Source organism: Chaetodon auriga, chromosome 22 (genome assembly GCF_051107435.1).
Source record: "Chaetodon auriga isolate fChaAug3 chromosome 22, fChaAug3.hap1, whole genome shotgun sequence".
In the NCBI taxonomy this organism is placed as follows: domain Eukaryota; kingdom Metazoa; phylum Chordata; class Actinopteri; order Chaetodontiformes; family Chaetodontidae; genus Chaetodon; species Chaetodon auriga.
In genome coordinates this window covers 8967083-9111261 of record NC_135095.1, presented here as the reverse complement: position 1 = coordinate 9111261, position 144179 = coordinate 8967083, and the positions used below count along the sequence as shown (strand labels likewise).

Here is a 144179-nt window from a genome sequence, read left to right as displayed (position 1 = left end):
CAGCGAGTTGATGGAACAGTGTCGTAAATGGCGTCGAGCGTATAACGACACACAAATGAAGCTAATTATTGATTAAACCGAAGATATCTTATCACATCTCCTCCTCGTTTGATCCTCACTTATCCCTCTTAATTGTGCGGTGACGGTCGTGCTTTGCAAATAACAGACTTTGATGAAATATGAACAATAACGGTCCATTTTCTTTCTCCCAATCGTTTCTACCTGCCTGACTGTACCAGAGATAGGGAGGATCCAATCAAATGATAGTGTCTATTTACAGAGAAGCTATACGTGCTGGGTGATTTCTTTTTTTTCATCCAGAAAATCAACACTGAAACTAATATAGTCTTTACGAGCAAGTATTAAATTCTTAAGCAAACACTGATTAATTGGATTTAAAGCTGCTGCAATCAGTATTTTTAGATTAAAAATGAATTACATGATTACTTGTATGTGAGAAGGGCTGCTCGTTGTGATGAACGCACAGAGAATAATCTGTTCCCCTCAGCTCTGCAGAGCCTTTTAGCATCTTCCAAGCGGCTCCAGAGCGACCTGCGCAAAATCTGAGAAACTGCCTCAAGTGACATCACATGAGGCAGTTTTCATAATGTCTAAATGTCCATCATAAATCCAGCAATGTTGTAAGAGAGCGATGCTAAATCTGTCCCACTTTAAACATTTTTTGGACATTACCTTATAAAATTGAACCCTTTATCTCCAAGGAAATCACCTCCAAAAACAATCCGCGCTAGTTTGGTTTAATTTTCCGTTTTATGATGTTAATCCACCATCGAGTGGCTCCACAAGGTTAACGTCTCCAGCACTTGTTCGGTGTTGCTGAGAAAGTCTGCGGAGCACGGTGCAGCTTTTTCTCTGCTATCAAAAAGGATTGAGGCAAAGCAAATTTTAAAAGGATTTCTTTTAAAGCCCAAATCCTCCAATCCTAAAAATTACAGTTCTGCCATGCTTCAAATTCATCCTCCACGAGAGTGTTGAAAAAACACACTGAGGAGGTGAAGGAGTCTTCATGTAATCAGTCACTGCTGGTGCAATTTCATTGAGTCTGGTTTCCCCTCTTGATCAGAATAAACCTGCTGAGTGCAAAATGTTGAAGAAATTTGTTTAACAAGTGCAATTACCTCTCTGCTGTTCGAGCCACTCAGAGGGAATGAGTGAAATTCCCTCCCTTAATTTACAAGGGTTATGCTGGTTCAAAACCAATCAAAGGTCCACCCCTCACTCTGACTCTCAGGTCACAGACGGAGGAACAGACTCAAGTATTAAGTCACCCTGCAGTGTCAGAGAGCTGCAGACAAGCTGCCCGCAACTTCCCATTTTATGGCAGAGACAATGGTCTCCTCAGAGAGAGACGGGGAAATGACAGAGCAGACTTTTACAGCATGCCATTTGGTTCAGTCAGTCCCAGACACGTTCCCTCTCTCGCTGTATCTGCTTCGGTGTTTGCTACAGAGGGAAATCGAGGAGGTGATGCAGATTACAGTTTAACAGAAAATTATAATTTTCACAATGCCACAATGAATTAAAATTACATTTTGCAAGAGCTGCAAACTTGTGTCTCATCTGAAGTAACTAAGAGCACATTCAAACCAAAATCTCGAGTGTTAGACTGAACCAGAGACCAGAGACTGTTTACAGAGCAAGAGTCATTTAACTGCAGGAAATCATTAATCCAGCAGCGCTTAATATCTGACAGACATATTACAAGGACACGTCATCGGTCTTGTTTTCCTGGGACTAATAGCAGAGAAACTAAAAACAGGACCGTCCTCCAGGAGAAAACTAAAAGACAGGCCGTGAAAAATGCATCAGCTCCGTGTTGCTGCTTCCTCCTGCAGGCAACACGGTTTCACCTGAGGCATGGGGCTGCTGAATAGGTGCATCGATTGCAGGATGCCTATGTGCGCTCAAAGCTCCTGGATAAGAGGCTAACATTATTGATGGGACTATTTGTAGCTTTGTGACATTTACCTTTATCATGCAATACCTGCTGCTGTTATAGAGTATTTTTACTGCTCTGTAAAGGCAGCCGCCTTCGAGTGCGACCCGGGGGAGCAAATACGCCGTGTGCAATGTATGTTCCATTACTTCCTGCCGCTCCCTGAATAGTTTCGCTGACAAACTTCTATCAGCAACGCAAGAGGTTCCATCATAGTCATATCTCCAGAACGTAGGAGGGTGTGCGGCTCGCTCACCCTCGCCGTAATGCGCCTGTCACCTTGGCTGCAAGATCCTTCACTTTGATATGTTGGAGCTGCAGTAAATAAGAGTTGTGCTGCCCCTTTGCTCAAAACCCCCTTCATATATCTGCCAGGAGTTGAAAGAGAAGCAGAGATTTGCAAAACTCACTTGCCAGCTCCTCTTCCACTTAAGTGTCACTTCCCCAAAAACTGATATCAGCTGAATCAATTGTGCCAGCTTGTGATGAACGAGCAAAAAAAAAAAAAGTCTTACAGCTTTTCAGTGTTTATTTCACCATCCTTGCCCTTTAGATTACATAACCAGTACTAAAAAGACATTACAATATTCAGCGAGGTTCTTCAGAAATAACCTGCCATGGGTTAACAAGGTAGTGCAACTCCATACAAATCCATCAAGGGGCGAGGACAGTCACTACATGTGTCTCGACATCGCTCTCAACTAAATAGGACTACATGGTGCAAAGACAAATGCTGGCTAACTTATAACTTATTACATTTTTTTTTTTTTTTTTAAAGGCCACATAATGAATATTAACATGAGGAGAAAACAAATATACAGTATATGTACAACACCACTGTTAATGGGTATATATATTAAAGTTACACACTACACAAAATCTGTTTGATTATCAAAGACTCGCCTCCTGCAGGTTTGAAAGGGGACTCCAAACACAAAGTTTTGTCCACTACAGAGCAAAGCGTCCGTGCTGAAGCCTCCTTTCAAGTCTGCAGAGGGTGCGCGCATTTGATGCTCAAGAGATTTCGGGGGAGGATCACATGAACACTAAGTCGTGACAATTCATCTAAAAAGCAGGGGAGATGGATAAATATGTTATTAGAGTCAAAAAAAAGGAAAAGGTTAAAATTCTCCCACATCCACCCTCTTGTCCCTGAACTTGCTCCTGGCCTTGGTCCGAGCTTTGAACGCAGCCGAGTTGTGGAGATGCTGGAAAAGAGAGAGGGGGGGGTGGGGGCAGTTGAATAAATTGCAAACTTCTTCTAAAAAAAAAAACTACAATGCGAGGGTTTGGCTGACTTGCACACGTACCCTTTCAAAGCGAGAGATTTTCATGGCCTTCATCGTGGCTGAATCAACCAACATTGGTGGTCCCAGTTCAAACACGTCTCTGATGAATTCGTTACCCTTGTTTAAGAGAAGTAAGAGGACAAAAAAAAAAACATGAAGAAAACATTTCCTCCAACCGTCAGCACAAAATCTGAACGGCAGCTAGCTAATCTTAGATCCTGTTTATAGTGTTATGTGGTCTGAAATATGTTCCATTGTCTCATGTTCACTTGTGAAATGTTGCAGTTCCCCGTCAGCGCTGGCTGCCAGCCAGATTGAACACTGCATTCCAACCAGCTATTGTAATGGCTTTTTTCCTCCACTACACATTATCCTAAATCAACTATGTGTCATTGTTGTTGTTGTTGTTGTTGAGTGTTGTCTCCATGCATCACGCAGGCCTGCTGATGTTCATGTGTTCATTCTCCTGTTATACATCATCCAACCCAACCTCATGATTCTGCAGCACAATTAAATATAATAAGGCGACTCACGCGCATTTACCATCAGTCTGTCATCGAGTCACACATTCAGGGTTCGCACAACCTTTTTAGAGTAAAATTTAAGCACTTTCAAGGCATCTAAACTGGATATTACCACTCTCAAAAACTTCATCATCCCATTTAAAGTGTTACTATAAATTTAAATGTGGAAAACATAAAAATCAAGCACTTTCCACAGTATATTCAAGTTCAAGCACATTCCTAACCTTGAAAACATAAACTATTGAGGGGTACCTGTAGGTGGTAGTTCATCCCAGAGCCCACAAACTCTCTGAAGGCATCATATGTCCTCTTTCTGACCCAGCTATCAATGGTCATGCGCTCTGTCCCAAAGCGAATGGTCTCAGTCTGGAAGTCACCCTCCTGGAAGAATACAGAGAGACGAGGGAACGGTAACTAAAATGTAAATAAATCAAAACCTGAAAAACCAAGGTGCTGTCAACAGACTCTGAACGCCCACCTCAACAGCTTTGAGAACGTCCCTGAACACCGACCGCTGCTTCCTCTTGTCGGTCTTGGCTCTGTGCTTGTTACAGTCTGTGGCCAACGCGTTCAGCTTGTCACACAGTTCATCCCAGTCATGAAACTCAAAATCCTGAAAGCACACGGAAAGAAATGCTGCATCCGTGACTGAAGAAAAAGGCCTGTTTCAGCCCATTTTGCGTCTAACAACAGCGATTTCGGACCAATGGCACAGCTTTGAACTTACAGAGTCCATGTCTCTGGCCAGCTCAAAGAGCAGGGCAATGGTCTCCCCTGCAGCAATTCTCATGTTGACATCCTCACTTTGCAGCAATGTTGGCAGTTTCGGCAGGTGTCTGCAAAAGAATGCACATGCAATCATTTTTTTTTAATATATGTATCCATTCTTACATTTTCCAATGTTTACTTGGGTCTGGGGTTGCAGTAAAATAAAAAGAAAACAACTGTGGTTGAGGTACATGTAAAAAGCAAACTTTTGACATTAGGTCTTACTTCCGCAAAATGTCTTTGAGCTGGTTGGCAGTGCAGATGGTGAGCAGCAGTGCCCAGGACAGCAGGGCGTTGGTGTGGAGCTGGCTTGTCTGGGGACTGGTCAAAGGGCAAGTACCATCCACCCTAGCATAGGACCGGGTAAACAGGTTCTCAAAGCACTCCATGGTAGCATGCACGTCCTAAAGCAGGAAGTAGCAAGCATAATATGAAGACTAGAGTTTGCAATAAATGAGGTGTTTACAAACACTTCATAAAAAATACAACACCAGTCATCACTGATAACAGGTTTCTGACTTTAATTACTTGAGGCACGTTTGAGCTCAGCTGCCTGAGCTGCTGACATCATGAATGTTAAGACTGAATGAGGCACAATGTCACGGCCGATGAGCGCAAATAAACGACTGACAAAAGGCTGGAGGAGAGACATCACTGCAGCCTGCCCTCGAGCCCAGAGGTGTCAAACCACAGAAAAGACACCAATCGTGATCAAGGACTTACCAAAATGTCATCTTCTGCAACTAAAGTACAGAGGCCCAGGCTTGTCGCCACCTATTAGGGAAACAAAGATTTGCTCAGTTGCCTTTCCACAGTGCATACACGTTCAGAAACATCCAGACAACCACATCACAGATGGTACAGTGTGGCTGCTGTTCCACAGCCTCAAAATGATATCAGATACTCACTGCCTGTCTGGCTTGTATGTTGGCTGATCCATCTGCCAGGATGTTTTTGAAGATGGGTTTCAGGGTCTTGAACACCTCCTCGCTCTCAATGCCTGAGCCCAGCTGGATACACAGCAGGCAGGCTAAAGATGCTGCGGCTCGCTGCTCCTCACCTTTGCCTGATTGAGTTAAAAGGGGTGCTTATTAACCTTTTCTCTTAAATTCACAGGGAACGTCTGTCATGAGTAGACGTCAAAATGTAAAGTTGAGGGATCGAACTTGACCAAGTCATCCAAGAATTATCGAACAGAAGCTATTCAAATAAAATGATCTTCTCTGGTACCTTTCTTGAGGCAGCGCTCGATGCTGTCTGTGATGGTCATCCTTCTCTCTGAGATGAATTCATACAGGATCCGTGTGGCCATTGCCGTCTTAAGCCCATCCAGTGCCCCTTGTCTGGTCTTAGCACTGAGGAAACGGGTACATAAATATTCATGATTTCCAGTAAAAGAATGATTATCTGATTAGCTCTTCCTCAATAGCAACCTGGATGAAGAGTAATGCACAACAGTGAAGTATGGGGGTGGCACTACTTTCATGAAGAAATTTGCTTATGTAAAGAGCATGAGCTAAACACCCACTGCTTTGGCCAATAGCTTGGATCAAACTCTTAGTGTTAGATGGCTGAAACACATGAACAATTAGATCCATTTCAAATTAAAAGTCTTGATACAATATTATTCTCAGTGCTTTATGCCCTTAATTTTACATGCATACGATAAGGAATGTTTGACTGTCATCTGAAAGGTTAACTGTGTCAATAGTTGTCATCAAATGATCAAAAATATCTGTCTAATATTCAGTAAGTTCACTACAACATTGAGCAAATGTGGGTTTAAAGTATGCGCATTAAAATTTCATCCCCACATGGCTCTGGCTGTGGCTGTGGGCACTCCTGCTGCATCCCTACTGTAATATCGTCACGTTCACCAGACCAATGGTGAGAAGCCTTTTTGGGGATGAAGTCTATTTTTAACGTGACTGGGCAGCAAACTTCACTGATACCTTTCTCCTGTGATTGACAGTGGCACTCTGAACTCAGCCAATCCTTCCCAGAAATAAGCCTTTTAAACCCTATTAGTTCCAGCTACTTAAAACTCATGTTGCTGGAGGCTCTTTGTCAATATTTCAAGGGTATTATTCCACTAAAAGTGTACATCTGTTTATGTTAAATGATTTATTTCCTCAGCGGACAAAAGATTTCAAAATGATCAAAAGCCAAAATGTTTTCCTCCCCCCTCAACAATCTTTGCTTTCATGCAGCATTATTTGTAGAATAAAGTCACTTTATTTCCTTTAAATGTAAAAGTGAGAGCCTGCATGCAAAGATCAGATAACGCATATATGGATGGCTGAAATCATCAGGCAGGACTTTTACCTCTTATCCACAGTGCTGTCGATGAACCCCTTCAGCTTGTACTGGAAATCCTCCTGGGCTGCGTCCTCGCTGGCCTCTCCACCTGGCAACACAACAAGGTGTAGTAAATGTAGTATTGATCCAAGTGACAGCACACAAAACACTGGATGAACTACACTTTGCATGGCATGTACGCAGATGCAGATGCACCCACTGACAGCACAGCCAGCATGCGAACTCAGGTGTACACACAGACCTACCTTCATCCGCGACACTGTTGGTGTCACTGAAGCTGCTGCAATGACTGAGGGTCTCAATGGAAGCATCCTCATCACTGAAAGGCTGCACATGTCCATGCTGCCCTCCTGGAAAAAAAGCAATGGAAATAGATTCCAGTCTAATCAAATCAAATCAAATGCATTATCACAGTTCAGCAGGACTGTGTGAATTCATTACATAACCCAGGCGCCACACAGGTACTGTGGCAAATACTGCAGTTATCTAATCTGTCTTATGTCCTCTACACACCCAAACCAGCTGTACTTCTATTATCTCATGTGAAAATGCACTATGTTGCCAAAGTCAAGGGGGGGCCACACTTGTGTTTACTGTGTCAACGCAACATTATGCTGAGGTTGGAGGGACAGGGGCCATGATGTAACAGAAGTTCTGACAATCTGCCAAAGCAATTACTATCAGCTGCAAATCTACCTGTGCTGTCAAAAAAAAAAAAAAAAAACCACAAGAGCAGGCCACCACGTGTCATTGAGGGCAAGGAGGAAGCACATTTCAATCCAAACCTGATTATCGGTGCAGAAGGGGGACTTTTCAAATAAGTGTGGGAGAGTGGTGAAAATTCACAACTCAAGGAAGTGTGAAAATCTTGAGTGTGTTTGTTATTCAAACGCAAAAAAGCTTTTGTTGCATCAATCCTGAAAAACTTCCAATAAAAACAATATAATGTGTAGGAAATGACTTTCTTTGAAGCTGCACATTGTAACCAGACTCAGATTCAACAGGCGTCTCTGGCCTGACCTGAATTCACCTCTGGAAGACATCTTGGTTTGTTTATCACTGCGATAACACGCCGTACTGAAGTCGCAACCAGGAATCAGTGTACTTGAATATTCAAGCCATGATAAGTGCTATAGGAAGCACTGTCAGATGGTTTACAACGTGTATTTTCCCCTTAATATATGCTATTTCTGTGTGTTGACGTGGACTCTTGCCCCCGCGACAGCTGATTTCTGAGAACCGGGCGCCGCCTCTTTTCCACCCCGCTCTCTGGAGTCCAAAATGTCCGCCTTCTGTCGCTAAACAATAACAACCTGATAAAACCAAGTTTATACAATGACTATCAGCTTTACATGCAGTTTAAAGTCACTCAACGTTAGTCCGAATGACTACCTGCAGCAAAACATTCGACTCAAGATTAATTGAGGTCAGTCTGCAGAAGCTAGCCTTATGTCTGTGTTATGTAGACCTACAGAAGAAAAACGATATTAATTTCCGTACTTGGAGGCAACAACCATGCTAAACGCGGCCACGTTGTCATGTAAGCATATGTTTTTAAATAAAGTTTATCCAGCAACCAAAGCTGTATCTTGCTAGTGTGAAGCTGACATTAACAGTTAGCCGCCGTTAGCTTGTTAAAGTCCGATGATTGTTAAGGACTCTTGTGAAATACAAATAAGTCTATGATCATTAAACAAGTGCCTTAATTAATATTTATCGAAAGCATATTGTCGTATGATGGCATGTTTTGGAATTAACGCCGATGCTTTGTGTGACCACGGCGAGTTAGCTTGGTGTTTTGACGTAGGCCAGCCTCTATTGTTTGTAGTCCTTCCTGTAAACACGTTCAATTCCACTCAATGGACTCACAACACGAAAAGAACTACAATTACCGTCAGCGTAGAGACGCCAAAGAAGCAAGGCCAAAGCAATGCGGCCGCCCGTTCACTTACCCCTGCTGTTCTTCTTCTTGGTCCTTGGCATTTCGTGCAAGCAAATGTACAATTTGATCAAAAATCAGCCAATACACGACCAGCTTTTATTGTATTGTCTCGTAAAATGAAAATATTCCCGTGGCACAGTAGATAAAAAGGAACTGAAAGCGATCTTGGAGATAGTCTGTTGGCCGAGACGATACATTTTCCCTCATAGACCAGGGCTGCGTTAAAACAGGGTGGCTCGAGGTATTTATACCGGCTGGCATATCACGAGGAGGTTTCCCGGCATCGCCGACCAATCCGGGAATAAGAACAAGTGTCGCGTGTGTGTGCGCGTGACGCAGTGGACAGAAACGTGGCCACTATGCGTCTGTTGTAAAAGATACATCTATCTATAATCACCACAATTTTAGGCAAAATTCACGTGTGATCTTTAAAAAAAAAGCAACTTATACAATATCAGGGCTTAAAAAAGCATCATTCTGCATCACGAGTACTTCCACTTTTGATACGTAAACAATATTCTGACAATATTAATAGTACTGTACTTTTATGTACTTAAATAAATTGCAGAACCTATACTTGTAATGTTCTATTTGCATTTTTGTATTGCTATGTTTAAGTAAAGGATCTACACACTTCTACCCCAAATGTGTCTGTAATACACTATGGATCTTCATGGAATAGATAAATAAATAACAATAATCACAATAAATACTGTCATTGCGGTCCTCTGAGATACAATGCATAATGTTGTTTAATTTGCCATGCAAGTATGTACTCTATTTTATGTTCCAGCCATGATAAGGTAGACAAAATAACAGAACCACATTATCAAAGGACAACAACACAGTAACTTTAATTTTGTGATTTTTTTAGACTGTTAGAGGTTCACTCAAAACCCATTTTTTTAGCCCATTTCTTAATAGTGTTGTTTCACAAATATGAAGTTTTAAATGTCTTGGGGTCAGCTTGTGGCAGCTATTCTCATGTGCCCTTCGACTTTTTTGGCACAAGTTGTTAATATTTTTGAGACCCCATGCAGGAAGCCTCTAACTAAACTCTCTCTACTTTGGCAGTTACACAAATAATATGAATTAGCAGTGAACAATATGGACACAGTGTCATGAAATTCAATGTAAAAACACTTCAATGCTCGTGCTGTGTGATCATTGTCCCAAATAAGATGGATTTGGTCTCAGTCATTTCCTTCCTGGAGGAAAGCAATTGATAAGAACTATCCATAAATGACTTATTTTGGCGGGGTGTGAGTGAAGTTAAATGCAACCATTAACCTCAGTTCAATGCAATGGTGCCAAACTGAGAAAAATGTGATACAAAGCCAACGCTGCTTCAGCCTCGTTGCTTTATTTACAGGGGTACAAAGAATATGGATTTTTCTCAGACTAACATTGCAAGAGAATCAATTGCAGCCCGAAGAATGCATTTTCACTCACCTACTGCACATAGTGGCATTTGTAGTAAACATCAGATCTGAGGAATGAATGCATGTTATCCATCATCTCTCACCTACTGCACATAGTGGCATTTGTAGTAAACATCAGATCTGAGGAATGAATGCATGTTATCCATCATCTGAGTTCAAGAATGGTTTAAAAAGAAAGGTAATGGTCAATGGGATTCCCATAGTCTAAAGCAGAAATGTTTATTCGGCAAAATCTGAATTATTGTGACACTTTTGCAGACAGATGCAAGCTCATTTTCCATACATAAGGTACACATAACTGTTTATTTTAGATCTTGCCAAACCTCTTTAGTGTTTCACTGAAAATAAGCCCAGCTACTACCATTGACAATAATCACTGGTGCATTTTAATTCACTAATCCAGCCAGATGGGAAATGGTACATTTCCTCAACTATGTAGGACAATGTGTATCAGTGGCACATAATCTTCCTGGACAGCAAAAATGCAGGCACATGGCCAATATCTGTACTCCAGCACCACGTTGGAGTTCCCTGGCCTGGATTTGAGTCTTTTTTTAATGCACTTGTTTTGCGACACATTATTTTTTAAGTTGCTGGTGAGAAATATTTTACTGTTCAGAGGTCACGTAGGACGGCATCTGCTAACCATCGTCCCCACTAAACTGCTGCCTGATATCCAGATGAACATGCATCACACTTTGGCCTGTCGCAGCGCTGGGATTGAACCATTCCAGTTTATTATCTTTCCTGGCTTTTATCATTTCAGTCGCTCTGCATTTTGCTTGACATGACAGAAATAGTTCACTCCTTCTTACACAAGTGGAAAATCTCACAGATGCAGCCTCCTTGCTGCCATTCCCACAGCCCAACTGTCAACAATGTTCTTGCCAGCTCAGACCTGACAAACATCAGAATATGGACTTGCAGGATTCAAAGACGACGTTCAATTTTTCATGCACCTCGTGTTCGACTGCTGGGAGGTTTCCAGAGCTGCACATTGAGCATGATAGTCGGTTTTTGCCTCTTTAAAACCAGGTAATTAATGAAGCTGATCTTTATCGTGTAGTTGTCAGTTTAGATCATATTTTCTTTGGAGAAGCAAAATGCCTTGATCCACGCACACTCTGAAGACGTGGGTGGACTCGAAATCACATTCAGTAAGTTCTTAAATTTTTGCTTAACCGAAGAGTCCTGCCAAAAGATTTCTCTGCACATCCTGCCAAGACAGTAACATCAAACGAACACGAAAGTTCCAGATAAAAACCACATTAACGTGTACAACAATTCACATAGGAAGAGTGAATGCTACCTGCTTAATCACTTCAGCAGGCAGCAGCCACTGGCAGCAGGACGGAACAGCTGAAATCTTGACTAAACAAAGCACAGACAGCTCACCCACATAATCCTTCATCATGGGGTAAAATACAGAAAGATATATTTAGCTTTACACGTGTGAGTTTAATGAATCAGTGCACTCCTGAAGTTTCTGTGTGCTCCATAATTGCAAAGGTGGGAGGGTTTGCACAAGAATGCATTTGTGATATATGCAGGCAGTGGCGGACAGTAACTTTCTGCCTCAAATATTGTACTTTTATTTCACTATAATTGCTATTATTTAGTAACACGGTACACTGCTAATTAAGATTTTTACACACAAAACATGCAAATGTGAGGAGTTGCTGCTTTTCCTGATAAAAATCTGAAGAATTTGAATGCCTTTTTAGTCAAAGTCCTGCACAAAATGGTTCAAAATGAACTCCACCTCAACCAGGTACACCAGTAAAATGCTGCTTTTGCATTAATGCATGAGTCATAATAATATAATGATTTCATATATAACAGTACAACAGTCACAGGGGGCATTTTTCTGCATTTTATCTGTACATTTTATTTAAAGTACATTTTCCTCATTATACAGAGACACTTTTACCAAAGTAACATGCTAAATGCAGGACTTATACTCGTAACAGAGTACTTGCACAGTGTAGTATTGGTATTTTTAAAGGATCTGAACACTTCCTCCACCTCTGAATTTAAGCTGCAGACAAAAACATACCCAACATTTATCTTTAAACCCTGCTGACAATCAATAATCCTCCTTTGCAAAACTAACTCTGACATTAAGGACACGAGCAGTATGGCAGTATACTATATGCGTAAGTACATGTGGCCTTGAATGCCTTGAATATTTGAGGTGACTCACACTTTCTGCTCTCAAAATGGCCCACAACACTACTCATAACCAGGAGAGGCTCTGTGTAGCCCTGAGGGCACAGTACATGGGCAGAGCAGCCGCATCAAGCTTGAATAATTCATTATGCGTGAAGCTGGGGCCTGTTAAGTGGGTACAATTACACATAGTGTGAGGTTAAATGGGAAGCATTCCACAATATGGTAGATTCTGTGCGAAATTATTCATTATGATGCATTCCTTGATGTTTTCAAGTGCCCTCAAATATCCCAATGTGCTCAAAGCTCACGGTCGTGTTGGGACAATGTAGGAAAATCAGAGAGTGGATACACTGTGAGATAGTCAGTGCAGGTATGTAAAAAGGTTATATTTTATTCCCTTTGACAAAAAAAAAAGCTGCCAAGTGGATTTCAAGATTGAAAAAATGATCATCCAGCTTGACTTTGTAATGGTCTTTGGCACTAGGGGGAGCCATTCTGTTTGAAATTCAAGGGCACACTGCTCTCACTGCAATACAGCAAGTGAAACTCTAAGAGATGTTTTTTGATGCATAATTTATTGAGTGTGCGAACTGTGCTCGCTGCCGAGCTGTGTCTTGCTTTAAACGTTTAATGGGCTGCAGCGTGCAATGCAAATATCAAGCAACCAAACCAGTTAGGACGACCTCAAAGGCTGCATTTCAAAATGTATACTGAGTGATGAAAAAAATAAGGTAGTGGGAACTGGTTTAGGCAAGCTTAAACAATGTGTAGTGGAAAGAGAGAGAAATCACCTGCCAGTAAACCAGTGTGGGAGTAAGGAAAAACAGAGCAGCCCAGTCTAACCTCGCTCAGCATGCCTGGCACGTTGCATCAATGGGCAAAAGCTCTGACCAACCTAATGCCACAGGAATACAGATCATTAGCAAAATAACAGATAGCAGGGCGAGAGGGAGAGCAAGAGAGGGAGCTGACAGCAGATAATAGAAAATGTCTGAATATTAATTTCGTGTGTAATGCTTCTGTTTTTAAATAATTCATAAATGACATGGCCTTGAGCAATGTGGTGAGGCGGCATGGGTGAAGCCTGCAGGGGAGGGAGCGAGGTTAGGAAGTGATCTCGGGCCAGGAGGTTGATGGAGACACGGTGTCAGAAGTTTAGTGGAGGTGATCTTTGGAAAGCAGTTCTTTTTTAAATTTAGCATTGTGCTTTGTCTTCCTTAGGCGTTGATTGTAGGCAGGATAATAACGATCGGGTGGTAAGAATTTCAACCAAGCAGGACCTCATCAAGCACATGCATTTGCATACTTTGTAGTTTGGGATGTAAAGCTATTAATGCACTTATCCAGCATTTATTCAGTGCATGCTATGTATAGGCATGTAGGTTTAAAGGAATAGTTCGTCTTTTTTGGCTTATTTGCTGTCATGCTGACAGTTAGATGACAAATCAGCAGATGGTTAGCTTAGCTTAGCACAAAAACTGGGAGCTGGTGGAAACAGCTAGCTTGGCTCCATCTGAAGGTAACAAAAACCAGCACCTCTCCTGAAGTTACAGCTTAAACAAATGAAATATAAAGTGTCAATTGATGAGCATCAGAGGTGCTACAGGTTCGTTACCTTTGTTTTAAATTCTCCAATCATACAATTAAAAAAACAAAGAGTTTGGTTTCCCTATAACGGCAATGAACTCAACTTCATGTGACCTGTATAAAAAACACCAAACTGAACTCATTTGGCATCAACTCCACTTGCCTTTGACGCATAACTCAAATCTATATTATTTGTCCAATAATCAGCCTTGTTCAGGAATAAAAACAACTGCTTGCTGATGGAGGCAGGGTGCTCAAATTAGAGCATCCAGCTCCTAATTACAGTCTGTTAGTCACTGGCTGAACCCCATATCCTTTCCCCTCATTTTCTGGTTTTAGGGGGAGTTTAACACTTTATCAGACTGCTTGCCATGACAGCTAGGCTACGCTTCTGTCATTGTAATTACCTCTCCATCCCCGTACACGTTTGTCTTACTGGCTCATATTTTGCATCTTTCATTCTCAATCCATTAATCTTTTTAAGAGCGGGAGAGAGGGAGGGAGAGGATCCTTTGTTCTGAAGATGTGGCATGCTGCACCCTTACCAGGATCCCTAACATGGATTTTAATTGATCAAAGATCAACAAAAAAAAAAAAGACAGAGAGTTGGGGGAAGGTCAAGGCAAAAACACCTGTATGCTCCAACTCTGCTCTGCCTCTTCATCTCAGCTTCAAACCTAATCACACTGAGAGCAGCAAGTCACTGTGTCGCAGCCTCTCTTTGAGGAGCTATTTGCAAATTAGTTTGTAAGTCAGCCATCCAATAAAGCATCAGGATATATTTATTAAATCGTGAAAATGCCACTGCTCATGCCGGCTCTCCTGCAAATAATAAGTTGCATCTGTTTACTCTAAATGTTAATTTAAGGCGAGCTTTACCTTGTATCTTGCTCAAAAGGCTTGATCATCAATTTGCTGCAGAATCTCAATAAGAATCTGCAATGAAAGCATTTTGCACCCCATACAGCTTATCTGAGTGCTGGGAGAAATCCATTAAGTCCAACAAGCGCACACACACACACACGCATGCGCACACACGCACAAAGATGATAAGGTAATGTCATTGTCATCTGGCCATCTGATTAAGTAGATTAAAAACACATTTACTGGCTGGTTGTGGCTCTGATGGCTTTGCGTGGAGGGTAAATGGCGCCCTCACACATTCTGCTCTGTCCTCATAGCCTGCAGGTGGCCATTTTCCCACATACAGCTGGGGTACAAACACGGAAACACCAGCAAAACCAAAGCATTGACCAACAGGCAACATTCTGTTTTCAGATCCATAACCCGCAGGCATCCGGACATATTTCCATCTGTTGTAAAGCACAAACATTTTATTTAATTGTGTGCTCATTTGGCCGAGTCCTCGAAACCAGCTCGGATGTGAGGTCCATTTTGCAGGTTTCCACAGACAGAGGAGCCCTGGGCATTGAATCAATAGAGCACTGAGCTACTAGACAGCTTGTTCAATTCCATTTCCTCAGAAAAGCCCCTTTCCTTTTACGGGAATTTCCTCCTATTTTCTCCCTTCCTCCGCTGAGGGAGAGATTGTGGAAAAGGCTTGCAGAAAAGCACTTGAAATAAATTCAGACATCCTATCTAGAGGTTGATGCGGGAGGCGGCCCGTTAGTGCCGCCACCCGTAGAGGCGAGCCGACTGACCTGTTTGAAGTTAAAAGACTGTTCAGCGATGAGCTCGAAACTGCTACACTAATTTCAAATGACACCCGTCTTCCCCGGATACCCGAAGGTGGAAATCAGAGTTTTGATATATATTATGTCAGTTCTCACTTTAATTCTGGTTGTCAGATTCGCAGTTCAGAACCGAATGAAGCACACACACACACACACACACACACACACACACACACACACACACACAAGGCCCTTAACAAAATAAGACATCCCCTTAAAGAAAGTACTGGAGGTAATCATGGATGCTGCTGGAGTCTGTGTGTGTCTGGGCAGGCAGCAACCTCCCAGACAATGGAGTCCCATCTAAAGAGGACACTATACCCAAAGGCTATTAAAACAGGCAGACTATCTGTTGGGGAATCTCTCGCTCTTCAGCTTCCCTCAGCGGATGACGACACCTCATTGTTATATCCGAGCCCTCTATCCCCCCCCCCCCCCCCCATCTCTCTGCATCATTTCTTTTCATTCTCATGAGCACAAATGTCTCTCCCCTCACTCCCCTTCTCTTTTTCTCTCCATCTTCCAGTTTGATCTCTGCAGAAACTTTATCCATGTGTCCATACGGCTGAAGTGCCGGAGACTCTCCTGGCTTGTATTTAACGTGGCATAAGCTTGGCCGTGTGTACATCTCTCTGACTCTGAGTTTGTTGTGCGACTTCGCATCCATTCAGGCCTATGAGGGCTGCCTGTGTTTACCATAACCACACAGTGTTCACGCAACTCACCCATACAGAGGATGCCTAGTGTGAATTCATTTTCATGCCAATAATAATCCATTTTAAAGGAGGGACAGTGAATGGATTGTTCAGTCATGGAGCAGTCTACAGCATAGTCGTCAGGGTGTAATCACAGTGTAGCAGCATTGAGATATTTGGGGGGGGGGAAATGAACACAGTGGATCATTCATGGCGCTGTGGAAATGGCCGAGCATCACACACAATTATATCAAGCTAAGCTAATTTAAGCTAATGTACGGAAATTATATGATTTGTATTAAGACGCTACATTTCCCTGTCGGCCAAAATGTATATGAAGGTCTGTAGTTTAGAAATATATGTATACATAACAATTTCACAACAAAATTCTTTTAAAATTTTTTCAATGAACTTGGTTTATTTCACCACCCACAGTCCAAAACCAGTTGCACCAAAACTGTGCAAGTTTTTAAGGTGCTGTTATGAGCAGCCCTTCACCTCCCCATCACCAGCCAGTCTTCACAGATCTTCAGCTTCATCACTTCCTATGTGGCCATGGAGGTTGCTTTGGCCATTCCAGGGCATAAAAGACCAAGTGAAAGAGATCTACGAGTTGTGTTATGGGAAACGTAGGATCAAGAGTTCTTGGAGACACAAACTAGGAACTAAAACTCATGTCACATGAGTCACAAATCTGTCTCCTCCAACTTTATGTGTGCAAGTTATTTCTGTGCAATAATAAATGACGTAGAAGCCCATAAACTGTGAATGTAACTCAGTCTGAGTGCTAGTTATCCCTGATGATTCAGATTCACCTTTTTTTTTTCTTTTTTTTTTGTTACATTCAACAGGAAAGAAAATCTATATTTGTTGCAGTCACGTCCTTGTGACTAAGAATGACCACATGTTGGTCGGGGACTCAAATCTTCCAGCGAATTCTGCACTTTCAACGAGATGATGCCGCACATCCGAGTAGCTCAGTCTGTTGTGCGTTCTTCCTGTGCACCATCACCCATTTACCAATCACAAATCATCCAGCTTTGCAGCCGCCAAATCAGACGCGCTGTCATATCATATAATGGTTGACTTCGGTCTGTAAGCGCTGACAGAAAAGGTTGGCAGAGACGAGGAAATACAGCTCCAAAGAGACAAGACTTCAAAGTAGACACAAATAACTACATGGGTCCAAGATCCTTTGGCTGTGTCTGTCCAGGAAGTTAGTTGGGAAACTCCACGCTGTCATCTGGTGTCCAGTGAAGTTTCTGTTCTCTTTTCAGACTTCTCCTTTTGGCAGAATCATTAGCTTAGGTAAACACAGATAACAGAGCCGGGTAACCTCGTCTACCTCTGAGGCAAGACACTCAGGGTGAGAACAGGTGATTAAAAGGATTAGGGTGTGTGTGTGCGTGTACTCGCATGTGTGTGTGTGCGAGTGCCACCAAAGGTTGCAGGGAATGCAGCCAGGCAGACGTTCTTGGAGTTGCCTGGCAACCCTCTAGCCACAAAGAGGGGGAAGTGTGGTGCTTGTTATGACGCCTTATGTAACTGCAGGCATGAGACTGAGGAGAAAGAATGAAATAATCTGTTCCCACAACTTGTTAGTATAATATCTGGGAAAACTAAACTGAGAGAAATAATGTATGACAGAGGTTGCATGTGGTACATGCATTCAAATAAGATTTACTCTCTTTTAAAAACCTGCCAGTGAAGCAACATCAGCATCTCATAACTCAAAAGTCTCTACAAATGCTTTTGTAGATTCACAATCCCATGTTAACCAGCCTATCCCCCATCCCTCATCCATCCCCATGTTTTCCTTTCTGTAGGTCAGCACCAACTGTGAGCTGCAGGGTGGCATGCAGTGAAGCCATGAGAACCTCTGGTGATCCCACAGTGAGGCTTGATGGGGGGATTCTTCTCGCCCCCGCCTGCCTGCCTGCCTGGGGAGCCCGAAGCCTGGGATAAACACAGCCCAGGGGTACCCTGAGCTAGATCTGCCAGCAGTGTGGAAGATTATAACACCGGGGCAGAGAGGGAAGAAAAGAAGGGGGGAAATGAGGATAAAGAGAGGAGGGAATCTGGAGAAAAAAGGAAACCGCAGAGAACTGGGGAGAACTGGGGAGAGATGGTGGGCAGCAGCTGGAGATGATTACGACTCCCAGGCTGAATCTCTCGCCATGCTCCAATTCCCTCGTCCGCTTGTTCACTTGATCATTCATTCACTCACTCACACCTTAACCACTGCAGATGGATACCTGCGGTGCACTGGGATCCACACAGCCCTTTCCAATAAACCAAATGAGACGTTTATAAAGCAGGGAGCGAGCGAGTGAACGACACAAACAGTTCTCGATAATGTAGGCTGCATCTGGCTCAGGACTGCAGTCGGAGAGCACATTCACCACTCAGAAATGCAACGTAACGAAGGCCCCAGCATAGCCTAACAATGCAGAATAACCACGAGACACGTTTTATATAAACCAGTTAGTTGTATTTGAACGCCAAAATGCTCATTTTTGATTGTTTAAAAAAATCAGGTACAGTCTCTTGCCAAAAAGATAATTTTTAATATCAACATGGTTCAAATGACAACGTAATATAAAAGGAGTCACTCATGGTGACAAACTCACAGAGAATTATCACCCGACTGTGCAGTTCATCTCAGCTCAGCACAGCAATTTAGCTTTTTGAAGCTCACTCTTTTGGTTTTGCAGGCTGCAAAGTCACTGTTTTGGTTCATTTCACCGGACTTATTAATCTAGGTTCCAGCTGTTTTAAAAGCTCTGATAAATCCTGCACAATACTTGCACTGCAACAAACAGCAGACAGAAAAAAGCAGCTTTTAGTGGCTTAAAAGCTAGAACTGTCCCTCAGGAGACGGTGGTGACCAAAACAGAGATAAAAGGAAAGTAAATATTGGACTTAAATTCACACAAAATGGATACAAAATGACTTGTTATGTGTTGCTATGTGTCTGCTGGATGTGTGACATCATCATAATAACGTGATAATTTGTCAGTGTTGCATTCACAGCTTGTTTCACCATCCACAAGAAAATAACTGCTTTCATGAACTACAATGGGTGAGATAAGTTGCTTCATATTAAAAAAATAAATGACATGTCATTTTTCTTGAAAGATTTCTGCAGCTGCAGCATAGCATGCGTTCGAAAGAAGCATCATGATTTGACGTGTGCTTCATAATCCATATCAGCCAGGAACTGTTGGATGGAATCTTATATCTCAGTATAATAGAACATCTCATTATATTGTACAGTATGAACTGACGGGTGGCAAGAAAAACAGGATACACTGTATATGTGTGCACGAGGAGTGCAAAACATACAAAAGAAACTAGACTGTACATGTATTATACATGTCACTCCGACACATTCATTCAGTATTCAGCCAGTACGTGCATCCAGGCATCTTGATGGCATACTAATTTCCTACATTGACACAGCCCTCGCTGTGATCTCTGTCTGAGCTCTAACGTTATTGCCAGGAGCCACAAACAAAGATAAGTAAATCAGAGCTTCCTGGCATCCTGGCAACTCACCCCTGAGCTCCAAGGATTGAGTGTGCAGACAAATAGCAAGAGTATGAGAGAAGGGTCGGAGAAATGAAAGAAGCTGGGATCTAATAATTATTGGGAGGTGAAGGAGTAAAAAAAAAGCTGAAGGTAGAAGCAGGAAGCATGGGGAGGTCAAGTGAGCAAAGCAGGGGAGAGATAATGATAGAGACAGAGAAATATAGTAATGGCTGTGGGCAGTATTTAAATGAGTCTGTGTGGCGGTCCAGTGCACAGATTGACTGTGAATTATTACCACTGTGTGCTCACTGGAACTGCTTGCCTGCTAGGCCAATGGGCACTCAGTAATTCAGAGAGGCAGAAACAAAGAAAGGAGGGCAGAGAGTTAGAAAACCCTGCACAATTTGAGTCCACCATGTCACATTACAGATGAGCTGTTTTCTGTAAGGTAATGAATTACTCTGTAACTCGCGGCCCTCGTCGTGGACAGGCCGAAGTTACTTCAAGTCAAGTTAAGTTTAGCAGCGCAGCGTCATATAGCGTCTCAGTGTGGTTTACACCAGCGGCGTGAGCCAACGCTCTCTCGGAGAAGACAATGAAAAACTCACAACAAGCTCACACACAGAATTCTTGAGGGAAGAAATTCAAAGGAGAGATGGCTCGAGGTGCAGTAGGAGCTGCAAATGAGGATGGCAGATGTGAACCTAGACGGAAAACTGCAACAGTTTTATAAGCAAACTGTCTAATGAAAATACATAAACAGATGATCCCACGTTCTTAGAATTTTTGCAGTGTTGCTTTCTATCTCGTCTCACCCTGCCTCCCTATTTTCCTGCCCCCTGTTGTCTCTCTTTGGTTTCCTAACCTAGAGAGTGAGTGTGCGTGCGTGTGTGTGTGTGTGTGTGTGTGTGTGTGTGTGTGTGTGTGTGTGTGTGTGTGTGTGTGAGGAGAAAAAGAGCTTAGATCTCTAGCAGAGCAGATCAGTCAGGCCGTGGGCAATAGCAGGGTACTGGGCCCCTGAGTCCAAAACCATCCCCTATACTGCTGCCCTCAGCTAGAAACACACACACACACATACACACACACCACATCATGTTTCCATCACTTCTGGGGACATTACATTCAATTCTTGGAGAATTGCTTTAACCATAACCTCTACTTACCTAAGCTTAACCCTTACCTTAACCTTAATTCAAGCTTATTTTATATTCAGGTACATTCACAAGCCCCTTTACTGGATGTATTATGACATTAAAACACTTCAACAACTTCAACAACATCCTTTTAGGGTCATTATATTGTCACTTTTCTTCCCTCCACAGAGAGGGAAGAGGTTATGATCAGAGGCTTTGGATTTCTTGCTCAAGAGCACTTTGGCAGGGCAGAACCTTCCAGCCTCAGGAGCCTGAAGGCAGCTATGGTTGGCCTCTCTAACCATTACGCCACCCTGACATCCTAATTCTAATAAAACATTGTTTTTCATATCGCATCAAACACCTTAGCTTGTCAGGATGCTTCGCTCCAAACATTGTTCAGCTTGCCTGCTGTCCCCTTCCATTAAAGTCTGAGTTTGTGTCAGGGTGGATCAGAATATTAATAATATAGAATATTAATTTGGAAAGGATGAATGATTTGTGAAGGACGCAGTCAAGTTGTTTATTATTTGGTTTTGTCTCGGGTGCTTGCTTCTCGTCTTCAGTTTTTTTTTTTCATTTCTTCTGAAATATTCTCAAATGCTTCTGATTTTCTAATCATATCTACACAGCTTCCCCAATTCCACCTCCTTTAATTCAACCCAAAAACTGCACTTTTATCACTGCTCAAATGAACGTAACCGAGACATCGCATTCCATAGTATTTGTATATTGCTTGTAATCAATCTCAATTTCCAGTCAGTGTTATATGAGGTGTATAAAAAAGCTCAGACAGCTCATCTTCCTATTTTGTTTGGTCTGCAGGCGCCGTGCTTGTCGTGCGTTCGGGCTGAATAATAGAAGCTCTTGTTTTTGCTGGGGAGTAAACAGCTGGGTGAGAAAGCTTTGTCTTTTCCCACCTGGATACTTTGTTAGCTGTCTGGCTGCCATCAGCTAAAGGAAACTCCATAAAACAGGCCTGGCATCGAGTCAGCATGGCTTCCCTGCAAAAAAAAAAAAAAAGCTTAGTTATGCATGTGATTTTCTTTTTTCTTGTGTGCATGAGCACTCTGCTTCTGCCTTTATCTACAGTCCGCTTAAATCTATACTGTTGCCTCCCTGTCTGGCTCTCGCACTATCTCTCTCTCTCTCTCCCCATGAGTCTGTTTTCCTTCCTCCGCTTATTGATTCTGATTTTAGCACTAACACAATGTTCAAGAGAGTGTTAACCCCAGCTGAGGCAGGTGTTTGTTTGTGTGCATGTGTTTTACCCTGTATCTGTTTGCCTGTGCATGGACCCCCCTCCGTCCCTGCTTAGGCAACAGAGAGGGACAAGATACTTGTCGCTTGTTGACATTAATCTCTACCAGTCTCTTTGAGCTGCTTTGTTGTGCTAAACTACAGTGAGTGGTTCAGAAACAAGCCTGGAAAATCTGCTTTTTAAGCTATTGAACCCATTTAATATCATCTGTCATGCTGTATATATCTGCACTTGCGAAATATATCCACACGAATGGCAACATTTTGGCATTGGCATTTGACTGGAATTATTGATATCTAACTGTTAACATTTTGTTTTCATTGCTAAAATACATCTTTCGCAGAAAAATGACAACCACGGATCCAATCCACCCCCCAACCTGCCTCATGTATTATAAATCCCTCGCTTTCTCCAGAGAATTACCAGAGAATTCATAATTTTCCAGCTTTCTCCTCCTCCAAGGTGCTTTTACCACAAATCCAGCCCTGTAATATATGCAGCCAGCACAGAGATCAAAGATACATGGATCATATTTTGGTGTGTGCATTCGTACATGTATGTGAGCTGCTAACAGGCATGTATGCGTATCTTCAAAAGCACCGTGACTAGGCCCGAGGCAAGGAGTACGGGTTTTGATGTCAGATGCCTCTACAGTATGTGCTGCCTTCATGCAGTCACATTATGCAGCTCCAGCATGAAGGTGAATCACCAAATTTGATGCCTGGAAACCCTGGCAGTTTGTGCCTTCTGACCTTAAGTAAATGCGCTCCTGCATAGCATGTTGGAAGTCCTGCTAACACGTCGCTACAGGCCTCAGGGCTAAAAATAAGTAGAATGCATGGCTTTATCACACACAGCGTATATGTGTATTTAATGAAATAGTTTGACATTTAGGGGAATAAGCTTATTCACTTTCACGCGGAGAGTTAGATGAGAGCATCCATGCCATTCCCATTTGAATGCACTAAATAGGAAGCTACTGCCAGCAGCTGGTTAGCTTTGCATAAAGACTAGAAACAGAAAAACAGCAGGCCTGGCTCTGTTGGAAGGATAAAAAAAATCTGCTAACCAGCACCTCTAACACTCACTTGTCAACACATCATACCTCCTTTGTTTAATCTGAACACAAACAAAGTGTAAAACGACAATTTGTGTCACGCAGGGTCATTTGTAGGATTATACCTTCCACTTTTGGTGTCACTGTGACCAGCAAAGACTCCAGGAGGTCACTGCTCCCAGCCAATAATTAGTCTGGCACATACCCCCTCATAAAAGTGCAGCCTGTCCTTTGGTATTATGCTTCTCCGAGCAAGGCTCAGTGCCTTGAAGAGGAATTTAGCTTCCTATGGTCTGCTAGAAGATAGCTTGTGGCAGATGTATGCTGAAATGTATGGCCAAACACCGAAAAAAAAAGATACAGAGAACCAGGATGTGACCTAGAATTACCAGTAAACACCTCTCTGCATATGTTGACCCATCGTTAAATATATTATCCAATTCTCCAGTGACTGTGGAGAACGTTTGACTAACACAAATACACGTGTGACTAGGAAAAACTGATTTGTGTTAATCAAACAGTTTCTCTGTCTAGTTCTTCACAGCTTTATTACTGTTGGTGCTTTATTACCAGAATGATATTGAGGTGCATTATACCATTTCCTGGCACTGCACTGCACTGCACTTATTGATTTGGTCTTCATTTTAGAGTACCACATGTCATGTTCAGTTAATGATAGAGTGGGCTGAGTATTCTGTGAAAAATCGCCGCAATCATGGCTGGATGCCGTTTGGAAACAGAGCGGGCTGATGTAAGAAACAGAGCCAAAGGGCTTTTAAAGGTTATGTCATCGTTTGTGACAGTTGGAGGAGAAAAGAATATCCGGCGGGACCCGGCTCCATCCGTCAGGCCAGAGATGAGGGAGGCAGATAGCGAGACATAGAGAGAGAGGAGCAAATGTGTTTGAGTGACATAAGAAGGCCTAATAAAAGCAATGATCGTCACAATAAAAGAGCTGAAATTGTTGCTTTTTATCTCCTGGATTAAAGGTTGGACTGTCATCCACCATCTGCACAGGTGAGGCCGAGTCATTATATTTGAGTGTAGAAGGGTCTCGATTTCCCCCCAGGGCACAAAAAAAGCAGTAATTTTTTTGTGCACCAAAGCACAGAAATAAATTGAAGCCCTGCTCACCTAACAACAGCCATGTTGGACACAATCTATTTACTCCCTCCTCTCGGGGATGTGAGAACAGAGATTGTGCTGTCTGGATTAGACATACACTACCTGAGGTGATAAATCCCAATCATGGGAACACAGCCGCTGCTTCATTCCCACTGTAAATGTCTCCAGGTGCCAGTCTGTCTGTCTTTCTGTCACACACCTAACCTGTCGTGCTTCGGTTCATCCACCGAGAAATGGCTATGTCCTCTTGCCTTGTAGCTGCAGCTGCAAATATTAGCCACAAAAAGGCTGCGGTGCATGCTCTGGTTGCAGAAGATACCTGACAGTCAGGGTGTAAGGGCAGCAAATCCAACTACGAGGTGCAGACGAGCCTGACTCAGAAGCACAGGCAGGCCCGATATCCAGCTGCCCTGACATTTGGAAGAGAAGGCTTTCTGATGTGGGAGGCAGAATGGAGCTGTGTTTGTTTTCCCTGTCTCTCTGCTGCTTCAAATCTGTCCAGAGCTGTCTCTCTCTCCCCGCCCCTCACTGCACGTCTGTCTTTGTTCAAGTCCGTTTCATAATTTCACTCCTTTCTCTCTTTTTGCTTTTTTCTTGCTTTGCCTTCCCTCTATCCTGTGTTGGTGTTTTTTGATGTTTCTGCATGCTCGAAATAGGCCCTGTGTGTGAGTGCTGGTTGTGGATATCTCTGCGCAGCACTCCTGCGATTCACAGTTCCCCTCACCTCACTGTCGCAGGGTTATCAGAGGAAAGCCTGATGCGTCTCCCACTGAGTCAGGAGCCACAGATCTTCCCTCCGCTGACTTTCATCTGTGCTTAATGCAACTGTGCTAAAACCACAAACACATACAGACATATTATTTATTTACAGAGGTTTCCCACTCTGTCACATTAATTTGCTACCGCCTTTTCTCCTACTCGAAACCCCATTTTCTATCCACCAACTTGAGTCATCTTGCCCAAGAACTGACATGCACGGCAAAACGTCCAGTGTTAATGAATGTTGATTTTTCAGTGACAATTATTTGGTATTGACAAGTGCTGATTGGAGTGTTGTTTGCTCGCTGTCACAGCCGATACAGCTCTGGGTTGAGCGTTCGTAAATGGTCAAAAAAGCATTCACCTGACTCTGACAGTGCAGACGCCATCAGCCAAAGTGCTGAATTTACATTCTTAGTTAAATTAGCATTGATTGTTTCATTGGCTTAATATGTGCACAGAAAAACACTGCATGCTATTGTCAGGGCAATGAAAAAAAAAACACATTCTTTATGCTGTGTGAAACTCATCATTCCATGATTTCCAGCACAAAGTAAATGTGAGACAGTATTCCTGATTGAGCTTCCCGAGGCAGTAAATCTAGTTTCTTTCATATCCTGCTGTGATTTGTAATTCTGTTGACTTATCTGTCCAGATCAGTATTTCCTGCCTCTGGTTCTGCTGACAGAACAAAGCCACAGAAGAACAGCTATAAGAACAGCAGTTATTTGTATAGTGTCTTTCTAAACAGTTTGAAGCATGCATGTAAATAAAAACAGAGCAAATATTAGTGACTGCAGACTAGGAGCAGTTGTCAAACATATAGCTGATTTTCTTTCTTTAGCAACTAATTTAGAAACCATGGAAGATGTCGTACCCTCCCTCTTGCATATGAGCCCACCATAATACTAACGACTTAGATAATCACATAATGTCGGAAATTCCAGATCTTGATCACCACCAAAATTGAATTAACCGATGTGTTGACCTTGAGTTATCTGTCCAAGAAATTTCAGTTAAGTAAAATAAATCAGTTTGACTTCAGAATGACACGCTAATGCCGTGCAAACTCTCAAACACATACAGTATGCACATATGTTCTCCCATGGCTTTTCAAACACCACACTCCAGATTCACTCTGATCACAGGTGGCATAAAAATCTCCATAATGTGAGCATGGCAATACGGAAATTCATATTTTCCACGGGTATTACCTTGGTCTTTCTGCAGCCATGTTTATACCAGAGATAACCTGCGGACTCTCAGTTAAATCAAAGCATTGGCAATTACAGTATGTAATTCCAGGCCCTCAGGTTGGTAGCACTGCATGCTGTCACAGGTGTCACAAGCTGCAGTTAAATATGTCAGCATGTTTTTATGTTATCGGTCCATGTAAACATGCCGCTATGGTAATCACAGCCCTCATGGCATTTTTATGCACTGAGAGCCTAATGCATCAGAAAAGCAGAAATTATCAGCTCACCCGCTAGTGAATCTTATACACCACCTCTTTATGCGGATTACAGGATGTAGGTGGGGCGGTTACACTCATCACAGCACAGACTGCTCCTCACACCAACACCCACAGACCAACCGGCTGGTAGAGCAGCTAAACACCAACCAGAAAAGAGCAAACAGCACTTAGCTGAGAGCTGGTCAGGCTATTGCCAGTCTGTGGTTTTGCAGATATGAGTAAGACAGATGACTAAGCATAGAAACAAAAGATTGCATGTTTAAGCACTGCTAAACTTGGACTCTTTACATGTTATTTAATCTGGTGATGAATCTTGCATTTGAATCATAGTCAAAACAACTGAATCAAGCCAGGAAACTGTGTGCAGCTTAGTGTTCACACTGCCTTTATCTTGACTTTCCTCTTGGTAATTCTTCCATGTATGTAGTTTCGTTTTGTTGGATTTTCTGTCAGTATCGAGTTTTGGTTCTGTGTTACTGTTTTCGTTGTGCCTCGGTGCTTATGCTTAATATCCAGTTCTGCTTCTGTTTTCCTAATGATCCAATTTTAGTGCACAAAATGCTGTCACTTCCTGGATAGCATAATCATTTTCGTGGGAAAGTCCATTGCTGTTGCTGAAACAGCAAATGTTAATGCATTTATGAACACATACTGTGTGTGCAATCACTGCGGTAACTTACCGTTTGCTAACACTCCTTAGCTACTGTTTCAAATTTATGCAATTTATAGTGGCGACTGTGGCACATTTACCACTTGAATTCACTTTTTGTAGCCTAATTTTTTCAAAACAAAACGTCCCAGATTTCAGAAAGTGGTTGCCAGCTGAAATGAACAACTGCCTCTGGCAGATTTATATCATTTGTTGCGAGTAGTAATAGTAGTAGTAACAGTAGTAACCATAGATTACTACTGAAGAGAAGAAGCTACGTAGTTGGCCAGACATGCTAACCTTTGCAGCTTACATACATACGATATTGCAGACAAATACACTGTCCTTTCAAAGAAAACCTCCAAACTCTTTTAATATATGTTTGTGTGTGTGTGTGTGTGTGTGTGTGTGTGTGTGTGTGGCACTGTGCTGTCAGCTGATGAGATGAAACATGTATGTGGGTCGGTGGGTAGGTGTTGGGAGGGGACACATTGCCTAGGATTGCTTTCAACTTGCTAACAGATACAGCCATTTATGACAGCCATCTGTCCAGCGTATCTGTGTGTGTGTGCGTGTGTGTGTGTGTGTGTGTGTGTGTGTGTGTGTGTGTGTGTGTGTGCATGTGTGTGTGGTTACATACACTCACAGGCACAATTATGTTTTCGCTGGTGGGAGTCAGGGTCCAGGTGGCTGTATACTGTAATATTGCACCCACAGAGTGCAACAGCATGGGGGGACGTGGGAGCCCAGCAGAGCATGTTAGGGTAGATGCCACATATGGGGTATCCATTTATACACCATGAACCAAAAACAGAAACCTGTGAGAAATGTGGCTTTTAGAATTACAACTCATCTTAGTAATATGTTTAGCTGACCGTGTGTGCCTGGATTGTTACCAGGGTGGCTGGACAACTTGTCTGTTCAGAGGCTTCCTGGAGGCAAAGCGGATGAAAAAGACCACTTCATAGGCTACAGCAGATAACAGAAGACTGAGCTGCTCCTTTTAACTCCACTTGTTGATGTCTTGAAACAAGATCAGGGTTCAGATCCCCTGAGCATCGAAGATCTTTGGGAATATGTTAAAAACCGAACACTTTCTGCCTGAAGGAGAAAGGATTTCTTTTCAAAGGTAAAATAAAAATCAGCTGGAAACGAGCATTAACCGAATATAAAAAATGATAGTCACCCATCTTTTACCTCGTTGATGGTAAATGTTTTGGGTGTATCAGAGAAGCGGTTAAACTAGATCAGAGAGAACATGGGGGGTAGCGCACTGTACTTTTTAGTCTTTTGATTCCCACAGTGAACACTTGCTGGTGACAGGATCCATTCCTGTACTGCAAATCATATTTCAACGCTTCTGAGTGCGGTTTTTGCACATCAAACCGATGAAAAAACATCCATAGTGCATTCCTTGTTGATGCTAAGGAGGGAGACGGAGGAGGTCTATTTTTACATCCAGCCAAAACAAGGTTTGAAGTGAGGGCCCAGCGGAGACGAGGAAAAAAGTTGAGCTGATATGCTGCTCACATCCACAGTCTGTAAGATCTGCAGAGGCTCCTCTATCATTCATGTTGATCAGATGGAAACCATCAAGAATAATGCTCAGGTTTCCTGCACAGCTTGTTATTGGTTTAAAAGGTCTTTTAGGAGCAGTGGTGATGCAGCTTGAAGCATGGCGATGTGGGTGGGTCGGTCCACCGCTTTGGCTCGGACTAAAATATCTCAATAACTGTAGAATGGATTGCTATGAAATGCTGGAGAGGCGTTCATGGTCCCCAGAGGATGAATCCTACTGATCCCTTGGTCACTCCCTGATGTTTCGTCTAGCGTTGCCATGGGGTTGACATTTGTGGTATTTAGTAAACAGCTATTGGATGTGGATAAACCTTATACCTGATAAACATCTGCTTATTAGCATTGTCATTGCATGCATGTTAGCTGGTGTTAGCATAATAGTTCAATGTCGCTAACATGGCTGATGACTCCTAGTCTTTCTTCCTTGTCCTTTTTATGTATTTAAAAGCCAGTGTTCACCCTTTTTTTATACCTATGTCCATGTTGATTACATTTTCTCAAGTTATTCTCACTCTTACTCTCTTTCACAGTGTTTGTGTTGTTTATAGTCTGTACAGTATTGGCTCAAAGATCCACACATCACAGGAATATGTGTGAAATATGTGTTTCTCCCATGTGTCTTCGTGCGCGTATGCATGCACGTGTGTATAGATTCACATGTTTGTGTGACTATGAATGGGCTTTTATGGGTGGATTACACCCGAAGAAGGCATTACACATGATATAGAAAGAGAAAATGACGAATCCCTTTCGCAGCTACAGTGTTAATGTCAACACTGTAAATGTTCTGTATGGAAAACCAATTTAATTAAGGCCACCATTTCTATATGATGAGCCTTCATCAGAGGTGCTGGGATGTGAAATCCAGTCTTCATATGGCATAATGTACAAAGACAAGTGTTTTTCTTGCAAGGCACAGCCTATTTTCATGGCTATATTTAGAGGCCTGTTTCAACTGGAGGTGAGGATATTGCCTGCTGTGCGTGAGCTGAGGGAGGCATATGTTTTTTCCCCCATCTGACCTACACTTCCTGGTGTGAATTAAATCAAAGCTGAGTGCTGAGAAGAGGTGATAGGCAGTGGACTCTTGAGATAAGACGGTGTCATTTTTGCTCCAACCGGCCGGCAAAGTAAACCAGCCTTGCGTAGTCTCAGTTTTTGACAAGTAAACTGTAGTTACAGTGATTTCATGCCCAAAGGGAGGGTCTGTAAGCGAGGGAAAAATGAAAAGACACAAAAAAGAAACCAGGGTTGTCCCTAAATAAAACCTGAAAGCTCTACTGTGGCTCTAAAACGCATCAGTGATCATGTCTTCTTTCATCTCATGTCTTAGACACAACTTGTTTATGTTCCAAAAGGAATGGAGACCTGGATGATGCTGAAACAAAGCACAAATGTCGTCTCTTCTCTTAGCCCTAGCCATTTTGATTTATGCGTCACAGATGTTGCATTTATTTGTGGCCATGGGCCAGAGATAAAAAGAGACTGGTGGTCGAGCGCCGGAAATGCTGAGCAATCTTCAGAGCCCATCTGGGCTAGTGGAACTGTCAGTGACAATGACTGACTCCATCCTCCCTCCATCATCCTCAGTCGTACTTCCAAGTATGACGCCCTGCAGGTAACATATGGGTCCCACTGATGAAACTCAGAGCAAACATGAAGAAATGGATGGATACTGGGATTGGACAAGGGATAAGAGGAAAGGGAAGAGGAGATGAAGAGATGCAGGGAAGGAGAAAGAAAAAAAAAAAAATCCAGCACCGAAACAGACGGCGGGGTGACTCGACCTGTCCTCAGTCCACCTTGATAATCCTTTCACTGTGTGGTCAGGGAACAGATATGCCACCTCTGATCCTTTTGCTTCCTTTTTTTTCCCATCTTCAGTCCCTCAGCTGCCACTTCATCATTTTCTGTCAGTCTGAGGCTGACAGTGTCACAAAGTTTCACATCACAGACATGATAGGGTGGTAGATTTGTAGCTAAATATACTGAAGATTCATATTTTCACCCCCACCATCATTGTGAGCATTTAGCATGCTGATGATAGCACTTAACTTAAACACCATTGTGCCTAAGTGTCGCCTCACATAGCTGCTAGCATGGCTTCAGACTCTTTGTCTTATCATTGGTTTACAATATAAGAACAGTTTGAGTGTGATGAAACATATGTAATGACTGGTTCTTCCAAATATTTCACTCTGTAAATGAACTCTTTCTTTGGAACGTGAGCCACAACAATAGGAAAATAGATTTTCCCACTTTGTATGAAACTCACTGAGACAAAGGTCTGACAGTAAAACACTCCATCATTTCAGTCAGGTCACATTTAGCTGTAGGCAGTCAGCAGCTGTGTCTGTCTTATCTGTGCCATCCCTGCTTTGGTGTTTACCTTCCCATATTTCTTCACCTCTATCACGACCAAACTGTGATAGGAGCCGAAGTTTGCGCTGTGATTCTCTGATGTAGAACACAGTCTAGTTTCCACTTTCTAAAAGAGCACACTGGCTCCAATCTCCTGTCCTCGCAGGGATGAATCCATTGGGTTTCTGTCTTACTTCGCTCCCCGGCTTATGATTTATTCATATGTAGAGTAGAACATTCCGACAATCCCCCATACCCCACCCTATACCCACAACCCCCCACCTCTCCAATCAGAAATATCGAAGGAGGCCGAATGGGGATGAAGCAGTGGAATGTGGAAGCGCACTGTAAAATTAATCCAGCTCTATCTGCTAGCCCCTTTTTAATTAAATGTATTATGTCATGGCATTTACTCTGCATACTATATTATTGTGTACGGTGAGAGAAATGGATAAGAAAAGAGGATGACATGTGACCCATGATGCCCAAAGCTCATGGTATGTACTTTAACCTACAAAGCCAGCAGTGAGCCTCGGGTTGCTTGCTTTTTCATGGCACACACATTCATAATTTACCATGTAAACTACAAAGGTGGATGGGTAAGTGGACATGAAAACCAGTGATGAGACTGAAAGAAAAGGGAGGCATATTTGACACTTCAAAGCATTTTAATGCACCATTTGCAGCATGGGAAATGAACATGCATTAGAATGGCTTTTTACAAAAATCCTTTGTACTCAAACACAACGCCAGCTACACCCAGACAGATGATGACAGTTTGTATGGGAATGATAGAAAAGGCGAGGACAATGTGTGGATGTAATGGACGTATTCGGTGGTGAGGACAGTCGACTCATAAAAAATGTGTGACACTGGGTTTACTTGCACTCACCCTGAATGCAACACAGGCATGTACAAACTCACTCACGCATGCACACACACGCACACACACACACACACACACACACACACACACACACACACACACACACACACACACACTGAACTCTTTCATTTTTGGCTGTGGAACTCCCTCCAATTCTCTTCTCATGCAGTCGTCTCATGTATTTTTCATGCACTAGTTGTCCCAGTAGAAGGTCTAGCGTGTCCAGGAGAGGACTCTCCACTGCTACAAGGTCATGTTCCTCACTAATACTCTGGAATTAAGAGTCTAATTTCTCATGTGAATAATGAGTTCATCTGTCTTTCTTTCTTTCTTAGCTTCTTTTTAATAAGCTCATTGCTCACAGAAAGTGCAAAGACAAAAGAATACTCTGATGGCTGTAGAGATATTATGGAGAATGGACTCTTCACATCTTCATTGACGTCACTGGGCTCTACTACAAGTCCCAGAATGCATTGGTCCCATTTTCTCGCTGCGCTGGCGATGCCGCTGCATTCAAGTGCTCCTCGGGAGTTCTTAAATCCGATATTATAAATCTCAGCTGCCACTTGTAAACACAAGTAGTTGCGATATAAAAAAAAAAAAAAAACTCAGGCTGGACTTCTTGGTGTATCCTCTATATTTTGAGCAATGAGACAGTCCATTACTTTGCAGTGTCATGGCAGAATGAAGACATCTAAGTTAATTTTCTAACATGTTTTGATTAAAATAATAAATAAATAAGTCACCCTGTGTTTTTGGTAACTGTGCATTTGGTGACACCTGAGATAGGCTACATGTCTATCTCAGTGACTTGGAAAGTAAAACGTAGAGTTTGTGTATAACTTGCAATGACCAGTATGCCAGAAATTCATCAAAATAGGATGGTAAACTTATTTGCAAAAATTGTCAGACCAGCTAGCATGTTTAAACTAGAAGCATGTGGTGTTTTATGTGTGCCAGTAGTCCCACCGTAACACATTTATGAGAAAGAATAGCTAGCTAGTGGCACGTTTTCTTTGAACTTCGCTAGTTACAGCAATTCACTCACTACTGTGTCGGTGTATTTCTCTATCTCTATTGTAAAAGCGACTTCATATCAGTAAAAGAAAAAATGTCACATAATAACTGGTGTTACTGTTTGACCCGTGCATTGACTGAGCTAGCTTAACTGTGTACTGTTAGTGGCAACCGCAGAGGTAACATTACGCTTACAGTGCGCAGATATATAGGCTATAGAAAAGCTAATGATAAAAGAAAATGTAGAATAAGTAGCCTATAAACTAAGCATTCTGATTCGGTATTTTCAATAGTCTAACACGACTGTAACAAGTTAAAGAATAAGCGCGTTTGTACTGAAACAGCCGAATAATAAAGGTTGAATGAAGAGCAAATTTCCAACAAAAATATTTAAAATACATCAGTTTAAATATCAGATAATACTACCGCGTTCATGTCCGCTACACCTTCATGTCACGAAGTCGGGAAATGACACACAACCCAATTCAATGCGAGTGCGCTGACCCCGTAGTTGTCACATTTCCGACAGCACGAGAAGGCAGCACGTCTCCGTACCACTACGAGCAGCAGCAGCAGCAGCAGCAGCAGCAGCGCTTTCTCCCTCCGTAACCTAAACAATGACTCCTACTACAGACCGGAGGAAAGCACACCAATAGAATGCGTTACACAGCACCAAAACCCTGCATTTCGCTGCTATTCCGACCACTCACTTAAATGTGCCGACCGTAAACATGTGGATACCTACAGAACATGAGAAATACGGCGTCGGTAAGTTTATTGCCTTTATGTTTCTAAAACTGCTGTCCTCTGCGTCCACTCACATTCAGCTGGGGGGGCATGTGTGGACAGGTTCGTGGAGGTGAACTGGCTCCACGAATGATGATTTCCAGCACTGCGGATTGTTCTATTGCGAGTTTATTATTTTTATGATAAGGCAGCATCAGCTCTCCTCCGAACAGCCCGTGATGAGAGCTTGGATTCATCTGACTGCCACATTGCGAGGCACAGGGTTGTCGCTCTGACCCCCCCATGCTTTGCCAAATGCACAGCCACATTTGGATTTTTTTTTATTTTTTATTTTTTTTTTTTTACCCCCCTCTGCTCGTGATTTGCCCTATTTCCCCTGCATTGTCCGGGATTAAACTAGTGGGCTGTCTTGCCTCTGAGGTGCCTTGTATTTGTTGTGCTCTGTCTGTTTGAATGGAGGGGGAAAAAATCAGCTGCTGATCACAGCCAGTCGCTGTCTGTATGTTTCGCTCCACCTCTGCCAATTCTTCGAAAGAAACCCAAAATCAGAGAAAAAAAAATGAATATTTATTTCAGTGTGTGTCTGGGATCCAGATTGCTGTGGACCCTGCGAGGTCCTGGAGATGTGTGTATCCTTCATTGCATTGTTCCAGGCTGTCGGGGGTGGGGGTGTGTGTGTGTGGGGGGGCTCTGGATCAAACACTGAAGTGAGACAAACAAGCGACAACAACGCAACCGATGCCAAATGTAGAGGAGAGAGAGAGAGAAAAAAATCCCACACAGACTTTGTCCTGTTGGTGTGGTAGGAATGTCTCCTTTGCGTGACCGTACCCGCAAAAAAAGGGGCTCATTGAGATGCGGCTTAAATGTCTCATAATTATATTCCCCAGAGATACTGGTCTGCTCTGTGTGTGATGATCTGGTCCCTACAGGATCCCGCAGCCTCCGTGAAAACGAGCCAATAATCATTTTGTAATCTTTGCCAGGAGAAAGTGGCCAGTAAAAACCTCCTAAAACTACTACAAGAGATTGCACATTTTTCCTCCTTGTGCTGTCTTTCTTGTGCGCAGCCTATCTGGTTGCGTAAGAAGGCAGGCTCCCAGGCTCTTGTGAATGTTGCTTACTGTCCAAAAAGATGCCACCTTGCCACTGTGACCTGAAATCAGCCAAGCAGAAACTAGCCTTTGGCCTCTCCGTGTCACGCTCTGTGGTCTGGTCACTTGCTCGCTCTGCTAAATTCTCCCCTGGTATAGACTTGTTTCCCTTCTCTGGCCATGTAAGTGCTAAAAACCTGACCTGAGTCACTGTGTGCAGTTGTATTATACTTAATCCTGTGCAGGGAAGAGTCCCCCTAGAGCCCAGAGCTTCCATATTTTGATAGCACGGAATAGATTTACTTCTCAAACCCATTCCCTCCTGTCAAAGTGCATATGGCTGCATGAAAGGACGACATTTATTGTGAAGGCTAAATACTTGCCATTGTCCCTAAACTGCTGGAGGGGGCCCTGTTAATTGGATTAAGGCAGTTTATCCCCCCCCAATAACAGCAATAAGACTCATTTAATTGGCTGTGATTTACTTTTTAAGACATGTTTTGGCAGCGGTGCACGTCTTTGTGGCCAGGTCCTTTTTGAGGAAGGAACTGGGACGTTTTCCTGTTGTGAAATTCAGGTTACGTGATACACACACATGCGAACAAAGATGTTACTTTCACGTGTCAGCTTGAGCAGGCTCAGTGTTTTGTTTTTGTTTTTTGTTTTTCAGTCTGAAGTTCAGAAAGGTTGGCGTGCTTCTGGTCTTTGGTTTTGTTTGCACTATGCATTTCCTGTTAGTGTCATTCATTCTGTATGTGGAGTGGATCAGAGGAGACTATTGAGTGCTTTTAGGGGTATCACAGGGGCTGGGTTATCCTCCAAAAGAAGAAGTTGGTATAATGTGTTGTTTGACCACATCGCAAAGCAGAAGATACTGGAAGTCCAGGTGAAAAGCTGCCCATCATAGAGATAGTCGAGACGTGATAATCGTGTAAATATGGGGATTACAGCTGCCCCCTAGTTCCTATATCCATAAGATATGAGAGGAGTGGGTTTCCAAAGCTGCTCGACCTTCTGGCAAACACTTCTGATGATGTATACTAGCGCCTTAAATCTCACCACAAAAACCTTCCTAGTAGCTCTGCGTAAATAATTGAATATTGGTCAGATAATCCCGCTGAAATGAAAGGCTTTACATCGCTAAAATGTTTGCGTTCCAGCATGGTTACCGCGAGTGTTCCTGCACATGACGAGGCGAAATGTTCCATCAGCTGTTCACTCACTTTGCAGGGGAAAAGGATAAGTAAATGTTTATCCTTGTTTCAAAATACCCCCGCACCAGTAATGACCACTGATCCCCAGATGGAATCTCATTCTAAATTATTCATGCCAGGAGGAACAGCTGTTGCTTTTCCACAGGTCGCCGCAACTTATAGCGAAACAGTACCTGAAATGGTACTCAGCTAAATCACACTTCAGTAGAATTTAACATCATTGATCCACATCTGTTTGTACTTTCCCTTCAATTCTGCGGCACAGATTGAATATCCGTGCCGCAGAATTGCTGTGATATCTAAATATTGGTACAAGAAAGTCCCTGCCTCAGCCATTTTAAATGTGATCTCCTCCAGGTGCTTTCAGCGAACATTATATCCCCTTTTGACAGGGAGGCTGGCTAACTTAAAGGGCTTTGGAAGATCTTGGATCCTTGCAGGAACATTTGATCTCGGGCCAAATCGAGATGAGATAAGAACGCCTCGGCGTCTAATTGGAAGGTTGTGGCGTTTGATGTCGATTCGCCTTACCAGTGAAGCAGGGCCCTGGGAGGATGGGGGGCCACTGCCATTAATGAAATATGAATGGACTCTTGGCAAGTTGATGTTGAGGCGCCCATTAGCCCACCAGTGGAGTGATTACTGGTTCTTAACCTGAAGGAAGAAGGTTGGAAAATTGATGAGATGATGTTAATGTCTGACTCCTAAATGGACTTGGGATATGGAGACATTATATTGAGCCAAGAGGGAGGATAAAGTCATGTTTTTGAACACAAAGATGGATTAGGTTGGCAGTAAAAATGATGAGATCAGGTTACAGAGGATAAGAGGAGGCATGGAGTTTAGATTGCTGTGTCTTGGATGACAGAGGTACCCAACAATGGCTTTCCAATGCTCCATAAGTCTGCAATGGATAATCTATCACAAATGTCACTGAAGACAAACGCAGCCTGACTTGGTCACTGACTGCAGAACACACTCGAGGCGGCTCGTGTCATGTTGAGAGTCGACGTCGAGTTAATGCTGGAGACAGACAGAGATTGAGGCCGTTCTCCTCATTAAAGCCCTTTGATACAACCAATCAAGCATGTCATTGCTCATCATAATTTAGGCACGTAATTAAACCATTTTATAACGAGATGGTTTGCATCTGCATGCGTGCAAGTTGAATTCTCCGCTGATGGCTGGAGAAGCTTGATCTAGCGTGCAGTCAGTTCTTTGAGTGCCGAGGAAGAGAGAGCCGGTGTCGGGCCTGGGGGTTTCCTGCTCTCTCGTGGATGACATCGCTGGTTCCTCCCTTGGGGGGATGTCGCTGTGGTTGATAGGGGGTGGAGGGTGCTGGCGCGTGTCAGGGGTGGACTCATTGTCGGGGTGTCCGACCTGCCCTGTTACCCCCAAATCCACCCCCCGTCCCTTACCCTCTCACTCCACAGGGGATTAGCAGGTTGTTTTGGAGGGGGGCCCCGAGGCCCATTCCACCATTATACCCATGATTCTCTAATGCAGCAAGCCCCAGGGCGATGTATGGTTGAGGGTGGGGGGAGGGGGCGTGGTGAGGTGAAGCCTACCAGCTTGTAATTGCTTCCTCGCCCGCTGCCTCGTCTCCATCTGCAGAGATAGCACCCCTTTCTACTCAGTGCGTGCACGCACATTTGCACACATGCTCGCGCAGTCAACACGGAAGGAGACCGTAGGAGGCTCCCCCGTGAATCGAACAGATGCAGAAATAAATAAAAAAAAATAGATAGGAAGAGAGTTAACCAGCCAACCCACTACTATACACAAGCTGTTCCCTCATGCGTGCATGGAAGAGTTAAATAAATCTACACGGACATGTGACATATGACGAGCTCAATGAGCGTTTTATTCATTGCTGATTCACCCTGACAATAATAGCCTTTGTAGCGCAAACACGGCCTGCCTGAGACGCGAGTGCAGAGTTGGAGAAATTCCACCGCTGGTTCATTTGTGTCGTTCAATTAAATCATGCTCTATTTATTACGGAGCCCTCAATTATGAAAGAAAACACCCAAACTGCACAAACGTTGCCTGTCTGTCGAGCAGCGCTCAGCGCAGGCGAAGGACGCGCTTCTGTCAGACTCACTTATATTTTGTGGAAATGAGAATGTTTCATCTCCTTCCAGATTTTCATCACCACACCCGCTGTGGGGATACCCCTGTGAATCCCATTGGAAGTGGTGACACAAACAAACCAATGTGCTGTAATCGTCCGTCCGCATCCATGTATAATGTCAAGATCGGCAGCTGCGGGGAGCCTTCCTGCGTTTCCGCTGTGGCAGTGTACCGTGTTCGCTGAAGGGAGATGATGCTCCGAGATGGCCCAGTGATTTCCAGTTTACCAGCATGCATATGGCCATAATGACCATTATTTCCCTTTGGCTTGACATGAATTAATGTTTTCGAATGCTTGTCTGGTAATTGCCAACATACTTCTGAGAAGCATCGGTGATTGCAAAGTGAGTTTTTTTGTGATGAGCTTTTCTTTCTGTTCAAGATCCTGAATGAAATTTGTGGCTTTTAATCCAGTTCCATCCTTCTGGTCAGCTTGGCTGCTATGAGACACTCTGTCTTTGTAGCAGGTCTGTTGTGGTGTCCTGTGCTCGCGGTTCCCCTTCCTCGATATCAGTCCTTGATCCCTGTGTGAGAGAGAGGTTAATGGGATATGTCCTATTAGGAATTCAGCAGCTTAACTGATCAGTGGCACTGCTGTTGTATGTGTGTGTGTGTGTGTGTGTGTGTGTGTGTGTGATCGGTGTCGGTCGGTGGGGGGGAATGATTGACATGCCATTTTCATAAACGAAGGGCGTCTGCCGGTGACAATCACTGTGATTGGCGGGTGAGAAGAGCTGTTTATGCATCAAGAGACACTTGTTTTTTGTGCTCATTTGCGGCAGAAAAATGACTGCCGGCACTGGTCCAGCATCAGTTATCTGTGTGCCGTGGCTGTAATCCAGGCTGGCGTGTATTGACCATAAAGGAAGTGTACATTGATTTGTGTGAGCGTTTGTGTGACTGACCCAGTGCATCATAATGACCTCAAGGCTTCCATTTTCCCATAAACCTCAGTTTATTAATAGCTAGCTCTGCCCAGCCTCAAGTTACGAAAAGCAATGCTTCATTCATTGTTAACATGCTAATAAAAACTGATAGTTGTCGTCTGTTCAGGATGAATCTTGTAGAATTAATGCATTATTGATGGATAATAAAGTGTCAAGGCTTCCTTAAAGGACATATGCATAATTTAAGAATGTGAAGAGCTAATGGTCGTGGTTCTCTTGTTAATTCTTGAATATTCAACTGGCCTCTAACGCGCTCGTTCACACAGTCACAGCGGGCGGGGGGGGGGGGGGGGGGGGTAACCAGAGGAGACTCATACAGATGGCTTCAGTCCAGCTCTTTGTTTTGGTCTGCGGTGTAATCTATTTCTCTGTGGGATGATTGACCCACATCAGGCCAAATCTGCACTTTGCGGCAGTTTTTCCTCACAGCATATTTCTTCTGCATACTAGCCTTTGCGGTTTTATGATGGCACTGAGGACATGTCCACACTGAATTGCCAAATGACTACCAGTGTTCTTTGGACGCCTTTGACATGACCAGTGACATGCTGAACTGTATTTGGCTCAGTCTTTTTTTGCCAGTTGTGTGCGTCAGTATGCAGAAGCTGATCACTGTCATTAATGCATGTATGTGTAAAGTTTTTCCATATTTGTTGGCCGGGTGTCAAAACTTGAGCATTTTCGAAAAGCTTACAGGGTGAAAGCACCATTTAAAACTGTATGCATTCACTTTGCAGTGGAGCGTGTTTTCTAAAAGATCAAATTTAATTTGGATAAATCACCATTTAATGTGGATCGATTACCACAAAGGAGGATTGAAGATGCATTTGTGGACATGGCCTAAATTCATCTAAGTGGCAGGAAACAATTATCCGTCAAAAAGTGCAGTTCATCTCTCCTCATCCCCTCTGAAAAGCGTCACAGTCCAGTTCAGGTCATTGAGGACACTGGTTGGAGTTTATCACCAGGCCGACGGTCAGGATTAATGTCAGCTGGAGAGACAGAGACAGAGGAAAAGGGTCGTCAGACAGAGAGCTTAGAAGCCTTGGGCCTTGACTGGGCGTTCACCCACAGCACTGTCCACACGTGGCTGGCCTCATCTGTTCCCTCTGCTTTTGACTTGTAGGGTCTTAATTAATGGAAATGCTTTTGTATTTCGGTTGTATTGAGTCGGTTTCCTTTGCTTCCTGTTTCCCCTCTTGCAACCCCCCCCCCCCCCCCCCCCACACACACACACACACACACACACACACACACACACACTCCTCCTGTGGAGTGAACTGTTTCCAGAGACAGCAGGTCACACTCTGATGACCCTTATCTCACTCTCTGCCTCTTTCTTCTCATCTATCTCTCACTCATTCCTTTTCTGTCTAGCTTTTTTCCTGCTCCCTTCTTTTAGCAGCCCACTTCCCTCTATCTGTGCTGCAGTCTGTTCCACCGTTATCTCTCTTCCACATGTGTCTCCTTCTCTTTTTTTTCCCCTTCCCCTCTCCTGATCCACCCTCACCTGTCCTACATATCTCCAAATACTGTGTGTTTGCCTCTTGTGTATTAAAGGTTGCACATTCAAGGATCCCTGCATATTTGTGGCTGTGCTTCTCTGTGCGTATCTAATGTTGCATTGGTGCGTTTTTATGCCTGTGTGTACGTTTGTATGTTGTCTTTTGTGGTGTGTGTTTGCAGCAGCCTCAGTGGACTGCGAGTCTGAAGATGATAAAGCACTACAGATGCCCCACAGGCTTTGGAATAGAGATGTAGCTGCAGACGTTATACATCTCTGTTGTGCTACATATTCCCCTCCACATCAAAGCCTATTCAGCATATTTCCTTTTAATGGAAACATATCATTCAAGAAGTTGGACTTGGACTTAGCGCTAGCAAGCTAGCTGCAGCTGATAAAATACACAGTTGTCATTTCAGTCAGCAAAGTCAGTGCAACAAAAAGCCTACTGTAGTCTAGCGTGTGAAATTGGCAAAGACCTCAGACTTTGCATTTATCGGGGGCTGTTTTCACCCTAAAAGGGGCAAGGGCATGATGCAAGGGCAAGGCACCCGGATGTGTTGCTCTCATCTACAAATGGATGCATAAAAATCGCTCTGCTAAACATTTCTGCAGGATCTGCCTGCCTCTCTCATAAATAGTTTTGAAGTGCATGTAGCGGGCAGGCAGATGGTATGCTCATTTTTCCCTGGGTGTGCTTTCCGTCCCATTGTTTCTTTTCTCTTTACAGCCTTTGTACCTGTTTTATCAGTGGTTTCTTAATGAAGAAGGCAGCTGCTTTCACTGGCTAGTGGCCACCACCCAGAAACGACTTAAGAATGACCCTGCATCCTTGCTCTGCTGCTGATTAGATCTGCCTCTGTAAAAAGCGGCAGTGTGAATTTCTTTGTCTTCTCTTGCCTCTCTGTTTATTTATCCTGTTTCCTGTGGACTTGTATTTGAATCAGAGCAGGTTTTAGTGATGATTATTTCAGAATTGGCAGTGCAAATCTCCAGGGCAAATAGAGATGCTTGCACACACACACACGCACACACGCCACAGGTGTGCCTTACTTGTCGTGCATATTGACCGTAAGAGCTATGGCGGGGACATTGATCGGTTTAGATTCCTCTCAGCCCTCTCTGAGATTGAACTGTTTTCCAGTCTCCTTCGCTCTCTCCATAAAGATCACATTGGGAGGATCAGCTGGTGCCTGCCTGATTTCTGGGCTGCAGCCTCTCCAACCTTGGCTGCCGTTCGCGACCTTATTACCTGCTCAGTGTGCGTGCATCCGTGTGTGTACACCTCCTCTGTGGTTGAATTAGTGTATATGCCATCTCTACGTTCGATCTTTGTCCCCTTTGAGGTTCACATGTGTGCGCACAACCTGTTTCCTGCCGTCGCTGTGCCGTGGAGATGACGGCCTGGGTCTCCTGCACGTCACCCTGCTGCATGCGAGGCGCTGGCTCGCCGCCCGTCCTCCTCACCTCTCTTCTGTCAGTTCTCTCCTCACTTCCTCTCTCTGCCCGCGCACAGAAAAGCCAGTTTAATGTGAGGTTGACTTTCAAAAGAACTTTTCATTGCAACCCACTGCCGCTCGCTCGCTCGCCCGCTCGCCCGCCTTCGTCACGGCTTCTTTTTTTCACTCAATTTGACACTGAAGTGTTGCGGCCGATTGCAATTGATTTTCGGCACGCAAGACTGCGCTGATTGAAATGGCTTCATTCTATAGAGGGAGAAGGTATAGGATGTATAGTGTGCTGCGTATGGGGCTGTTCTTAATTTAGACTTGTGGGGCAAAAGAAGAGAAGAATTACAACTTTGAAAATGAGATTAACTCCAATCTCGGGGACAGAGCTCCAAAATATGATTACTTTGAAACTGACTGGTTCTCCCCAGCTGAACGATTCCTGTGAATTCCTAAATTAATTATGTGGGTGTTGTAGAGTGTCATTGCCTCAGAGAGTCTGTTTAATTCATCAGGTTGACTAAACCTCCGACTGCGACCCAGTTCACTTCTTACGTCTCCTCTTTTCAACCAGGCCCCTCTTCAGGGACTGTTCCTATTTAGACTGTTTATCCAGTTAAGAGCAAAGCCTTCAAAACACGCAGAGACAGAAACAGTTTTCTTAGTTAAATACTTGTCTTGAATTAATAAGCCCCCCAAATATCTGAGCCGCTGGAACATTTGAAGATTTGTTTGTCTGAGGGGAGAAGACCAAGTGTCTTTCCACTTCCTGCCTCTCATCGTTGATTGAATGGGGCCCTTTCAGCCTTCTTCTAACAACTCCAAACGCTGGCATCGTAGTGCATTGTAAGGTTTGCTTTGTTTGTGCTCCTATTCTGGAACTGGCACAGAGGATTCCTTCTATTTATTCAGCAGGCTGAGTATTTCTTTTCTTTTTTCCTGCCGTTTAAGAGAGACCCGCAAAGACATGCTGGGGATATGCAATTGCTAAAAGAATAGTTTGACATTTCCTGTTTGCTTTCTTGAGAGGAAGATGAGAAAATTGATACCACTCTCATGTCTGTACGCTAAATATGGAGCAACAGCCTGCAGATGGTTAGCTTAGTGTAACACTGAAAGCGTCTGGAAACAGCTAGCCTAGCTCTGTCCAGCACCTTTAAAGCTTATGAATAATCTTGTTTGTCTAAAAAGCATTAATAAACATGAAAAGATAGCTGTTTCCAGTCTTTGTGCTAAGGTAAGCTAACCAGCTGCTGACGTAGCTTCTTCTGTGCAGACGTGAGAGTGGCATCAACTTCCTAAAATGTTACAGGAGAACTTAAATCCTATGTTTTTCAAAGATGTGTACTGATGTTGCACCAACTCTCTGGTCGCATGAAGCAACACAGCATTAAACCAGGCACCAGGGTCACTCCAGGCAATGGTATCAGTTTCTTTTCCTCCCTCCAGGCTTTCCCAAAAAAAGGCAACACTCAACCGCGGTGTGATTGACTTGAAGTTGCTCTGTTTTCCACAAGCCTAACCTCTCTCTAAGCATCCACCTGGTGCCTTTATTTTCCTCCTTCCACCAGTCGCACCCTCAGGGGAGGGAGTCTGAAGAGCTAAAAGCAGAAAGTGGCGCTGCTAAAAGCGGTTGAAATGGATCCCCTTTGTGTGGGGGTGAGAGGGGAAATACGAAGGAAGAACCCCCCACTGTGGGAGCCTTTGTGCGGGGAGTAGAAACACTCAGTCTGGGCGATGATGGCGGATGTACACCTCAGGCAGTTGGTTCAGTCCAGCATGGCAGATGACAGCAGAGGGGAATTATTGTTTGTATGTATGCTGGCTATGTACGCAACACGAGCGCAACCCATGATCTTATAGCGGCTCCCCTCCCAGTGGATGGTTCTCATACCTTTTGAAGGCCCCTGTCTATTCTTGCTAACAAGCAATTTGTGCTGAGGGCTGGCCTCAGATGAAGTATACAGACGCTGGCATGGAAATAGTACACAAGCTCGGATGCCAGTGAGAAAAATGTCCACATTTACTGGTATTTATTTCAAAAGATCCCTCTTTGACTGCAGATGGCTTCATTTGTCAAGTGATATATTGAGATTGTATTGGTTTGTTTTTCATTCCCAAGGGCACCGGAGTTTTTAAAAATAACATCACCGCCCAACTATTTCCCATAGAGAAACCTCTGCTGCTAATGGCTCAATAATGGAAATATCTTCTTGGATCTTGTATCCCCTTGCCTATTTATCAACAGCCTAATGACCTGTCATGGGTTCCATTTTGACCTTGATGGCCATTACAAAGCCCAGTATCATCTTTCAGCCTTTGAGCACCTTTTGAAGAAAGATGCTTTCATGTTGTTTCAATGGTCCAACTTGAAAAGAGCCGTGAGAGGGATAGCGTAACATCAGTGATTTATGTCTCTTGTCATGAATCCCATCCTCTTGACTTTGACTTTTTATTAAAGCAGCACGTCGAGAGCCCGCCTGTACGCGGCTACAGCAGTGAAACGAGCCGTTATTTGTTTTCCATCGCCTTCTAAAGTAATCTTAATTGGAGAACTGAAAAGCAAAACACATTCTTCACAGCCAGCATACATGCGAGCGGCTGGCGTTGCGGGAGCAGATGCCCGAGTCGAAGCAGAACCGTGCATTGTCTTCCTTCCTGCCTCTCTCTCGGTTCACTCGGGCCAGCTCGGCCCCTCCGCTGTGCCTTGCTGACATAATGAGTATGAGGATGCTAAAAATACTGATGCACAAATGGAGCATGCTGCGCTGCATGCGTTTAGCACGTATGTTTTAGCATAGCTGCTGATGCTGCCGTGTCTCCTGAAGCAGAAAAGGAAAAAAAAAACTTCTTTGCTTGCAGTTCTGATCAAAAAGACAGCTGATTCGGCTCTTTATGTTGCAATATCTAATGCTAGAAGGATGCGCCCAATCTGACATTCTGTTGCATTCTGTGGCTGCATTTCCCCCCCGGGTTTGTATTGAGTTCAAAGGTTAGTGTGGTAATGGTAGTGATTGAATGGGCGCTTGGAAGCAGGCCATTGATTTGCAGGGGAATGTTTCCAGGCATCATCAGTGGTGATGCGTCACCCATCAACTCCCGCCGGACCCTCATCTGGACTACAGCCATAATCCTCTTTGCGCAGGCTGTCCTAATGCACCAGTAACCTCACCGTCACCACCACCTATAGGAATACAAGCTGGGCGACAGTGGCCAGCTGTGACTGAACCTGTTTGGCGTAATGATTGTGAGAGCAAGCACTCAAATCTTATGTAAACACTGAAGTGTCTTTACATTATCATGTTGCCAGTTACACATTTAGAAAATTACTGACAGTGAAAAATGAATGGTACACGACAGCAATATGCAATATGCAGAAATATTGCCATTCTAGGCATCAAAAATGCTTAAATTTGTTTTAGTGGTACAATATAGGCTGCATCATGTGTTATATAACTTAAAAAAAGAAAAAAAAAAAACAGCTTTGGCCTGTTTTGATCTTCACTGTCAAAGCATCCTGTCAGTCTGTGTGTAAATCCTTCCTCCTCTGCAAGGATTTGCATCCCATAACTCCTAACCTCATCTTTAACCATAAGTGAAAAAAAAATTCAACCTCAATGAAATCAGCTGATTGGTGGAGCTTCTTTGTGGTGGGCCGGGCAAAGCCTTCCTTCCTTGCGGACAGTGTTAATTCCAAACAAGTTGTCATTAAATGCGGCGAAATGAGGTTTGATGTATTATGCGGTTCAATGCATTAAACATCAAGCATCGCATTTTATTTTTTCAGTTTCTTGCATGGAACACATTTTTGGCCCAAAGATGATAAAAAAAAAAAAAAAAGAACAGAGCCAATCAGTGAATTCTGATAAGCTCAACTAACTGATTCATTTGGGATATTGTGACATATGTTTGTAGTATTTGGCACACATGATAAAATGGATGTGAGTGAATGATGTCACTTATCTTGGCATAATTAATGTTTATGTTGGAACAGCCAAAATGACTACTTATAGCACAGAGATCCCAAGCTCTGACTGAGCATCTTTAAAGCGGATATTAGCTTATAGTTTACTCATGCACGGGTGCATCCTTTGTACTGTATGTGCACTTACTGTCTTGAGCATGATCTGCCAGGCATTACCGAGTAACATCCACGAGGAAGTGATGAGAAAATGAAGGGAGAGAGAAACGGGAAAAAAGAGAGGTGGATATGAGCGCGGTGGAGGAGGAGACACAGCGAGGCGGAGAGAATCAGACAGACATGAATGTGACAGTTTGATGGGCTGTCAATTGACGGTCCGCGTGGACTTCCTCCTCCGAGCTGAGCTGCCAAAGCTCGCAGAGCGCCGTCCCAGCGTGTCTCTATCTGCCCGTTTGCGTTTCAGGAGCTCCTCTCTGTAGCTCATTAGAATCTTTATACTTTCCTCCCCCAGGGGAGCACCAGGCGTTGAACGGGCACACAAATGAGGCTACCTTTCTGCTTTGTGTAATGGTGCTCGCTCGCAACGGTGGGAGGAGAAAAACAAAGATGAAATTAATCACGCTAGCCTCATCCCTCCCTCTTCTCCCATCCCTCCCCCCCCCCCCCTTCAAGTTCAGAGCTCCTCCAGACTTTTTAACTAGTTTTATTTAATTACAGACAGCATTAGGGCGCACACAAGTGCCGTTGACCTAAATCAGGAATCTGGGGCGTTTTTTTTTTTCCCCCTCGCCCCCTCCAACTTCTTACTCCACTCTATTGATTTTGTCTGTGTGGACGAGCACGAGCAAATTAGCCGAGCGTGGCCCTCGGTTTGACACTCACTGCGAGCCTGTCTCTCAGCCTGCATCTGAATCAGCCTGGCCACAGCGCCGCCTCCTCCCAATTTAATCTGGAGGATATGTAGGGGAATTGGGAATCTCGTCTGTTTGGGGGGGGGGGGGGGGTCCCTGACAGAAATGAAAGGCGTTGCGAAACAAATTGGAGAGCGGCCTCTTTGTTCACACGGATGTCGTTGAAGTAATGGACAAGATTAAGGCAACGTGTGAAGCACCTCCTCGAGCTGAGGCGAAATTCAAAGCAGGCACGAGGGATTTTCTTGTGTGACAGCTGAGTATCAGTTAATTATTTTTATGGCGTGAGACGGCTCGAGTGGCTACTCTCTCTTCCCTCTCGCTCAGTGTAGCTCTTGGCTGTGTCATTTCCTACGTGGTTTGCTTTCAGCTCCGATCCTCACTCCCTTCTTGCCCGAGTTTTGATTCCTGGAAGACATGGTTCCAAACCATAGTGGTTCTCTCTCTCTTTTTCCCCCCCTCCATCTCTCCGAGCCCAAAGTTCTCCGACCCCGGGAGTAATCCTTCTTGATCCACCAATGGCATGCAGCGCACAGGAAAATAGCCCCGACGACAGCTGAACCCCCTAGCCCCGCAGGAATGTTTGACCACGTGCACACACGCACACACAGGCCATACATCCAAACACAGTGTGGCACAGTGCGGAGCCGAACAGAGCGCCTCATTCTAAAGATGGCTGTTTTGGAATCAGCTGCGACCGGCCAGTCCGCCCTTGTTTACATTCGGCGCTCTCGTGTACTCCGGATGAACATGAAAGCAAATTTGGGGAACGAGTCATCTCTTTTCTTCACAAGCCCTGCGATTCATGACAGAAAGCGCCGCGCGAGCTGACCGCAGCACAGTAGAAGGAAGGAAACTCATTTCCTACAGAGAGCCATTAGACATTGTAACACAAACGAGTTATCTGATATGTATTTTAATACACAGTGTGTGTACACGAGAGCTTCCAGTAAATTGGTGTTTTCTGAACTGCTTCCGTCAAAACTTTACTTACTGGTCTGCCCCATTCCTTGTCCATATTTCTGTGTGTGTGTGTGTTACATCCATTATTGATCTGTCTAAGTTATAGCAGATGTCAGAAGGGCTGGCACGCTAACAAGCCACGGAATCCAACCCTCATTTTTCAGTTTTCAGTGTGCGAGGCTCTCTTTACAGGAAAGAATGAGAATCGCTGCCAACATAGACACGGACGCACACTCATACACGCACTCATTCATCCTCCGTATCTTGTGGAAAGCGGAATGCATATCACATGAAAACGTTTTATTTTTATTCTGAGGCTTGGGCTCGATGACAGATTCCGTGCTTGTCGTATTTCTTGGTTCAGTCGCCCCTCACCGCTGTCGCTATCTTGCCTTTGTTAGTTCAGCTCTATTGTAGTCAAATGGCCTCCTCTGCTCCTGCCGAGCTCGGAGGGACTTGTGGCAGAGCTTACAGACTTGCTTAGAATTGCCTGATACCCAGTGGTACAGCCTGTACTTGAAAAATGCCACCGCTGAATGGCTCTTTGTTTGGATACCAAACTGTATTGGTAACAGATTTGCAGATCCTGGATCAGACTGCACACTGTGGCCTTGCAAAGCTATGCACCTTAACGTCTGAGTCAACATTATTTAGGGACTTAGCACTGTTGATTCTGATTGTACCGACTTCCCTTTTATCTGTAACTCTATCTTTATCTGTTTAACACGTGAGATCATTTGTAACATGCAGGAGCCATAATGTCATGTTGTGTGTCTGTTGATTCAGCAGTGCTCAAATAGCGCTGGGTCGCCTTATTTTTTGGAGTTGAAGTTAATTAAAATGGACATATGTTCCCACAAACAGTGTTGATTGTCCAGCCAACATCTTAATGCTCTGCACACACTCAGTTTCTGTCTTTATCATGAAACAAGTCATCCATCCATCCATCCGTCCATCGATCACACATCCCTCCAGTCAAGTGTCTCGTCTTTCCGCTGCTTCACAGGTTTGCCTTTAAGTTGTTAGCTTAGCTGCTCTTTTCCCAATTGGAGGGATGCAGTCAGAGCTGCAGATTGGTTCCTATTGTGAAGCAGTGACTTGCTAGATGACTTGCTGGCTTAGCTGATAATAAGATATGCTCCAGTGGCTTGTATTTGTGTAGCACCTGCCATCTGTGTGTCCTTGAGTGGAGCCACTATGTGTGTACTTGTGTGTGTGTGTGTGTGTGTGTGTGTGTGTGTGTGTGTGTGTGTGTGTGTGTGTGTCTGAGTTGCTGCCACTTCCTGTGAAGTCGTCTTCAGTTGCCCTGGCTGTGTTCTGAGGCTATCGCCGTCTGTCAGAGCGCCTGTGTGTGTGCTTTGTCGCGAGCATGCCGTACTCACACATGTCCTGTGACTGTGCGCACTTCAGTCGGCGCCTCTTTCCCGTGTCTCGACCCCACGCCGTGAATCTGAGCGCACATCCAACATCCCGGCCGGCGCCCAGCGGCCCTTCGGCTCAGCGCGGACGACCCACACTGTGGTCTTTTCATTCACTCTTGTGCTTTTCATACACTCCCCGGTGACTGAAATCACTCAGTGATGCTCCAGTCCTCTCTTATACAGTCTCTGTGTCTCTGCTTTTCACTGAGCTCTTTGTTTCTCCTCGGGAGGGGAGTAGAATGAAGGCTACTAGGCCAGGATGTGAAGCGAACGTATAGAATAACACAGCATTCGGGATACTCGTCCTGTGGGATTTTCTCTCTCTTTTGTTTGTGCTGCGTCTTTAATTCTCCCCCTTTTTGTGTTTTATCTTGTTTGCAACAAACTGGGCTAAATAAGACTCTTGGTGGTTGGAGGCAGGATTGCCAACTTTTAGCAGACATGGAAACAAGGAATGTAATTGCCTGAATTGTCTTCAACTCTATAATTAGCTTCAGCCATATCATCAACATTGTCATTCTCCCTCCTCCCCACTCTCCTTGTCTTTCTTTGTCTTTGCACTCTCGTCTAATCACTGTATCTTCTGGGAGGCTTAGCATTTAGCGGTAGCAGCATGGGGTCATTACTCCGTAACTGGCTGATATCGTGCTTCAAAGGGGGACGTGTACGGTCAGCCTCATCACTAATGGAAGACTTATGGTCGGCAGGGGGATTAGATGAAAACGGATGCAGAGCTTGACCCTCTTCTTGTGCTCTCTTCTTTTTAAGTTACATTTTAACCCCTTTTCCCTTCCCCTCTCTCTTCTAGTACTTAATCTTTATTTGTTCATCAACCTCTGTCTCAAGCTAACCTTTCCCCTCATCCCTCCCTTCTCTCTGTATGTGTTTTTATCCCTTGAGCTGATGGTTGCTAATCAGGTGAGGCAGAAGCGTCTTGTTTAGATACGGCTGGCACACACATGCAAATACATATTGTATGCGCTTTCAAATGCCACATTGATACCAAGGTATGTGTGTGTTTATAGCAAGAGGCCGCGCTGTGGTTTTTCACAGAAATGAAGCTGTGAAATCTCTCTTTTCATTTCCTCACTGTCCTCGGCACCATAGCCCCGTGCCCTAGAGAGCATAACTGCCCTTTTATTACCACGCACACAGGATAGAATTACCCTTATGCACATTTATGTGTTTGATAGGTCTCATTCTGCAGTGAGGAATGCTGAACAATAGTTTTAATTTTAGCTCAGAGGAGGTGTTTGTGTGCGCCGTCGAGTTGCTGGAAGTTCATTCATCCTCTGTGGGCTTTTGTGTCACGGCTCGCACCCTACAATTGAGAGTGCGGCGGTGATGTTGCGGCGGCATGTTGCCTTAACAACAAATCAGTGTTCAAAACAGCCTGCATCTGTGTCTAATAAAATGTGTAACTTGTTCCCAGGCTACCGTCGTGCAACAATCCAGCGGGTTTGACTCAGAAGAAAACCTCCATATGGTCGTTCATGGCTCAGCGCAGATTCAGAGATGCCGGGCTAACCCTGCTAACAACATGCACGTGGGCGTGTTTGTGCGCGTGTCGTGCGCAATCTCATGCATGCGTGCATGCTGAGATACTGCATGTGTGCAGAACAACATGCTTTTCATCAGTGGGGTGATTTTTTTAATGAGGTGATAAGCGCCAGCTGTCCAGTATGATACGACAGAATCGAATGGTATGATACCAGCACATTAGCGCAGTGACACATGCTGAGTGCACAAATGAGAAGCATCCTTCAAATGCTGAGCTGCACAGCTCGTGCATCGTCCTCAGGCTTGAAAGCTTCAAGCTTCAAGGTCCGATTCATCCAATCAAAAACACATGAAGATTGCCAGTTCTCCAGAAAGGATTAAAAATACACTTTGAATGAACTTTAAAATATAAATACGCACAAGATAAAATCTAAAATGAAAGGGGAGCGATAAGATGGCAGGAATCATGTCCTCCTGCAGATATCTTGCTATTCTGTCTTTATTTCCTGAGGAATGAAGGAGAAATACTCCTGCACCAGACTTCCTGATGATCATCAGACAATATAACAACTTCTTAATCATTAACTCGATGGAGACGCAGGAGCACATCAGGATGGATATGCAGAGCAAATCTGTCTCAGAGTGAGTGATAGCATTTCAGTTATTGCTTCTGGAGCATACGGATGTATAAAATTATCCAAAGGTCCACTGGTTCATAAAGTGTATCTCTAGAGGATGATGTCTTACATAATCCCACAGAACATCTTGTATAACTGATCATAGGTTGACTTAGCAGAGGTTCAGACATAAAACAGCTCAGGGTTATATATTCCTCTCATATGATGTGTCATTGATGGTAGTGGAGACCATGGTCCAGCATCTCCCATAGTGGTCAGCTGGGTTGAGATCAGGTGACTGTGAAGGCCATAGGACGCCATTCAGTGACCTTGGAGCATCTGCATTTGGGATGTTTCTCCACTCATTTGTTTTTCCTTGCAATTGCAATTATACAAGGGTTGACTTAGAAGCCTGCTGCTGCCCTGACAATGTCTCCGTCGCTCTCTCATATGTAACTGTTGCTGTTACCTAACAAGCTGGAGCTTTGCTATTTTCTGATCTGTAATGTCATTCTTTGCCAGAGCAGAAAGTCTAAACCTTCTATTAAGCAACAAGCTCTCTCTGTGTAACTATGCCTTTAACTGTTTTTTTGTACATTCTGTACCTGAACCAGCCGTTGCAGTGAAAAACCTTGGAGGTGATGAATACGTTTAGTTTTAAGGATGAAGTGGGAAATGATTATTTCATTGTGTACACAGTGTCCGTACCTGCAGCAAGTCTTGGCAGAGACACATTAAAGTTGTACACTTAATGCAGCAATCAGCAACTTTCCATGTGTTAAACCTGCAGGTGTGAGCACAGCATCTTGCAAAATATTTGGGAAATGATGTGTGATGGTGTGTGCGTTATCAACCAGACAGGTGGAAGCTGAGTATGGGGAGCTTCTTCTACTCCAGCAGTTGACCGTTCTTTCAACCTTTCCCAGAACATTGCAGTCAAATTCGAGTGGATATATTGCAGCCGTCTCTTCTTCTCTGTCTTCTCCATGATTGATTTCACTGATTTGCACGCGTCCAGGCTCCCTGCCCTCACCCACACCTCCGTCCTCCGGCCCCTCCGTCGGTGTGTGCATGTTCGAGAGCCGACAGGGAGCATCTCTCTTCCCCTCGAGCTGACATGCTACAGCGCAGGGGCAAACAAAGTGAAGTGAGACACGGGAGAGCTGACAGCTACTTATCTCAGCTGCCTCTCTGTTTGATTCACTCTCCCTCACTCTCTGTCTTTCTCCGTCTCGTCCCGTCTCTCTGCTTTCCCATTGTCTCTCTCCGCCGCATTGTCTCGCTGTTCTGCTGTGTTTATCTGTCCTTCACCTTCTCGCCTTCTGCCTGTCTTTACCCAGACTCTGTCCTCTTGCTCTCCAGTCAGCACAAATCCCACCGGTGTCTGTGCATCTCCAGGCTTGAGGCTGTGGCTGTAGGCTACGCTCCACTGTCTCTCCCATCTCAAGTCTCTTGACAGATGTATAACACTAATAAAAATTCAAACTAAGCAATTGCAGCGGTTTTACCTGCTCGGCTTCTCAAATGCAATTGATTTCGCTTCACCTTGGGGCTGAGTTTTCCCTTTCTTTCCCCCTTTTTAGAAATGCCACGCCTTCAGTGTTTGATTTTTGGCCAGCCGGAGCTGCGAGATACAGAACCACAGATGCTGTTTTTGTTGGATTTTGTTTCATCACTTTTTCATCATAGTTTCATCATCCTCAATGTGGACCTGACTGCTGTTTGGGTTGCTGTAGCCTAGAGCAATGAAATCGAGTGTATGTGTGTGTGTGTGTGTGTGTGTGTGTGTGTGTGTCTTATTTTCCAGTGGTGGCTGAGGATCTATTGCTGATGTCATGTCAGTGAGATGTGATGTCAGACACTGTTTAGGCTAACAGCGCTGCTCACAGCTAAACGCACAACCTGCCACATGCATCACACATCTGTGTGGACTGAGAATGTGTGTGCGCGCTCACAAAGGTCACACTCACAGGTACAATACGCACATGTTCTCTTCAGGCCCCACGTGTTCACCGTGAATTTCCTGTCAGTATTGGGTGCATGAGTGTATTTGCATCTGCATGTGCCACTGCAGCACAAGTGCATAATTTGTTGTACTTTGATTCGAGAGAGCTTGAAGTGCAGATAGAGGTCAGTCACACCGCCTCTTCCCCGAAAGAGAGCGTGTTGAGGGACGGTAGAGACACTGTGGAATCGAGAGGGAGCTAGCAGTGAGTCAGAATGAGAGAAAAACAGATTGATGCAGTCGGTTTCATTTGACACTCCCACTTTTAACCGTTATACCTGAAGGAAGCGAAGCAGATGCTTGTCTGTTAATCTTTCTTCTTTTTCTGTTCCATCTGTCAGTGGGAGATGCAGCCTACTCTCCACTTATCTATCTCCGTCCCTTCGATTCTCACTCCTTCACCCTCTACAAGCTCTCTTTAGCTGTGTAAGTCTTTATCTTGTACTGCTTTATCACCAGCCACACCCCCACCCTTCATTTCCCTCCTCTCCCTCTGTATATTTGCCTTATTTCCTCTGCTCTCCATCTATCTTTCCACAGAGTGGGAGGATGTGTAGGCACCAGTGTCGGTGTGACTTCAGCTGCTGCTGAAAGTGAACAGTCTTTAAAGCTGCAGCTCCCAGCATTTGCATCTGGACTGTTGGGAGTACGAGAGCGAGGGAGAGACGAGATGCTTGTCATGTGTCATGTGGTTTGTCAAAAAAACAAAAAAGAACTCAACGAACCACAATGTGATTTAAAGGATAATTTGGGCTTATCACAACTTGGGTCATATTTTTTTAGTTTGACCACAATTGTATGTGAAGATTGTACCCGCCAATTGAATAGCTGAGATCTGGGAATGCGGACACATCCATTAAGAGAGAAGCAAGCTAAGAAAAATAAGCAGCCAGCTCATCAGACAAGTTTGACGTGCCTATTGAAGGCGAACTGTGTGATCTGTGTTAGCAACCATCGCAGTTTGCAGACCAACTTCCTCGTTCAACTTTAACCTAACGTACTAGCCTGGGTGGTACGTACCCACAGGTTTCCTGTGTAACCAGAGATTGTTACAGATATTTTGTGTGTACCACTTTCAGCTTTACCTTCAAATATAATAATTTCTATAATGCTGCTCGACTGTTAATGTGTCGAAAGGTGTGAAAGGTGTCACATTCCAAACTCTATGGTTGTTAAAATGTTGAACACAGTGGAGCATTTAGTAGCTCAGTAGCCAGATATTTAACTCAGGCGTTGGTGGAGAACAACACGGAGCTATAAGGAGAGTAAACGTTATTACATTTGCCATGTGGACAGACACACGACTCCAGATGGGTGCTAATGTTGCTAATGCTAATGCCACAGCACCTTTAACTAGATAATGTTTCAATCTTCTAATTTAGAATTTGTACCCCCAAGTAAAAATCAATTAATGCTAAATATCATTAACACATCTGATGAAGACATGTAGCTCACTCTGGAGCGTTTATTTACAGACATAAAAACACTCCAGTTGAGTTCTGGTGGCACCTCGACGGGCGTCCTCATCTCCTCCAGTGAGAGCTGGCCTCAGATCGTTTCCCAATGAAATCCGGGTTGGTTTTGTTATTGGCAAGAATGCCAGTGGACCCAGTCACAGGAAGTGTCCCTTATGTTACCACGCACTTCATTGGCTGTGAGTAGCTGTACCAAGGTGCAAAAGAGATAAACTACAGGAAAGTGAGATGCGATCAGGCAGGAGGATTGGGAAGTCCACTTCAAAATACGCACTCCTTGTGTCGTTGTGGGGTCTTATGTAGCCCTCACAATGACAAACACAGGAGTGGTGATGTCATACTCCATTGATAAATACAACAGAGGACAAAATTATGACAAATTTATGCAGGTGAGATAAAACCTGCCAAGAGGATTGTAATAATCATCTCATCTCAACTTTGGCATCGGTGGGCTATCTAATGCATGCACTTAGCAAGCTTTGAAACCCCCCCCCCCCACACACACACACACACACACACACACACACACACACACACACACACACACACACACACACACACACAGAGTCAGATTAATGCTTGGAGTGAGGTGAGGTTTTAGCGCACTGACCCATATTTCTATTTAATCTGAGTCATTTATGATTTTTCCCTGCTTGTGCCAGTAAGACAGAATGTTGCTGTTGTTGCTCTCTGGTTTCTTTGCTCTTTATGACTTGGGCAAACGTTACTTTAGTTTTTAATGATACTGATGAAAAAGCAAATGAAAAAAAAGGGTTTTTTTTACTCTTTTTCCATGCTTAAGGCCTGCGTGTGGATTGTGTTTACATCAGGCTCTTCAGTGCTAATCATGAGGAGATGTGGAAAAGCAGCAGGAGCTCAGAGAGGTTTATAGACACCTTCTCTTTTTATTAATTGGCTGCGTGTGTCACCTGCACAGCTTGTTTATTTCTGGTTCTTTCATGCATCAGATACTGTAGGTATAAGATTTCGCATTCGTCTACACTGAGGCGATGCTGGAATGATACTGAGCACTGAGCTGCACTTTTTCTTCCCAAAAAAAAAAAAAGTAATAACACACAACTCTGCCTTGAAAGCCTCTTCCCCAGTTGCGTGATTTCAGCGAAGGGTTATTGTTGCTCTTGAGCAGTTTTTTCGGTGGCGGTTAGGTTGCTATCTCCACACACAAAGGCAGCGAAAGGAACCTGGCGGCCCGTCAATGGGGAAAGCGAAATGAAAGCCGTTCCTCCTGGGTGATTCTGCCGGCCCGGCTTTTGTCCGCGCCGCCTATCAGACCTCCATGCCTGCGCACGTGTGTTATTTTGTCTGTTTCTGCGTGCACCAGCTGCCAAGTTGAGTCCTGTTCAAGGCCTTCTCGGCGGCGCTGCTTTCAGACGTCTGCCTGCTCTCTTCTCCCGCTGCCGACCCCTGCGGGTTCCCCTGCTTTAAAATGCATGATGCCTCTTCCCAGCATTCCAGGCTCAAGCAGAGAAATCACCTTTCTGCAGATGCGCACGAGTGCACACAAGCTGACTTAATCTGCCTCCTGCTCACACTAAAGCTGTCAAATAGTGCTCTTACTCTGTCACACCCATGTAAGGTTGTGTCTGCAAGTGTGGTGTATATATATGCATAAACACATCTTTGTGGTTTGGATTTTCTTACTGCACATGATCCCTGGGTAAGTCCTTGTGTGTTGTTAACCACATTCACAGACTTGCTGCCTTGAATCCACGAGGCAGTGGGACATTTTCAGTGTTTTGACATGACACGGAGGCATTTTCGCCCCCTTTGCCTCGCCACATAGAAAGATAAATGCTTGAAGCCTTTGATTAGGAACACAGTGTGCATGGAGTTGGCCAAGGCAAAGCATAGCTGAGCTACTTTTGGTCTGAGTAGGAATGTTTTAGTCACATTGCTGGAATAAAAGGCACTTTTGGTTTGGCAGATGCAGCTCTGACAGCATTATGCGCTCGGACAGTGGACGTGCAGAAAGCAGTGTGCGCGGAGAGGAAGTGAAGAGGTTTATTGGCGTAGTTAACTTTCAGTTCTGTGTGCACTCTGACTGGTTGTACTTGTTAAACCTGTAAATTTGCAAGAAAGAGGATGCAAACAAGCGTCGCTTCTGCATTCCGGACGCCACTCTTGCCTTCTTCACAATCAACTCATTAACCTGTTGTTTGTTTTGTGTTTTTTTTACATGAATGCTTCCTTATAAAGTGTGTGTTTGCACTTGTGTGTTTCATAAGGCTCGCACTTATATTCCCACACAGAAATTAAATATTCATGATCCTTACATTTGCCAGCAATGGAGAGCAGTGGAGTGCCACCAGTTGCCGTGTTGTCGAATTAGCATATTAATGATATAAATGCTGTATAATTAACATGTGGGGGTGGATTATGCACGTGAATCATTGTCAGTCGGAGAGAAGAAAGGGTCAGGCTAATGAGGTTAAAAAGCACATTAACGAGCGCTTTGAGTGAAATTTGCCATGTGATTTAGTGCAAAAAAAGCTGTGGGCTGAGAGAGAGATCAGTAGCTTCTTTATGCTTGAATTTTTAATTTTTTTTCGAAGCTTTAAAGGTAAAATCTCTCTAAAATTGAGCTTTGATCACCGACGGTATACCTGCTCCATTCAGTCGTCGCTCTTTCCCAACGAGCTCGGGCTGTTTTTGAAGGAGGAGCGCTGATGTTCTTCTTACTCAGGGCCTCTGGCGGTGTTTGTTCTTCTAAGGGGCTTAGACAGAGCGATGAGCAAACCAAATGTAACGTGGTTTGACAGGCCTTGACTCCAAGTGGCAGCCTAAAACACATGCGCGCTTAATCCGAGCCAGTGGGCTTTCGAGGGATCTCGACTTACTCAGCAGAACGCACTTGCAAACCAGCAGACACAGATGAAGCCCTAATAGATTAAGGCGAGGTGAAAGAGATCGAAATGCAACCTGTGACTTCCCGTGAGTAGATTATTGGCTTTCAGTGCGACTTTGTTTGATCATATATGTGAAGTAGGGCTGCAAATAATGATTATTTTCATTATTGATGAAGCGAGCTCGCTCAAGGTGACTTTTTAAGATGCTTTGATTTGTCTGGCAAAACAGTCCAAAAGTCAAACATATTCAGTTTAGAATAATTTAGAACAAATCCTCCTTGCAAAGCTAGAATTTTGTTCATTGAATAGTTGATTCATTGACTAATTGCATTAGCATTAATTTGGGTGAGAAATGCACATTAACATTGAACAAGGCTAAAGGTGGCATTGCAGTCAAGTTAGTGAGACCACTGAGGCACAGTGGTGCTTTGAGCAAAATGCTAACATGATCGCTATAAACAATGCCAACATGCTAATGTTTAGCTGTTGTAACGTTCACCATGTTCGCCATCTGACCTCTTCACCTTGTTCCACGTGCCAGCACATTCCCTCAGTGTCTCTCTCCCTGTATGACCTTCACATATGCTGAGAATCCCGCCGTGACGTGTGAAGTGTCGCGATGGGGATGAGTGCTGCCACATTAGCCCTGCGAAGACATGATGACACCCTGCATCAGTGTTAAACCACCGGCTCTCCACCACAGAGGAGACCCTCTGAATTTCTATTTCAGCTCCTATATTTGCTCTCCGTTCCTCTGCTGATGCATTTGTCAGTCTCCATTCCATCGCCTGTCTTGTTTACTCTTGAGACGACCGACAGCGCGCAAAGTTTTTCCCTCCCCGTGTCTGTTTGCCGTTGTTCCTGTTTGTTTATCCATGTGCGCATGGCTCTTCCAGACTGCCATCTTTGTGTAATGTCTAGTTTGGGGATGATGGTTTGGTCAAGAATAGAAGCGTCCTCGCCGTGACCCAGTGGGCCTGGTGTCGCACAGAATCAGACTGTGTGTGTTTGGGTGTGTCAGAAAGGATCAGAGTTTGCCTTTTGGCGGCCGAAATGCCGGTCATTGCCGGCCATCTGGAAACTGGGTCTGACAGGTTCAATAGACAGACAATGTGTGTGTGTTCATGTCATATCTGAGCATCAGCAGGTCTGCTTTTGTTCAGTTTATGCAATAGGATATTCATGCACCAGTGGCATCCACTTAGACGTGCTATGTTGTGTGTGTGGGTGTGTGTGTGGCGTGTGTGTGTGCATTGGTCCGTTTATAGGATTTTCCCTCTGCTGCGCCTGTTCTTGTACTCTGCGGCAGCTGTGTGGTCGAACAGCCATGAACGGCATCTTTCCCCCCCATTTGTACTCCCTGTCCTCTTTTTTTCTGTCATAATAAAACCCAATCCCAGCAAATGGGACAAACAACAACAACAACAACACATCAATTCCCTCAAGTGCAAACACCTTTCCTGTCCACTCAGTGCATCATTTGGTGGTTAGCCAGCCCAGACAGTTGACAGACAGATAGTCAGAGGCAGACGGATGACAGACAGTTAGAGGCAGACGGACAGACAGCAGCTGGCTTGTGGATCGACAGGCGGGAAGCTTTCATTTCACAGCAGAAAAAAAAAACCACGGCGACTTGAAACTGAATAATTTAGTCGACTGCAGCTGGGAAAGTCACTTGGATAATTCATGCATTGGGTGCACTTTGTGAGTGCAAGTGTGTTTGCTGTGATTGCCTCCGTGTGTGTGTGAGTGATTGGGCTTTGAATGAATTACAAAAAGTAGGCAAGTTTCGGGTATCTCCGCATATGTGTGTTAGCGCGTCTCTGTGTGTGTGTGCACAAGTGTTTGGTCTTTGAATGAATTACAAAGTCAGATGTGCACTTGTGACAAATCCCTTGTAAAGATAGTGTTTCTGCAGCTCGAGGGATAACAAGGAGCTGGCGGAGCCTCAGCATAAAATGCACAAGGACACACACACACACACACACACACACACACACACACACACACACACACACACACACACACACACACGCACACACAGAGTTACAGGCAGCACAGAGTGTCTAGCTTCTGTTTGATTTCATCAGCAGACTTGATCTAAATGTCAACATGATAGAGTGGGTGGATGTAATTCAACTGATTCCTCTCTTGGGTCGTGGGCTACTCTGCCAGAAAAAAAAAAAAAAAAAGCCGCCTCAAAATAAAAATTTAAACACCTCTGGCAGTCATCCTCTGATTTGCCATCTTTGAGTTCAGCTTAGTCTAACAGCAAAGTTCATCGCATTTTGTTTTTGCCAACTTCCATTAAGAACAAGCCAACGGCTCATTTTTTAAAAGGCTTAAAGTGATTTTCAACCAAACTTTGATTCTCAACACATCCAAAAGCCGTCGTGTTTCCCGCAGCCCCATCCATGTGGAAGCCAGCTCAACTAGATCTTTGCTACTTTTTGGATTTGCCGACTGCTAACACAGCATCCATGCAACATTACCTGCGTGGCCACCATGTTTGTACCCTAGGTCTCTGGGTGCAGCTCTCTGTGTCTTTAAATTGGGCTGGATTACATATAATCCCTCTCCAGTGGAGGAAATTCTCTCTCTGCTGTTTGGACGGTGCGTTCAGGTACACTGGACGAGCCCTGCAGGCAGAAGAAATGAAATTCTCTCTAAACACTGTAGCTGTCGCGGGATCCCTCTCAGTTCTGCATGGCAGGGACTCTTGTTATACATTTCCACTCCAAATCCCACTGGAGCTGTCTTGTTCCTCCAAATGTGCGTCCATGTATGAATGCATGTCTGTTTGTGTGTGTGCTCACATGCGTCGCCGTCTGAATCGGCCACTTGTGTGCCGGTGTGAGAGCGTGTGTGTCTGCAGTGCGTCGATTTGTCAGCGCTTGTGTGAATGTACTGTAAGTGTGCAGTGGTTGACATATCTGTGCGTACATTCAGGTTTAAATGTGTGGGTTAATTTATTTGTGTGTGTGTGTGTGTGTGTGTGTGTCAGGCTGCAGTGAGCGAGTCAGCGGGACACAGCTCTCTTTTTAAAGAGCCGGTTGAAGAGCTGTCAACTGACACTCTGCTGATGGCTGTTCCACTCTCGCTCTCACAGCAGCGCTCACTGCTCGTGAACCGCCAGCACGTCTCTACCTCCTTACTTACAAAACACGTACAGGCTAAAATCTCAACACAATATGCTCATTATCGGAGTTTTTCTCCATTTCAGCGTTTTAACTCAGCTGCTTCCTACATCCCTCCATCTGTTTTATCCATGATTTCTCCCTCTGCCTCCTAACTTCTCTTTAAGGGGTACTCAGAGAGTTTAGTATTACAAAAGACAGATTAGGAAAATCATGGCGCTGCAGAGGCAGAGATCTTTTAGCGCCTAGTACGGGTCAAGCTTCACAAACCCTGGATCGTGCGACTTCCCATCATGCAGCTCTTTTAGTTCCCATTATCAGATCCACCATGAATGGTCAATAGCAGCGACGTTCAAACTCGCACGCACAGTTTGGAACGCTCTTCAGTCCCAATCTGAGGTTGTTTTTTCAGACTTTGAAAAGTCAGTTGATCCTCATGTAAAATCAGTGGAGCGCCCCTTTAAGTCCGTCCCCACGTCTGCTCTCCATCTCTTTTGATTCGGGTTGGGAAATAGAGAACGTGTAAAAATGTTGTTATTGCCTCTGCTTTCCTGAGTCCACTCTCAAAGCTTTCATCATCCAAACATGGCTTCAGCGAGAGCTTGTTTTCGGCCTGTAGAACATGGGAGAGTTATTTTCCCACCTGCACGTGCCTCTGAGGTCGTCTGCCGGTTAGCCTCTCGAATGAGCGAGTGAGCGTTCAGGACCGGTTGGTGTTGCAATACTGCAGATGTCTGCAAGTTTAGACTCCTTCCTATAGTCAGAATGTATTTATGTAAGTTTCTTTTGTGTATCGCTATTCTGAGTTTGTGCAGATTTTATAAGCTTTGATTTTATTTCACCTACACAGATATTGATCGCGCCTCCTCTCCCTTCTCCACAAGCTTTTTGTTTTGTGTTGCTGTGCTTTTGTCTCAGGACCTTTTTCTAACTCTGCATAACTGAGCTCAAACATTAAAAAAAACAAAAAAAAAACTCATGTGGGCGTTTCGTGTCTCTTTTTCGTTGTAGTGCTGGCCAGTTTCCGAGGGACCGTCCAGCATGGCCTCCCACTGGAAATCGGAGACACGGTGCAGATCCTGGAGAAATGTGAAGGTACAGTGCACCCGGTTCACAGTTTAGTGCTATTCTGTTTCATGCACGCTTTGAATAAAACACAGTAGTGCGTGGAAGGAAAGCAGTTGCTTTCGCTTGATTAGTGAAGTGAATACACGCACTTATGCACATCCAAGATATTAGGAACACTTCCTCTTTTCATTAAGTGAATCCATGTGAAATCTGTCACACTTCTTTTCCATTATTAATTCCATCAATAATCAGTAAAGGCATGCACACAGTGTATTGTACGTGCACATGTACTCGCAGACACTTGCATTAATCCACAGATTTATCCATCTCACGACAAACAGCCCCAGAAACAGGCGCATTATTTGGTACAAAGGAACACATGCAAGAAGGCTTTGATGTTACAGAGAGTTCGCCTGGCGGATGTCACACTTCTCGTATGTCTTCTTGAGGGATGTTGTGGTGCATGCTGCGAAAAGAGCAGCATCATGTCTGCGATGAATGGCTGTGGAAATTCATGTTCGCTACTGTTTCCTGCACCACAGACTGGCTGCTTTTCCCGCCTTCCTGCCCACGCCGAGTCTGTTTTTCTCCTCTACTTGCTCCCTCTTCCACTCTCCATCTTCTGCTGTCCGTCTCTCCCTGTCTGTTAATGTTTATATCACCTGCATCCTCTTTCCCTCTTTCTCTTTCCTTACATTCTTTTTTTTTCATTTCTACAATAACATGAAATCATCTAACCACAGCCGAGCCACACTGTTAAGCACACCTTGACACAAATAACCAGCTTTGCACAAACACACACACACACACACCTCCCTCTTCCGGAGTTCTTGACACACACTGTTTCACTTCCTGTTGGGAGATTGAAGTGCACGCTTGCACCGAGAGAGTCAGCCAGTTGTGCAGCCGGCCAGCCAGCGAGAGGGATGTGATGTTGCGGTAAAAGGCCCAGAGGAAGTCGACAATAGCACCGCCAGCACAATGCTCGGTCCAGAGTGGAGGAGCAAAATCAAAATTCTGCCTGCAGCTCGGCGGCTGAGAGACGGGCAGCTGACAGCGGAGGAGACAGACTAATGGGTCTGCCTCGTGTTGATACTTCTGAAGCATCAAAACACAGGAGCTTAGCATGTGAACGTGTCTTCTCTGACACGTGGCTCCTGGCTCAGTTATTGATTTTTCGTCACGTCAAGTTTCTGACCGCAGCGTCCACATTAGACTGAGTGTCGGGCAGCAAGTTAAACTGCGATGTTAAACAGTGCTGCTTTTATGTACCCACACAGCCCTATCAGATGAGGTCAAGTACCCCTTTGTAGACACCCCCTAATGTATTTGAAATCCAATTTGGCTGTTTATTTTCCTCTCTAACGCGAATATATGGATGTATTTAAGAATTAGCTGTGCTGCTTTAATCCTTACATACCCCCTGGCTATGCAGTAGGCATCTCAAGTAGCCCTGGTTGGTAATCACTGATTAAAAACATCGATCAGTCACATGCTGCTGATCCTTCACAGATGCGTTGGAGTCGTTCACTGACATATAACTGTGGTGAAAGCTGTCACAGTACTTGACCTCTGCGACTGAAGAAGTGACTCATCTTGGAAATACTGAGCATGTGTTTCACAGTGCAGACTGAGAAGTTGCTCAAACCTCCTCTGACTCGTGCATGCCTGAAACAAATCAGGGAGAAAATAGTACCTAAGTGACAGATGCTGTGGTGAAACCCAACAGTGATTAGAATAATCTAATATATTTCCATTAAAGCTATTTAGCTAATGCTCTTAGCTGGAGGGACTTACAATGACTGCAGCAGTGGAACGGGCTTAAATTGTCAGTTTGGAGAAGAACATCAGCTCAGAGCCTCTAATGTAAATGTGTTATATTGTTTCTATCAGTGGCAAGATTTGCAAAAGCATCCAGCTCGCACTGGTTTGGCCTGAGCTCCGGTCGGAGCATGTAACTGATGTGAGAAGAGTGTGAGTGTGTGCAAGCCGCAGCTTCGTCACCTCACTCTCTGCCTCTGCTTTTGCACCTGCTGGGACAATTCATAGTGAGGTTTGACGGGGTTTTCGGAGGCTTTGTGTGTCACAGGTTTCACTATGCCGCGCAGTGGCCTGTGGTCACTGCAAAAACATGTTTAAAAAAAGCCACTTTCCCGCAATGCTTTTGAGTGCTGTTATGACTAAGAAGAACATCTAAAACGCCGTCATTGGCAGTGGAAAGATATTCAGTTGGCAGTTATCTATTCAGAGATCTGTTACTGTCTCAGTCCCCTCTTCACATGACACTGAATTGGAATAAAAATAAATGCCTGGTGGGCTTACTGCGACATTTTTTGTAGGACTGGATCATTTTCATTAAATTACACGCACACCCTCTCACACACGTACATGCATCTCCTTCTTATATTAAATGTACGGCATTCTGTATCCACTTCCTCTCCTTGTGTGCGCTGCATCCTGAGCCAGATATGAAGTGGAATATTCATAGCAACACACTGCAAATTACAATGCCGCTTTCTCTCTGCAGGCTGGTACCGAGGATTCATCCTGAAGAATCCAAATGTCAAGGTGAGGCGACTTTTTTTGTGTGTGCGTGTGCGTGTTTTTCTTGTCTTTGCCTGCCTTAGAACTCATTTGTACCCTCACTCCACTCCTGAAGCCCTCTCTCATGAAGTTGACAGAGCAGGGGCGTCACATTTAAATCTTCCACAGGCTAATCCTCGTTAGCCGCAGCTAGCAGTTTCACCGTCTGAGATGACGGCTGTCAGATTCATGAGCTGTGCTTTCACTGTGAGCAAAATATTTCATTCTGTCAGCTGGCCAAACTAAACTAAAGACTTTACTCTCCTGTGGTAAAAGTGCTCATACTGCATGTGGTCAAGTGCGCACCCATCGCCCATCCACAGGGGTGTTTTTGCTTTATTTTGCCTGATTTGCTAGATATGCTAACATGTCATCGCAGGAAACGGTATAATAGCTGCCCTCCATCCAGGTTCAGGCTGTTTTTCCGGCTCCTCAAAATGCCTGCAATGGAAAAGGTTAAGTAACATCGCATAGTTTCCCGTCCAGCGCTGAGCAGAAGTCACATCAGCCACAATAAGTGAAAACACCTGTGTGGGTGTGCAGGGCCTTCAGTGGAAAAAAGACTCGCCAAAGCAACTTGTTTGATAATGGCCCCTTTTCACAGAAGACATTTTGGTGTCACGGCAGGAAAGGTGGAGGTGTAAATGATAAAATGAATGTTGGCTGGATTCCATTTAGCTGCGCCTGGCTCCCTCTCACACTTTCAGGCCTTACTGGGACACTTGAATAGAAGGTTGTTAATGATATTAGTGAAACCTTTGCTTTTCCATCAGGCCAATAACTCAAACTTACAGCTTGAATAATTGTTTTCTAAGCAAGGCGTTTTATCATTTCTGTCATCCTCTCAAACCACAAACTGGCCTTCACAACAAGCCCCACACAAAACATTCACCAGGACATAAAAGTAAGGAACTTCAGAAGGAGCAATGAAGGAGGGAGATGCAACAAATGTTGTGTATTTACAGAGCAGACAGAATTAGACATCAGTAAAATGAGAGCATGGAGAAACAGAATGAGAGTCATAGAGAAATGAAGTAGAAACACAGATGAAGAATATGATGTCAGACAAAACATCCAGCGACTTCCAGGTGCTACCAAACAACGACAGCTAAACCACAGCACCAGCTTTGTACTCTAACTTCAATCAAATAAGCCAAATTAACTCGTACTACCACAAAAATCCAAGACCGTCTGACTGTGACAAGTCTTCGTCTGATCACAGCTTCGAAAAAACACAAAAAAACAAAACCCAAGTCCTTGATCATGACCACCCGAACTAAACTGGATCGTTACTGTTAATTAAGCTCCAGACCCCGGTGAAAACAGTGGTGCAGGAGAACAATGTCGGGAGTAAAGCAAAGTTAGGTGCGTGCTCAGAGTCTCTGTGTGCGCCAGTGTGTTGCATTTATCCTCAGATACTTAAACATAAGTTCTGCTTTGATCTCCCCGAGTCAACGGGGAGCAACTTGCAGTTTATTAGCGTCAAACAGGGCACATACACACACACACACACACAAACACACTTTTCATCTTTTTTGTCTCCTAAATCCCACTGCTCCTTGCTTTTATCTTTGTCTGCCCCTCTCTCTCCCTCCACTCTCCTTCTTTCAACCCACAAACACACTTAACACTGTATTGATTATGTGCATCACTTCCACATGCTAGCAGTTAAATGCTAATGGATGACTTGCTGAACATCAGAGCGGCTTCTCATTAACCTGTTTATGTTTGGCCCAAAGGGGATCTTCCCATCCAGCTACATCCACTTGAAGAATGCCCACGTCAAGAATAAAGGGTAAGTGGTTTTTTTTTTTTTGCTCTTTTCCTGTTCTTGTGTGTGCAGGTTTCTTATGCATGCGTTTGTGTTCGTAGGCAATTTGAGACTGTCATCCCCGTTGAAGACTCCGTCATCACAGAGATGACATCAACGTTGCGAGACTGGGGTGCCATGTGGAAACAACTCTATGTGGTATGAATCCGCACACCCACACACGCGCTGTTTGTACTGATTTAAATACCGCTGCCGCCGAAGCAAAGCTGCCTTTTTTCGGTTTCTCATGAAGGGAATTTGTTTGGCCCTGGGTAATTCAAAAGCCACGCGGAGTCAAAGCTTTTTCATACACATTCATTAGTTGGATTGATTGTGTTTGTGGCCTATTAAGCTATCTGGGGTGCTGATTAAATTGAGCTGATGAATACTCGCAGTTCAAAGTGCATAAATTTGTGGCAAAAAGCAGCAGGACACTGAGGCTAATTTGCACAAATCCATTTTAAGTCCCTCTGTCTGCGTCTCTCTACGGGTCGCCCTCTTCCTCTCAGTGTCGATTTGGCTTTCTAATGTGTCGTCTCTCACTTCGTTCTCACTTTTGGGTGTCTCAGTGCAGCTGTATGTTTTCATCTTCTTATCTGTGTCTTCCTCTCTGTCTGTCATCCTCATTCTGTCTTTCCTTCTTGTCAATTTCACTTTCATTCCCCCCCCTTTGACTCACTCCACTGTGCCTCTCTCTCCTAATTCTTTCCTCCTCCATCTTTTCCCACCGTTTCCTTGCTTCCACAGAAGAATGAGGGGGATTTGTTCCACCGACTTTGGCATGTGATGAATGAAATCCTGGACCTGAGGAGGCAGGTGCTGGTGGGTCACCTCACCCATGACCGCATGAGGGACGTCAAGCAGCACATCACAGCCAGATTGGACTGGGGCAACGAGTGAGTAGAAGACAGATAGAGAGCAGAAGGATTGCTCTTTTTAAATGTCCAAATATAGCTTTGGGAGCAGTCTTTTTATTGTCCCATCTCAAAGGACCATATCTATGTTATTTTTCTATGTTTCAGGTTATCAGTTATTCATCAGGTAAACTTTGCTGCTAGTTTTAAGATTGATTTTCTGCCCTCTGCACAGACATTGGACTCCATTCTATATAGTATATATGTAAATCAAATAGCAGTGACCAGAGGCTTTATTGAGAGCAGCAATCCATCACATGGACCACTCAGGGGGCTTTGTTGTTATAAAAGTTATGTTTTTATTGCATGGTAATACAGTTATGAACCAGAACCAGTTCAGATTTTGTTGGATGCTGAGTTGCACCCTTTTAATGCGAGGCACTTCCAAGTCCAATCATTCTTTTCACATCCACCGTATTGCCTGTTTTCTTCGGTCAGTCTGCACCCACAGCAGGAACTTTTGACCTCTGTTCAGACTTGACAGACCAGGAACTCAAACCATAGTTCCAATGCCATACTTCCTGGAACCAAAAAAAAAAGTCCCTGTCTGGTGTACTGTCTGATGACCCAGGAACTGTTGAGGCAGAGTTTGCAGAGCTGAACATGACTCACAGCGGCTGCAACGACATACAGCAACATTGTCCTTACAGGGAGAAATAAAGTTGGATTGAGTTGAGTTGAATTACAGCTTGAGTTCATTTCACACACACGATGAGCGGGCACTTGTTACTGATGGTACCATTAGAACGAGGAGTGGAGAAGCAGAACTCAATTTGCCATCTGTTTCAGTGCACTTACATTATAAAGCTACATGACCATAAAACACAGATGTAGGACAGATCATCTGTCACGGATCTCTTTAGAACTCTCCACGTCTCTGCATCCACTCACAGGTCAACAGCACATGAAGCTCAACCTGTCTGTGACTGTTTGTGTAATGTAATTTTCACCTTTTTGTCTACTGATAGCAGTTTAGGGTATCTGCAGATCCAGAGTCAGTCTGATGTCAGTGTTCTCTTTTCTTCAGATTTAAAATCTCTTATCTCGCTGTGTGAGATCGCTCATTAGAATAATTCTCACATAAGTTAACATGAGACAGTGATTGCGATGGCACTGGAAACTGATTAGACAGCCGCCATGACTGATAGCAGAACCACAGAATTTTGGAATGACGTTGACAAGAAACTATATTTTATGTTGATCGGTCGTGTCATTGCTATATGCTTGATTTTCTAAAATAACTCTCGCCTGCTTTGCTTTTCAACAACCGACTCTAAAACCTCTGAGTTTCCCTGAACGCACCCCTGATGAATCGCTTGTTCACATCTGCATAACCACGTTATGACAACGCATGAATCATCTCCAAAATAAATGAATGTAATAAATCCAGCTTCACGTTCACAGTGTTCAGGTCTTACACTTAAGTTGTAGTGAATGAGAAACAGCCCAGCATAGTCTAATGACAGGTTGCTTCAACTGGAGCAAGCAAAACTGAATTGGAAAATGAGAAGGTCTCACCTCACATTTCGTCACATATTTTAGTTAAAAAAGGGGAAATTGTAATAAAACCGAATATGTGATTCAGCTACTTTTATATTCCGTCTTCAGGCGTCCTGGAGCTTTCTGCAACTCTCTAACTCATCTTTCCCTCTTTCTTCTCCCCTTGCTCCTCTGTCTTTTGTTGTCACCTTCTATCCCTGCAGGGACACTCCTCCTCAATCAAGTCTTTTTTTCCCATCCTCACACAGACAGCACTCTCTCCATCCTCCCTCTCTCTCTCTCTCCTCTCTCTTTCGATGCCATGGGGGTGAAATGAAAAACAAAAAAATCTCCCAGCTTCTCTCGTTCTCTCTGTCCTTACCCTTCACTCTCCTTCGTTTCCCTGCTGTGGGCACTCCCCAAACGCACACACACACACACCTCCTGACTGAGGAGATGGGTGGACAGTCCCTCACTGCGGGCTGCTGTATGGTTGACCAGGCCTGTCTCTCTCATTGCTGACAAGGAGGCACACTGTAGCATCCCGTTTTGGTCCACTGGAAGGGGCCAGCCTAGAGGAGGATAAGAGGAAGGAAGGGAGAAAGTGAGGCAGAGCCGTCCGTGGAAACCGATGAGGACATGAAGGAACAGAGAGGGTTGAGGGATGGACAGAGGGAGGGATGGAGGGGAGCAGTTTGAAGGATAAAGAGGACAGCGAGCATAGCAGGGGGCTGAAGGGAGAGGACGCTTTTCTTTCGCCTGTTCTTTAGAGGGGAGGATGATCTGTCAGGTTTATTTAGCCGACTGACACGGGTGATCTGACAGCGCTGGGTCGTGAGTGTATGTGTCACTTGTGGGTCTATACGTGTTTGATGCTCAGTTCAGCTTTGTCTGTTTTGCCTGCCACAGAGCAGGATATGAACTAAGTGTAAATATGTGTGTGATGTATCTGATCTGTGTGTAATTCACCGCGTGAATCTGTGCGTTACAGACAGCTCGGCTTGGACCTGGTCCCCAGGCGAGAGTTCAGCATGGTGGACCCAGATGAGATCAGCGTCACAGAGCTTTACAGACTGGTGAGTGTTCTTCCAACTCTCCACTCAGTATTTCACTGATTTGTTTCCAGAGTAACACCTCATTTGAGGAGCAGCAGGTGAGTTCAGCAAAAATCGGCTCTTCTGAAGTGTCAACCCCTACGGCAGAAAAAGTTAGGACAAGTATAACAGGATATGTGGATGTAGATGATGGATGGATGTACGGATTGGCCGTATAATACTGTATCTACTCTGTTCAGCGTGTAGCCGAAAAATTGAAATTGTCAGTCCCAGACTTGCAGCTTCATGCTAACTGCTTCAACCAACACACCCTTCAACTGATGGCAGCAGACAGTTGAAGGATGTTTTACCAGTTTGTTCATTCAGTACTTCGTCTGATCCGGCGAGCCTCTGAGGTGATGTGAGGAGCTGTCCGTCACTCCCTGAGTTCTTCCTCAAAGCTGGCAGGTGGAGGAGGTAGTGCTGTGAACTGGCAGACCACATCAAACCCTGCCAAGCACACCTTCGACTGTGGAAAGTTGGGATTAACTTATCTTTGTGAATGCAAAACAATCTCACTTCTAAGCGTTCCTCTAGGACCTTTTGAGACGTAGAGGTTCACATTTCTACTTCCTCTGAGGACTTTAAGGACTTTTCACTCGTGACTAAAAGCTTAATGTTTAAAAATGTCTGACAGTTGGGATTGGAAGTTCACCCTTGACCCTGGAAACAGGGGCTTTCAGTTGAATCACACAGTCTCCTCTTTGTTTTTCTCAGAGCTCTCAGGACTTCTCGTCCATGTCTGCTTCAAAGTTTACACTCAAACACTCAACAGGCCGCCGGCGCCATGTAGAAAGATGCGGTTGAATGTCCGAATCTCTACCTCCTCCATCTGTCTCTGCACCTCTTCATGCCTTCCTTCCCCTACTGTTTGCTCCCTGCTTCCCCTTCCCATTTTCTGCAAGCCCCAACCGCTGTTACCATGGCAACCACTTCTCTGCCCTGATACAGCGCAGGGAGAATTGTATCACACACACACACGCACACACACACACAGTGACGGCTTTCCCTTTGCAGGGGTAATTGAGGCTCTTAATCCATCTGTTTCTTTTTTTTTTGTGTTTGTCAAAACAAAAGCAGGCGTAGCTGAATGAAAGCTTAATACACCTCTATTAAATGGTGCACAAAATGAGCAAATGACTGCAATTCCACAATACAGAGACAAGATAAAGGGACGGGCATTCACCGCCGCCATCCACGTACGCACATAAACACACAGCACCCCGTCACATCAAGTCCAGATGACATCAATAGTGTTCAGTGAGATCTTTGTGGATGAGAACAGCTTCTTTGTTTCTGCCTTGTGCGGTGCTGCTGTGGTGTGGCTTAATTAAATTGAGATGGGGATTACCTGGTGTGTGTGTGTGTGTGTGTGTGTGTGTGTGTTGCTGTGTGTGTGCTGAAATGGCAGTGGGGTGTTACTGTGGGAAAGTGTAGCCTGACTGCTACATCGTGTGATTTCCATCCAGTGAAATAGAGAGGACACCGAGGAGGATGAAGGAAAGACAGTCGGTGCGTTGAATGAGAGAGAGTTCATACAGGCACGGCGTAGAGGATGTGACGAGTTTGATTCCAAAATAAAATACACGCAGTTGTTCGGAAAGGGTGATTATGGAAATGGAGGGCTGAGATGGTATAGCAGCGCCCGGGGTTCGATTCCAGCCGGGGTCCTTTGCTGCATGTCATCCCCTCTCTCTCTCTCTCCCCGCCTTTCCTGTCTCTCTCCAGCTGACATAAAGCAGAAATGCCAAAAAAAGGCTTGGCCAATGCTGTACATAGCATGAGGGAAAAAGATGGCATATTCCAGGGATGCCCCTTATAGTGTTGTTGAAGTTTTCTATGGAGACTGAAGCCTGATTTTTAGTTGACTTGACATCAGAAAACAGACCCCCTTTGCGGCATTTTATGTGGTAGCAGCCTTAAAAGGGAGAAAGCCTTTATCAAATCCCTAACTGGCTCTCCAGTCTCATGCTAAGCCTGCTCAGTAAAAGCTGAAGCTGTGCGTAGCGCAAAGGCAGAAATGGCTTCAAACCGCCTGTTTTTTCCATGGAGGGTGAGTTCAATGCGGAGCTCCCAGAGCGGCGAATCCACTAACAGTGGCAGATCAGACAGCGGCGACGGATAGCTCAGGCCAGGCCTCGGACACGTGGTCGTAAAATTTCCTCTGTGATTTCAGCTATCTCTAAACACCCTTAAAAACTACACACACACATCTCCTGCTTCCTGCTTGTGTGGCGCAGGTCTCCCTCCCACAAGCTTAAAAGAGGCTGAAACTGCGACGTCGAAGTGAGTGATGAAAGGCAGCTCCGATGGAGGGATGGAGAAGAGACTGGGAGCTTTCTCCGCGGCCTCAGTTTGACCCCTGTCTCCTTCTCAAACGCTCCCTGTAGTTCGACAGTCACTCCACTTGGTGCTGCTTCATGCTGTTTAAGAAACGACGACCGAGTGAACAATAATAAGACGGGTGGGCAAGCACACACATGGTCACGCTCGGCTCCATCTCTCTCGTCCTCTTCTTGTTGCCCGCAGCATTTTGTGTTGCCAGCAGGGCTGCCGGGCCGTCGTGTCTATCCTTTTGTGTCTAGTCATGCTGAAGCTGTTGTATAACCGCACGCCGCTACAGCGAGGCAGTTTAAACGACACACTGAATATAACCTCGTCATAAAATCCCACAGCATAAATTAGGCCTCCCCAGACTGAGCCATTCTGTGTCAAAACCCAGGAGCTCAGCCCTATTGTGCAGAGAATAGCTAATCTGGTAAAAAAAAAAAAAAAAAAACGGCGTTGGTGCCTTGTTGTTGGATCACTCTGCAGCCTGTTTCCTTCTGGGATCTCAGATAGGGCAGAGCAGTCACGACAAAACAAAACAGATTCATCATTTTGACAGATATTGCAATTGTAAAATGATTTGTGGGATAATTTTCGAGCATGTTAAGTCTCAGAGGAGCGTCGTAGTGGTGTTTTATATGTTTGCGTTTGTAGTACAGTACGACTGTTTTCCAAATCATGTCATGCATTTCAGATTGATTTCTTACCCTCTAGGCAGACGCTGTTTATCTCGCATTTCACATGAATATCAGCCTTCAGACACTTCTCTTAGATACTGTAGCTTAGCATTTTGTCGCCTTAGTTTTTTGTCAAAGCGCTATTGTTATCGCTTGGTAACACACTCTTGGGTGGGTTCAAAACATTGCGACATCAGTGTCTTTCCAGTCAACTGCTGAACAGCATATTTCTAATGTAGGGAAGAACCACTTTCAACTGTACTTTACAACAGCTGTGGTCTCCACGTCATCCACGCGTGGGTTTGTTTATTCTGTATTTCTGCACTGAATAATCATAAGCCGTAGTACAGATCAACTATTGAGAGTTTCTTGAAATGTTGGAACAGATGAGAAGACACGGCCGCAGGTGAGAGACTGGAAGGTGCTGTGGCAGGATGTTGCCTCTCAGACCTAATGTAACTTGTGGCCACAGTAATCACACATGAGATGATTGAAACCACCGTGTCTGTACGGCAAGTATGCTGGTTAGCTTAGCTTAGCATGAAGGTGTTATCTCTCTTATATAACTGGACTAAGCATATTTCCCAAAATGTTGATCTAATGCTTTAACGAAAGGATTCCATCATGGCTAATAACGTACTGTTGGAGGTGTTTCTTCGTTGTGTCTGACTCTTGATACTCTTGATGCTCTTCTGTGGTTTCGTCCTTGTATGTACTTTCTTGTTTTTTTTGTTTTTTTTTAAAATTCTATTTCTCGTTTCTCTTCATCGTCCCGTTTCCCCCTCCTCGTCTCTTTACATCCCACTACAGAAGTGAACGTGGAGCGCAGTTTGGCAGTGGCTCGACTGGCCATCTGGTGTGCTGTGTGTGTGTGTGCTCTGTGCGTGTGTGTGTGTGTGTTTGTCCTTGTATTTTCGATGTTGACAGCAGATAAGGATGAGCCTCTCATAAACAGAGCTGTAGTATGTGTGTTGATATGAAAGGTATTTCCACCGTGCGCCATCCTCTGTGACACGTTATTGATCTTTTATCGGTAGAGATTGACTTAATATCTCCCGTAATATCAGACACTCGAGATTCGTGCTGCGTCGCTTGGCTGCCTGCATTTGCATTCAGTGTGAATTTCAGCGTTTCAGTTTCTATAGCTCGGAGATTAAACAACCAGTCGAAAGGGATGCAAATCGCGAACACCATTACTTCTTCGTGTCAAGAAAATAATTAGCCTGCATAAAGATAAATGCTTGAGGTAAATAAATAAGATAAAGTACAAGTTTTGGTGCTTTTATACCTGATGGTGAAAGCGAACGGGCTGTAATGAATTTCTTGTGTTGTAAAGCACAGAAATAAATCTTCAAATGCTTTTTTAAGTCTGTTTATGTGCATATCTGTGCTGTATGTATAGCAGTGCGAGCTCCCCGTGTCCCATTTGTTTCTTTCGCACCAAGAAAGTAGAGCTTGAAGTCTCACGTTGTAGCCTCTGTTGCTTTTCACAGTCTGCGATATTACACGCTATATTAACTCAGTCTATATCACTAAAATCTATATCGTTAGCCTGGCTTTCACTGCCTTCAAATATGCATACGAATCTGCCACAAAGCTCTTCCCAAAGTGTCTGCCAAGATGCATATTATTTATCTTCGACCTGGAAACTACAGCATCTCTTGAATGTGATTGGCAGGTATTAAAAAAAGATGTATCCTCATGTTGTTTTTACCCTGGTATTAAGTCTTTGATCCTGCATTTGAGGGTCTTTCAGGATTTAGAGCTCATGGATTTTGCTGTTTTTCTAACCTTTCCAAATCCATCCCTTCAGTCCCTGCATGAGAGCAGTACGACATTTATTTATTTTATCAGTTTGCTTTACTTCTGCAGTGCAGATTAAGTCTAATATATAGATGTCCCTGCTCGGAATGGCATTAGGACATCGACTGGCGCTGATCCTGTTCTCTCTTCCCCTCTGCAGATGGAACATCGGCATCGCAAGAAGGAGACCGCCGCGCCCGCCAGCACCCATCACTTGTTCGTGCACATGAAGAGTCTGATGAGTGCCAATCTGGGAGAGGAGCTGGAAGTCTTCTTCCACATTTACGATGGACGGGAGAACCGGCCGCTCAGGTAGACACTCGAGAGAAATGATCCTCCATAATTTTAAGAAGCAATGATGGGAAATGCATGTATACTAGTAACAATATTTTGCCTAAGTCTTCCTTTTTGGTTTGCTTTGATTGCACTTAACAAACACTTGCATTGCTGCATAGTTCTTACGTCGGATTTTTTTGGAGGCACTGTCCATAGCAATGCAAGTGAGGCGGATTGGTGATTGCAGGGTGAGCGGCTCCGCTTCTGATGTCGAGAAGCCTTCTCTAATTATGTTCATGAAGATTTATTAAATGAAGCAGGTTGTTAAAGTGCACGTGGGCACATAAAAGTGGGCAAGGCCATGCTATTTTCTTATATAAAAAGTGCACATGCTGTCCACATAAAAGGGCCTATCAACCTGGGAGTCTGCACACGTCACTCGCACGCACGCATGCACATCAACACACACACACACACATACTCCTGATGGGGCGTTGGCCAAATAAAAGACTGTGTTTAAACTCCTTGGTTTCATAGTTCAAAGCGAAGAAATTCCATTTCATGTCACAAACAAGTAGATTCGTCAGGCAAGGAAAATGAGTGGGTTGAAGAATGAGCACGGCAACACCGAAACTTCTTTTGATAAGTCACGCTTGTGTTTGACGCTCCTCTCCGCCCTGCAGGGTCACATCAGAGGAACGAGGGTGACATTGATGAGACTCATTTTGTTTCAGCACACACACTTAACTCCACTTCTGTCTCCTATTGAAATCCGCTTCATTATTCATCACGCTGCTGGCACAAAGTCAAACTGCTGCGCAAACTTGGTCGACCCACGTCGCTTTAAGCCTCGCGTGGAGAATCTGTGGTTTCCCCCCCGACGTCGCGTGAATAATGGCACACATGACAAGAGGTTCTATTTTAAGGCTTTTTGGTTGTCATGATGTGGTTCATCTGTGTGAAAGATGAGATTTTGAACAACGCGCGCACACACACACACACACACACACACACACAAGATGTGCCAGTGGATCGGAAGCACTTTTAGTTCCTAAGGTATATTGAGATTTGCTCTCTCGTCTCCTTTTGACTCACATGTCCACGTTCTTCATGTACTTCGGTAAAAGGTTTGGCAATAATGAAGGTACATTTTTCGACTGTTCCCAACCTGCACTTTGTCTTGAAGTGGGTAATTAGCGTCCAGCGCCATCATATTAAGACCCACTTGGAGCACTTTCTCGATTGCTGTCATTACCTGTCTCTCTATTCCTGTCTTGCTGTCTTGCTGTCTTCCTTTGTCTTTGACAGATTGAGTACCTTAGCTAGGTAGGAGTAATTAGCCTCCTTGAGCTCTGTCTTGCATTTGAAGTGGATTTACAGCTGATTTTCTGAAACAGAATGAAGTCGACATTAGCGGTTATGCTAAAATGCTTGTCAGAAATGTATGCTATGAAAACGGCAAACAGCAGAAAGTCCACATGCAGCACAAATCTGCTACCCAAACCGAATACAGCAGATGATATAATTACAAACAGATATGAAGCTCTGTTTTTCTCACAGTTTATCTCGCGTCCTAAATCAGCCAATTCCAATTTTTCGATCCGTTTTGGGGGATAGAGGCAGACAGAGGCCTTAACCGCTGTGCCGTAGTGGTTCTGTCTTCGAGGAAAATCTCACGATGGCAGCTCGCCAACGTTGTCTCTCACTGTCTGGTCACACACATAAACAGTGAGACACGCACACACACATTTACGCAAAGATGCCTGGCATGGAGCCACTTCTATGTTTCCCTCCGTGCTGGTAGTATCTGTGTGTGTGTGTGTGTGTGTGTGTGTGTGTGTGTGTGTGTGTATGTGTGTATGTGTGCGTGTGTGTGTGTGTGTGTGTGTGTGAGACCAGATGGGGGTCCGACTCAGTACCATGCCAACGCCAGCAGCCCCTGTGCATCATGGCAGCTTCTTTGTGTCCTATGCAGCCTCCTTGTCTGGCTTTTCAGTAGGATGGACACACACACACACACACACACACACACACACACACACTCACACACACATGATCCTGTTGCTCTTTCTGCTCCAGATCAAACATTTATGACAACAATGTGAAGACCCTTCGTACTGCCTCAGTCTGTCTCAGTCCATCCTCACACTTCCCTCCGCCTGCTAACAAGGTCACCCATGGATGACTGGACATGTGCGACTATGTGTGTGTGTGTGTGTGCATGTTTATCTGCTCATTCTGTGTGAACTGCAGAGGCATCGTGTGTGTTTTCGGACAAAGGGATGCAGGTAGTTAGCAGATCTGGCCTTGTGTGTCCTCTATCCGTTCTCCTCACTGTCTTGTCTTGCAGCTTTCTCCTCTTTCCACGTGGCCTCTTGGGGTAGATTTAGGGTTTCCAGGGAGGGGGGTGGGAGGCAACAGTGGCAGTTAATTTATCCAGTGTTTCACACGCTCGCTATCCTACCCCTGCTCCCTCTCCCTCACCCCCTCATTGGATGAGAGCACTGTTCCTAATGCAGTCATCGATATCAGGAGAGGGAATAGCGGGCACCACGCAGGCTCAGAGGGGAGGGAAATCGGCCATTCATGTTATGTTAATGCGAGCAGTGATAGAGGGAGATAAGGTCCCGCCGGGGGACACTGGTCCTCTTAGCTCGGGTGATCAACACGCTGCAGCTGTGAGGGAGAAGAGTCGGCGTCAGGGGGGGACGTGGAAGAGGCTTGTGTTTGTGTGTCTGTTCACAGAAGTGGTTGTTAATTGGCAGTTGGGGTTTCAACAATAGAGCGCTAATTAGGGTACGGGAAGAAACGTGCGCGAGGCTCATGTCTAATGCATAGGAATTCGTCTCCATATGGCCGGATAAATGGTCTGGAAAGTTACAGAGAGCAGCTAATGAGGATCAACTGCATCTGAATCACACTGGCTCTCAACTGGTTCATTCGCTAAAAAGGCAACATTTTACTGAAGGAATACATGTATGAAAAATCATAAGCATGTGCATAATTAATAATCAGGAGCTTAATTAATTCAAACACGAGTGCCCACTGCCCTACATCCACAAAACACTGAATTACAGTGCAAGAGGCAGCTTCTTATTTACATCATGGAACCAACGTGGCAAGTTTTAAGCTTGTAAGAAGAGCTTTTAATAGCTCACACTATTATAAAACATCCTAATCCATTGTAGCTGTATGCAGCATGAAGTCAAGTTATATAGGATCTGTTGGGGTGTATTCTGCTCTTGTGTGAATGGGTTTTACTGTAGCTTGCGCCTGCTAGCCGTGCCAGCGAGTTGGCTCATTGTCAGGCGCTGGTGCATTACAAGGTTTTCTCTCTGCTTATCGGTGGACTGTGAAAGTCACCTAACTGGATTAGCCCTCAGCTCGCCAGCCAGGATGAGACGGGCCCAGCAGGATGCTTCCAGTGCCTCTCTTTGAGCGTGTGTGTGTGATAGAGAGCGAGAGGACGGGGTACAAAGAGAATGAAAATGCGATCTGTCTCTGTCCTTTCTGTTTTTGCCCGACATGCACTTCATTTCCCGCCTGCACGAAAGAAGGCGGGGGGCGGGGGGGGTGCAGGGCGTGTGAGGCCAGAGTTGTTCCTTCGAGATGCTTTAGTCTGCTGTGTGAAGCTGTTGAATTTCAGATTTTAAAGTTAAAAAAGCTAAGGTGCTCAGCGTGGTGAATATATCTGCTAAACACGAGCATGCTTGCATTGTTTTTGTGAGCATGTTAGCATGCTGGCGTTAGCATTTAGCTCAAAGCACCACTGTGTGGTATTACAGCCTGTTGTTTTGTTGTTTTTCTTTGTTGTTTTGTTAACTTGGCGATAGCTTGTCTGTAGATTTGTTCTCATGCACTAGCATTAGCACAGCACTTATGCTAAATGATGTCAGGCCAAACAACTCATTAGTGACTGAACTGTTTCTTGTCATGTACAAAAATACGCAGCAGCATAGTGTGACTCATATAATTGCTAGTGCTGTGTATTTGTCCTTTCAGCATGCAGCACAGTGTCTTTGCCGTTTACCAGCACTTAGCAGGTTAATTGTCTCACTCTCTCTCTGTATTAACTGTGCCAGTAACGGTCTCGCTCAAGCCCTGTCACAACCGGACGATTTATGACAACCAGCTTGGAAGTCGTCACACTGAGGTTGTGCATTTTTTCGTTGTAGCCCATCACCATTTTTGCTGACGGCGCGGCATCTGTGCTCAAACATGTCAGAGAGAAATAACACTGAATATTTTATCCAGCCGTGGAGGAGCCACGTGTGGATGTACTTGTTGTCGGATATGTTACAGACATTCTGCGTTGGGGATTTGGTTCAGTAATTCAAGCTTTGTGTATGTTTTTCTTTCCCTCTCTCCATCTGTCTCCGCTCCCTCTCTGCCTGTCTTCCCCCTGCCTCGTACTCTCTTTCAGACAGCTTTGGTTTGAAGCTCCAACTTTGAAGCGTTCTCTCCGGTGCCCGCCGTTCAGCGCTTGACATTTCTGACACTTTTTCTAATCTTAATTCTGTTCCTGTTAGCAGTGGCTTGGATGCAGTTGTTTATGATGACGCCCAGCCGTCAGTCCTGACCCCATTCATCTCAACGTGTGTTCCCTCCCTCTGTCTCTCCTCTTGTACAGCGAAAGGTTCTTTGTCAAGCTGAACAAGAGCGGCCTGCCCAAGTCGCCAGAGAAGACAGAAAGACAATGCACTCTATTTGTGGTGAGTAGTGAACATGACTTTGTGCTTACAAAGATTTATTGGGAGCAATTTAAAGCTGTTTAAAGCTGACCGAAGTCATGTTCCATTAGCCTGAAAGCTAAACGCTCACTGCTCTGTAGCTTGTTTACAATGATTGAATCTGATGCCTAAGTATGTTTTCTTGTTTTATCAGGATTTGGGAAGCAGTGATCTACGGAAAGATGTCTACATCGTTGTACACATCATAAGAATCGGTGGGAGTTTTGCTGCTGCTTCTTTATTCTGCTGAGCACGACATGCCTTTTAAATCTCCTGGGCTTTTGTAGCAGTACTGTTTTGACTCTGGATGCTTCTTTGTTTGTGTGTGTGTGTGTGTGTGTGCGCAGGGAGAATGGGAGCAGGAGAGAAGAAGAATCTGTGCAGCGTGCAGTACAGGCGGCCGTTTGGCTGCGCTGTCGTCAGCATCGCCGATCTCCTTACTGCTGACTCCAAGGATGACCACCTGCTCAAGGTTTATGCGTAAGTCACCGTACACAACAACTATTGAAGTCTTTTCTACATAATTTCGAATCATGCTACACTTCAGCTCGTCTAGCAGCAACTCTAAAGCTCTAAGCTGAGCAACATGTTAAAACATGTTTGTTTAAGTCATCTTCATAACTAGTATCAGTTTTAACAGAGACATTTCACAACAAAAATGCACCTTTTCCTGTTGTCCTTCAGTAGCTTGATGCTTATTTTTTTTACTAACAGTGGCAGTGAAAGGACTTTGTGGTCCAACCTAGTCTACGCAATGTCCTGAGGGATAGAAAAGGCGACCATTGACACAGTAGTCTGACCTAAATTGTGGCTGGATCAGACCGACTGGCCGAATACACTCAGCTCAGAAGAACAGAGTGTACAACCACTTTCTCTGTACCTGCAGTAACACCAGAGAGATTTTAGTGGGATTAGCTTTAAAGTTCTGAGCCAAATGTTTTCAGAATTAGGTCCAGACGAGACGGCAGTGGAAATATTATAAGAATTTGTTTTAACTTGTCCTAGTTCAGTGTGAGCACTGACGATAAGTCGTCTTGATTGTAGTCACAGTAACTTTTTACTTGCTTCTGTGATTCATATAACATTAAATGTGTGACTCATGTTCCAGTGAGTCATACAATAACTACATGTTACGTATGTCAACCAGCTGTAGGGGTGCAAAGGAGCATTAAGACTGAAGGTCAGGTAGCCTCTGCCAACCATTCTTTTAGTCATCTGTCCTCAGTTCCCCTAGTTCATCCAAGGGAAATGCTAAATTACTCGAGTAGAGAATCTACAAAAAACACTTATTTTCTGTTACTTTCTCAACTTTTTCTCTCAGGTGTAACACTGAGAGTGAGTGGTACCAGATCCATGAGAACATCATCAAAAAGGCGAATTCCAGGTACAACCTGTCAGGATCCAACACCGGTAAGAACCGCATCTTTTAATTTTCACCTCATTTTGCTTCCTCATATCTCGGTTTGACGTTAAACAAGCTGGTTCCTTTGTTTCATGCATTCAAAGCTGTTAATTCAATAGTCTGATCGTACTTCTTTCACAAAACCTTCATTTTGCATGGGTGACAAACTTAGCTCACTTGCATCATCAGTCTCTTATGGTGCCATGTCTGTTTCCGGTCAGTCTGAGGAGGACTTAATGTGCAAGTGAAGTTCCTCTTTAGGGGAGCAGATCAGTCTCCGTATGGTTGTGTCTGCAGGAAGCCTGCGGTTGCAAATGCATTCAGATGATTTTTATAAATAGCTGCATTCGCATCATGCTGAACAACAGCATCAGCAGTTTGCCATAGCAACAGGTCGGTGGAGAATGCGAACATTCAGTTCAGTTCTTCAAACGTCAAAGAAATGTCACGTAACATCTGAAGAGGTTTGTTCCGCGTCGAGATCCAAACTTCATGTCTGTTGATTATACAACCCCAATTCCAAAGAAAAGTTGGGACCCACTGGAAAACAGAAAGAAAACAGAATGTGGTCATTTGCTCAATTGAAAACAACCCTTTCTATGGTTTACACAAAATCACATTACCACAAAATGATACCCGAGGATGAACTACAGTCTACCATGAAAGAAGTTCTAACAGGGTACAAAGTGTGAAGTTAGAGGACATAATCATGAATCAAACAGTGTTGGCTTGTTTGCAGCTGTTTGCATCAAGGAGCACATGTCCAATCAACAGTAAGCAATCAGCCACAGCTCATCGGAAGTTTGTCTAAAAGCTGATTTGCATAAATGCCTCCTGCGAAATGTTGCTGCAAACTTGCTCATTTTGCGTGCCAATTCATTGTCCTCTCACGTCTCCCTCGTGTTTTCTCAGAGCAGCGCCGTTGTCCGCCGCACAGAAAAGGGTGATAATTGTTTGAGGACTACCAGCATGCAAACTGCAGAAATGCGACAAAAGATAATAGGAACGTCAACAATCTGTGGGACCGATCTGCTGACTCAGCCCCTCTTTCCATTTTCCCTCGCAAGACCAATAATTACTTGAGAAGTCGTACAACTCAGGGGTTTGAAGTGATCATGAATAATCTTGCGCAAGCGTGAAGGATTGCAGTAATTAAAGCGAATGACACAAGGCCATTAAGCACATGCTGCGTTATCCGAGCAGCATCTTTGCACGGCTCTGGTTCGATGCGAAACTGCAGCTGAAGTTCTGTGTGTTGAACAGATGGAGACGTAGGGGCTTCATAGCTGTGCTGATGAGTGCAAGAAAAGTCGAAATTCGCTTCTGATAAAGCAGAAATGACACTAAAACATGAATATTACGCAACCACTCGCTGAAAAATCTTAATCATCTATCAGCTTTATTTACTGCTTACTGTTGACTGGCTGTATTATCAGATAGCACACAGCTACACAAGCGCTATCAGATTTAATTCCAGATGAAGCATGCAGATAATGTGGCGCATTGTTGACGCTAAACTTCCAGGACCTTTGGCAGATAACGCTGCAGACATGTGGCTTACTCAGTGTCTCATGCTGGATGAGAGTGCCATCTTTAAGATAAGCAATTCTGTAATCAAAAGCATTCCCACTGATTTAAGTAAGCAGTGTTACTGGAAGGAGACAGCGTGTTGCCTTAGTTCACAGTATGTTCTCAACTCGCAAGCGGTCTCTTCAGGCTTCTCGTTTGGCACGCCGCACACATGTCATAAATGCAAATGAATTATTTTAAAGGGTTACTCCCGTCTCTGCCTGCTACGTGCAATTTATCACAAACACTTGGACGTTAGCTATTGAGTGGCTGTCAGCTCGAGACATTGATCCAGCTTGAACGCCTGATTTGCCTGACTGCTCTCTCTTTCAGAGTGCGTTAGAATGAGAGGAGCGCTTTTAATCACAATACCCTGGCATGGATAATTCCAGCAAGTTTGTTCCAAGATTACATTTCCACCACTTAAGTGAATTTGACATTGAGCCCAGGCAGAAAAAAAAAAATGCTTTAATCACAGAAGTAGAGGTAATAATTTCAATTTTTTAAGATAATGAGCACTGAATGTTAGGTTTCATTTATGTATTCCATTCATCTGTCTGGACCAAATGAATTTATTATCATTGTATTCACTTTGACATTTTGACTTTGCAAGGTCTGGGCTATTACTGCCTCTTTATAACTTCTTTTATCTCTTTAATTACATGTCTCCCTCACTCACATGCACACCTGCTCTTTGTCTAATAGCACTGCAGCGAGTTTTAGTTCATCGCCAATGCAAACTTCCAGGCTGCCTCTTTCCATCCCTGCACCTTAACTCTTCCCCGCTCAAATAATTCAGCGAACTGGGGAGAATATTTTATCTTTAGCAAACAGGTCAGAGCCTCCTCTCTAGTTTGTCCCTTTAAAAACGTCCGTGCAGGAGTTATGGAACACCATGCATAATTTAAGGACCACAATTTATTACACTTAGTGTCAGGAGGGCAATTAAAACAAGTGTGCGGCAGAGTGAGATAACGCAATGTGCATTCGTGTGTGCGCTGTATGTGTGCATGTTTAAACATGTGTGCGCCTGTGCTATCTTTGTGTGCATCCTGGTGTGTGTCTGAAGTTGTGTTGCTGTGTGGTTCTCCTTTTAAACAGACCTGGCAGCATGCCAGGCGTCTCTTATTAGCAGCCAATTAGCAGGGGAGAGATGAATGCACTGCCCTTAAAGTATAAAGAACACAGGGCTGTTTGGGTAATAAAGAGGCAGAGAGGCAGTCCATGTGGGGAGACGGTTATTTTGTTCACATGTAGCATAATAGCTATCTCGTTTTTTTCCACCTGTGTGCTTCCGGGTCACGTGGGGCTTTCAGGGGTGATCAGATTAGAAAGATGAGAGAGGGACCTGATGGGAGAGATGGTGGTTTTGTTTACATGCAGCCCAGTGCTCCATAAAAGGGATTTCATAAGAATCTGGTGCTGTATGAGTCAGGTCAGGTAGGTAATTCAGCTCCCACCTCCGTGTGAGCGTAGGCAGTGACAGAAGAGGCTGTGACAACTCCACTGTTTGTGTTTTTCTCTTGTTTTGTTAGGTTTGTGCAGAGGCAGGCCGGGTGGGCTGAGGGCAGCCGAGGTTGAGGGTGTTTTTGTCAACGTCAGCTACATATACCAGGCGGAATAGTAATGAAGCCGGTTTGCCTAATTGTAGCCCTCCAGTAGCTTTTAGAGCCTGTCTCTGTGTGTGTGTTCGTTTATGTGCGTATAAAGCCAAAGGCTTGATCCACGTTAAGGGGCAGGCAGATTAGGCCCGGCTGGAACCTGATGGGGCTCTGCTTTCATTTCCCACCAGGCCTTTGTGCCAGGTTGAACACACTGTTGATGGACTGTGTGTGTTACCTTTGAACTTTATAGACAAATGGCTGTTGTGTAGTGTGTCTGTCACCCTCATTCCCTCTGTGTGTGTGTGTGTTTGACTACATATGTGGTCAAATTTAATGAAGACCAGTATCAGTATTTTTCTGTTTTACCATAAAAATGTTGTTTTAAACTTTGCAGTGACTACACTGTGTAGTAACTGTATTCTTGGTTCGTATTGCTGTCAGTACCATCGTAACTACGCTCTGGTTTGACAATATGCAAACCCTTAAAGAGAGGGTGCTACATCAAGTTCAAGCTAGCTGCTGAGCTGGCCTTAGCTGAACCTAAAACTAAAATTTAGTTTTTCCTTGCTGTTATCTATAATTGAAAGATATCCACTTCAGTTAAATAGTGTCTTGGTAATTCAGTGTGTTATTCCACACAAGTAAATGAGGCAGCAGCTAAATCCAACCATGGCATCCAGAAAACCCAACTAAACTCATGTTAAAGGTAAGAGTGCCTAAACTACCTTTAAATCACATATGACAGACTGACAGACGTCTAGAAAAACTGGGATGGAGTTAATTCCAATGAACTATGGGATGTTAATACTCAAAATAACGTTTATTTTCTGTTAAAATACAAAGAGAAGAAAGCCACAATAACATGTTTTGTTTGCAGATTCTATATTTTTCCCTCTGAGCCTCATATTAGCATTTTTTTTTTATGAATTATGCAGGTTGTCTGTCCTTTTTGGTGCAAAATAATCAGCCTAGAAAGGCACAGAATTAAGGCTTTACAACCTTTCTCTGATACACAATTTGATCAGTAGCCTTCAAACTCTTTTTTTTTTTTCCCCAGCTTCACTGCCTTGTGCTGCTCTGTGCCTTCGCTATGCAGCATATTTTGGCATATTGCTTGCAGGTTTGCAAACAAGTCACGTCGCTTTGTTGACTCCCTTTGACTGAAATCTCTTGCAGCTAATGAACCATTTCACCGCTGCCTCCCAACTTTCCTGAAAACATCCACAACAATAATAATCATCATCATCTTGTCTCGCACACACTCCCTTGCCGTTAAGCTCTTTGCATATCTCCTCGTCATGAGCGTGGACGGGCACATACGCACCCGGACATCAAGGAGAAACATTTTGAGCTCTAAATACAAGTCAGGGCTTTAATTTAGCTGCGCTGACATTTGGAGTTATTGCATAAGGGTATTGATTTGAGATGACAGCCTTCATGTACGATTTCCTGTTAATAAAAAAGTGCCTTGGGTGACTCACAGGGTGTTTGCATTTTGTTTATGTACGTGAGGGTGTATGCTCGCGTTCTGTACGCACAGTTTTGCTGTTGGCAGGTATTACTGTAGTTCTCTGGTTCTCAAGTCCATGCGGCTACAATAAAACTGAAAATATGCCCTTGTGAATATTTTTTTCCTGAGCTCACAGTACCAGATTGTTTATAGCGTTAGGAATAGGGATGTGATATATTTAGAACTTTTTATTGAGTGGCTTTGGGAAGGGATACAGGAGGGAAAATCAAGGCCACGTCGTGGCTGTAATGTAGGAATATGATGTTTGAGATTTGAATTTGGTATTGCTTTTTTTTTTTTCAGGTCTGGCGGTGGCCCTCCAGCTCCTCCACGGGGACATAGAGCAGCTGCGACGAGAGTACATGGTCCTCTTTACTCGGGGCGTGTCCATCACCAGGAAACTGGGCTTCTCTGACATCATCATGCCAGGTAGGACGCCACAAACAAGCTCACATGCACAAGCAACAGGACGCCAGGTTGATTTTCAGCCATTACCACCCTTCAGTATGTGCAAGAACTTGACCAGTCCAGTGAGTTTTTGATTATCATGGATGTCAGCTGGTCCCTCACTGTGTTATATCTTGCCCGAGATCCTAGTTCAAGAGGACATGCATCAAATTCAGGGAGATGTTGTTACATAGGTTCATTAAAAACAGCAGCAACAGATTAGCCTTCTGACCACTCCAGCTCTTAAATATTCAACATTTACTTTGCTAATTTTTGGTGCTCAGCAGTCACCGCTGAGGTATTTTTCCACTACACATCCCAGAGATCACTTAGCTATCAATTAATGGCTTGCACTCATTGATGATTTTTGATTTTCTTTTCAAGTTGCTTTTCTTTGGTTGTGTCTGATCCCACTAACAATCCAGTTCAATATCCATCCAGCTATTTTCCTAAATCACGTATCCTATCTATCAGTGTGGTAATAAGAAGCTAGCTCCACGCAGAAAGGCCCCAGCTGCAGCTGTGGCCCGACCCAGTCCTTCGCCTGTTTATTCGCCGTAAACTCATGTTACTGCTGTTGAAGACGTAAAACATCATTTTCTATGCATGAGATGGGTACAGCCAGGAAAGACTTTGTGGGCAGCAGGTGTGAAGATACAGTAATAAACTGGGGATTCAGTCTTTTGTGTGATATCAATGAGTAAGACTAATAAAACACTGATTTCTATGTAAAATGTCAGTTACAGCTTCTGAGGTCACAAACTTGATAATGTCTTTTCTGGTGTTTGCATTATACTTTGTTCAGCTGTATGTTATCCACTGTAGTGGCCTTGCGAACACTTGACATCCGTACCTGCTGCATTGCGTGAGGCTGATATTTGAATTCCACCTGAGGGTGCCCTCACAAAGATGAAACATTCAGGCAGATAGGCATCACTTAGATAGCTGCTTCGCTAAATGACACAGACCCCTGCAGAGACCCTCAGGCTGGACGGGGTTGCCGTGGTAACAAATGCACAACCCACTTGAATGTAAGATGGAACAGGGGAAGGAAAAAATGCACGTGTTTATATTTACATATGTGGAACGAGCACAGAAGGGAAGGTGTCTGAATTAGCTTTCTGAGTCTTTGTCTGTTCATTCATTTATGGGAGCTGGATGTCGGGGGACTCTTTTTTTTTATATATATATATATATATCCACAGTAGAGCTGTTCTTTTAAATAAGTGAGGTGTGCTGTCTGGTCACACAGATAAAGTGGAACCACAGACTTTGGGTCCCCCAGCGCCTCACTAACACAGATTTATGTTCACTGTCTCTTTCTTTGTCTTTGTCTGACTACAAACCCTTAACGCTGAGTGCTCTCACCCTTTCCGCCTGTGTAAGTCTGCCCTTGGGCTTAGGAAACCGGCTCTCCCTCTTTTTCTGTCTCTCTTTTCTCGATTTGTATCCGACTGCATTTCTCTCTCTCTCTCTCTCTCTCTCTCTCTCTCTCTCTCTCTCTCTCTCTCTCTCTCTCTCTCTCCTCTCTTTCTTCAGCCGCTCTCGCCCCACCCTCTCCACTTGCCTTTTTCCTATTGTACATTAAGAAACTGCCCTCGAGTATGTCTGCCTTCCTGCGCGCTTTTTTTTTTTGTGTGTTTGTGTGTGTGTGTGTGTGTGTGTGTATGAAGCGAGTGTACAGTATGGGTGTATATAGAATGCCTTGTATTGCCATGGTTACTGTAGTTAAGAGCAGAAAATCAATGTTGACCCTAGAGATAGAGATATGATGAGAGCACACACACACACACACACACACACACACACACACACACACTTGGAGAGGTTATATAGGGGATCTATTTTACAATGCGTCTGACCACAGCTCGGCTGCAGAGGAAACAGGCCTATCCCCTTTCTTACCCAGAGCGCTTTGCACCATTTTGACTTCCCCTGCAGAAGGAAATAAATGTGTGCCTGGCCCAGTCATTGTACATTCAGCTGCAGTTCTACCAAAAAAAAAAACATGTAGAATATTACTTCCTGGGATTATTTTCCCTTTAGTGCTTTGGCAGATGGCAGCACATGCCTGAAAAATAGGCTGCATTATAGGTTGGATGTTTGTTTTTATGAATCACACTCAACTCATTGTTCACACACGTTCATTTACCAGGTTATTATAAGGTTGTTTTGGCTAGTTGAGGGATCACATCTCAAATCTTGTGGCTGCAGGATGATCTCTGTGACTCCTTGTTATCTTCACTACATGTTTTCTGCATTGTGTGCATAATGTTTATGTTATCTTCTCATACAGTTTATTTATAGGCCATATATCTGCATGTAGGAATGAGGAGCTGCCAGTGCTGCTAACTAAAATGTGAGCTAAAATAGCATAATAATAGCTTTTTGTGCAGTTTTCAGGTGTTTTGCATGTAGTGGTCTCCTTGTGTGTGTTAAGCCTGATGATACAGCCTCTCATTATTGGCGTGAATCAACCCTTCATGGGCGGGAGGCACCTGCCAGTCAGCGTCCACTATGTGGTCTTTGCTCGATATACTTGGATTCAGGCTAACAGACAATATTAAATATTGTGTTCTCTGGTGGTCAAAGGTCAAAGCTCAGGCTTACATTTCCTGTCAGCAGAAAATCTATCATTAATTGCTGCTAATGCAGACGCTGTCCACCCCTGTCATGACGCATTACGCTAAAAGTTGTCGTCAAGCTGCTGAGAGGTCATTAATAATGCATGCTCATGTGCATAATCAATGCTTTGTTGCCTCTTTTTCCTTCCTGTTCCTGCAGGAGAGATGAGGAATGACCTTTACGTCACGCTGGAGAAAGGCGAGTTTGAAAAGGGTGGGAAGAGCGTAGCCAGGAATGTAGAGATCACCGTCTATGTGCTGGATATCGATGGACAGATCCTCAAGGTAAAAACACGCTTTTTTTCCCCCATCAACAAACTGTGTGTCGTAGTTGTTTTGCAAGAAGCATAAATGTCATTGAGAAAATATTTCTTTTTTTAAGGGCGGAACACAGTGTGAGGACGCTAAATGCCTTATTTAAGTCCTTAGTTTACTCGTTTTTCTTTCTCAATAGGGGGTGTTTTATTTTGGAGCAAAACTCTTCATTTAAATATCGCTGACCCAGATGAGAGCTAAGTGTCTCTCCAGTGTGTTTCCCATTTCTGGTGCAGCACTGTGACAGGCTGCCTCTGTGGTTTCCTGCGCTGCCTCGGCCTTGAACAGAAAATAGACACAAATATAAGCCTGCCGCCGCCACACGGCACGCAACCCCCTAACACACATAAACACACACGCATGTAAACCGTGTCATTCTCACTCTTCTGGCATGGCAGGTTTTCAATACGGTCCTATCTTTTCTGACTCATTAATGTATCGTGCCCCTGAAACCTGCCCCTTACCTCATCCTCAAGCCCGGCCTCTCATTTCCTGTCTTCACTTCCTGTTCTTTCTTTCCTTCTGCCTCTGTCTTTACTCACTCTCCTCTCTCTCTCTCTCTCTCTCTCTGTCTTTCAGAGTCACGTGGCTGCTGGCTCTGGAGAGCCGGGCGGGGACGAGTACCACTCTTTGGTGCTGTACCACAACAACAGCCCCCGCTGGGCTGAGCAGATCAAGCTGCCCATCCCAGTCGACATGTTTCGAGGGTCGCACGTTCGGTTTGAGTTCCGGCACTGCTCCAGTAAGTGGGGAACGGCATCGTGGATAACCTTTATTTATCCAGCAGAGGTTAAGTGACTTCCTCTGGGCTTTCACACATTTCCAGGCGCTAGATGTGCGCATGTGAAAGCCAGAGGTGCTGCTTTTTTTTTTCAGTCAATAATCCAGGGGAGTTGGAGGTGAAGAGCTGTTGCTGTGGAGGGGGAAGAGCACAATAAACATTCACCTTCCTGCTCACTTGAATCTACCAGCCCTCCAGCCTCAAGTCCCGAGGCTAGTGCCACCCGCAAACACACAGTGTCCAAGTGTATAAGAGCGCGTTTGTTTGAGCGTTTCCATAATGAGGGTAGTTTGTCCAACTTCTCACCTAATGAGACAAAACTTACTTACAACTAATTATGACCAAAATATTACTCTCACTCTCTCCCCCTCTCCCCCTGAGCTGCGGGGGGAAGGCAGAGTCTCCTCTCTCATAACAAGCTGATATTATTATGCCTTTTGCAGCCAAGCTGGGAGGCTGTGTGTCTGTGTGCAGTAGATATAGTAGCCTTATTACTGCTGGCAGCGCTAGCATTGCTACCCCAAGGGCTGCCTATTAAGAGCCCAATTTAAGCCTGTGGTGACACCAAAAAAAACCAAGCAGACCATATTACACGTAATGGCAGGGCTCTCAAACTCCGGGACAACCTGCCTGAATAAATATGATTAGCAGGCACTCTCATTTTCAATTAATTCAAAACAGAAAGCTCATTTTTTCCGAATTTGCTTTTAAATGCTATCTTGTTTTTGCACTCATTATGCAGCAGTGGTAATTGTTAATTTGTTTGTGGGGAGTCCAGTGTTGTTCCTAAATGGTGCTAAAGGGGAGTGTAAGGACCTGTCAGCATCAGCAGTGCAATACTTTGCTTTATTATAGCCGATTGTTTATTGACTATTTAAAAAAAATTGAAACGATTTGCAGTAGAAGTAGTACTATTATTATTATTATAACGCTGTTGCCGCCGTAGGAGCAGTGTTTTCTCTTGCTAGACAGCATAAAGATACACAGTTTTTCCACGTTTACGGTTTAAAATCACAACAAGCCCTCAAACCGTTAAATTCCACTATATAGCAGAGTGTTTTTGGTCGAGTGGGTTTAGAGATATAACATACACCACTCTCTACCTGCTTCGCCAAACTCAGCTAAGCCCGAGTTTCACACTGTACCACCTAATCTTTCTTAATCTCCCTGAGGCCATGAGGTCTTGTAGACGAGGAAAACTTGTCTGAAAAGAACCACACGCAACAAAAATCAAAAGTTTACAGTGTAGAGTCTTGTAGGCGATAACTTTCCCGGCGGAAAAACTTAATCACAGCGAAGCAAGGGGAATAAAATGGCCATGGAGCAGCACTGATTTTAAAAGTTTAACATAGTGCTTCTCCTGGGAGAGAGCGCGCACACACACACACACACACACACACACACACACACACGCACACACACAGAGAGGGCTGGTAGACGCTGCCTAAATGAATCACTGGTGTTGCAATGAAAGGGAATAGAAACACTACACTTCTCACTTCCCGCTGTGCGCACATTAGCACTTTATTGCTAAAGCAGCAGATAAATCAGATTACATGTGTTCACAATGTAAATTATGCCCAGAGCTTTCAGAAAGCCTCTTAAAAAACACAGCAGCCCACTTTAATCAGGCCCTTGAAGAGTAATTTAACAGAATCCAAATATGTTGTTGTTGCTTTGTGCCGGTCGGGTCGGATTCTCGGGAGACTTTTCTTTCAGGCTATCAAACAACTCGTCAGCTTTTGGATATGTTTTGTGTTTGACCAGGTGTTTCCTCAGGTCAGACGTGTTGCCCTGGCCGGCTTTTGCATTCAAAATATTGCAGAATTAATGCACTGAAGGCAGAGCATCGGATGCACTTGTTCACCTTGTTCATAACATTGCATAACCGGTTTCATAATACAAGTTTTGTTTTGTTTATTCTCTCACAGCCTGCGCTGGTGTATTTTGGACTCAATATCATGTCCATGTGTTGTTGTTTGACAGCTAAAGACAAGGGAGAGAAGAAACTGTTTGGCTACTCCTTTGTTCCTCTGATGCAGGAGGACGGCAGGACTCTGCCAGATGGCACTCATGAGCTCATTATCCATAAGGTAATAACTGTGTACCCTCACCACCAAGGTTTCCTCTGAACAACATGGCATCAAGCTGACTGTGTGTTTTGCAGGATATTTTTTTATTTGGCACCTGTACAGTCTTTAATATTCACCTTAATGTGTAATTCCATCCAAGGCTGATTTTGAATCAGCAGGATGTGATAATTTCACCGTTTTCGATGTGTTTTCACTTTTCGTAGTTGAAGTGTTATCATCTCAATAACAGGGCTGTGATCTGTATCGTATGCTAATTCAAGCCACTCGGCTTTTACCCGTGGGCCGTCCTCTTCCGCTCCTTGCGCGGCGCATCTGACGTGACATTTAAAAGTGCAATTTAAAAACAGAAGATCTCAGTCAACAGAAAGAAATAAGTTCACGGTCATCCTGTTTGTTGGCAAATTGCACCTTAGAGACTCTCTTAAGCGAACCCACTCGCTGTTTTGCTTCATACAGGTGTCGCCAAGGCTACGTCGGAGGGGATTACATACTGTATGTGATTATGTGAATCATTCGCTCTGAATGGCAAAATGCGGTCATCCTGTTATCGCATTGTTTGCTGCCACGGGCTGACAAACAGCTCACATCACTCCATTGCAAGCTGAAGAGCCAATGAGTAATGCCCACTTACGCAACATTGTCATGCTGTGGGGTTGAATTTAACTGCGAGCGAGTGTCAGCGGATGCGTGTTTGTGTAACAGTTGGTACTCAACTGGTTGCACAAACAACATCTCCTTTGAGTCCACTCTGTCTCTCTCTACGTCCACTCTCCTAAGAGACTCACACTCGTCTTTTCACACATCTCGGTTTCTGACACATCAAAAGACTACAGCAAATAAAAATGGCCAGCATCCCCAGTTAAAAGCTACTGCAGGACCGTCCTGGGTATAATTCAGAATAATTGCAGACTGCATGCTTTTCCTCTGCTGCAGGCGAAGGGTGTGTGCGTAAACCTCAGGCTTTTGCAGAGGACGGAAAAGCATGGAGTGCATGCGTTTTATAGGAAGTGAGGCAGAAATGCGACCGAAAGTATGATTATTTATTTTACTGCTCGCCATGTAGTCTTTAAAAACAAAAACTCCTCTTTTCATCGTCCTGTTTTCCTGTCAGGTGGCCAGATTTAGCCCTACCAGACCCCTCTAACCTGAGCCTGCCAGTTTGAGAGGACAACTCCGGTCGCCTTGTGTGTGTGTTCCCGCTGTTGAGAGGGGAAAAGGCCCAGTCTAATGCCAGATGGAAGTTGCTGAAAAGCTCAATGAAACTGGCATGGCCTAGTTTCTGCTCAGACCCAAAATAGACACAGTAGAATCAGTCCAAACTGTGTGGTGGCTTCAGAGCTCGAGCGGCCTCGGCTGTGCATTAAAGCTGCACACGAAGCCCCAAAATAACAGCAGAGTTCTGTGATTGATTAGCTTTACACGTGTCCCCGTCCTGACTGATACGCAGCGCACAGCCAATGAAATGTTCTCACAGGTTGGCACGAAAATGGAGCAGAACTATCACATTCTCGCGCCCCTTTCCTAAAAATCTCCCGTGCCAGTTCACGAAATGTGTGCTTTTGTTCCTGCTTTTTTTTTTCCAGTGTGAGGAGAATACCAGCTTGGCAGACTGCTCGCGTTACCTGAAGCTGCCATTCTCCAAAGCCAACCTCCCGTCCAACAACCAGACCCTGAAAGGCACCAAAGAGTCTTTCTGGATCACCAGCTTCCTCTGCTCCACCAAGCTCACGCAGAACGGTAAACTAGACTCAGCGATTAACATTTTGGCCGCTCGCCCGGTGAGGTGTTTTGCTTTTTTGTTTTTTTTTAGTGGATGCTACGCTCCAAGTCTTGTCACATTTCAAGCTGGAGTTCGCTTGTACATGAATACACTAGCTGGTGCTCCTGTGCAGCTCAGTGAGCAGAAGATCCAACTGTTACTGCCAAAGATGGTGATCAACACGTCACAAGAGGCTAACAAAATGGTTAAACAGCGTATGTTTAAGAAAAAAAACAAAACAGGAGGGACGAGTGTGCAAGAGAGTTAGTGACAGGATGGTGGGAATAGCGTCCAGTTTGCAGTGCTCCCTAATGAGCTAATAAATCCTTATGCCTTCAGAAATGCGCTTGCAGAGTGGGATCTGTATTCCTTTTTCTGCAGGTTTAGCTCATCACTGATCACGTTTTTATAGCAACAATACTCACAGATTGAAAAATAAAGTGTGAGTGCGGCAGAGGAGACGTTTGTTTTTCCTCCACTGAGCCACTGATGCATTCCAGACTTCACCAGGCACTGTCACGTTTTACCAGTCAACAGTATTTTCAGGCTGTAACAAAAACAGTGAATGATGAATCATTTTTTTTTTTTTTACCTCATTAAGAGGATGGTAGGACACATAAGCATAAAAGCTACAGGCCCAATTTGCTTGCAAAAGGCTGCTAATTCCCTGAATCCATTTGACGTTGTCTGTGAATTGATTACAGAAGTAATGCACAGCGTTTGATGACAAAGTATACGTGAGAGATTGGTGAAAATAGATGCAGCCGCGCACACGCGCACAAACGCACGCAGGCACAAGGCACAGAATTCGCACTTGAAGTTATGAAAAGACACACTTCAGGTTCAGCAGAATCCAAAGAGACAGCTAAAAGACTTTCTTCTCGAGGCTGATGTTTTATTCATGCGTGCGTCTGGGGACCCTGGCTCAGGAAGATGACTTTTTATCTCCTTTATCCCATCGCACTTGAAAATGTCATCAGTTGTTTGGATTCAGAGGAGTTTGGGGCCTATAATTGAAGGATGTGGTGATGCGTTGTGATCTGAGGTGCGCGCTGCTCTCATCATCCAAACAAACACGAGATGCATCCTGATCTTTTGCGCTTGTCATTTTTTGGTTTGCGTCTCCTTCATTCGCCGTTATATATCTCCCCCTTTTTTGTCCTGTCTCCAGGTGACATGCTGGACCTGTTGAAGTGGCGAGCCCACCCCGAAAGGATCAACGACAGCCTCTCTAAGCTGAAGGAGATCGATGGCTCGGAGATTGTCAAAGTAGGCAGATTCTCTGAAGTGCTCCCGCAATCCTGGCATTTGTAGTATTGATTGTTTTCTGATTTGATTTCAGTCCAGGAGTTTTTCAAGTTCAGGCTGAGAGGATGAAGATGTTCAAAAACTGAAGTTCATTTGATGCCCCAGCTCACGCATACAAACCCCCCCCCCGTGTTCTGCTCCGTTCCACAGTTTCTACAGGACACCCTGGACACTCTCTTTGGTATTCTGGATGAAAGCTCTCAGAGATACGGACTCAAGGTGTTTGATTCACTGGTAAGTAAGTCGTTGGGGCGATTTCCGCGGATCTTTTTGTGTTTTCTGCTTCCTCCTCTTCCTTCATGTGTCAAGCCCGATCTCGCCGTGTTTGAGTCAGGAAGCAGAAACACGAGCTATCCGTCGGAGAAAGATCTGGTGATGTAACGCTACAGAGCCCGCTGAACCAATCTCACCCCGGTTATGCTGCACTGCCCTGATAGAGCGAGTGATTGATCTCTCTGGCTCTCTCCCTCTCCATCAGTCTCACACTGACACATGAACACACTCTCACCTCTCAGCGTGGCGTTATCAGTGATGAAAAGGTCTAGCGAGCCGGGGCAGTCATCGGGTTTCCTTTTTTGTGGTTTCGAGATCAGTGGCAGGAGTTTGTGGGTTTAGCGTCTGTGGTCGAACAAATTCACCGCATTTCACAACAACCATCTGTATAGATGTCTGAATATGTTAATTCTCCTTTCCCTTCATGTCGTATCACTTCAAATGGTGTTTTTGTGTTCGCTTAGATGTTGAGGATTACTGCTTTCCAAACTACACACTGTGTAAGGTTAGCTGAACTCAAGCTGTGCTGGGCTCTAAACACTGTTCAAATTCAAATAACTTTACTTTAACTTTATTTTTATGTATTTTATTTTACAGATACCAGACACAGACTATATACGATCGAGTCACATAGTGAAATAACAACCATAAGAGTTGCACAGAAACTTATCTTCTATGTGAAGGAATTCTTTTTGATAATCCGTCCTGTCTGTTTATTTCCAGGTCCACATCATCAACCTCCTCCAGGACAGCAAATTCCAGCACTTCAAACCAGTCATGGACACCTACATTGAGAGCCACTTCGCTGGAGCTTTGTCCTACAGGTGTGCGGCCGTTCAGCGTGCAGTAACGCAGCCATGTGTCGTATCCTAATGACATGCTGTCTGTATCTCATGGGCAAGCAGTCAGAGGACCTGCGTCAGTGCAGAGAGGCAGCTCAACTCGGGCTCTGCTCTGTGATTTATTCACCAGACCAGTGTGAACGAAATGCTTATGGTGCCCCCTGGCTGATGTAATATGGAATTGTGCTTGCTTCCTCCTTCCCTCTCCTCCTCCTCCCATCCATCAAATACATACACACACACATTCACACACGTATTCACAACCTGCTGTTCTCGCCGGCTGTCTTCTTCACACTCCCTGTACCTGCTAAGATACCGTGCTGGTGCTGTCTTCTTCTCTGTAATTTTTTATTTATTTTTCTTCCCAGTCTTTTTGCATGCACCCACTCACACACACAGACACACGCACACACACACATACACACAGTACTGCTGTGACATCCATCTGCTTTAAACTCTTTATAACTGTGATATTGTTTCATTAGAAGTGTCACACCTTAATTAACACTAAAACGGTGCATGGATATCACTATTTTTCCTCATTGCAACTATCTTTAGTTATTAATAAGGAACCCAGGGTGTCATCCAGGCCTGATTACATTCTGTCATCACTATCTGCCTGTCACAAGCTTACTGCTGCATGAAGGGGATGCCTCTCATGGAATATCTGCCTAAATTTGAGTTTTCTTCTAAACTTCACTAATTTTAAATACTGAAGCACTGACTTTGTGGGTCATCCTTGCGTCATTATTCACAAGAGTTAAGATTCAAACCAGCCGTATTTACGAAAAACTAGCAAGAGTGGTCTCTGAAATTGACTTAAACTTTGTGCGATGAAGTGTTTCATGTTAAAACGCTGCATTGCCTCATCTGCGTGTTTGCTAAATCCAGTGAGAGAAGCTATGTGCGATGTAGCTAGAGGTGAGTGGTGATACTCTGTGTGTGTGCCTGTGTGTCTTCTCTAGGGACCTGATCAAAGTGCTGAAGTGGTACGTGGACCGCATTGTTGACGCAGAGCATCAGGATCACATACAGCAGGTGCTCAAGGTGAGGCGTTTGCTCTAGCGCAACACACACAGGCGCGCGGCATCAACACAGATACATCCAGAAACGCAAACAAACAAACTCTCTCCCTCTCACTGCCACTCCTGCTAATTTATCCCCCCCATCAGCAGCGAAAACATCGCGCCATCATTCATTATTCCCCTCCTCAATCCATTACGACGCATGCAATTTTAATCAGCAGAAATGCAATGCCTCTGGCGTTGGGAATCCACATCACATTATTCTAATGACTCACACTGTCAGAGAAGAACATTTGCGGCTTCTGGGTTGCGGTTTTCCCATTCGTCATTCATAGAATACATTCTGCACCAGAGGTAAATGTTACTCTGTCATGCAGTAAATAATATATAAGTGAAACCCTGCAGATGTGTTTGCAGGGTTTCCTCCTGTGAGGGACCTATAGAATGTCTTCCATGAGGTTTTTTTGAAAGCTCCTCCTTCAGGCAGGTTACATTTTATACCAAAAGTGTGGAGCTGGACGTCTTCAGATAAATTTGTAATGTTTTTAATCAAGAAAAGGAGAGCACATTGAAAGTACTGCAGTACAGCTGATAAATCTTGGTTTGGCATGGTTTAAAAATGTTTATTATACATATTTCATTGAACAAACTGCATATTTCATGAGCTAAATACATTGTCTATAGCATGCAAGGAAGTAATGAAAAATGTCCATCACAAGCTTCAAGAGCTTGAGTAAATTTGAAATGTGTTTTATTCATAAAAGACAAAAAAAATCTCCAAATCCTCACGTTTTAGAAGCTAAAGCAAGGAAATATTTGGCATATTCGCATGCGAAACAATTATTCACTCTCATTTCAACACATCTGTGCACCACTTTCTGATAAATGAAGTCATAAAAGTCAAACTCAGTGTCACTAGCAGAATTTCACATCCCATCATCCTTTAACCATCTTCACTGGAGGGGAAGTCAGACTTGGAGTGTTTTTTTTTTTTTTTTTCCATCACCGAACACCAGATGATAAACGATGATTGTCCTTTCCGTCCTGCAGGCCAGCGAGTACATCTTCAAGTACATCATCCAGTCCCGCCGCCTCTTCTCACTGGCCACGGGGGGCCAGAACGAGGAGGAGTTCCGGGTCTGCATCCACGAGCTCTTCATGTCAATCCGCTTCTTCCTCTCGCAGGAAAACAAAGGCACCAGCCCCGTCGCACAAACACAGGTGTGTGTGTGTGTCTGCGCGTCTCAAATCCTCTGTGCCTCCACAATCACACGTGTGCATCTCTGTGTGTAAATCTGCGCCTGTCCGTGCTTGTGCGCCGCACTCTGCTTTCCTTCTCGAGGACTCTTGCTAATGCAGTCGTGATAGGTGAGAAATTGTCTGTAATTGAATTTCATGCTGCCAGAGGGGTCTGGAGTCGGAGTAGGATTTTCTGTGGCAGCTTTCCCTTCTCCGCTGGGAGGTCTGCGCAGCAGGGTAGCCGCCTTCACTGATTTTTGAAACGAGACCAAAACAAACACGCTAAAGACGCTAAAGATAATCCTAATTACACACCAGGAACAGCTGCTTGCGTGGTTGTGTGCGTCTTCGTTTTTACCTCTGTAGGACCTGTGTGTGGATCTGTGTGTGTGTGTTGCTTTGTTGTGTTTCTCTGTGCTTATACTGTCTCTTCTGATCACTTCTCTTTAGTCCATTAGAGCGACACTCTCAATCGACTAAATCCCAGGTTGCTCTCAGCGCTCAAGTTAGACTGTGTGTATGTGTTGATAACATCTTCCCTTTATTGCTTTGTTTGTTTCACCCATGTGAATCCTGAACACATGTTTTGTTCCTGCATTAGGGAAAAATGCGTTCAAATCAGGTTTTCTTTTCACAGCTCAGTTGAACAGTTCTAACATCTGCTCAAGAAACCCACGCAAAGAGTTCAGTTATCAAAACCAGCAGTGTTTAAAACCCTCCGCTCACTCCGTACTGATTTCACCTCGGTGTAACATTAGCCACTCCAGTTGCTCCCTCTTCATGCCGCCAGGAAAGCTCCACTCCTGCCCTCCACTGACTTCTGATCCAGACTAATCTGTATTCTCATCACAACAATAGCTGTGGGGGGAGATGCACGCCGGGCTAATGCTAATCCAACGTAATCTGTGACATGTGGGCACACACGCTCTGGACAACACACATAAACAGTAAAGCCATGTACGCACCGTTTAGCACCTGATGTAGTTTTCATCACAGAATGAGGTAACAGCTGATGTGCCAAATTTCCAAACAAAGTAATGTAATTAGAACATATTTAATGCAATTATGCTAATTCAGAACAAAAGTAGGAGCTATGAAAGCAATCTTCTGTGACTCATGTCTGAGGCTAGACAGTAAATATGTACTTTCCCAACAAAACATCCATCTGCAAATAAAGGTATCGAGAGTTATGGTTGCCTTTGCCTATACATCACAGGATCTGGAATGAACTTTGGATCAAGCCCCTGAGCTGCTGAAAACTCACCCCTTATTGAAATTAGTGAACAAACACTGTAAAAGATGCATATTCGTACCTCGAAATGCTCTGTTTAGTCTAATTAGTGGCGTGAATGCTTTTGGCTGTCAGCACTCAACAAAGTGATTCCAGTCTTTGAGGGAAAGAGATTCACAGTGTCCCTTTAATTCAGCCTCCAAGTGATTGAACATCGCCCCGTTCTGCCTAGGCGGTGTTCTTGCGGACGTTCCCAGCAGTTTATGGCGAGCTGTTGAAGATCTTCACAGTGCGGGAGGTAGCTGGCTTCGTCAGAGAGACGCTGGGCAGCCTGCCCACCACCGTCCACGCTGACTGTCCCCTGGAGGCTGTCAAGCTGCAGTGCATCGCCAAGACGGTGGAAAGCCAGCTTTACATCAACCCAGGTGAAGACTTGTTCGCACGGATGAACAGTTTATGCACACTTCAACTAGACTACGTAATTGTTTTCTTGTAAACGCACAGGAAAAAAACATTTGCGAGCAAATAACACAAATACAAAAAACCTTGCATACAGATTCTGAACACACAGGGATAGTCAACAGCACAGAGGCAAGCAAACAGATTCGAACAACTAGACTCATCCAGAAAACGCAGAAAACAATCAGTTGCACTGTGTGTTTGTCTTGCTTCATGTACAAACAGGCTATTAATCCATATTACACTGATTGGTTGTGCACTCCTGCAGTGCAGCTGTTGGAGAACACCTACAGTGTACCTAACTCCGTGTCATTAAATTGTTCTTAATAAAGGCTGCGCACCGAGGCAAATTACTCAGTGTTTTATTTCCAGCATGCTCCCAAAGGCTACATGTAGCAGGAACAACATCCCCCGTGCAAATCACATTAATGTTACACAACACACTGGCTAACAGGCTGGCTAAGAACACCAGCTCTGTCCTGGGGTGCCCCCTCGACCCAGTGAAGGTGGCGGGAGAAAGGAGGATGATGGCTAAGATATCATCCCTGACGGAGACCATGTCCCACCCCATCTGACAGCACTGTGCAGCTCCGTCAGTGGCTGCTTCACCCGCGGCGTCCTTCCTTCCTGCTGCTGTCAGACTTTACCATTAACGCTGCAAAATTCCCTGCTGTGGGATTAGTAAAAGATTGTTTTATCTTATCTTATCAAAGAATCACATTAAGATATAGCTAATTATATTTAAGAAACAGTGTGTGTAAAACAAGAACTAATCCAGCCACAGGAGATTGGCTTGTGTTCCCTGTTATGTTTATTCTTTATGTATCATTAGGTCTTGATGGTACGACAACTGTGTGTGTGTGTGTGTGTGTGTGTGTGTGTGTGTGTGTGTATTGCAGAGTCACGGTGCATCCTGTTGCCGGTGGTGCTCCGGGTCCTCCAGGCGCACATGCAGGAGCAGAGAGACCTGGTCATGTGTGCCCGCATCCTCACCAGCATGCTGTCTCTAATCAAGAAGGAGGAAAATGGCACTGCAGTGAGTAGTTGTTCGCCATTATACAAGCCCGCCTCATGCTTAAGGGAATAGATTGACATTTTTGGAAACAGGAGGGAAGATTGATACCACATGTCAAACTACTGCTTGGAGCCAGTTAGCTTAGCTTAGCACAAAGACTGGAAACAGGTGGAAACAGCTAGCTTGGCTCTGTCGAAGGTGAAAGCTCACTAATTGACTCATATCTCATTTGTTTGAGCACAAAATCCAGAGTGTAAAGCGACAAATGATGGTTTTATTTGGGGGTTTGCAGTGCTCCATGTCATATTAGAGCGACTGTAATTTTTCCAGAAGCTCCGATAAATCTAACATGGCAACCATGATAATGAAGTGGCTGAAAACCAAACAAATATGGACGCCTCACGTCAGCCAAAGTCGTTAAGCTCGTTAAGATAATTAAACCTGAATAAAATAGTGTTATATTGTCAGTGCACAAAATGTTGATCCTCACACAACTAACTGTGTAATCATACAATAGCCTTGATGATACGGAAGACATCCAATATGACCTAAACGCAGCATAAGCGCCAGGCTGTTTCCTCACCAGCAGGGACCAGTGGTTGATTAAGAGGGCTTTAGATCATCGTCGTATGCCTTTTGACAGAGCCTGGCTAGCTGTTTCTCCCTGTTTTCAGTCTTTGGGCCAAGCTAAATTAACCAGCTGCTGGCGATAGCTTCATCATTAGCGTACAGATATGAAACCAATATCGATCTTGGTGTAGAAACTCAGCTTCAGAAACTCAGGGCGTTGACTCGAAGCAAATTTAAAGAGATCAGTGACTTTTACATTATGTTACGGATGAAGTGACTTTATACCCAGACACGATCATGTACAGTGAAAATGAATTCCTTTTGGTATTCTGCAAGACCGTACAAGCAAATTACCAACATAATAACTGGAAAATAACTTAAAAGGACGTCAAAGCTGGAGGAATGAGTCTTACAGCAATTTCCTCACCAATACATTGCAATAGCAGATTGCTTTGTTGTGTGTATATGGTCAATTAGTCTTGGTAACAAGGGCATTGGCAGCCGTGCAGTCCAGTAATGAGACCCATCCATTTAGCTATGGCCATTGTTGAAGTGGCAGTCACTCCGAGCTCTGTGTGTGTGTGTGTGTGTGTGTTTCTGATTTGTGCAAGAGTCTGGAGCAGTTTGGGATGCCTAGCTTGAACTGATCGCTGCCAGAGGGGCAGCTAGTGGTAAAGGCGTCCAGTAGGACACACACACACACACACACACACACACACACACAAAGACTGGCACCACATCTAAAGCAAAGTGACAGCAGTGGCAGCCAGTGTGCCAGTCTGAAGCTCCTTCTCATTATCGCTCTGTCCAAGACCTGTCTGTCTTGTCAGGGGTAGAGACTAGTGGGAGACGCGCACACACACACACATATACACACGCGCACACACCCATCAGTTTATCCTCCACTCTCTTTGAGTTGCTTTTAATCTTTAACTGTCACTTTCTCCTTTGTGTTCCACCTACTTTTATTCTCTTCCACTTTCCTCCTTCTCTGTTAGATTAGAATTTCCAAATGTTGCTCTTAGCCTTGAAACTTCATATTAGTCTCCACACTTACTGGTTCAAGACTCATTAAAATGAAAGTAAAATTATTGAGTAAGGACTCTGGCTCTGAGGCAGGATGACGTTGATCAGGATTCAAGGTTGTGCTGCTCTGGAAATAAGGAAAGTTGCTCAGCGTAACTTTAAACCGAAAAGGTTTTTTTTTTTTTCTTTTCTCGAATCTGTTGGTCAAATGCAAAGTGCGCTCACCTGTGATTCATGTGCATGTGTTTTGTCCTTTGTGTAGGAGCCGGTGGTCTCAGAGGAGGTGGAGCTAATTGTAGAGAGCCTGCTGGGAGTTTTACTGAGGACCATCCTGGAAATTAGCAACCGGCCCCAGCCTGCCGGACCTGCCATGAGACTCCAGTTCCAGGATGTCACTGTATGTGTGTTTCACCTTGTACGGCATGTGTCAGTCAGCATGTGTGTGTGTGCTTCCAACTAAAAATTGTTTTGGGACTTCATGAAATGCGCAAGAGTAATTATGGATTTTAATTTGAGTTGCTGCTGTGGCGATGATTCCACTAACATTATTAACATCACTGTCAATAATTAAGATTTATGTTATAATGCAGCGTAAAAGGGGAATAGGGAAGTGGATAATAATGACATCATCATCATCATCATCATCATCATCATTGTGTGATGATGGAGGATCAAGGAAGGGTGGAGGGTTGTTCCACTTGTGATCGAGCTACAATTCTTACCGGTTGTCAGTAGGGGTTAATAAAGGGCGTACTTTAAATTCAATTTGACAAAGTGCTTCCTTTCCTATTTCCTGCCGCAAAGGATTCTAAAGAGGATGTGAAAGTTTGTTTGCTTGTTCAGTTTGTTCTGAACTAATTTCTCAAAAAAAAAGACGGATTTGTTCAAATACATGTCACTGCTTTCTACATAAACCACAGTAGTGCGATTATTCAAGTAATTTTGGGGACCCCTGAGAACAATCGTCCACATCTCAGCATTAAATCCGATGCTCACACAGTCTTTCCCCTCCGTCTGTCCCTCTCTCTCTCGTTGTGTTTTACCCCTCAGGGAGAGTTTGTGGCATGTTTGTTGGCCCTTCTGCGACAGATGAGCGACAGACACTACCAGCAGCTGCTGCAGGCGTTCAGCAGCAAAGACAACCTGAGGGTGAGACCACCACATCCATCTCTCTCTCTCTTACTCTCTACGCGGGCACTGTGACCTCATGTGACTCTGAAAGTTCACAAATAACGAAACGAACAGCAGTGGCTGGATAATAGACTCCCACCTGCACTGTATAATGTCAAGTTGCCTCCAAAGTTACCTCTGTGCCATTGATTAAACATGAACTGCTGTCGAATATTAAAAGCAAATTGAAGTCATTTTAATTATCCTCCAGTAGGAAAATGTGATTCTGCTGGTTAGTTTCTGTAGTTAGCGAGTTGCTGGGTAGCAAGTGTGCGGGTGTAAAAAGGTAAGTAAGGCAGAGTGGTGCTTAAAGGAGTGAGATAGGAGTGCTAGAATTGGATTCATTGGTGTTTATTAAAATGCCTGCCAGCCAATTACAGCGTTCGTTCAGACCTCAGCTCACAGTGAGAACACATCGATGGCACATTGCTTTATATTTAGCCATTCCTTGGCCTATGTGTGCACTGGCATATGCAAATTGGATAGAGACTAGAGAGCGAGAGAACAATTGCCATATTTTTATTTTGTTTCTCTATTCGATATTCTAATGTGAGCTCGTCTGTGAAACATTTCTTTTAACTCCTGCCCTCTTTGAGTCATCACTCTGGCTCTCCATCTCTCTCCACTCACTCACTGCGCCTGCAGACAACCGTATGGACACACTCGTACATGTTCATATAGTGTACCTGTAGGTATTCATGAGCTTTGTATTCTGCGCTGCGAGGTCAGCGGTGGCACGTTACACAATGAGGAAGACGAGCAGAGAGACAGAGAAAGCTAATGAGGGCACAAGTTCATTCCAGTGAGAAATATCAATTCGCTGACTGTCAGAAAAAGGTCATCGGCTCCTGTTAGCTTGAGAGCTCTTATTTGAGAAAGACTATTTCTGTGTTTTAGTTCTAGTACTTTTATCACAAGTATCCAGAGTAAGTGTGTGGAACAGATCGAGCAGCCGCTGGCCATGAAACTATTGTTTCAGCACCATGGAGAGAGACATAAAGCGACTGCCTTTGATTCCATACTGCAGCAATAATCCTTAGATTTGAAGTATGGAAGTACATTTTAAGAGATACATTCATGCAGAAACAGCTGTGTTGTCAACGTATCCATAGAAGGTTTCACAGTCAGAGTGATGGAAAAATGATCAATAAGTGTCTTAAATCCTTAAATTTCATAGTCACAATAAGGTATTGAGTGTTCATCATGAAGCGAATGGTAATTGAGTGAATGAGAGAGGGATTTCCACAGAGCTTGATTTTGAATCAAATGTTTAAGCACCATCAAGAGAGAGATTTTTAAAAGCCACACAAACTTGAGATTTAGGACCAAGCCTGACCGAACTGAGTTGAGTTTTGACTGATAACATGTCTGCTTTGTGTGTGTGTGTGTGTGTGTGTGTGTGTGTGTGTGTGTGTGTGTGTGTGTGTGTGTGCGTGGGTTCCAGGACTTTCTTCTTCAGATCTTCACAGTCTTCAGGATCCTAATCCGACCAGAAATGTTTCCCAAAGACTGGACTGTCATGCGGTTGGTCACCAACAAGTAAGAGCGCACACATGAATGTGCACACACGGACACAGTTAAAAAAAAACAAAGAAGAAATAATCAAGGGTAAATCAGGGTGTAAGTCAGAGTCAGGCAGGGGCTGTTACGTGGGATGCATCTCTGACCATCAGGGCATGAGGCCTCTCCACACATGCAAATTTAAGCATCAGTTGGACAGTGTGTTCCACCTCTCTGCACTCTCTTTTATCCGGAGTAATCAGTAATCCGAGGTGACGTCTATTTAGCACACATGCTTCTAGCTTTCAGCAACCAAGTGAAGGTACAAATACAAGTAAACTATTTAACCAAACTCTCAACGTTCAAAAACTGAAAGTTGTTATTGGCAGAAAAAGTAGCGAAATGTTGATGAAGTGCTCTCATGAGAGTGAATCCAAGGCTGATGCGCTGTGTCTCTTTGGAGGGCGTTATCAGATGCAACACATAGAGGATCTGATACATAAATGTCAATGAAGAGCTTGTATGTACTTAGTAATGAAGTGTTTGGAGTGGAAAAGCGCCACAGCCTGGAGATGATCACACTGAGTCCATTTACATGCACAACATATTCCGGTCTTTGGCCATATTCCCTAAAATACAATTTTCCAACCTACCTGTTTACACAGTTTAACAAACACAGCCTCCCTCTTTCATTCGTGCCTTCTTGAAAAGGTTGACGTTCATCCATGTGGCATTTAATCGTGTATTTTGTCCCATTGTGTCTTATCACTTCACCTCTGCACTATAACTCTCAAAACGAGCCATTTAAGTAGCATTTAAATTGTTTGGGGTGATGCATTTTTCCTCCAAGGTGGCACAGCGACCTCTTCACCACCTCCTCCTCTCTTTCTCTTGCTCTCTCAGCGTCATCATCACAACTGTCCTCTACCTTTCCGACGCCCTGAGGAAAAACTTCCTCAATGACAAGTTCGACTACAAGGTAGGGGGATTGTGTGTAGATCTAAACAATGCTTCTCTTTTTAAAACGAAAGCCCTCGTGGACACGTATGCATAAGACAGAGCTAATTCTATTACTCAGAAGCTTAAGTCAGTCAGTGAAATTAGCTGAAAGCCAAATAACAGCAATAAAAACACCACAAGAGATGACTTAATTAAAATGTAAAGAGGCTTTTCTTTTCCCTGTACTGTAATACTGCGGATTTCCCAGTCCAAGTGTCAGTATTTAGTGTACTGAGAGATTAATATGTGTTTGAAGTAGGCTCAACTTTGTTTGCGATTTTAATTAACAGCTGTTCGGTTCATAGCACAGCACACCAGCGAAAGGTCGTATCAAGAATCCGTGGACACCAGCGGCAAAGGCTCTGTTTTTTTTGCCTGAATTCTTGTAAACCGAAGTTGGAGGAGGAACTTTTTTTTTCGCGCAGCTTTGACATGTTGCTGTTTTTTCGCTGTCATTTCCAGGTGTGGGACTCGTACTTCTATCTGTCTGTAATATTTATCAACCAGCCCTGTCTTCAGCTGGAGTCCTTCTCTCCCTCCAAGAGGAAGAAGATCCTGGAAAAGTGAGTTCGGATCGTTTGCCGGCGGATGGCCTGTAATGAGCCACGTGCTCCCTCGACAAGCCGTCCTGTCCTTCTCCAGTTGTCTGTCAAACTTTGAAACAGACACACACACACACACACACACACACACACACACACACACACACCACACTGTCGGCCGCGTACAGTATAATGAGCACTTAACATGCTGCTCTCTGCAGCTTCTCTCAGCAAGCAAACACGTCTCACCATGTTATTCTATCACGCAGGTATGGAGACATGAGGGTGATGATGGGCTGTGAGATCTTCAGCATGTGGCAGAATTTAGGTAAGATTATGCATTTGATGCACATGGTACACACGGGCTGCCTTGTTCTTAAACACACTCGTATGTTTTCTGAGTGATGCTGCAAATACAGCACAGTGAAGGCAGCTGACCGTCTTCCAGTGTCTCTCACAGGCTCCTTATTTATTCCTCTCCTGATGCAAGAGCGGCATTCTCGAAGTCCTTGTGATGGACTGATGTCAGAGAAAGAAAATCTGTTTCTGTTTCTTTGTTTTTGAGCTGATGGGAAGCGAAAGAAACTCTAAGGCCTTTTCTGTACTTGTCACCATGGCAACCAGCTGGATGCCTCTCTCTCTCCGTTTTGTGTGGATGTTTTTATTCTGCTCTGTGCGATGGACCGAGACAATTTGGGGGGTGTTTAAAGTAATTTCTAGTGTTTTTATGTGTATTCAAGTGTGTTTATGCACAATTTGAAATACATTTGGAGGTCATTTTACTTTCGTTTTGTTTGATGTCAGTGTGAATGGCAAAGTCTCCCGGCTAACGCTAATGCGTTTTCAGTCACGCAGGCGCTGTGATCAGACTCCTCTGTGCACTTAAACTAAATTATCAGAGCAGCCTGTGCGCTCGCTGAAATTTTTGAGGGGAAGAAAATGCTTTCCAGAGTTCGCCAGAGTGCCTCTGACATAAACCACATGCCGTGTTCAGGGATAAAGTGAGAATCTGACCTCTGCATTGACCCCTGTCTCTCCTCCAGGGGAACATAAGCTGAACTTCATCCCGGCGATGATTGGTCCATTCCTGGAGGTGACGCTGGTGCCTCAGCCTGATCTGAGGAATGTCATGATCCCCATCTTCCATGACATGATGGACTGGGAGCAGAGACGCAGTGGCAATTTCAAACAGGTACACAGCTGCTAAAAGTAGATTTTCTTGCCTGGCACTCCTTTAGTTGTCGGTTTAACCCTGACATTCATACAGTCTTTTATTGGTGGATCAAGAATTATTGAAATTGCAAATGTTAGAGCCTGTCTTTGGCATTGAAGCTAATTCACCAGCTGCTTAGTTAGCATGAGTTCATTCAGAACAGTTAGCTGACAAGCTGTTAGTCAGCTGCTCTGCACTGTAAGTTCTGTATATACCTAACGAAAGCAGCTGATGCATTCACGAATGCAGGATTAAGTCATAAAAGTAAAAGCATGTCAGTGGCAGATGCCTCGATTTTTAACGTGACGTGCAGCCGTTCGATCGAACACGCCGTTCAGTTTTAAGCTCTCAGCCATCCATGCTGCTCTTCCTCGCAGGTGGAGGCCAAGCTGATCGACAAGCTGGACAGCCTGATGTCAGAGGGCAAAGGAGATGAGACGTACAGGGAGCTCTTCAACAGCATGTGAGTTGGAGAAAGGAGCAGCAGTAGAAAGCGAAAAATATGGGGGATGAGGGGCGAGTGGGTTTGTGTAATTAGCCTGGATTTTAAACGTAAAGGGAGCTCAAGGAGCTTAACAGGAAAATCACAGTGAAGGCCTAAATAAAGAGGCCTGTTCAGGACCAAAGACACTGCCACAGACAGATAAAACAGCCGTTTATTGAGTCTAATGACCTTAAACGCTGCAGCCCACACAAGGCTTCATCAGGTAAATGCAGCTGGCAGGTGGTTTGCCTCAGTGAATGGCTGCTTTATCTCTAAGCGTTCTGAAAATGAGCTGAAAACCAAAGCGCACAGACAACAGCGTTAACGTCCAGAGAATGCTCCTTTACCTGGATAAAAAAAAAACGCTGTTCGATGTGCAAGCAGGGTTTCAAACCTGTCCCCCTTATGAAAGAGTAGGCGGTGGGTTGTTCTACGTTTGAAGCTGTTTATTGTCAGTAGATTGATTAAAGTGACAGTGAGAGGTAAGTGACGAGCATTCAGCTTCAGTCACCTTCATCTTCACTCACGCCTCCTCTGTGGCCAGTCCTCGTCCACTCTGTCCTTGTGTTTCCAGGTTTGTGCTCCTGCATGCTTTAGTGTATGTGCTCGCGCTAATGTGTGTGTGTGTGCGTGTGTGTGTGTATCCCTGCTTCTTTCTGTTCATATTTTTATGTCCCACTTTGCAAAAGTACTTCAACTTAGCCTCCAAAAGCATTACTGAATGAAGTCACACACATTCGCACACATTCTGTACGTCTCTTTTACACACAGCTGTGACTCGAGGTGTAATCTTGATAAGTATTTTATCAATATACATCTACTGTAACTGTCCCTTTGTCTTTCATAGTCGACCATTCTCTTTCCCGCCATTTTCATATGTGGAACATTGCAGAATACTGTAATATTGCTGCATATTATTTAATCATCTATTGTGCAATACAATATGATGTTGCAGTAAATTTATTGTTCTTAAAATGTTAGTTTTATGACTATGGTTTTCGTCTACTTCTATTTTTCCTTGCTTCATTTATTGTTTTGATTTAGTTTCTTAATTGACTTTCCTCCTACTAACTCCACTAAACCCTAGACTAACCTGAGTGAGTGTGTGCTGATATTAATCGTATTAATATTAATTTATTCCGCCTATGCTTCCCGCCTGGAGTAGAATTCCTCTGTTTGGTCCGTACCCTAGGTAAGACGCTCTCCTCTTTGTTCTCTCTGTGTCGTCTGTGTGAGGGGGAACGGCGGCGGAGGGTTGACGGCAGTGTTTTGGCGGCGATGTGTTTTGTCTTCTTTACCAGCCAAGTTGAGATAATCAATCCTAAAAAAAAATCTATTTCGATCAGCTATTGTGAATTTTTTCTAAAGCCACCTTTGGTATTTTATTGTGTTAACTCCCACAGGCAGGCCAACAAGCATAGGTGACACTGGTGTGACTGAGATTGATTTCCTCTGTGCTTCGCCTCCCTTTCTTTTGCAGTAATTTCTTCCTCCTCCTCCTCCTCCTCCTCCTCTCCCCCACCCCACCTCTCCTCTCCCATTTGATCTCTTTTACCTCTTGTCTCCTTGGGTCTTTACATCTCTCCATTTATTCCTCCAGCCTGCTGAAGAAGATTGAGAGAGAGACCTGGAGGGAGAGTGGAATCTCTCTGATCGCTACCGTCACTCGCCTAATGGAGAGATTGCTAGACTACAGGTGAGAGTGTGCGCACACACACGCACACACACGCGCACACACACGCACACACACAGGCATACATGCTTTCTCAGTTTGAATTATGTTCAGAAATCTTTTTTTTCCGTCGACACTTATCTCAATCGCGCTTTTGTGGCAGGGACTGTATGAAGCTGGGAGAAGTGGATGGGAAAAAGATTGGATGTACTGTCAGTTTACTGGTGAGTAGCAGTTACTCTGAGTGAGACTGCAAATGTAACACTTTGGTATTTTGTTCAAATTAGGTTTTACTGATTGATGAGCTTCTTTTTCTGTCTTTGATCAGAGCTAGTTTTGCTGTTTGCCCCCTACTTCCACGTTTTATGCTAAGCAGAGCTTCACATTTGACACAAGCGTAAGAGTAGTATCAATCTTATTTAAGACTTGGCATGAAAGAGAAGCCTGTTTCCCAAAATATCAAACTTCTCCTCAATATTTGCATAACGTTGGAGACTTTTTAATGAGGTTAACCTTCTTAAACTATTAGAGCAATCCTCATGTGTTGCTAAATAGAACAGAATTAATGTAATTCATGTATTATATTCTATTGCTACAATAAGCCTTGTGAAGTTTTCATCCTTTTGTTGATAAAGAATTACCCAAAAATCAGATTATGTTGTTATTTTCTTACTTCCAGGCTATTATACATAATTTCATTGCTTTTTTTATGGTTGTGTATTTTGTAAGTTACATAATGAGTCTGTCTGATTAATGGTGTGAAAATATTAATTCACGCTAAAGACTTTAAAGTGTCTTTCATCTCCTTCCTTCATAGACATCAGCAATCAGCCTTTTCTTTCATTTTTCCCTCTGTTGTCAGTCCTTCTGCCTACCAGGTCTTCTTATATAACCGCAGCCATCTGTAAGAACACCTGTGTGTGTAGGCAGATAGATCAGAAGTCACTGCTGAAATATATTGTTGCACTTCTACCTCAGAACAATCTGCTGTCACTTCTCAAATTTGTCCTCATTTGCATCTCCAACTCTGTCTATAATTTTCACAACCCCCCCCCCCCCCCCCCCTTCTCTCGTGATTCTCTTTGTCCTCATTCATCACTGAACCACCCACTGCTCCTGTCAGAACTTCTACAAAACTGAGTTGAACAAAGAGGAGATGTACATCCGCTACATTCACAAACTGTACGACCTGCACCTGAAAGCACAAAACTACACAGGTGAGCCCAAACAAACAAGACCCTAACATGCACTGAGCGTGTGTGTGGGGAGATTCATGACCGTGCTCTTATTGCAGCACTGACTTGCATCCAAATGCATTGTTCTGAACTGCTCCCACTAATCATACTGTCAAAGATAATTCACGCTTACTGCTGCTTTCACATGTATATCATCTCCCGCCTGTGTGTGCTGCAGAGGCGTCGTACACTCTGCTGCTGTACGATGAGTTACTGGAATGGTCCGACAGGCCGCTCAGAGAGTTCCTCAACTACCCCATGCAGAGCGAGTGGCAGAGAAAAGAGTATCTGCATCTCACCATCGTGCAGAACTTCGACAGGGGGAAGGTGAGCCTCACACTATTCCCTTCCTCTACATCACTTTGTTGACCGTCAGACAAAATCAACAAGTTCATATCCTCCATTGCCAGCCTGGAGAAACACTGGACATATGAGCTCCAAAACCAGCAGCACAAGTGGTTTCTTACTGCTGCTAAAAACCATTGAACGTGCAACGCCACCGTGGAGGCAGCAGCATGTTCCGGTCTAATTGAAAGTACTTTTTTGCCGCGCTAACACCCAGCAGCACGCCAGCTTCTCATGCATATTCTAAAATGGAACTAATTCGTACCTGGCATTGAAAAAGAAGCGCAGCCACATTATAAATGCTTCGTTTAGAAGAAATAAACAGACGGATTCTAACCTAATAAACATCAACAAATTCATGAAACATTCATGCTCAGCTGAAATGCAGCAGAGTGGAGGATGAGAGAAGTGGAGTTCCCCGCTTGCTGTAGTGGTGACGTTATCACACGAAATGAAATCTCTTCATAAGGGGAGAGCAGAACTGCGTGGAACTACAAAAATACATGTCACTCGCCGTCAGAGTCGTTGTGAACTGTGACAGCGGCTGGAGGCGTCAGCACTTCCCTGCTTTAAACAGATGAATCGCTGGCGGCTGTAATTAAAGCAGGCTCCATATCGTCCCACAATATCCTACACCGTGGCTTTAAGAGATACTGTGGGAAATGATGATGGCAAGACTGACGGGTGGAGCGTGACTTGAATCGCTGTGCTGGTTTTAGGCCTCAGTTAAACAGAGATTGGCAGCTTAAGCAGCTGATTCAGATTGCAGCAGCATTTGAAAAGTAGTTTCCAGACTTTCCGGGATGTACATTTTCCCTTCTTCCTCCCACTGCTCCTCTGTACCAATTCTACCTCTTTATCCTAACTACCTTTGCCATCATGCTGTGCACTCTCAGAGAAAAGTGGCATTATGGAAACCCTCCAAAATTACACACGCACACAAAAAAAGAAACTTCAGCATCCCTGATGAAATAACATTGCTCTGCGGAATCATTAAAACTGCTCCCCTCGTTACTCATAGTCCAATTTTCCTTCACATTCATGAGCTATGCCATCTGCCAGTGCTGCCGCACAGGGATTGGAAGGCAGCGGGAAAGGAAAGCTTTTCATTTAATTAGCAAGATGGCTGGGTGCTGCGTGTACCTGCATGAAGAGGTTATATTTGACTCTCTGTATCGCCAACTCACCAGTGCCACCCAGTGGGGGACATGCAGCTTAGCAGCACCACTGCAGATGAAGTTTTATTCAGCTTTCTTTTCATATGCTAGTCTAAATGGATTGACATGACAGTCCCTGATTTTTGCTTCCACTGTGTTTTGAGGCAGGACTCATGAGGATGAATAAGTGTTTTTTTTTTTTGTTCTCAGTGTTGGGAGAACGGCATCATCCTGTGCAGAGAGCTGGCCGACCAATACGAGTCTTACTACGACTACAGGAACTTGAGCAAGATGAGGGTGAGTTGTCTATAAAAAAGCTACAGAGGCAGTTAAAGTCCTTCTCCCATCATGCACTTAGGAATTAATCTGTTTTTAAAATAACTATTCTTTTGTCAATGCACCAAATCTCTCATTGGTTGAACGCTGTTGGTTTATATTCAGTGTTGTCCTTCATTTCCATTCGTAGATGATGGAAGCCTCTCTCTATGACAAGATCATGGACCAGCAGAGATTAGAGCCCGAATTCTTTCGAGTGGGATTCTATGGAAAGAAGTTCCCTTTCTTCTTACGGGTAAAGAAATCTCCATATTCCCTCTGTGTCATGAATATCAAGTCGAATAGAATAATACTTTTGCCCTCTCTAAAGAAGAAAAAGACCTGCAGGAAGAATTAACTTTTCTTACATAAGACTCCTCCAGTGTGAGGTGACATTCAGCAACTCTTATTCAATGCCGTTTAATGATGTAACAGGCCCCGTCCTTGGTGGAGTCTGCAGTAGAGGCTGCAGTTGCAGTGTGCAACCACTAGATGTCAAGCTAACCCCACGCTGTCCTCTGCTCCTCAACCCCCCCCTCCCGCCCCCACCCCCACCCCCCACCCTCTGCAGAATAAGGAGTTTGTGTGCCGCGGCCATGACTACGAGAGGCTGGAGGCTTTCCAGCAGCGGATGCTTAACGAGTTCCCCCACGCCATCGCCATGCAGCACGTCAACCAGCCAGACCAGACCATATACCAGGCAGACGCACAGTGTATCCTTGGCTGGAGGAAGAAGCACATACAAAATTCACTCCCGCAAGCGTGGACACATGCATCCATGCTAAGCAGTGCATTTGCCACACAGGCACATATGTTGGAAATGCATAAAAACATTACAGCAGCACAGTATACATACAAATCTGCGCACATACTCTTGCTTTTTGTTTACATACATGCAATTTCCTGTAATGAGGCGCCATGCTTCCCTCTTTCTCTCCCAGCCTTTGTCTTGTCATCATCAAAGGCCCATTCACAGGAAAACACACACTGCTCTGCATATTACGTGCAGTATGCAGCATGTCATATGAGAAAGTCCATCAAACTCACTGTGATCGTACATCTGCTTAAACACAAACCGAACAGACAAACTTCCACTTTTGTTTTCAATTATGAAGTTCCAATGCATTTACCCACTAAAATCTCTCTAAACAGCATCCACTTGCTCAGCGTAATCAGACAAGAGAAGCTCTAAAGTGATAGAAATGTTGATAGTACAGTCTGGGTTGCCTCGTTATCTCACAGCGATAAGCTTTACCAGCATATCTAGAACTGCAGTTCAGTCAAGGTTTTACTCATTTATTGCAACAGTACACATTTTCATGTGGTTGTGCAGCTCCGCTCATGTGCCGCCCTGGAGCAAAATCTGCAGCAAGCTTAACGCAGACTGTCCACCACAGCGTTTAAGCATCTGTACATGGTCGTGACTTCTGAGCCCGAGCTTCTGTGAGGCTCCCACCTGCACCCTGACACAAATCAAGTCACCGGCTCGCATTGAGAGCTGCGCCGCTCATCTCCAGGCAGTGTGTTCAAATGAAGCCGCACAATATGGGAGCTTTTTTAATTATTCACATGAATGTATGGGACAACTGTTGGCCTATATAGAGGGAGAGGGAGGGAGAAGTGGAGACGGAGTGGCATCATGACACGAAGGCACTAAAAGAAAGCCAAATGGAGGACAGAGAGAGGTGCCCAAGTTGTTTTTTTGTATTTTTTTATATAATTAGCAACCCATAGATGTACCGCAAAGGTCTTTCCCTCCATGCTTTGAACATTCGTCACAATATTCACCCAGTCAGTCGTTGTTGGAGGTTCGTTCTGCTAATAATATCTTCAATAGATATTTGTCTTGCGCCGATAAATGAGCTGCAGCCTTGGCCAAATAGATTGTAGACAAAGAGCTGTCAGTGCCGTGACCAAAAATGTTCCGTCTTGCTTGTATTACTTCCTGCCGATATGACCGGACGGCTGGGGCTGCAGATGCCTTCCCCTCTCACCTGTCTGTGCACGATATAACTCGGAGCTTATAAAACATTTAATCAAATTCCGCCAACAGAATTCTCTCCAAAGACCCCGAACGGGTGGAGGTAGACTGTGGAGAGCACATATTCAATCAGCCTTCTTCTGAAAAGACAAGCCCGGATTCTTCCTCCTGTTTCAATCTTACTTTATTTGATGAATGTCTCTTAATGGACTGAATGCTTGAGTGTAATTTTGGAACAAGTTATCCTTACTTAAATATATGAAATAGCCCCTTTGTTAAATAACATTTTTCTAAACCGTGTACTGTACATCCAGTACTCTGTTTTCCGCAGGTTTTTTTTTGTCTTTTAGTGCATGCTGTGTGTTTGCTTAAATGTGCATCCCCTACTGAGCAGGAAGGGACTCATCTGAACGAATTAACACGCTGCTTTGTTGTTCTCATATGACGCTAATCAATAATTCTTTCTCTCAGATTGCTCACTCCTCTGTATATCCTTGTGACAAACACTCATGCAAATACACATTTGCACATCACTTCCTGCTCCTCCGTCCTCCTCCACCGCTCACGGTGACAAGTCCTGTCTTCTGCTGTTTTTCCTTTTGCTTTTTCTTCAGCTCTTGTGTTTCTGTGCTCCTCTTTTGTGGCGACGCTGCTCTGATCGTGTGCAAGAATGACGTGCGGCGTGTTTGTGTGTTTATGTTAGGAAAATAGAATTCTTAATGAGCAATTATTGGCTGTTCGGAAACAGAGAAATATATCCTTGGCAGGGTATTGTTTCCATGTGGATGTAAATAAAAGTGTGTGTGCTCACTGGCATGGAAAAAAAGGATATTGCAGGAGAGATGTATTTACCTCGAAGACACACACTTTACCGTCCTGTGTGTCCTTGTCTTGTGCGACTTCCCAGCTTCTTTCAGGTCACTGAAGAATTCCTGTCTGTTTTAATGTGCGCTGCTTTCTATTGTCACACTCTCTGGAGCTTTCCTTAACGTCCGGTGCTTCCAGACCTGCAGATCTACGCTGTTACCCCCATCCCAGAGAGCCAGGATGTGCTGCAGAGAGACGGAGTGCCAGACAACATCAAAAGCTTCTACAAGTTCAATCACATCTGGAGGTTCAGATACGACCGGCCCTTTCACAAGGGCACCAAAGACAAGGAGAACGAGTTCAAGGTACGCAGGAAAGACAGATAAATTCAGTAGAAAGACAGCTGATGATGACAGACAGCCTCTGACACATAAAGCCAAAAAAGTTGACACGCGCACCACACACACACACACACACTAAGAGGGCAGTGTGATACACACATTTATCTGCATTTATCTAATTTCATCCATGTTTCAGTCCATGGATTTGTCAGCGCTGTGGAGATGAGAAAATAACCTTTTAAATAATAATCGTACAGCCTGCTACAGCGCGTGGAGTAGCTGCTAAAAGTGCTTTGAAATAACACGGGGGAAGTTTTCTTTGAATATTTCAGAGTTTAAAATTCTACATTTCTCATTATTAGCAATTTTTTTCACCGGCTGATGCGGAGCAGCTTCATTTACTCATTTTCTGCTGCACGCAGGTATCAGTCTGTGTGTAGTGCATCATTTAATCATCCCGTATCACTAAATATGCACACGCCACACACACACACACACACACACACACACACACGGATATTAGGCTCAGAAATATTCAGTATTAACACACACATGCACAAGGTTCCTGCAGTCATTTCATCTCCATTCCGTCAGAGCTATTTGGCTAAATTTAATCATATATTTTCATCAGGCCTTCATATCTCTGGCCCTCAGGTGGGAATAACGTGTATGATAAACTCTTGCATGGTCTTAAGAGCATCCGGCAGCCAGGATATGATCTGATCAGTCATAATAAAGTAGTAAAGAAAAATTCAACAAAGAAGTTCCTATCTGCAGAAAAAAAAAAAAAAAAACGGTTTGCAGAAAGGTCAAGACTTTTAGATTTGACAGATTTTCCTTTCAACTTCCTGCTCTTAAACTGTAATACATGTTTTTTTTTTCTTTTTTTTTTTTAAAGAGGTGTTCAGGTGGGTTTCTTGGCCTTCAAAAGCAGAAAATCAATAAGGGGGAGCAGGGTTGTGTAGTGAGTCGGAAGACCCTTCTTCAACCTGAGGACACAGGATCGATATCGCATGTCAGCACTCATCTGCTCTGCTGGAGTGTCCTTGAGCAAGACATCGGGTTCTAAACTAAGCTTAAAATAAATGGAGCTGTACTGTAGCGGCACCTTGATGTCACCCGGCTGTGCAGGGGAGCCCGGCAGAAAACAAAATGTTTACACGAGGATTTTCAGTACTTTGGTTTATATTTGCAAAGCTGTACTTTGTGTTTAGTGCTAATTACCAAATATCAGCAAGCTGAAATGCTAAATGAACATGACCAAGGCGAACGTTGTTACCTGCTTAGAATCAGCATGTTGGCATGTTAGTGTGCTGATATTAGCATTTAGCTCAAAGCACTGCTGTGAGCAAAGGGAAGCCAAATGTTGACCTTGGAAACAGGAGCATGAGACCAAAAAGAAAATACTGCTCCAGAAAAAGCGAGTAAGTGGACGTTGAGATAAGATTTTTTTGCCAAGCTGTTTTTTCTGAGTCAAAATGATGAGTTCATATTAAAAATACAGCACATATAAACTCTATTTAACCACTTTTCATTCCTCGTGCGTCCTGATGTGTTCACAACGTACAACTTTACTGTAGGTGCTCCACTTGTAGTGTGAATCTATTATGTTAATAGCCTGCAGTGAATGCTAGCGTTTCCATAGTTTACGTGCTGTCAGAATGACCTTGTGAGACGTTGGCGTATTGACAAGCGTGCTGGCTGACAGGGTAAGTGGTGCAACATGAATGATGGTATGAGATATAAGATATGACATCTGACCTACACCTACAAGTGGGTGTTTGGCAGAAGGTGTACTCAACATGTTTTCCTCAAACTATGTGTCTGTAATTAAATTCCGTGCTCTCTGCCAGTGATGGAGCGCATGTGTGCATCAGGCATAAGTAGCTATGGATTTTTTTAAAGTGTGTTTAGCAATCAGCTAATAACCACAGGTGTATCGTTTGTTAATGCAGAGCCTTTGGGTGGAGAGGACAACCCTGACTCTGGTCCAGAGTCTTCCAGGCATCTCTCGCTGGTTTGAGGTGGACAAGAGAGAGCTGGTGAGTGTGATGAGATGACCACGAAGAGAGCTAAAGCACGCACTCGTGTCACACAGGGGACACTGTAACGCGCTTTTATTTTGCAGGTTACCATTTAGAGTACAGCAGCCAATACCCGAGCATTGATCCGAGTCGTTACATCGAACAGGGATAATGATCGAGGTCATGGGTTTGGGGCTATTGGACACATTTCATTTAAACCATTGGATTGGATGGATGTCAGGCAAAAGATCTAGCTTTGATGACAACATGTCCAATTTGTTAAAGATTTTTTGTATTGGGAAATCTTTCCGCTATACTTATTCTGTGTTTTTAGCCTGGAATCACTATCATATTTAATACAAGTCCGTTGCTACACTGTTACACATAAATCCCCTCAAAATCTCTCCGCCTTGGATGTTCCCATTCAGATCTCTAAGGAGTGGGAGGATTTTAAATGCTATTTTGTCCCGTGTATGCAAAACATAACACAGTGTCTGTCTCTGTTGGTCTAAGCGCATATTCTTTAGCACCGAGCTGCTGAGTGTGGTGTGAAATTGTGGATTGTGAGCCCAGTGTTATTCTATGATGGCTGTGCAGTGCAATAGCATATAAAATATAGACCTGGCAAAAGCTCTATTAGCAGGAGGATTAAGCTTTGTGTGAGACAGAGGAAGAAGAAGAAAGAGAAAAAGAACTGCAGGATGAAGGGAAGAACATTTTTTATGCATCCATCCGTCTCATTGTTCTGCTTTTTACGGCTTACAACTGAACTGTTTGGGTTCGGTTTGACTGCACTCATCAACTAGCAGCTAGCTGGTGAGCACCGTGGCGTATTTAGCAGCTCATAAAGAGCCACATATTTCCCTTTGGAGTTGGTAGAGACCAAAAAAGGAGCTAAAATTGACTGAGTATTGGACTGGAATTTACATCAGATGGCAGAAACATGACTCTAAATGAACATCTCCAAGCCCAAACTGAGAGCGTTATTTTCTTCTAGCTTTCAGACTTTAGAACGCTCCGTTTATAGCTACAGAAGAATTTGCCCTTTAAAGCATTTGTCTTCACCCCCCCCCCCTTCACAGGTGGAGGTAAGCCCGCTGGAGAACGCCATCGAGGTGATCGAGAACAAGAACTTACAACTGCGCACATTGATCACCCAGTGTCAGAGCCGGCAGATGCAGAACATCAACCCCCTCACCATGTGCCTCAACGGGGTCATCGACGCCGCTGTCAACGGGGGGCTGGCCCGCTACCAAGAGGTATGGATGGATAGATGGAGGATAAGCTTGGAGGGTTTTAGAGAGCGAGGCAGTGCTGAGGAGCGCTGACATATGGATTGCCTAATGATGCATGAAGGTGGGTTTTAGTGGGGAGACGTATGGACAGGGAACGTTTTGCAGCGGGAGGAGCGGACGAACAGATGGATGGTCGGATGGATGCATGAATGGCTGAGGGAAGGTTTGACTGATACGGGATGATGGAATAGATGGATGAGTGGAGAGCAAGAGGGGGTGGAAGCGGGAAAAGGAGATGGAGGGGTGATGTAGGAATGGGTGGATGAATGGGGGGTTTGGTCGGTGGACGGGTGGATTCTGGGAGGGAAAGGGGTCAGGTCAAAAAATGGCAGAAAGAGGAGTGGGAGGAAGGATTATGGAGAGATGGATGGCCGATAATAGCTGAATGAATAAGACAGACACACGGATTGGTGGAGACAAACTGAAATATTGGGGTCAATCCCGCTGACAAACATTAAATCTAACGCTTCTCCAGAAGCTCCCACCTAGCAGACAGCTGCAGGATGGCAGCACAGCGCAATTTGTTAACCAGGTGGAGCACAGCTGAAGAAAGAGACGTCTCCAAATCCACTCAAGAAAACGTTTTTTTTTTTTTTTTTTTTTTTCCACCCTCAACAAACCGAGTGGACTCTGCGACTCGCTCCGTGTCGCATAGCAACCACCCTTTTCCACTGGGAGCGCGTACGTGGGGGTGCATGTTCCTGTTTGTGCGCGCATGTGTGTGGGCGCAGACTGCATGTGTGTGTGTTCGCGAGTGCATATTGGGTTTGTGCAGAAGAGCGTGCCACTGTGTAGAAGTGGCCTATTAAGGCTTGTAGGATACTTGATAGAGTCACAAAGACCAGCGTCACTGGAGGGCTTTCCACGCTCACCGCTGCTACGCTGTTTGAAAAATGATAGCATATGGAACGATTTTCAGCTTCCAATAGAGCAACACTTTGCTTTTGTACACATGTTTGCAGCATGTACAAGGATTTCTAATTCTTATTTTCATATCATGCATGGTCCAGGTAGTCCATATTTCAGGTGTTTTCACAAGGTGGACACAGATGGGGCTGTTTCGGCCGTTTCTCATTCTGCCTTAGCAGAATATCGCACGCCGCGCTCGGCGGAACCCGCCGTAAATCTATTCATTTCCCAGTGTAATGCCGATTGACAGCTGTGGAGGTTTGCTCCGTTACAAATGAAGGAGAAATTGTCATTATTAATATTCAGATTTATTGCTTTAGTTTGAGTTGAAGGCCTGGAGGGGGAATGCTGTCTGATTTATTTCCCCTCCCCTCAGCGTTCCATCTCTAATTGGACTTTTCTAATGATTAACTGAGCCACTCCATGGCGAGGCCTCACTCCCTGCTGCCCGACGAGAAAATTTCCATCATTCGGGGAAGATTATTGATTATTTTTTGCTGCCTCTTCCGGCAGTCCATGGTCGGGATTTCCTGCTGAAGGCAGCACTTCCCTCTTTAGAACGGCTACCTTGGCACTGTATGTGCTTTATATTGCATCGACTACACGACGACATAATGTTTATGCAATAAGATATTTTTCATTTCTTCTACATCTGTTTCGCGTGGTTTAATAATCAAGGAATGCCATATCATGTACAGTGCATACTAATATATGCTGTCTTGACAGAGATTGCCGTCTGAGGTTGTTTGTCTGGAGGAATAATATTCCTTGTTTTTTTGAGGATGGTGCTGTTAATGCGCGCGACATGTCTGAAGCAGCATTGCGTCTTTTCTCTTTGACTGTCATCTTGCTCTGTCTCTTTGGAGATAAACAGCTGCGTCCTTGGGAGAGGAACCGTGCTGATTTTTTTTTTTTTTTTTTTTTTTTTGTGAATTCCCCCTTTACCTTTCAGTCCCCCGCTTTTGTGTGCGCGCGCGTTTCCCTCTGTGGCAGATTTGAAAGCAGATTATGAGCCGGGTCTTTCATCGGCTCGTCGTCTCTCTCCTCTTTGTGCGCTCTGATGCAGATTGAAACGGATTAACCATAATCTGCAGACACATCACAAGTGTTGATGGCATTGTAAACAGCGAGGAAGTGGCGTTTTAATGTATGCATCTTTCAAAGCAGACCAGGGCTTTTTTTTTTTTTTATCTGTTTCTCCTTTGAGGTTTTTTTTTTTTTTTTGAAGTAAAACGTCTGGGAAAGCGTGCAGAAGGCTCTGTCTGTGAGCCGTAATCAAGAAGTGTGATGTTTCTAAGGAGACGTGATCTATAACAGGAAGCAGTGACATGAACAAATGTGATTTGGAAAAAAAAAAAAAAAAAAAGCTTTTAAAATGTGAGACCAAATTGGCCCCTAAATCAAACAAAAATCAATTCTTTGATTCCACTAACATCCATTTGGCTGAGTGGTTTTCTTTGACTATTTTTAGCCAGTGTGTTCTTTTATTCTCCTCCCTGAACTTGATATTAATATCACAACACAAAAACACAGACGGGAGTGTTGCACCCCATTTGAGCTGCATGTTAGTTTTCTCTGTTTGGTTATTTGCTCGGCTTGTTTGTGGATGTTTTTTTTTTAAGGATTCAACAAAAACGTGTGGACGCTAATTCACTGTGTCAGCCCAGCGGGGATTCAGGTAACTCCGCGGCGCAGAAAGCCTACCGCCTCAGCTCCCGGTGTGTGCATAACAGATGTTCTGCGTTTTGTCTCCACGCAGGCCTTTTTCGTGAAGGACTACATTATGAATCACCCTGAGGACGGCGAGAAGATCGGGCGGCTGAGAGAGCTCATGTTTGAACAGGTTTGTAATAAGAGATAAACAGGCCGGAAACCTTGGAGAGACCTCGGAAACAGCGTGTGACAAAACACTCTCAGGAACTGTGAGGAAGCGGACCTTGAGTTGTCCTGTTTATTTACAGTACTGTTTATGACGTAGTTTAATTTAGTAAGAATTCTCTAAAAAGTAAAATGTCCATAGGGATAGGCAGGTTCACTCTTCCTTCAGTTCAAAACAACTTATTAAACCTATCAGAGCTGAACAGATCCTCGATTTTTCAAGGCTGGTAAGTGTTTGTTATTGAAACTCTGAAATAACCTCAATTTCTGTACTGCAATCAACAAAGACTCTGATGTATTAGGGATAAGATAATGTCAGCCAACATATCAGCCCAGACGATTTATGAGGTGAGCTTAACTTGACTTTGCTGATATAACCCGTACTATTTCCAGATGTTCACTTGAAATCACTGGATTCACAAATTCAGCAAAAATAGTTGATAATAATAAGATAAGATAAGACTTTACTGATCCCACGCTGGGGAAATTCGCCTGCTACAACAGGAGAATAACAAGGAGAAGTAAAAAAAAAAAAAAAAAAAAGAGCAAAGTCGAACAATTAAGATAAGATAAGATAAAAAAGAGGGCTGTGAACATTACATACAAACAGTATAGAAATAAAAATATTGCCCAAAATACACATCCTTGTGTTATTGCACACATATTTATTTATTTATTCATTGCACAGGACAAGTTGCACAGATGTAATGATAATCCTGCCCAGTAATAGTATTATATACATATAGTGAGTACATATAGTACAGTATACACATAGTTAAAGGAGTGTTTGAGTGGGCTGTCTATGCAGTGGAAAGACACAAACATTTTTTTTTAAATTGGTGCCACATGACAGAGAAAACAAAGGAAAAAACACTGTGGAATTCCTTTTATTCCGAAGGTAAAAAAAAAAAAAGTGTTTAATGAGCTCTCCATCTGACTCTCTGTGGAGGAGGACACGCAAAAAAAATGCCAAAGTACAATCTGTAGTTCCAACAGCAGCCTCAAAAGTCACATCATCCAGCAGGCAGGCTTAACATCGTTCACTGGTGTATACTACCCACACTGTAATGATTCAAAGCAGGTTGAAAATTGGCAAAGTTTCCCCTTAAACAAAACTCAATTGACAGTTAAACCTGCAGGTGTGAGATGCTAACCGGCTCTTTTCTGCAGGCGCACATTCTGGAGTACGGCCTCGCTGTGCATGAGAAGTTTGTTCCCCAGGACATGAGACCTCTCCACAAGAAGCTGGTGGACCAGTTTCACCTGATGAAATCCAGTCTGGGCATACAGGTAGGCCCTACGACAAGAGACGGTAATACATCTTAAAGGCTGCACATTTGTAAATTAATGAGGGATTCAAATATCAAGTTAAACAGATGTTATTTTGGTTAATGATGGATCAATCATGTATTAGGAAGATTAAAACCATCCCACTTGTGTTAATGGTTTTTCCTCAAATCATTAAGTCTCCTTAACTCCTTTATTGAAGCACACGCTGTATGTGAGAACAGAAAGCGACCGCTGCGTTCAGACTTACCGAGCGAGTGACCCCGTTAGTCCTCGGAGGAGCAGGCCACCCCTCATTAAACACACTTCCTTTATCTGCGTTTGTGTGTATTTTATTTTACATACCCCCCCCCCGCTGGCACGAAGAAGCATTTAATCATGTGCACTTCCTCTCCTCCTCCTCCCACACCCCAGGAGTTTCCAGCGTACGTGCGTGCGAGCCCAGTCCACTTCACCAACGGGAGCCCGCGAACATGCAGGAACTCTGTGCCCAACATCATCAGCCCCGACGGGGGCAGAGGGGTCGCCAGGCGGAGGTGACGACCCTCTTTGGTCTAATGTTGTCTGTTTGATTTTTGGGATTCTGTTGAACGTGTTATTGTGTCTATCTTCCTTCTGTTGCATTAGAAATTTACTTCAGTCGGCCTTCACTGCCGATCCCTCTCTTCAACTTACCTGCTTATTTTTCCTTTTTGTGTCCCCACCTCACCTCCAACACCACGCTCTGTGCCTTTGCTCCCTCCTTCCCCCTTGTTCTTTACCGGTGTGGCTCCATCTGGGCATACAATAGGTGGTGGGGGCGACTGGCTGGCACCCACAGGGATATTTCTGTGTGGCTGCTGCCGGGCCAAACTGTGTACTTTGTGTGTGTGTGTGTGTGTGTGTGTTTTGATGTGTCCACTGACCCTGCCACTCTGTCTACCTGCGACATTCTGCCGTCACAGTCCGGTCCCAGGGGGCATAGCCACACAGAGAGCCGCAGACACACACACCACCTCTATCTCCCACTGACATTTTGCGTTTAACTTCTGGAGTTTTGATTTCTTTCTTGTTGTCTGTTTGCCAACACAAAACTCAGGTTGCATCTATGTTTTTTTTTTCTTTTTTTGAAAATACTTCGGCTCTAACCTTCCCTTAAAACCCCTCTGTGTTTGTTCTCTAACCTTTCTTTCAAACTTTTGCCTTTTGGCTGACCAGTGCTTGACGAAATGCTGTGATGGCTGCATCGATTAACTTCTTCTAATCTGACATTTTCTGTCTCTGTTTGTCTTCTTTCCCCTCCCCGCCCGCCTTTTTGCCGGCACTCATGCTGAATTTTCGGTGAGTGAAACCTCTGAACGCGAATAAAACACCCAAACCTATCTGCCATTGCCGAAAGCCACCGTGACCACCTCTCTCTGTCTTTCACCTTCAGTCTGCACAGCTACCCTGCGGTGAACCGCTACTCCTCGTCCTCTCTGTCATCTCAGGCCTCCAACGAAGTCAGTAACATCACAGGGCAGTCTGAGAGCTCGGATGAAGTCTTCAACATGCAGGTAACCTCTCTCTCTCTCTCTCTCTCTCTCTCTCTCCCTCTCTCTCTCCTTCTCTCTCACATGCACACATACCTCTTATTCCTTCCCACAAAGGCTCTTAAGGTAGTAGACCACGTCCCAACATGTTCATTACCCTTGTGCTCCCTGCAGATTTCACTTGCAATTCGTTTTAATCCCCCTCACTCCCTTCCACCCTCATTTCTCCTCTCCAGTGACCCTTTCTCTCCTCGGCCCTCTCCGTTCGCCGCTTTGTCTGGTCAAGAAAATTGTCATGATTATATCAAATAAGGACACGGTGCTTTGTGTGGTCAGTCTAGGGAGCTCGCTGGAGTTGAGCAGTAATCTAAACTAGATTTGGCCAATTGAGAAAGCTGCCGACAACTCCTGGCAAGCCGTCCGCTGCACCTGGCACGCCTGGAATGACAGGAAGCAGAGAAAAAAAAGCTGCTGTCATGGATCTGACTGAACCTATTTTACAATATTACTTTTGAAGATCATAGCTTTTATTCTATAGATCGAGTACAATTCACTGAAGGGTGATCTAAAAGACAAGTATTATTACAGAACAGAAGTGCACCAGGCTGTTAAACCCCATTCGACTGCAGACACCCACTTTAAAGGTGTCAGCTGCAGACTTTGTGATCTGCATGGATTTATTTTAACAACAGGGTTTTTGTTAAATGACCACGGTGTCTCATCTATCAACCACCTGCGTGTGGATATGTATAGATAAAAAGTTTCAAACAAAAATCAACGACACGTGGTTTAGGCGATAACCCAATAATTCGTACGCGAATTATGGCAGAATTTCAAACAAATGTCTCAATGAAATGATGAAATGACGACATTTTATTTCCACAAGTGTCAACAGAAGCTTCACTGTGACATCACAGGTGCAGGCATACGAGCGTGAGGCATTTTAAATCATTAGATTTTTTACTCTGATCAGAATAATACCATAATATACAACAATAATTGTTAAAGCAAGAAATAATAGTAGTATTTCTCTGTTTTTATATGATTCTTATGAACCTGATGAAGGCCACAAGAGTTTTTTGTCAAACTACTTGAAATTTAAGGGAAATCGTTTGACATTTTGGGGAAATAATCTTCTCCAGTGCCATGATAAGATCACAAACCAGTTGACTTTCCAGTAAATATGAAACTATCAGCAGCAGCTGTTTAGCTTAGCCCTGTCATCGCTGCGAGGTTGCCAGGCAACATGTGCAGACTCCAGGACGTCACTGCCCCCGGCCAAGAATCGCACAGAGCCGCCGTAATACCACAACATGTTGCTGTTACTCTCTGGTTTTTGTGCAGATTAAATAAAGAGGATAACATGTTAATTAGTGAGCTTTAAAAGGCGCTGGTCGCTGGATTTTGTTACCTTTGGACAGGCTAACTGTTTCCTCCTGTTTCCTGCCTTTATGCTAAGCTATGCTAACCGGCTGTATGGCTTTACATTTGCCATACATTGGATTGCATTTTGAGCCTGGGTCCTTAGTTATCTGTGAAATAAAATAATAATTTTGCACGTCCAGGTGGCTTTAAGTGAAGTTATGAATTTCTCAATTACAAAGCAAGCTAATCTATTTCATATATGACATAATTACTGTTCATAATGGTTCATCATAAGGATGTATTTGTTGTTCTTGTCATCCCACCTGCAGCCCAGTCCGTCTACCTCAAGCCTCAGCTCCAACCATTCTGCCTCGCCCAATGTCACCAGCTCAGCCCCCTCCAGTGCCAGAGGTGAGACTGGCACTCATTTTATAATGCTACACACTGTAGGCTTTTAGCTGATACTTCAATCCAGAGTGACTCACACAGAGGAAGCAGACGGAGGTTCAGCTGGACACACCGCACACGGGGACCGAACCTTTGACCTTTCGGTGACACGATGTTCTCTCAAACCACCGCGGCATCCTGTCTGGAGAGGTTAGCGAGGTTAGACGACAGCCTGGGATACACGTAGGAGAGGGAGATAAGGTAAAAAAGAGAGATCTAGACAACGGTGAGGAGACAGGGTTGAGACTGAAAAGCAGAGAGAATACAAAATGAGCTAAGATGAAAAATGAAATGGGCTGAGACGTGGAGACAAATGCTGTTGAAAGAAACATGGAGCAAGGGAAAATGCAAGAGAGAGTAAGAGATGATTACAGCTCTATGGAGTATCCCTCTTGGACCTCAATACAATCTCCAGTCCAGCCCGGGCCAAGCCTCCTCTACAGTGGAGTGTGAATATCTAATGCCTTCTCTTATCTCGCTGTGTCCAAGTGTGCAAACGTGTTCCCGCCTGATCCACATCATAAAAAGTAAGAATATATGAAGACGTTTATGGAAGCGTATGCGCTCCCCTTTGGCAGGCTGCTGGCAGCGGGCGGCGCCCTTATAAAAGTGGCCTCTGTCTACCCATAAAGCCTGGAGAGAATTATTGCTCGTGTGTTATCTGAATGAGGGCCAGCGATGGCTATCTCATACTCACATGATAGCCTTTCAAGTGGCATCACATTCGCTAATGGATCAAGATCTGCACATCGGCTACATTATCTCGTGTGTGTGAGTGTTGCGTATGCTTCTGTGTTGAGGTTTTGCATGTGTCCCTGTCTGATGTGACTGTCCAGCCTTAACTGAGGAGGTGAGATGTGTGTGGGGGGGAGGTGGCGGGGGGAGGCGGGCAGGCCATTTATCATGTTGTGGAGCCAGTGAGGCTGAAAGAATAGTGGAGAGACTTGGAGGGACAAAGAGAGATTGGCCTTTCCTGATTGCCAGTATTTGTGGGTAATAGTCTAACACCTTGCTGCTATTTGGTCCCTTATGTGTTGCACATGCTCTCGGGTGTGTGTGCGTGTGTGTGTGTGTGTGTGTGTGTGTGTGTGTGTGTGTGTGTGTGTGTGTGTTACCACTCTAACATCTCATACCTTTCCAGGTTCACCCCAGATGGCAGAGAAACACAAGCATTCCAGAGAAAATGCCTGTCTGTCTCCACGAGAGAGGCCAGTCAGTGCCATCTTCCCCAACCCCCTGGACCCTGCGCAGGTTAACACACACACACGCACACACACACACTTATCCACATATACACTAATGGCTTCTATGGGCATGGAACTCTCCCGCTTGCGTCGTCAGATAGAAAACATCTGGTTGATTGACAAACAGTTGAGGGTACACTGTGTGCACAGAGGCATGGAGGGAGAAGTTAACCATGAACCCCAAAGAGCAAGCAACATCCAATCACCAAGCCTGGAATTCTGTTAGGAGCACAGCTAACAGAGGGCGGAAGCTAAAGGTTGCAGTGTTGAGAAAACTGATAATACATTTAGCAATTATGATCCCAACAGCAACAAAGGAGCATTCTGAATTCACTGCAGCTCTTCTCAATAGCATCAATGCTCAAACAGATGAAACAATAATCAACAGGTTATTGGGGGGGAGGCTCTTAGTTAATGGCCCAGTAGTTGTAGAATATGGGCATGCAGAATAAGGCATCAATAAGTGCTTTAAAATGACTAATAAAGAGTCGCTATGCTGCTAATACACATGATAACAAGCAGCTAGTTAATGGTAAATATGTGTACATTAATGCTTCTTACAGGCATGTTTTCCCAATAGTGCACCCCCCCCCCCCCCCATAAGGTGCAGAAAACAAGGTCACCTCTCTATTGTACAAACATTTCCATGGGTGACCTCTGTCCCCCTGGACGACGGCACGTATCACGAGGCCTTTTTTCGAGCTGAGCGTTGCAGTTTTTCAAGAGCAGCTGATAGCGATATTTTATTAAAGCCAGACAGTCGAGCTTTGCCTCATTTTCTGAAAGAGCAAGCAAGCTAATGTTACCGCGAGAGCAAGAGCCAACAAGAACAACATGATATTGCAGTTTCCTCTCGAGCTGAAGGGCAGCACCTAGCGCTGTCACAGACTCCATCCTCGGCGACAAAGCAGCTGTAACAGAAAAATTATGTGTTTGTTTTTCAAGGCTCTTTCATTTGCTCGTCAGCGCTGATGCAACTGGCACCGTTCACCTTACTCGTATCAAAAGAACCAGTTCAAGTCTACAGATGAATAGATGACGAGAGGTCCTGATAATAATTCCTAACTTGACAGCAGCGCAGGACTAGCTATTAGCCGCTAATGGAGTATTGATTATTAGAAACATTGATCCCCTGTATCATTTTCTGTAATTAGTGCAGCAGGGTAAGAAAAAAAGCCATCTTATTCCTGTAATTGTGAACATAGTGTTTACCTGTGTTATCATGCCGCATGTGCTCGACAGTAATTTTGGATCATTTCTTCTCCACGCAGAGAGCTCCTCCTCATCAGATAGGTGACACCACTTTACCAAGGAGTGACCCCAACCTCTCAGCACCAGACAAAGGTACCTTTTGTATCTTATTTTACAGCCTTTGCTTTCGTCCACATTCTCAAAAACCCTGGAAATACGCTCTCACTGCAGGGGCCCCCCCTCCAGCAGAATAATAAATCCAGCATGTGTAGACACTTTTTATTAAACCTATTCTAAGGTATGTGTTTAGTATTATTTATATTGTTTTGTGCGCTCCTTATTGTTATTTACAAGAGCCTTTATTGTAAGTCCCCAGGCATGTGTCCATTAAACATAATTCCTGCAGAATTTCTTAACAGGAGCTCTCTTCAGTGGAGCGCAATAATGCCGCAACAGTAACATCTTCTCCATTACTCATTGAAGTAATAGCCGCCGGGGCGGTGGTCGTCTGTCCAGACATGCAGTGTATGTGTGTGTGTGTGTCTGTGTGAGACAGTCTGATCACAGAGTGACTGGAGGCATCTGTCTTCACACAGCTGCTTCAGGGAGCTCCTCTGGACACACACACACAGACACACACACACTCTGAAACACACACACGCTGGGCTCCATTTTCCTCCGACTCCTAAGCAGACACACCGTCTAGATCACAGCATTTCATCTTCCCTCATCCTGAAAGAGTAATGAAATGGCAGGTACTATCCCTGCGATGCTGATGGACGTGTGTGACATTCATATGTATGACTGCATATCTTTTAGTTAAGCCCCCGGTTGTCATTTTGCTCAGCATAGCGTAGGGGAAATGCATATTTCTTGCATTTTCGGGGGAAAAATATGCAAGTGAATTGAGAGTGAAAGCTGAACCCCCATATGTAATTAAAAAAAAAAAACCCTGAACAGTTAGATAGCTTTTTTTCTGAACTTTGGCAAAACTCCCATTATGAACATGTGAAATTTATTTCATACACGGCTTTCCGAACGCTGTGAAATAATTAGGGAGGACTGCGGACGAGACACCTTAAAAATAGAGAGAGGAGTGCGGATGTGATAGCTTCCTTGTGACTCACACAAAAGCACGCACCTTTCCGTGCGATTCAAGTGCGATCGGTAAATAATGCAGTGAGAGGCAGATGAACTGCCGCAATATGGAGACGTGACACCTTTATGCACACGTCGGTGACGAAAAGGCGGCGAGATTTACACAAAAGCTGCGATTGTGGAAAAGTGTCATTTGTCGCATCTTCTGCCTTTAAATTATAACTCCACATACCAAACAGAGTGACTCCAGTTTGCAGAAATGAAATGAGAGACAGCCTCTGGAGGCCTGGTCAGTGCTGTGATTCCAATTCTAGTGGCCCATTACATTTTAATTTTACAGAAATGTCTGCACTTGAAGTAGCTAGAAAGTACATTTTTAATTCCTCATTGGGGAAATTCTGTAAAGTACTTTCTAGCAACTTCAGGTGCAGGTGTTTCTGCAGCTGCTTCAGGAGCTTAAGGTTTGTAATTTATCGTTTATTCCTGTTTATATGGACTCTTTATTTTGGAATTTAGCCCATTTTCACTCCAAATATGCAAGTGTTGCATGGCAGAATGATTCTTTTTTCTGCTTCATGGACATTTTTTCACAATGAAATCAACGCAGAAACGAAATAAATAGTCCCATTGAAAACAAAACCTATGATGAAATACATTCAAATATGTGTCGGTGAATAAAATCTCCTTTCGGTGACCTGTGTGCATCTGTTGTATGCTCCTAATTGGCTAAAAAAAGATAAAAAGCATCCTCCTCCGCCTCACAGGTCGCTTCTTCAGAGGTTTGTTTAGCTGCTTGACCTTAACGTCACGTCTCTGACAGTAATGTTAGTAAATGCTACTGTTTCTGGGAAGGAACAAGCGAAAACAGTTGTGGAATAAAACCCACGGTCCCTCTGAAAAGGGCAGGAGAGACAGGACAAGAAGTAAGACAAAAGGTAACAACACAGCAGGAGCCACACGTCCAAGATTTAGACACGAAATGTGACAAAGACGAGAACCGAATCCTTAAAACAAAGCTTCAGGTCTTAAGCTTTGCTCAATAACGTCAGCTTTCATTTAGTAAGAGTTGAACTGTCATCAAGTTCTGCTGCAAAGAGTCACAAGAAGCTGAGAGAATCTATTTTTAGGCTCTTGTTTGTTTGCTGTGAAACCAGTATAACCCTGCTCTGACGACATGAGAACACACTTCTCAGTCTCGATTAGTTTCCAGTTTTCGCACCATCTGTGTTCTCCATGTTGTCTTGTGTAATCCCATGACCTGCTGAGTGACTTGTGATGTTTCTGTGTACTGTAAGTGAGACCCACGCCCAGTAGCTGGAGCCTTGACAGTGTCAAAGAGGGCGCTCCATCCTTCTCTGACTCTGTTGGCAAATTGCTATGCCCTCCCGTACCTCCTAGGCCGCCGTACTCAGGTAAACAGTCCGATCGTGGCGAGTGAAGAATGAGGAATGGTACTAATTTTCCACTCCGACTTTTGACACCTGGCACTTCCTCCACCTCCTCCTGCTATGACATTTTCCCATCTGAGGCTCTCCGGCTGACTGTTTCCTGGCTTGCTGCTGCCTAATATTCCCCACATACGGACATGAGCACACCAGCGTTTCCTTTTGCTAACTGGCTTATAATGCTGACATGTTCTGGTATGTTAGCTCGGCTGAAAACAAGTGTGAAAATCCGTGCAGACTTTGAAGTCAATCCCTCTTGAAATTCCAGTCAATTCCTGGATTTGTGTTGTTTTTTTTGTCAGACCAAATACGTCATTACATTTTAACAGCAATTTCCTCCATCAACTCCAACTGTCTTTCATTTATTTACAGATGCAACAGACTTGACTTATTCCCCAGTGCTTTCTGATACATTGTACTGCCCAGCAGCGTAATGAGCAGATGGAGTGTTTTTCCCCACCCCTCACTTTTTCTGCCCTCATTGCATAAAGCAGTAACAGCTGTTGGATGTAGAAACAGCTTAAGGCAGCCTAAAGGACCTGCAGAACATCAGCGCTTATTTGACTCATTGATGCTTTAAGCCACTGGCCCTCTCAGCTCCGTGTGTGTATGTTTGCGTGACTCATGCTGTGTCATCGTGATGAATGGGAGAAAACGCTCCTCTAATTTGAATTTGCCCTCTTCTCTTTCTCCTCCCTCCCTCTCCCCCTCATCTGGTTGTCAGCAGGCTCCTCGGCGAAAAACATGAGGTCGCAGTCCCCCGTCTCCGCGTCCAGATCACCACAAAAGGTTGGTTCTGCTGCTGTCACTCACTTCCTCTGTCCGTTTGGTCTTCGTCTTGGTTTTTTTTTTTTCCCTCTCTCGTTTCCCTGAGACAGCCCGACCTTGCTCGGCGACAGCCTCGGGGGGCCTTTATCCTGCGCTGCTAGCATCTTACCAGCCAGCTCCAGGGTCTTTATCCTACTCTGTGTCAACCCAAGGTCTGGGAGCTTTGCGTTACTGCTCACTGAAGCCGCTAACTGCTCCGCTGCTGCTGATTTTGTAGTTTTCATGATGCGCCTTTCAAAAGGAGGACCTGAAACCAGGCTGGCTGGAGGGCATTCGCCGCATTAGCGAAATGCACACCTGGTAGACGCCAACTGGTGTCCAATGTGTTTAATTCAAGCTCTGAGAGGATGTCACCTGGACTGCCTGCTAAGAATATGCACCGCTAGATGGATTTATTCAACCTCACTGCACATACAGTTGATTTAAACTTCAAAGACTGAACCCTGTTTGTTGTCTTCTGCTTTGCTGATACTGTGAGACCTGAACTGAATGTTCCCCTCTCTCAGCTGAGATGTGTTAAAACAAGTTGAGTTCTCTTTTTTTTTTTTTTTTTTTTTGACCTCAAGTGTTCTTATGTTTATCCACAGTTAAACTGATTACTCTCGCTTTCTCTCCAAGCTCTCATTTATTGTTAATGAGCCTCGTACTAGTTAATAGTCTCCAGACGCGGTGGAGGTCCGGGAAAGGTTAGCAAAGTGCCAAAGGAGCTCTTAATGAGGGTAAAGTTGTTTTGAAGCGCCGGTGAACCGAAGCTTGTCTCCTGCTAACTGTTATCTTCTTTGTGGGCTTGTCACAAGCAGCAGCGCTAAGCTCCCAGCTTTGTTGCGGGCGCGATGTCTTCTTACATGTGACAACTACCGAGAATGCGGTTGTTTGTGCGCGTTAGTGTGGTCCGTGTATGTGTGTGTGTGTGTGTGAGGCGGAAAGAGAGAGAACAACTCTGGAAACCAAAGTGTGAGTGACAGCTTGGCGCTCAGCATGCTCTGTCAATCAGATTCGCCTGTGTGTGGTTAGGCGTGTGCGCCCGCGTGCGTTTGTGTTTGCGAGAGTGTGCCGTGGCAATAGAGGAGGCCTGGAGCGAAGTACCAAGCTGCCCATCACAGCACAGCCAGAGACGGCTCCTCCGCGGACCACCAGCAGGCCCCATTATCTGGCACATGAGCGCACACACACACACCAAACACACACATCAGTCGGTGCAGCCAGGGGCCCATTACCAGACCACAAACCCCAGGACAGAAGTGAACCTGCAGAAAACACATGGTGCCAGTCTGACAGGGCTGCACTTACTCATCTCCAGAGGTAGAAATGATATCTAGTGGTAGCCTCTCTCTGGAAAACTGGGCCAGGACTTTAAAGTGCTTGTCAGCGTCATATTAAACATACAACTTTACATCAAGCTCTCCCCAGATGTGAAAAGGCTCGTCCAGTCGTGCATGTCAAATGGATACCTCTCTTTCTGCGTGCCCCCCGTAGCATGAACGATACAACCTCACTGATCAATTGTATACTCCAGTAGATCCAATTAAGTTTTAGCAGATATAATGGCAGCATGGTGTAATTGCTTAGAAAAACATTTTGTTGAGCGATCGGATTTTTGAGCGGGGAAGTGCGGCATATTGTGTTTTTTCGTCTCGATGCACACAGCCGGTTGATAGAGTGGAAAAACCTGGCCCTCTCAATCTGTTCACTGACTCTGCTTTTTTCTTTTTTTCCCTTTTTCTTTAGTATTTATCGTTGCTGTACGGCAGCGTCAGCACACGTGCTGGACACAGCATGATTACCATACCTGGCTCACTGTATTTTAAACTCAACGCTGGCTAAAATAATACCTCACTATGTTTTGTGTTTAGCATTGTTGGGTTTCAGCTAAGCTAATGGTAACTACAGCATGCACTTTGTCAATGGTTCCCAACCAAGAGGTGGCTAGATTCATCCAAGGTGTCACATGACTTCTTTACTGACGTCAAATCTTTGCCCTTGTCATGAGAAACACTGGATATCGTCATTTCAGGCCTCTACAAATCCTTCAAATGAGCCAATCTGCAAAGAGAAACTTTTCAGAAACTGCTGTCGGGCTGCAAGTAACAATTATTGTCATTATCGATGAATCTCTGGGTTATTTTCTCTCTTAATTGATCAATTGTTTGGTCCAAACAATGTCAGAAACTGGTGATAAATGCCCATTTCTGAAGCCCAAGGAGACCTCTTGGAATTGCCGGCATTGTCTGATCAACAGTCCAAAAGCCAAAGATAGTGACTCATTTGCAATTAGTCAATTAATTGATTAGTCGATCGGCTGTTTTGATAACTGTTTAATCATCACAGTTGGCATGTATTATCCAGCTTCAGCTTCTGAAATGGAGCGTGTGCCGTTCTCCAGATTATCTGGGCTTTGGCTCATCGGCGGGACAAAAATAAAAGTCAGCCTGGGCTCTCAGACTGTGTGATGGCCATTTTGCAGCCTTTCACAGACTAATCCATTCATCAGCTCATCAAAAAGTCATTACAGAGTAATCGATGATTAAAATTACTGTTAGTTGCAGCCCTGGTGTGCGAGTTTCCTATAAGACCCTGAAAAGCAACAGATTGCAAACAGCGACTCCAAACTGCTTCACAAGCCGCCGGATACAATGAAAAGCGCATCAGATGTAAACGGGAGAAAAGTATTTGATGTGCTGTCATTCTTCCTCTCCCTCCAGACCACAGTGCCACCCTTCACCCCTTCACCCACTGAGTGCCAGTCTACCAGCCTGGTCTCCAACTCCCCCGTCCTCTCCGGCAGCTACAGCAGCGGCATCTCCTCCCTCAGCCGCTGCAGCGTGTCGGAAGCTTCGGGCACCGAGCTGCCTGCGGGAGACCACCCGCCCCATCCGCTGCCTCCCCCCGCCACCCTGCCAAACTCCGTCTCCAGCAGCTCAGACGAGCCCATCCGCAGAGAGAACAAGACCCCGCCCCCCTACAGCGTGTACGAGAGGAACAACCCCCGCAGGCCCGTGCCGCTGCCCCACAGTCTCTCCATCCCCCCACAGACGGACCCCCCGGCCCTGCCGCCCAAGCCTCACCAGCTCCGCACAGGCAGCATGAAGCTGGACGGGACCTCCGACCCTCGAGTCCCCAGACCGAGGCCTCTGCCCAGGAAGGTGTCCCAGCTATAGGTGCCGGGTCTGGAGCTTGAAGAAACACACTGGCGTATTTTGCACTTTTCTACTGGGCACTAACTTGTTTTTTGTGATCTTCAGTTTGGCATTCCTGACCTACACTCCAATACAAGACACAGGCCTATAGATTAACAGGCAGTCAAAAAAAAAAACTAAACAAAAACAAAACTGAAGAAACTGTCAAATAATAGAAGTTTCTTTTTGTATTTGCTAGAGGGCATTGCATTGACTTTGACTTGGTCATTCCGCACTTTTAGCTCTAGTACGTACAATAGGTCACCGCGGTCAGTCGCAGCGTATGTTTACCAGAACGGTGTAGAGAAACACAGTTTTGATAGATGTAATAATCTGAAATATATGTATATTGGTATATATGAGAATTGTTTTTGCCTTAAGTATTGGAAACAGAGTCTTTTATCCGTGAGTCTTGCACGTTTTTTTTTTTTTTTTTAAAAACAACTCTGTACATTTGTATACTGTATGGCTAAAAAGGTGCTAGAGGCCTCGAGTATGCATTTCAGTGAAGTGTAGTAGACAAGGTTGTGTTCCCATAGTCATATCCACGCAAGCAATGGCACCAAAAAGCTGACAAAAATGTATGATTAAATGAAAAAAAGGCTGTGTTACCTGCATTTCTGCCAACAAAACCGATGACCATATTTGTCCTTTGTACACAGTTCGGTGAAGTTAACTCCAGCACAGCAGTTTTGAGGCTTATTTAGCTCCAGATTCTAATATATTATGTGAAAATAAGAAAACTAGAGAGGTTTTCAGTGAGAAGCTGCCACCTCTACTGCCCCTCTCTCCCTCGATCTCTTAAAATCAGCATTTTAAACATTCACACTTAGCAAAAACTGCCCCCCCATTCACTCTGAAATCATGAGCCTGGACCAAACACACTGCCAAACGGTGCAATTGCATGCTTAGAAGCTGGACGTCGACCATTGCCATTGATGTGAACACACCCTCTCCCTCCTGCATGATGTACATGACAACAGATCTTTGGAGGGGGTTACCAAGTGTTGTGCCAAAGGAAAATGTACAATGTGCTGTCAAGATTTTTCTTTTTTTTTTCTTTTTTTAACTGGGACCTGGAATCAAGAAGCTTGGAAATGAATGCTCAGCTGAAGAGACATTTTTAAGAAAGAATTTTAAAAGTGATTTTACCTCCCCCCCCAAAAAAAATTCTGATTCAACTGCAATCTGCTGATCAGACGTAACTCAAGACAAGCACAAACAAGACTTTATCGTGTGTATTATGACCAGTACTGTTACGATCAACTCTCTATTTGACAAAGCAGCAATCGGAGCGGAGTTTCACTGTCAGCAGTCACCTTAAAGCACATAAGGAGTGACACGCTGTGGAGGAAATATTTACAAACTAATCATTGTCAAATATTTGTAGAGGGGAGATTTACTTTGTGTTTCATTAAGTTGGACGTGAGTGGACGGCACGATGAACAGTTGCTCAGTTCAGCCACGTTGCAGCGCTGCAGCAAGTGTTCTGCGGCAGGCAGATTTCACATTGTTTTGTAAAATAGAGACAATTTTGGCATAAAATATTCATCAATCTTAAATCCGCGCTACATTCTTTTTTTTTTTTTGAAGGGGGGGGCGGGGGGAGATTAGCTTTAGTATCGTTTGTATGTTTCATTTTTGTATGGATGATTTACTTTTTTGATTTGTTGTGAATTTTCTGAGATTAAATATTCACATTAATCAGTACTTGAGAACCTGTAAATTATATGATGAGATTAATGTAAGTATGCCAAATATAAAAATTTGTGTATTACAATTAATGTAAATACTGTGTTTTTAACAAAATGTAGCTATAACAATTTACAGCTTTGAATGTAATGTTGAAGCAGCAAATTATTATTATAAATGTTCAAACTTTTATGGTTTTGTGAGTGTAGACAAACTTAAGGTCATGCATAATGACACCTAACACATTTACAAGTTCAATAAACTGCCCTATGTAATACAAATGGATTGACTGACAGATTTCTACGCGATGAGACCTCTGAGATTTGTGACTTTGAATGTTTTTTTTTTTTTATGTGTTATTGAGGTTTCACGGAGGCACAACACTCACCCATGGCTGCAGAGATCAGAGCTGATTGGCCGTCAGCAATGCCTCAAACAAACCTCACTGGCTTCTCAGTGGTCGCGGCTGTTTTAGTAATTAGTTCTGTTTGAGGAGACCCATTCAAGTGAATGCATCGCTCAGACATTGTTCTGCTCCATGAGAATGTTTGCTCACCGGCGTAGACTTTCCTCTGATCACGATGGGGATCGCAGGTGAATGATGGCTGCCGAACAAAGTGAAAGCCGGCTCCAGTTTTAATGAAAGCTGAGTTAGTCCTTTGTTTTTCATTCTGACAAGTGATCTTACACCCCCGCTTCTGGCATGACGCGCATCGCATATTCATTTTCAATAAACCTAATTACCGCTTAATATAATTCAGCAACTCGAGTGCAGAACAAGTGATAAATAGCTTAGCTGATGTACAAACTGCAATAGTGTTGAGAGCAAATCATTTGTGTCATGTCTGACATTTTCACAAAAGCTGAAAGGTTTCCCAAGTTCTTATAAGTTCAGCTTTAATTCATGGATTTTACTAAATGAGCTGAACGAACTGCAATCATTGAGAGCTCCTTATTGTAGTCTGTGAACCCAAAAATCAGCTCCAGGTTCACTAAAGTGGAGATATAATGCAGCCTGGGGGGGACTCTGATGGCCACACCTTTGGCTCACTTCCTGCTCTGGGAGGAAGCAGGAAGTGATTTAGGGAAGAAGAAGGACTAGCATTTCTTGGCTGGAACCAAGTGAAATACAAATCTTTCACCACCTGAAAGTGCAGTTAGTGAGAATGATTTTGTTTTTTTTAAATCCTTAGAAGGTTAAGAAGCTCTGTATTCAGTCTTGCTGAGGTAAAATACTGTTTGGGAGGAACAACCTTTTTCCTTGGATTTCCTGGAGACAGACTAAAAGATATGGACCCACTGACCAGGTAAGATCATTTATTTTCTCTCTGCTCCGTGAAATGTGCTGATACACGTTGCCTTTGGGACTTTTAAAAGACAACTGGTCTTTTTTGGAAACTTGCTCAATGTTTGTTTTTGGCCTTTCCTTAAAGGATTAGTAAACATCACATAAAATGTTTGTCATGTCATATCACCGCTTGACACTGAATGTTATTAAATAAATGTTTTGTCTTATCACCGCTTGGCACTTAATGTTATTAAATAAATGTTTTTTGAGAATGAAAAGTTAGCACAACTTTCTGAGTGTTTAAACTCTTGCTATAAACAGCATTTGCCAGCTGCTACAGGCTAACCTCTACAGGCTAGCTTTGAGCTATCCACCTGTATCATACTGTAGATATACTCACAGATATATTTTTGGTTTATGCTTTGTGCTTTGTGCTAACATTAGCTGTCAAATTAGCATGCTAACACGCTAAACCAATGGTGAAAGTGGTCAAGCATTTAGCATGCTAGCAGCATCATTGTGGCCATGTTAGCAAGCTGAGGGTTAGCATCACTGTGCAGCCTCACAGAGCAGCTAGCATGGACGTGTTTGAGGGAACAATAGAGGAAAATAGCAAGAGTATAAAGGTACAAATAAAGTGGAAATTATTTAATTATTAAGTTGGTCTTGTATGCTGTAAGTTGGTGACCAATTTCAACTGAAAAGCCATGTTGCATCATCATGTACAAAGTAGGAATAAACCTACTTTGAAGTTAACTGTGTTTTGCTGCACCACAGTCAGTACTGTGGCTTGTAGATTTTCAAAATCGTGGTTTGAACGTCTTTGTAGAAACAAGTGCGACCGGGTCAGTCATAAGTTTCATGCCCTTCCTTTCAAATGGTGGCATTCAGATTGACACGAAGTTCCCATTTACATAGATATAATTGGCTGAATTGTTCATCTGCCCTTCTCCATAAATCATACATGCTTAGGCATCCTCGGCCATGCAGAAATCTCCCTCTGGCCCGTGTGGCTCAGAGGCCGTGGATGAGTTACTGGTGAGTGATAACGGACGACACATTCACACAAGGGAGCAAGTTCCCTGTTCACTGCAAAGCATCTAATTACCCAACCACGGCAGTGGAAGCCAAGGCTGCTCTCGCTCCACAGTCAGCACAACAGTTGTGTGCTGATGGAGCGGTGCTGCTTGACTGAGGGACCTTGAACAATTGCAAATTGTGTCGGTGTGTGTAAACTGTGTGCATTCCCTCCGTCTCTCGCCTATAAATACACAGTGCCGGCCGTGCAGCCCGGCGACTGGGAGATGAGCACACTTCACCTGTCAGCGCTCATCATAATTGTTGGCAGTTGGCTGTAATTTGACAGCAATTATCACGTCAGGAATGAATTCCCGGCTAATCGGAGAGTCTCCTTGCAACAGAGGGCGCGTGCTGCTGCGACCGGTGAGACATCCCTCCGCCATTCAGCGAGCTTGGGAGAAATGTTGTTGGTTACAAACCTCCACGGGCTTGTCAGTCTGCCCATTATTGAGAAAGGATCTGCATTCTGCTTGTTGCTGCTGCAAACAAAGCATGTCCTGGTTAAAGGACAGGAAAGAGTTAAGCAGGCGACAAATTTCTGCTGATCCCCGACATTGACATTTTGCATTTGTGGGCACAGATAGCTTCCTTGCAACAAAAGGAGCCATAGCTGGAAGCTACGGAGCTGTAATAGCATGTAAATATTATGAACCTGCAGAGCTCCCTGTAATTGTAGACACGTTCAGTACATTTCTAAAAGATGCAGCATTCATTATATCCAGCACAGGGTTTTTTGCATAACAGTTTAGCCCGATTATAAAAGCACTAAACATCCTGCGTTTATAGCATTCATGGGTGATGATACGTAATTATCAGGGGAAAGGCAGCGCTAGGTATTAATTTAAAGTTGCCTGGGGTGAATTTTGGAGAACACACAGCCGCAGAGAAACCCAAGGTGTTTGTCTCGCTCTGCAAATCTCTCCAGGGAGAGGAGAAGCTGGAGCAGCTCTGCAGGGAGCAAAGAACCTCCATCTCAGAGGCACGCCGAAGACAAGTTTCAAAGAGAAACTCGCACAGAATAGATGGCACGTTTTATCTTTCTGCTCCACTCCTATATCTGCTCTGTTGTGTTCAGCAGCTTATGGGGGATTTTCACCTGACAGCTTCAAATACTCCAGGTTGTTTTTAATGGCACGATGAGTGAAGTCTAATTTTTTGACTGGTGCTGTCCTCAGAGGAGGCCTCAGCTGAATGGGTAGTTGACTGCTACTTTTGAATGCTTTGTATGCTGAAGAGGAGTACAAGGCGAAAGGAAATGAGGGTGCGTGTGTTTGCACGCATGTGTGTGTGTGTGTGTGTGTGAGTGTGCACACACTGCATGTATCCCTGCAGACTGGTGCAGTATTTTTCTAAAAACACTGCAGGAAGGTGTTGTGCAGGGTTCAGCCGGTGTGTTAACAATAACAAGGAAAATGACTTCACTGTTTAAAGCATTCAGCTGTTATCACACTTAGTGGAAAATTTAGTTAGACTGCAAAAATAAATAGTTTGGGGAAAAAAGTCCTTTATATTGCTAAATAAATAATTCAATTCTATTAGATCTGACAGCTTTATAAATCCTCAGAGAGAAAACTCGTTTGGTCGCATAGAAACAAATAACATAAGAAGCAGGAGAGGCAGTAAGTGATGCACCTAAGACCATTAAAGAAGGCAGTACCTGTGAAAAGAAGCATTTCGAATCTACAGCAGTTGTCACAACAACACCTTAGCAAATATCACGTCATTTGTAAGTTTCACAGCGTAAATCACCTTCTGAATTGTTTCGTCTTTTTAAATGGCTAAAAACACCAGATGGTGACCTTCAGACTGAGGTATGGTTTAAACTCCCCTCCACGGCGTCTTCTAATGACTGCGGAGTCAAAGCAATTGTAGAAGCAACCTTTTTCGAATAATTTTGTTCATTGACGCATGCAACACGTAAGACCCGGAAGCGACCCCAAAACTCTGATACAAGTCTTCTCACTGACCTCGAAAGGCCTGGACTTTCCTAATAACATCATTATCTGACTACTTCAATTTGATATTTGTGAGAGGCAACAATGATACAAAAAAGCTGTAATTAATCGTCATTACTGTTAACGTTGCATAGTAGTTACTCTTCGGATGGAAACATGAAAGCGAGCAGAAACACTTGATAAAAGGCTCTACTCCACACTATTTGGAGTAGCACACATTGAAACAGCTACTGTAGAATACACAGCAGAATTTTCAATATTCTTGAAATATCTATAAGCTTAAGTCCCTCCAAGCTTAAAGGTTAGAAGTTACGAGAAAAGTGGGATTTCTAAAGGCTTGTACTGTATCCTGTGGATGCTTTGGTCCATTATAATGTAGCAGTACGTGATCATCTTGAATTCGGGGTGAAGCAAGGGAGGATTTTTGTTAGGTATACATGGCAGCGTGTACTTAAGCTCTACACAGAATCTTACTACAACTAATATATATATATATATGAGATACTCTCAGAGAGTGTGCAAAAGCGATTCCTCAAAGCTGCTTAAATCTGTAGTGAGGGGAAATCATGGAAGGTGGGCATTCAGGGGTTAAGTTGTGGGAACTCCATCCAAAAATGATTAAAATAATTAAAATAATGCCTCATGCCTCTGGAGACTCTTCTATCCAGCACTTAAACCTCACCACTGCAGTTCTCTCATTATCATACGGCCCTGTCCATTCCAGTGAGTCATCCTCTAAAGGTCAGCAAATGGCGACCCTGTTTACTGAGCTTTCGTGCCCACCAACGGTTCCCGATCGGGGCTTCCACTCCAGCCCCTGTGGTTCAGCAGTCTGCACGGCAGGACCAGAGGGCAGCTGCATCAAGTCTTGCATCAAGTCAGCCATGCTAAAAAATACTCTTTTGCCCTCGTCTAACCTCTCGCTGTCACCCGCCCTCATTCTCTGCGGGGTGTATATTAAATTAAATGTTAGACTCTCTCCGTCTACGCTCTCGTGGGTGATCGCCTTAGTTCTGCCTGGTCAGTTGAGCTGTGAAGAGGCCTTTCTTGTTTCTCCCACACACACAAATTAACATAAGGTCAGGGGATATTTTAAAGTCTTGTCACTATAAGGGTTAACCATTGAGTTAAAAACCAGCTCAAGGGTAGAGTAATGCATGACATTTTTTCAGGATGTGTTGGTTTGTTCTGTCTATAGTTAGTGAAATGGATAGATATGTATATGGTGGCAAATTGAACAAGTTTTGTAGTGGGCTTGTCTTTGTTTGGCAGCTTTTTTCAAGGGTTTCCTGCATTGAATTAATCCCTGTGAATATTCCACGTGGAGTTCAACTTTGACCAACGGTAAGCTGTCTGTGCTGAGCTTTGAGGGGACGGACAGCTAGAACATCCAAAACTGCTAGTGCTAAAATTGCTAAAATAATGCTCACGCTTTGACACGAAAACACAAAAATAGATGTTGAATGGGCATAGCTAAGCTGGCTAATGCTAGTTCCTATTAGGAAACTATAGAGAACATTTTCCACCCCAGAGAGAAACAAACCATGGGCAAGAAAATCTTTGGGGAGTAACCCTATGATTAATGGTGGGAGCGGTGGGAGAAGGAAACTGAAAAACTGGGATGAGCAGCATTGAGCCAGAGTAGAGAAAGCACCAGCGCCACGAGGGAACACAAGAAAGATTCAGAAGTTTCATGAAAAGGTATAGCATCAGGTCATATATCAGA

At 44.2% G+C, this 144179-nt stretch overlaps 2 protein-coding genes across 12 annotated transcripts; one reads left to right on the top strand and one right to left on the bottom strand.

Annotated features, from left to right (window-relative positions):
* Positions 1–2468: 2468 nt before the first annotated feature.
* On the bottom strand, positions 2469–9032 carry ifrd1 (interferon-related developmental regulator 1). Its single transcript, XM_076722507.1, has 12 exons — positions 8810–9032; positions 7103–7207; positions 6864–6945; positions 5769–5893; positions 5447–5604; positions 5262–5312; positions 4764–4942; positions 4498–4606; positions 4249–4383; positions 4023–4151; positions 3268–3363; positions 2469–3165 (listed from the first exon to the last, which is right to left on the bottom strand). Exons 1-12 carry the CDS (start codon positions 8838–8840, stop codon positions 3079–3081), a joined length of 1287 nt encoding a protein of 428 aa, XP_076578622.1. The 5' UTR covers positions 8841–9032; the 3' UTR covers positions 2469–3078.
* Positions 9033–33736: 24704 nt separating this feature from the next.
* On the top strand, positions 33737–138415 carry dock4b (dedicator of cytokinesis 4b). 11 transcript variants are annotated; one of them, XM_076722549.1, is made up of 53 exons: positions 33737–33988; positions 62137–62220; positions 64721–64761; positions 66516–66571; positions 66649–66745; positions 67334–67482; positions 69971–70055; positions 75042–75193; positions 79788–79869; positions 80042–80102; positions 80235–80367; positions 81209–81297; positions 86276–86401; positions 89204–89328; positions 89938–90100; positions 92126–92232; positions 93816–93969; positions 95163–95260; positions 95450–95533; positions 96296–96396; positions 97380–97461; positions 98490–98660; positions 100142–100334; positions 101268–101404; positions 103242–103376; positions 104030–104128; positions 105594–105688; positions 106553–106628; positions 107111–107211; positions 107460–107518; positions 108234–108382; positions 108781–108866; positions 110053–110079; positions 110488–110583; positions 110723–110783; positions 111683–111776; positions 111973–112121; positions 113507–113593; positions 113763–113867; positions 114183–114324; positions 116598–116764; positions 118696–118782; positions 119847–120023; positions 122728–122811; positions 124017–124136; positions 124548–124669; positions 125557–125668; positions 127339–127420; positions 128598–128707; positions 129972–130044; positions 132285–132401; positions 133159–133223; positions 135965–138415. In XM_076722549.1, the coding sequence occupies exons 1-53, from the start codon at positions 33952–33954 to the stop codon at positions 136418–136420; spliced, it is 5940 nt and encodes a 1979-aa protein (XP_076578664.1). In that variant the 5' UTR covers positions 33737–33951; the 3' UTR covers positions 136421–138415. The 11 variants fall into 11 exon arrangements, with proteins under 11 accessions (XP_076578664.1, XP_076578663.1, XP_076578662.1 ...); XM_076722548.1 differs by having other exon boundaries at positions 125548–125668; positions 133162–133223; XM_076722547.1 differs by having other exon boundaries at positions 125548–125668.
* The last annotated feature ends 5764 nt before the right edge of the window (positions 138416–144179 follow it).

Bases quoted from the DNA above. Each gene is read 5' to 3' on its own strand.
- ifrd1 (XM_076722507.1), bottom strand. From the start codon at position 8,840: ATGCCAAGGACCAAGAAGAAGAACAGCAGGG. The intron at 5,605-5,768 runs GTACCAGAGAAG...TAACTCAATCAG, and splicing joins CGAGCGCTGCCTCAAGAAAG to GCAAAGGTGAGGAGCAGCGA. The intron at 4,943-5,261 runs GTAAGTCCTTGA...TTCCTGCTTTAG, and splicing joins TTGCAGAAGATGACATTTTG to GACGTGCATGCTACCATGGA.
- dock4b (XM_076722547.1), top strand. From the start codon at position 33,952: ATGTGGATACCTACAGAACATGAGAAATACGGCGTCG. The intron at 104,129-105,593 runs GTGAGACCACCA...CGTGGGTTCCAG, and splicing joins GCAGCAAAGACAACCTGAGG to GACTTTCTTCTTCAGATCTT. The intron at 111,777-111,972 runs GTGAGCCCAAAC...TGTGTGCTGCAG, and splicing joins GAAAGCACAAAACTACACAG to AGGCGTCGTACACTCTGCTG.